The following is a 144,179-nucleotide window of genomic DNA, read 5'->3' as shown; positions in this document are numbered from 1 at the left end:
TCAGATTAAAGTAGACTGTTATAAGTGTAATGTTTTATGTAAGCCTCAAGGTAACTATAAAGCAAATGCCTACAGTATATAGAAAGGAATCTAAGCATACCAGTACAGTACATCAAATAACAAATGAAGAGAACAAGAAAGGAATAAAGGCACAGAGGAATTAAAAAATAACCTGAAAATAATGAATGAAATGGAAACAGTAAGTCCATAATATGAATAACCACTTTAAATATAAATAGAATAAATTCTCCAGTCAAAAGGCATAAAATGGCTTAATGGCTTAAAAAGAAGTTCCAACTGGGGAATTCCCTGGTGGTCCAGTTTTTAGGACTCTGTGCTTTCACTTCCGAGGGCCCAGGTTCAATCCCTGGTCAGGGAACTAAGATCCCAGAAGCTGAAGAGTGAGGCCAAAAAAAAAAAAAAAAAAGACAATCTTGAAAGAAATATCAATAAGAATTTAAGAATTTTAGAAAGTTCCAAGTATATGAAGTTTATGTTGCCTACAAGAGACTCCCCACAGCTTTAAGGACACACATAAAGTGAAAGTGAAGAGATGGAAAACAGTATTCCATCAGATGAAAACTAAAGGAAAGCAGGAGAAGCTACATTTATATCAGACAAAATAGACTTTACAAAGATTGTAAAAAGAGAAAGAATGTCATTATATAATAATAAAAGGGTCAGTTCATCTAGAAGGTATAACAATTTTAAATATTTATACACCAAGCATAGGAGCACCTAAATATATAAAGCAAATATTAGCGGATCTGAAGAGAGAAATATACATCAATACAATAAAAGCAGGGGACATCAATACCCTGCTTTTGGCAATAGACTATCCAGACAGAAAGTCAATAAGAAAACATTGGATTTAATCTACATGTTAGGACAGATGGAACAAACATATATATATAGAACATTTCATGCAAGAACAGCAGAGTACACATTCTTCTCAAGCTCACACGGAACATTATCCAGGATAGATCATATGTTGGGTGACAAATCAAGTCTTAATAAATTTAAGAAGATTGAAATCATATCAAGTATCATTTCTGATCACAATGATCTGAAACTAGAAATCATTTACAAGAAAATGGAAAAAAATCACAAATAAGTGGAGATTAAATAACATGCTTTGGAAAATCCAACATGTTAAAGAAGAAATCAAAAGAGAAATAAAAATAATACCTTGAGATAGATGAAAATGAAAACAAAACATACTGAAACTTATGGGATGTAGCAAAAGCAGTTCTAAGAGGGAAGTTTCTAGTGAAAAAAGCCTTCATTAAGAAATAAGAAAAATCTTGGCTTCCCTGGTGGCACAGTGGTTGGGAGTCCGCCTACCAATGCAGGGGACACGGGTTCGTGCCCCGGTCCGGGAGGATCCCACATGCTGCGGAGCGGCTGGGCCCGTGAGCCACGGTCGCTGAGCCTGCGCGTCGGAGCCTGCGCTCCGCAACGGGAGAGGCCATAACAGTGAGAGGCCCGCGTACCGCAAAAAAAAAAAAAAAAAAAAAGAAATAAGAAAAATCTCAAATAAACACTTAACTTTACACCCAATGTATTAGAAGTAGAAGAACAAAATAAGCCCCAAGTTAGCAGAAAGAAGGGAATAACAAAGATCAGAGAAGAATGAAACAGAGACTAAAAAGAAAATAGAAAAGATCAATAAAACTAAGTGCTACTTTTTCTAAAAAAGATAAACAACTGAAAAATCATTAGTTAGACTTACCAAGGAAAAACGAGAGAGGACTCAAATAAATAAAATCAGAAATGAGAGAGGAGAAATTACAGTTGATATCACAGAAATACAAAGGCTCATGAGAGATTACTATGAACAATTATATGCTAACAAATTAGACAACCTAGAAGAAATGGATACATTACTAGAAACATAAAACCTACCATGACTGAATCAGGAAGAAATAGAAAATCTGAACAGTGCAATTACTAGGAAGAAAATTGAATAAACAGTAAAAAATCTCTTAACAAGAAAAGGCCAACAGTAGATGGTTTCTTGGGTGAATTCTACCAAACATTTAAAGAAGAATTAAGACCAAATCTTCCCAAACTCCTCCAAAATATAGAAAATGAGAGAACACTTCCCAGTTCATTTTACAAAGCCAACATTACCTTGATATCAAATCCAGACAAGGGCACTACAAGAAAAAAAGCTATAGATCAATATCCCTGATGAACATGGATGCAAAAATCCTCAACAAAATATTAGCCAACCAAATTCAATAATACATTAAAGGGATTATACAACACGATCAAGCACAATTTATTTCAGGGATGCTGTGATGGTTCAACATTCACAAATCAGTAAATGTGATACACCACATTAACACAATAAAGGATAAAAGTCATATGATCTTCTCAATAGATGCAGAAAAATCATTTGACAAAATTCAACATCCTTTTAGTATAGAAACTCTCAACAAACTGGTTATAGAGGGACTATACCTCAACATAATAAAGGCCATATAGGACAAGCCCACAACTAATACCAGAAAGAATGGTGAAGAGCTGAACACTTTTTATCAGATCAGGAGTAAGACAAGAATTACCATTCTTACACCTTTTATTCAACAAAGTACTGGAAGCCCTAGCCAGAACAATTAGGTAAGAAAAATAAATAAAAGGCATAGTTTTGGAGTGGGAAGAAGTAAAATTGTCTCTATTTGTAGATGACATGATATTATATATAGAAAACCTTAAAGACTCCATTAGAAAACTATTGTATTAATAAACAATTTCAATAAAGTTGCAGGATACAAAATCAATTTACAAAAATAAGTTTCATTTCTATACACCAATAATGAACTATTAGAAAGAGAAATTAAAGAAACAATCCCATTCACAGTACGATGAGAAAGACTAAAATACTTGTGAATAAATTTAATCAAGGAAGTGAAAGATCTTTGCACTGAAAACTATAAGACATTGATGAAAGAAATTGGAAAGGACACAAATAAATGGAAAGATATCTCATGTTCATGGGTTGGAAGAATTAAAATTGTTAAAATATCCATACTACCCAAAGTGATCTACAGATTCAATGCAATCCCTATTTTTGTTGATTTGTAGTTATTTATTTGTTGTTTATGGGGGTGATGAACATTGGGACCTCCTAGCCCTGTATCTTGCTGATGTTGCTGTATCCCTCACATAGCAGTCTTAATAGCTTTTTTTTTGTAGATTCCATGTGATATTTTTTCACATAAGCCATCATATCATCTGTGGATAGGTATAGTGTTATTTCTTTATTTCCAATACACATGCCTTTTGTTTACTTTTCTTGCCTTATTGCACTAGTTAGGACTTCCAGTTAGATGTTGAAAAAGTGTAGTGAGATTGAACATCCTTATCTTGTTCCTAATCTTAGGGGAAAACATCTAGTCTTTCACTGTTAAGTATGATGTAGGCTGTAGGTTTTTCATAGTTGCTCTTTATCAAGTTGAGGAGATTCCCCTCTACTCCTATTTGCTGAGTTTTTTTTTTAATCATGAATGGTGTTGAATTTTTTCAGTTGATTTTCTGCATCAATCGATATGATTATGTGGGTTTTCCTCATAAGCCTGTTAATTTGGAGGATTACATTGATGGATTTTCAAATATTGACCCAGCTCTGTATTCCCAACACAAACCTAACTTGGTTGCAGAGCTTTGCTATTTTTATATATTGCTGGATTTAAGAAGAGATGGGAGAATTGCAGTAATTCTCTCTCTGATGAAGCAAGATGCAGTGGGATCAGGTGCCCAAGTGGAAGAATTGGTCTTAGATAGGAGCAGTGACCTGCTATCCACAGTTACAGGGAGACTGTGTTGGCACAGATGGGAGTAGGTGGGCAAAGGTGGTTAGAGATTTTGGGAGTTTTCTTCTGATGACTTCTATTTTTGATGTGTTAACCACTGTAAACCGAGCATAGGAAAAGTAGAGGAGGATGACAGGAGTGCCAGTTTCAGAAGGGTTTAATGCAATGATTGAAGGCTCCATCTTTCTCTAGTGGGCCTTGGTGAGCTGCTGAATATTCTATAGCAGAGGAGTGGGGTATGATCAGACCTAACATTTGGACTTGATTTTGTAGACAGAATGGTTAGGAAGTATAAAGGTTGGGGGTGGACAGTAACCTAGGTTGGAAGTGATGGGACCTAAACTAGGCTGCAAAGATGGAGAGGAGCTGTTGGCAGAGCTAGAATGAAATGGAGTTGGCACTTGGGTGGCAGAGGCAGCAAGGAGAATATTGTTTATTCATTAATTCACTTTATTTATTCATTCTTTCAAGAAATATTTATGAGAGATAAACAGTGGCCTATTGGAGGTCAGGGCACAAGCACAGAAGGCTGAAGAATGGGTTGGCAGCTCAGCAGGCATTGGGGCCCCAGCAAAGAAAAAAACGATGAGTTCATGGCCCAGTAGGGATTGGGGCCTGATTGAGGAAGGGAGAAGAGCAGGGTGGCAGCCCTTTGTCTGAGGATATTGGTTACATACAAAACATAGGACATATAAAGATATTAAATTTTTCAAACACAGAATATTATAAAACTATAATAGTTTTAAAGAAATAAAACAGGAGATTGAAAATATGTACAGAGAATGGAAGATAATAACAAATGACCAAGTAGATTTGAAAAAGAACCAAATAGGACTACTATATATGAAAAAATATAACAATTGAAAACAGAAAGTCAGTGGATAGATCAGACAGCAAATTAAACCTTGATGAACAGTAAATTAGTGAACTAGAAGATAGATCCAAAGAAATTATCCAGAATGTGGGTCAGAAAGAGAAACCCAGCAACTTAGAAACAGATGCTTGCCTGGGATTCTAACCCAGCTTGTTACAAACAGAGAAACCTAGGACTCTAACTAGCCTCTGCTTGTCTGGGACTCTAACCTGGCTTCTAGAATATACTCAGAATCTTAAGAATCAAAGTCTATCCTCACCGTGTTTCAGTGGACATTTATCTGGAGCACCGGGTTTTGGTTGGAGTCAGACTCACCAGTGGACACCCAAATGAGCAAGCAGACTGGAGACAAAATTTTTGGTGGGAGATGGGAAGCTTGGTTGTCCGAGTTGAGGGTCTGATGGTGGTTCTGATCCAGATCTGAGTTGCGGCACCAAAAACTGTTAAAGAGAACCAAAGTTGGACAGAAGTTACAGTGGTGAAGATAGATTTTATTCAATAAATTATTGCAACAGCAGAAGAGAGACTCCAGTATAGAACTGGGCTCAATTCTGAATACAACCAGAAAAACTGGGGATTTATAGCTAAGGAGCAAGTTGAGGGGGAGCATTGGTGGATGGAAAATTAGTAACAGGAGCCATGAAGTCTGGGAGAATTCTGGCTGAACTGACCTAACAGGATTCTTGCTGACGATAGGCTAGGTGATCAGGTATCACCTGGGGGATAGTGTGGATGAGCAGTTTGATCAGATATCAAGGGTGGGGAATTCTCACTAAACTGACCTAGTAGGATTCTAGCTAGAACTGAATTCTACAAGGAAGTAAGTACATGGATGGGCCTTACTGGGGAGAAGGTTCAGGGAAGCCTGACTAAAGTTTGGTCAAGCAAAGAATCTTTGTCAGTGGACATGAGTTTTCAAATCCGTTGGGTAAATACCAAGGAATGTGTTCACTGGATCATATAGTAAGAGTATATTTAGTTTGGCATGAACCACCAAACTGTCTTCCAAAGTGGCTGTACCAATTTGCATTCCTACCAGCAGTGCATGAGTTCATGTTGCTCTACATCCTCACCAGCATTTGTTGTCACCTCATAATGTTTTGAAATGTTGTTTGGCCTTTGAAGTCCTATGGTTTGGGAATGGGATGTTTTGCCACACACTCATTTTGTCTGAGACAGCCTTTTCCTCCCTTTTGGCAAACACTTACCCACATTTCAGGTTCTACCTCTTCCTGAAACTCTGCCTGATCCATTCCTCTGGGCTCCTACAGCCTTCCTTTACTTGTATTTTTGTCTCCTCCACCAGACAGGGGGTAAGTCTGACTATATGAAGCCACAAAAATTTACAGACAAGATCCTTGGTCCCAGAACCTGTTCTGGACTGGACATATAGGGTGAGTTAGACATGGTCCATATCATTGAGCGTTGCTGTAAAATTAAATGACTATAAAAGTCCTTAGTATAGTGCCTAGGACAGTGTAAGCACTCAATGAATGTTAACTATAATCATCACCATCACCACCACCACCACCACCATCATCAGTATCTTTCCCTGTCAGTTTATAAAGATATAGCCCATTTTTAACAGATAAAATCACCCCCCTAGTGACGCTTTCAATTTTCATTATTGCAAACAAATGAGTAAGGCTTATACTTGTTCACGCATGGGTCCTCGCAAAGTATTTTTCCCTTTAGAGCAAAGGTTCTTGAAGTGTGGTCACTGAATCAGTTAGCATCAGCATTACTCACAACTTGTTAGAAATGCAAATTCTCAGGCCCCATTCCACACCTACTGAATCAGAAACTCTGATAGTGGGTGAACCTTGACAACCTGCGTTTTAGCAGGCCCACTAGGTGATTCTGTTGCACTGCTCTAGGACTCTTGGGTGTATACATGGAAATGGGATTGCTGAGCCAATAGGATACATGAATTTAAAAGTTTTTTAAAAAAAATATTTATCTGGTTGCGTCTGGTCTTAGTTGCGGCAGGGGGCTCCTTAGTTGCCGCTCAACGGCTCCTTAGTGTGAACTCTTAATTGCAGCATGCATGTGGGATCTAGTTCCCAGACCAGGGACGGAACCCGGGCCTCCTGCAGTCTTAACCACCACACCACCATGAAAGTCCCGCACTTAAAAGTTTTAACAGACACTGTCAAATAGCCCTCCAACACCCCCTCACCCCCCGCCCCCACGGCAACTTCCACTTGGAAGGCTGGAACAGGCCTCTCCAATCCCGCTCCCATCTCATCTGACGCGCCCCGCCCTGACTTTCTTGCATCAGCCTCCCGCTAGCCCCGCCGGCTACGAACAGACGCAGGCGCAGTTAGAGTATCTCAGAAGTGTGAGCCGCACACAGGTCTGGGCTTCAATTCCCACGCTTGGAGAAAGGAGGTGGAAGGAGTCAGAAAGGGGCGATATCTATCTCTGGAGTGGGTGCGACAAAGGCAGAGTAGGGAGTAGTGAAGTTTAGGGTTCGCAGCTTTTCTTGGATCCGGCTCTTAGAACCAAGAGTTTGCCTGCATTTCTTACGAGTAGGGTGTTGCCACTTTTTAAAGTATTGGAATAAAGAAAAGAGAGAACTCAGGAACCTGAAGCTCGGCCCCACCTGCGGCAGCGGCGCACCAATTGGCCAGTGGTGGGAGCGCATGCGAACCAGTGAGAATGACATCATATTGTAGATCCCAGCGGAGAGAGGCTTTGGGCGAGGGAGGAGCTCGGGTGAGAGTAGCAGGGTGGGATCAGTCCGGGCCAACTTCAGGCTGAAGCACCTACTAAGAGGTCGAGATCCCCAGAACGGGGGAGAGGAAGGAGTCTTGGAGGCAGCTAGGCTGGGGCTGGACTCCCGAGGGTGGAAGCCACTGCCCAGGAGGAGGTTAGAGCCACCGAAGACAGTCGGGTGGCCGCCAGGGGGTGACCGTGCCTGCACACATCCACAAATGGTTCCGCATAGACTGGCCTATATATTTTGAAACGGTTTATTTTTGTTTCTCTTTCTTCTTCTGCCCTAATGTCCCTGAGAAAAAGAATCATGGGTGATTCGTTGAATCTCCAGCACCTAATGGGAGGCCCGGTAACAAAAAAGGCACGTAATTAAGATGGTTGACTGATTGAATGAAAAGGGGGAAAAAGAGAGGAAAAACCTCAGAGATGTTCATGGTTTACTTAAGTTTAGGACATTTTTTCCCCCTGTAGATGAGACATTTTAAATGTTCACCAGCAGACCCTGAGCCTACGCAGCTTTTACGTTGTTGCAGTCGGAGTGTACACATAACCCTGTGTCCTTAGTTACAGCATAATAATTTTCCCCTGTTGCTATAGAATCTCCACAGCCATCATCCATCGGTAATGGTTATAGAATGTTCCATCAGACAGCTGTGCCACGAATCACTTAACCCTTCCCCTCTTGTTGGATATTAAGACTACTTCTCTGTTTGACCATCAGAAAATAGCCTTGTTAGGAATAATTTTGTGCTTAGAGCTTTTCTTGTTTCGGAGTAGGGTTGGGTGGATATTGAGGAGCAGAATTAGTGGGAAAATGGCATGAATGTTTTAGGCTCTTATTGACCCACTTTCCTGAAAGGGATTGTACCCATTGATGCCAGAGGCCAAATCCGAAATCAACCCTAGTGAACTCCAGGTATTGTTCCAGGCTGGTTTAAAATTCTCCCTCCTGAAGCAACTCTCAAGTTTATTATTAGTTCTGCCCTTTGGGGCAAGACAAACACACACTAAAGGCTCAGGGACAACTTTAGCAACTACAACAGCTGACATTGAGAGAGGGTGCAGCTCAGCTTTCAAGCTTGGGCAACAGGTGTGGATGAACTTGCCTCACGGAGACAGGGAATCTGAGAAGAGGAACAGGTTTGGGGGTGGGGGCAGATGAGATCAGTTTTAAATACATTTAGTATGAGGTGCCTTTGGGACATCTAAGGGGATGTATCCAGGAGACATGCATACATACGGATAAACAGCAATATTTGCCCTTCTCTGAACTCCTAGAGTTTCCTATCTGTGGATCTCTCATGGCTTAGCCTTCCTTTTCCCTTGCACTACCCTGGGAGCTCTTTGAGGCCAGGATAAGGGCCTGATTCATTTGTATATCCCTCCTCCCAGTGCATTACACCTACGAGCCTTTAAAAGTCTGCCCTAGATGAAGGAATTTCAATGATTTCTTAACTGGACAATTCCTGCAGTAGGATTTCTCTTCTGGGGGGAAAATTTGAGAAGCTTGAGAGTTCTGAGAAGGCTTCCTGTAAGAGGTGGCATAATGTTACTGTTAATAATTGTGACCATTTTTTGAACACCTACTGTATGGCAGTCACTCTGCTACACACATGCATCAGAAAAGCCACTTCTTGCCTGCCATCTTTACACCTCCGTTCTGGGAGAATCTGTTCTACTTACAGCTCCTGCTGAATGGGCAAGCCAGGCCTGACTATGTACTGTATCCTCCCTTCCCTTAAGGTACAGCTGATTGCATCTGATCCAAGCCCAGCCAGACAACCTGAGAGTTTTATGGCCCTGCTTGACAAGATGATGTGGACCAATCAGATTGCACTTTTGGGAAAGTGAAATAAGAGATGCAGAGGGGAGTTGCCAGTTAGTTGTTGAGCGGGCAGGTCTAGCAGACCAGGATGCTGGTGGGGGGGTGGGCATTATGGAACAAGTCAAGTGTCAGCTGCATTTCTTTTTTTTTTTTAAATATTTATTTATTATTTATTTATTTAGGCTGCACCGGGTCTTAGTTGTGGCATGTGGGATCTTCACTGTGGCGTGCGGGCTCTTTAGTTGTGGTGTGTGGGATCTTTTAGTTGCATCATGTGGGCTCCTAGTTGTGGCATGTGGACTTCTTAGTTGTGCCATGCAAACTCTTAGTTGCGGCGTGCATGCAGGATCTAGTTCCCCAACCAGGGATTGAACCCGAGCCCCCTGCATTGGGAGCACGGAGTCTTACCCACTGCACCACCAGAGAAGTCCCTCAGCTGCATTTCTGAGTTGAGCACGATGCATGGGGGAAATGTGCAGAAAGAAGCAGACATGTAATGTAGATGAGTCATGTTAATAGTAAAGCTCTAGAGCAGAGGCCCATGCCTCATCCAGAACTTTCCTACAGCTCCAGGCTTAATGAGCTCTAACTGTGCTCAACTTCCTGATCTTGGATTTCTGATTCTTGATCTAGCTTGACTGAGTTTCTCTTCCTTGTGTCCAAAAGAGCCCTAACCAAAACAACCCATTACATAGGTTTGGCCCTCTGAGGTGAGTGTATTTTTCTTCATTTTACAAATGAACAAACTGAGGCTTAATGAGATTAACTTGACTAAAGTAACCTAGCCAGTAGGTGATGGAGCTAGTCTATGTGATTCTCTTATTCTCTTTTAAAAGTGTTAAGGTGTTATTGTTATTTTTAAAAATTACCACAAATTTGTTACAAAAAAAGATAAAAGAAAAATAATCAATACAGAGATTATGTGTCTGATTCTCAGTCAGCTTCTCCAACTCTCCCCTACATTTACTAAGCTCCAGCTATACTGGCCTCCGTTTCTGGAACACATCAAGGTTGTTCTTGCCTTTGGGCCTTTGCACCGAATCTTCCTTCTCCTTGGAATGCTTTTCTTCTTGATTTTCTGGTGGCTGGCTCCTACTTGTCATTTAGGTCTCAGCTCAATTGTCACTTCCTCAGAGAGGCCCTGCCCAGCCATGCAATGTGAAATAGCCCACCCAACCCTTTCCCCCTACTTCTCTCCATCATATCACCCCGTTTTTTTCTCCACAGACCTTATTGTGTTGATATTGTGTCTGAAATTGTGCTATTCATTTATGTCATTGCTTATCGTCTGTCTCTCCTTCAACACAGAGCAGAGGCCTCATCTGTAGTCCCAGAACCTAAAACAGTGCTGCTATATAATAGAAGTTCACTCAGTATTTGTTGAATGAGTGAATGAATGAATGTATAAACTAAAGAAAGAAACCTTTATCCAACCCTCTTTTCCCCAATACCAATTCCCAGAGACAGTAACTCAACAGTTCTACATCTTCCCAGATATTTTCTGTGCATATACAAACATATACCTCTCTTATATAAAAATAAATGTGCATATATTCCTTTTTAACGGCAATGGAAGTTCTGCAACCTGCTTTTTCACATGACAAATTATCATTAACACCTTTCCATGTCAGTACTTAACTACTTCATTAAAAAAGCCCAAATTCATAGTATTAAATTGTATGGATATAACAGAATTTATTTAACTAAGGCCCCTCTTTCTTTTAACTTTTTATTTTATATTGGAGTATAGTAGATTAACAATGTTGTATTAGTTTCAGGTGTACAGCAAAGTGATTCAGTTATACATATACATGTATCTATTCTTTTTCAAATTCTTTTCCCATTTAGGTTGTTACATAATATTGAACAGAGTTCCCTGTGATATACAGCAGGTCGTTGTTGGTTATCCATTTTAAATATAGCAGTGTGTACATGTCAATCCCAAACTCCCTAACTATCCCTGCCCCAACCCTTCCCCCGCTGCTAACCATAAGTTTGTTCTCTAAGTCAGTGAGTCTGTTTCTGTTTGGTAAATAAGTTCATTGGTATAATTTTTTCTAGGTTCTGCATATAAGAGATTCTCTTTCTCTGTTTAACTTACTTCACTCAGTATGACAATCTCTAGGTCCATCCATGTTGCTGCAAATGGCATTATTTCATTCTTTTTAATGGCTGAGTAATATTCCATTATCTATATGTACCACATCTTCTTTATCCATTCCTCTGTCGATGGACGTTTAGGTTGCTTTCATGTCATGGTTATTGTAAACAGTGCTGCAAGGAACATTTGGGTACATGTATATTTTCAAATTATTGTTTTCTCTGGATATATGCCCAGGAGGGGGATTGCTGGATCATGCAGTAGCTCTAATTTTAGTTTTTTAGTGAACCTCCATACTGTTCTCCATAGTGGCTGTATCAATTTACAGTCCCACCAATAGTGTAGGAGGGTTCCTTTTTCTCTACACCCTCTCCAGCATTTATTGTTTGTAGATTTTTTGATGATGGCCATTCTGACTGGTGTGAAGTGATACCTCATTGTAGTTTTGATTTGCATTTCTCTGATAGTGATGTTGAGCATCATTTCATGTGCTTATTGGCCATCTGTATGTCTTCTTTGGACAAATGTCTATTCAGGTCTTCTGCCCAGTTTCGGACTGGGTTGTTTGTTTTTTTAATATTGAGCGGCATGAGCTGTTTATATATTTTGAAGATTAATCCTTTGTCCGTTGATTCGTTTGCAAATATTTTCTCCCATTCTGAGGGTTGTCTTTTTTTTTTTTTTTTTTCCGGTACGCGGGCCTCTCACTGTTGTGGCCTCTCCCGTTGCGGAGCAACAGGCTCTGGACGCGCAGGCTCCGCGGCCATGGCTCACGGGCCCAGCCGCTCCGCGGCATGTGGGATCTTCCCGGACCGGGGCACGAACCCATGTCCCCTGCATCGGCAGGCGGACTCTCAACCACTGCGCCACCAGGGAAGCCCCTGAGGGTTGTCTTTTCATCTTGTTTGTAGTTTCCATTGCTTTGCAAAAGCTTTTAAGTTTCATTAGGTCCCATTTGTTTATTTTTGTTTTTATTTCCATTACTATAGGAGGTGGATCAAAAAAGATGGTGCTGTGATTAGTGTCAAAGAGTGTTCTTCCTATGTTTTCCTCTAACAGTTTTATAGCGTCCGGTCTTACATTTAGGCCTCTAATCCATTTTGAGTTTATTTTTGTGTATGATGTTAGGGAGCGTTCTAATTTCATTCTTTTACATGTAGCTGTCCAGTTTTCCCAGCACCACTTATTGAATGGTGGTCTTATTGAAGACTGTCTTTTCAACATTGTATATCCTTGCCTCCTTTGTCATAGATTAGTAGACCATAGGTGCGTGGGTTTATCTTTGGGCTTTCTATCCGTTTCCATTGATCTATATTTCTTTTTTTGTGCCAGTACCATATTGTCTTGATTACTGTAGCTTTGTAGTATAGTCTGAAGTCAGTGATTTTGATTCCTCCAACTCCATTTTTTTCCCTCAAGACTGCTTTGGCTATTCGGGGTCCTTTGCGTTTCCATACAAATTTTAAGATTTTTTGTTCTACTTCTGTAAAAACTGCCATTGGTAATTTGATAGGGATTGCATTGAATCTGTAGATTGCTTTGGGTACTATAGTCATTTTCACAATATTGATTCTTCCAATCCAAGAACATGGTATATCTCTCCATCTGTTGGTATCATCTTTAATTTTTTTCATCAGTGTCTTATAGTTTTCTGCATACAGGTCTTTCGTCTCCCTAGGTAGGTTTATCACTAGGTATTTTATTCTTTCTGTTGCAATGGTAAATGGGAGTGTTTCCCTAATTTCTCTTTCAGATGTTTTATCATTAGTGTATAGGAATGCAAGAGATTTCTGTGCATTAATTTTGTATCCTGCTATTTACCAAATATATAGATTAGCTCTAGTAGTTTTCTGGTAGCACCTTTAGGATTCTCTATGTATACTATCATGTCATCTGCAAACAGTGACAGTTTTACTTCTTCTTTTTTGATTTGCATTCCTTTTATTTCTTTTTCTTCTCTCATTGCTGTGGCTAGGACTTCCAAAACTATGTTGAATAATAGTGGCGAGAGTGGACATCCTTGTCTTGTTCCTGATCTTAGAGGAAATGCTTTCAGGTTTTCACCATTGAGAATGATGCTTGCTGTGGGTTTGTCATATGTGGCCTTTATTATGTTGAGGTATGTTCCCTCTATGCCCACTTTCTGGAGAGTTTTTATCATAAATGGTGTTGAATTTTGTCAAAAGCTTTTTCGGCATCTATTGAGATGATCATATGGTTTTTATTCTTCAATTTGTTGATGTGGTGTATCACATGGATTGATTTGCCTATATTGAAGAATCCTTGCATCCCTGGGAAATATCCGACCTGATCATGGTGTATGATCCTTTTAATGTGTTGTTGGATTCTGTTTGCTAGTATTTTGTTGAGGATTTTTGCATCTATATTGGTCTTTAATTTTCTTTTTTTGTAGTATCTTTGTCTGGTTTTGGTATCAGGGTGATGGTGGCCTCATAGAATGTGTTTGGGAGTTTTCTTTACTCTGCAATCTTTTTTTTTTTTTGGCGGTACGCGGGCCTCTCACCGTTGTGGCCTCTCCCGTTGTGGAACACAGGCTCCGGACGCGCAGGCTCAGTGGCCATGGCTCACGGGCCCAGCCGCTCCGCGGCATGTGGGATCTTCCCGGACCGGGGCACGAACCCGTGTCCCCTGCATCGGCAGGCGGACTCTCAACCACTGCGCCACCAGGGAAGCCCACTCTGCAATCTTTTGGAAGCGTTTGACAAGGATGGGTGTTAGCTCTTCTCTAAATATTTGATAGAATTCACCTGTGAAGCCATCTGGTCCTGGACTTTTGTTTGTTGGAAGATGTTTAGTCACAGTTTCAATTTCATTGCTTATGATTGGCCTGTTCATATTTTCTATTTCTTCCTGGTTCAGTCTTGGAAGGTTATACCTTTCTAAGAATGTGTCCATTTCTTCCAGGTTGTCCGTTTTAGTGGCATAGAGTTGGATCCCATCGTGTTTTCGTTGCCATTTTTCTCTAGGTATTTTTTGATTTCCTCTTTGATTTCTTCAGTGAACTTTTGCTTATTTAGTAATGTATTGTTTAGCCTCCATATGTTTGTGTTTTTGACGTTTTTTCCCCTGTAATTGATTTCTAATCTCATAGCATTGTTGTCAGAAACGATGCTTGATATAATTTCAACATTTATAAATTTACTGAGGCTTGATTTGCGACTCAAGATGTGATCTATCCTGGAGAATGTTCTGTGTGCACTTGAAAAGAAAGTGTAATCTGCTGTTTTTGGATGGAATGTTCTCTAAATATCAATTAAATCTATCTGGTCTATTGTGTCATTTAAAGCTTGTGTTTCCTTAATAATTATCTGTTTGGATGATCTGTCCATTGGTGTAAGTGAGGTGTTAAAGTCCCCCACTATTATTGTGTTACTGTCGATTCCCTCTTTTATAGCTGTTAGTGGTTACCTTATGTATTGAGGTGCTCCTGTTTTGGGTGCACATATATTTATAACTGTTATATCTTCTTCTTGGATTGATCAAGGGTGATCATTATGTAGTGTCCTTACATGTCTCTTGTAACATTCTTTATTTTACAGTCTGTTTTATCTGATGTGAGAATTGCTACTCCAGCTTTCTTTTGATTTCCATTTGCATGGAATATCTTTTTCCTTCCCCTCACTTTCAGTCTGTATGTGTCCCTACGTCTGAGGTGGGTCTCTTGTAGACAGCATATATATGGGTCTTATTTTGCAATCCATTCAGGGAGCCTGTGTCTTTTGGTTTGGAACATTTATTCCATTTACCTTTAAGGTAATAATCAATATGTATGTTCCTATTACCATTTTCTTAATTCTTATGGGTTTGTTTTTGTAGGTCCTTTTCCCCTCTTATGTTTCCCACTTAGAGAAGTTCCTTTAGCATTGGTTGTACAGCTGGTTTGATGGTGCTGAATTCTCTTAGGTTTTGCTTGTCTTTAAAGGTTTTGATTTCTCCATCGAATATGAATGAGATCCTTGCTGGGTAAAATAATCTTTGTTATAGGTTCTTCCCTTTCATTACTTTAAGTATGTCATGCCTCTCCCTTCTGGCTTGTAGAGTTTCTGCTGAGAAATCAGTTGTTAACCTTATGGGTGTTCCCTTGTATGTTATTTGTCGTTTTTCCCTTGCTGCTTTCAATAATTTTTCTTTGTCTTTAATTTTTGTCAGTTTGATTACTATGTGTCTCGGCATGTTTCTCCTTGGGTTTATCATGTATGGGACTCTCCATGCTTCCTGGACTTGGGTGGCTATTTGCTTTCTCATATTAGGGAAGTTTTCAACTATAATCTCTTCAAATATTTTCTCGGGTCCTTTCTCTCTCTCTCCTCCCTCTGGGACCCCTGTAACACGAATGTTGTTGCATTTAATGTTTTCCCAGAGGTCTCTTCGGCTGTCATTTCTTTTCATTCGTTTTTCTTTATTCTGTTCCACAGCAGTTAATTCCACACTTCTGTCTTCCAGGTCATTTATCCGTTCTTCTGCCTCAGTTATTCTGCTATTGATTCCTTCTAGTGTAATTTTCATTTCAGTTATTGTTCATCTCTGTTTGTTTGTTCTTTAATTCTTCTAGGTCTTTGTTAAACATTGCATCTTCTCGATCTTTTCCTCCATTCTTTTTCCGAGGTCCTGGATGTTCTTCACTACCATTATTGTGAATTCTTTTTCTGGAAGGTTTCTTTCTTCACTTCATTTAGGTGTTTTGTTTTTTTTTTTGTAACCAAAACTTTAATCCCAAGGATTCTCACAAAACATATTACAAATGACAGCATGAAAAAAAAATCTTGCACAGTAACTCATAGTTCAGCTCTACAATGTACCCTTAAACTGGCAGGACATGGGTATCTTGAATAGTGTCAAATTTCCAAATAATATTACAAAGAGCTATGTATCCATATTCAGCAATCACAGAAGGTAAACTAACTTTCTTGAAACTTCTTAGATTCTAAACCCACTGGACAACCTCTTGTCCAGTGTGAAGACTAGTGGAATTTTTAAACCTCTAATCTAGTTTAAGGGTGCAGCTTTAATTTTTACCTGCTGGCTTGTGTTCACAGCAGCTTTTAAAGACCGCTTAACTACAGCTGCATACCATATCCCAGCTACAGAGTCTTTTCAATTTTTACCAGTTTTGTTTCCGTAATATTAAACATCACACTTTAGCTGGGCAGGAGTTAGAGGTTTATTATCAATCTATGCAAGACTAAAAATTCAAAGCAAATTCAATTTTGCTTAAGGGAACATTGTAAAGTAACAATTCTTGATATTACATGCCTCATATGATCCATTTCAAACCATAGAGAATTACATCTTTTTGTGTCACTGTTCCAAGAGACAAACAAATGTGAACAGCTAAAATATTTTTAAAATGCACCAAGCTTATGAAGTCTCAAACAAAACTTGAATTTTCTGTACATACTCCTGTCAAATGAAGTTACTTCCTGTACACCACTCCTCTTGCAAACTGGTCTTCTATTTCCTTTCATTTCACCTAGATCGGCTACGAGACCTAGAGAAAGATGGGGACGGCTTGTGATTTCTCTCCTGGGACAGTGATCTCTCTCTTCTCCTATCTCTAGTAAGGGACCTGCTCTGGCTGCTGGAGAAACTTCTCCATCTTGGAGATCTGCGGCAAGCTGGAGGACTCCTCCTCCGATAATCATCTCGAGGGCAACGACCCCAAGAAGGAGGTGGGCCACGATTTCGACTTCTCTTTTCACCATTCGACAGTTCCACTCTTACTCGGCAGCCACATAGTGTTCTCCCATCTAGCTCTCGGACATCATCGGCTGCATCTCGAGGATCTTCAAATTCCACAAAAGCGAAGCTGGGAGGGTTTCTAGCAACCCACACACTTCGGAGTGGTCCATAATAGCCAAAAACTCGTTCCAATTCAGTCTTGTTACCATTGTTTCCAAGATTACCTACATAAACTTTACAGTCCAACGGACAGGAATCACGATGCATTTCGAGATCTCGGGTTAGAAACGCGTAGGCTCAAATCCACACACCCTCGCCTGGGTCTTCCCGGTCCCCTCGCGCCTGGCACCCACAGATGCTCTCCCACACCCGTCGTCCACGAAATGGCCCATTTAGGTGTTTTTCTGAAGTTTTATCTTGTTCCTTCATCTGGTACATAGCCCTCTGCCTTTTCATCTTGTCTATCTTTCTGTGAATGTGATTTTTGTTCCACAGGCTGCAGAATTGTAGTTCTTCTTGATTCTGCTGTCTGCTCTCTTGTGAATGAGGCTATCTAAGGGGCTTGTGCACGTTTCCTGATGGGAGGGACTGGTGGTGGGTAGAGCTGGCTGTTGCTCTGGTGGGCCGAGCTCAGTAAAACTTTAATCCACTTGTCTGCTGATGGGTGGGGCTGGGTTCCCTCCCTGTTGGCTGTTTGGTCCGAGGTGACCCAAGAATGGAGCAAACCTGGGCTCTTTGTTGCAGCTAATGGCCTACTCTGGGAGGGCTCATGCCAAGGAGTACTTCCCAGATCTTCTGCTGCCATTGTCTTTGTCCTCACGGTGAGCCACAGCCACCCCCCACCTGTGCAGGAGGCCCTCCAAAACTAGCAGGTAGGTCTGGTTCAGTCTCCTATGGGGTCACTGCTCCTTCCCCTGTGTTCTGATGTGCACACTACTTTGTGTGTGCCCTCCAAGAGTGGTGTCTCTGTTTCCCCCAGTCATGTCAAAGTCCTTCAGTCAAATCCTGCCAGTCTTCAAAGTCTGATTCTCTAGGAGTTCCTCCTCCCATTGCTGGACCCCCAGGTTGGGAAGCCTGACGTAGGGCTCAGAACCTTCACTCCAGTGGGTGGCCTTCTGTGGTATAAGTGTTCTCCAGTTTGTGAGTCACCCCCCCAGAAGTTATGGGATTTGATTTTATTGTGAATATGCCCCTTCTACCGTCTCACTGTGGCTTCTTTGTCTTCGGATGTGGGATATCTTTTTGGTGAGTTCCAGTGCCTTCCTGTTGATGATTGTTCAGCATTTAGTTGTGATTCTGGTGCTCTCACAAGAGGGAGTTGATGATCCAATGATGATACATTATTATTAGCTAAAGTCCTTAGACTATATTAGGGTTCACTCTTTGTGTTATATATTTTAACCATAACAGTATCATTCAAAATAGTTTCACTGCCTCCCTTATCCCATGTGCTCCACCTATTCAGCCCTCCTATTTCCCCCACCCTGCCAACTCTTTGCAACTACTGATCTTTTTTACTGTCTCCCTCTAGTTTTGCCTGTTCCAGAATGTCATATACTTGGAAACATATGGTATATAGACTTTTCAGTTTGGCTTCTTTCACTTAGTTATATGCATTTAAGGTTTCTTTCTGTGCTTTTGTGGCTTGAGAGCTCATTTCTTTTTACTGATGAATAGCAATCAAGTCTATGGATGTACCAGACTTTATCCATTCACCTACTGAAGAACATCTTGGTTGCTTTCAAGTTTTGGTAATTATGAATAAAGCTGCCATAAATATTTGAGTGCATGTTTTCTTCATAAACATAAGTTTTAAACTCATTTGGGTAAATACCAAGAGACATATTTTCTGGGAATGAGTGGCCAAAATGGTGGAGTAGAAAGACCCTGAGCTCACTTCCTCCCATGGGCACACCAAAGTTACAACTGTTCAGATACAAACTTTCGATGAGAACAATGTGAAGACTAGAAGAAAACATTTTCCACAACTAAAGATATAAAGAAGGAACCACAGGGAGACAGGTGGGGGGGTAGAGATGCAATAGAGTCAATACCTATACCTGCCCTGGATAGGTGACCCACAAATGGGAGAATAATTACAATTGCAGAGGTTCTCCCCAAGGAAAGAGTGGTCTGAACCCCACATTAGGCTCCCCAGCCCAGGGGTCCTGCACCAGGAAGACAAGCCCCCAGAACATTTGACTTTGAAAGCCAGTGGGGCTTACTTTTGGGAGAGCTAGAGGGTTGTGGGAAATAGAGACTCCACTCTTAAAGGGCACACATAAAATCTCACACTCTCCAAGATCCAGGACAGAAGCAGTAATTTGAAAGTAGCCTGGGTAAGACCCACTTGTTGATCTTGGAGAGCCTCCCAGAGAGGCAGGAGGCAACTGGGACTCACACTGGAAGCATAGATGCTGGAAGGAGCCATTTTGGGGAGCTCAACCTACCATGAGGACACTGGTGTTGGCAAGCACCATTCTGGATCCCTCCCTCTAGCTTATCAGTGGTGAGAGCCAGCCCTGCCCACTGGATAGTCAGAACCAATCCTGGGATACACCAGACCAAGCAGCTAGCCAGGCAGGGACACAGCCCCACTCACCAGCAGGCCAGCTGCCATAGGACCCCCTAAACCCCCAGCCACTCCAGGGCCCAGCCCTGCCCACCAGAGGGCCCAGGAACCAGCACCACACACCAGTGGGTTGTCACTAGCCCTGGAACACCTGGGACTAGTAGCCAGCCTTTGGAACATGACCCTGACAACCAGCAGGCTACCACCAACTCCAGGATCCCTGGGGCCTGAAGCCAGAGAACCCAGGACCTGGCTCCACCCATGGATGGGCTGGCACTAGCTCCAGGACCTGGCCTTACCCACGAGTGGGTGGGTGTCAGCACCTGGGACCCTATGGACCCCAATACTGCTCACCAGCTGGTGGACACCAGCCCAGGGACCACTGCCTCCCCACAGCCAGCAGTGACAGGACCCAGCCCACCCACCAGCAGGCCAGCAACAGCCCCAACACTATCTGGGCCCTGACCCCATCCATCAGTGGGCTGCCACCAGCTCTGGGACGTCCCAGACTCCACAGCCAACCATATAAGAAACCAGCCCCACCCACCAGCAGGCCAACACTAGCTCTGGGATCCTTAGCCCCACATCCAGCTACCTCAGGACCTGGCTCTGCAGACCAGTGGACCAACACTAGCCCCAGGAACCCCGGGACTCTGCAGCCAGCCATCTGGTGACACAGCTAAGCCTACCAGCAGGCCAACACCAGCACCAGGACTCCCTGGGTCATACAGCCAGCCATGCCAGGACATGATCCTGCCCACCAGTGGCCAGCAGCCTCCACATTAGGTAACCAGTTGGACTGGAATGGGGCCAGCCATGCATATCAGCATGCAAAAACAGAAAGGCCCACACAATTCACATAGAGGGCAGCCCACACAGAGAGAACATATATCTCTGGTGACCAGAGGGGTGTGTACTGCTGGACCCCATAGGACGTCTCCTACATATGGCCACTTCTCCAGATCAGGAACATAACAAACCTACCAAATACATATAAATAAAAACAGAGAATTAAGCTAAATGAGGCCATAGAGGAATATGTTCCAAACAAAGGAACAAGATAAAACCCCAGAAGAACCAAGTGAAGTGGAGATAAGCAATCTACTGAACAAAGAGTTCAAGGTAATGATCATAAAGACACTCGTAGAACTCAGGAGAAGAATTAATGTAACAATACATTAAAAGGATCATACACCATGATCTAGTGGAATTTATCCCAGGGATGCAAGGATTTTTCAATATCTGCAAATCAAACATTGTGATACACCACATGAACAAATTGAAGAATAAAAACCATATGATCATCTCAATAGATGCAGAAAAAGCTTTTGAGAAAATTCAGCACCCATTTATGATAAAAACTCTCCAGAAAGTGGGCATAGAGGGAACATACCTCAACATAATAAAGGCCATATATGACAAACCTACAGCTAACATCATACTCAATGATGAAAACTGAAAGCAATTCCTCTAAGATCAGGAACAAGACAAGGATGTCCACTCTTGCCAATTTTATTCAACATAGTTTTGGAATTCCTAGGTACAGCAATCAAGAAGAAAAAGAAATAAAAAGAATCCAAATTGGAAAAGAAGAAATTTAACTGTCACTGTTTGCAGATGACATGATACTGTACATAGAAGATCCTAAAGACAGCGCCAGAAAACTACTAGAGTTCTTCAATGAATTTGGTAAAGTCACAGGTTACAAAATTAAAGCACAGAAACTTGTTGCATTTCTATACACTAACAACAAAAGATCAAAAAGAGAAATCCAACAAACAATTCCATTTACCATTGCATCAAAAAGAATAAAACACCCAGAAATAATCCTATCTAAGGAGACAAAAGACCTGTAATCTGAAAATAATAAGACGCGGATGAAAGAAATTGAAGAAGACACAAATAGATGGAAAGATATACCACGTTCTTGGATTGGATGAATCAATATTGTCAAAATACTATACTACCCAAAGCAATCTGCAGATTCAATGCAATCCCTATCAAATTACCAATGGCATTTTTCATAGAACTAGGACAAAAAATCTTAAAATTTGTGTGGAGATACAAAAGACCCCAAGTAGCCAAAGCACTCTTGAGAAATAAAACGGAGCAGGAGGAATCATGCTCCCTGACTTCAGACTACACTACAAAGCTACTGTCATCAAAACAGTATGGTGCAGGAGCAAGGACAGAAATGTAGATCAATGGAACAGGATAGAATGCCCAGGAATAAACCCACACACCTATGGTCAATTAATCTATGACAAAGGAGGCAAGACTAAATAATGAGGGAAATACAATATCTTCAATAAATGATGCTGGGAAAACTGGACAGGCTACATGTAAAAAATGAAATTAGAACATTCTTTAACACCATTCACAAAAATAAACTCAAAATGGATTAAAGACCTAAATGAGAGACTGAACACTATAAAACTCTTAGAGGAAAACCTAGGCGGAACACTGTCTGACATAAATTGCAGCAATATCTTTTTGATCCACCTCCCAAAGTAATGGAAATAAAAACAAAAATAAACAAATTGGATATAATTAAACTCCAAAGCTTTTGCACAGCAAAGGAAACCATAAACAAAATGAAAAGAAAACCCACAGATTGGGAGAAAATATTTGCAAATGATGTGACTGACAAGGGATTAGTCTCCAAAATTTACAAACAGCTCATGTGGCTTAATATCATCCAAACACACCACCCAATCAAAAAATGGGCAGAAGTCTTAAATAGACACTTCTCTAAAGAAGATATATAGATGGCCAAGAGGCAAATGAAAAGGTGTTCAACATCGCTAACTATTAGAGAAATGCAAAACTACAATGAGCTATAACCTCACAGTAGTCAAAATGGCTATCATCAAAAAATCCACAAATGGTAAATGCTGGAGAGGGTGTGAAGAGAAAGGAACCCTCCTACACTGTTGGTGGGAATGTAAATTGATACAGCCACTATGCAGAACAGTATGGAGGTTCCATAAAAATCTGAAAATAGAGCTACCATATGATACTGCATTCCCACTCCTGGGCATATATCTGGAGAAAAACATGGTCCAAAAAGATACATGCACCCCAATGTTCATTGGAGCACTGTTTATAATAGCCAAGACATGGAAGCAACCTAAATGTCCATCGACAGAGGAATGGATGAAGAAAAATTGGTACATATATAAAAGGAAATATTACTCTGCCATTAAAAAGGATGAAATAATGTTATTTTTAGCAACATGCATGGACCAAGAGATTGTCATACTGAGTGAATTAAGTCAGACAGAGAAAGAGAAATATCATATGATATCACTTATACAGGGAATCTAAAAAGAAATGATACAAATGACACATATTTACCAAACAGAAACAGACTCACAGACTTAGGGAATGAACTTATGAATACCAGGGTTGAAGGGTGGTGGGAAGGGATAGTTAGGGAGTTTGGGACTGACATGTACACACTTGTATATTTAAAATGGATAATCAACAAGAACCTACTGTATAGCACAGGGAATAGTCCTCAATTATATGTAACAACCTAAACGGGAAAAGAATTTGAAAAAGAATAGATACATGTATATTTATAATTGAACCACTTTGCTGTACACCTGAAACTATCACAACATTGTTAATCAACTATACTCCAATATAAAATAAAAAGTTAAAAAAAAGATTTATGTGCAAGTAGTTGTTTAAATACATGTTTTCAATTCTTTTGGTATATATTCAATAACAAGGAGTGGAATTACTGTGTCATATGGTAATTCTATGTTTTAAGTATTTGAGGAACTGCCAAACTGTTTTCCCCTCCGCATCCTCCCCAACATTTGCTAATTCCTGTTTCTTAGATTACAGCCTGCCTAGTGAGTATGAAGTGCTATCCTCATTGTGTTTTTTTGATTGCATTTCTCTAATGACTAATTATATTGAGTGTCTTTTCTTGTGCCTCTTGGTAATTTGTATATTTTCTTTGGAGAAATGTCTATTCAAGTCCTTCGCCTATTTTATTTTATTTTGTAGCACCATTTTCTCTTTTTTCAAAGTTTTTATTGGATTATATTTGATTTACAACGTTGTGTTAGTTTCAGGTGTATAAAGTGAGTCAGTTATACATATATCCACTCTTTTTAAAGATTCTTTTCCCATATAGGCCATTACAGAGTGTTGAGTAGAGTTCCTTGTGCTATAAGTAGGTCCTTATTTGTTACCTATTTTATATATAGTAGTGTGTATATGTCAGTCCAAATCTTCCAATTTATCCCTTCCCCCCTTGCTCCCTGGTAACCATGAGTCTGTTTTCTACATCTGTAACTCTATTTCTGTTTTGTAGATAAGTTCATTTGTACCCTTTTTCAGATTCCACATATAAGTGATATCATGTGATATTTGTCTTTGTCGGTCTGACTTACTTCACTCAGTATGGCAATCTCTAGGTCCATCCATGTTGCCTCAAATAGCATTATTTTGTTCTTTTGTATGGCTGAGTAATATTCCACTGTATATATGTACCACATCTTCTTTATCCATTCCTCTGTTGATGGACATTTAGGTTGCTTCCATGTCTTGGCTACTGTAAATAAAGTTGCAATGAACATTGGAGTGCATATGTATTTTCGAATTATGGATTTCTCTGGATATATGCTCAGGAGTGGGATTGGTGGATCATATGGTAGCTCTATTTATAGTTTTTTAAGGAACCTCCATACTGTTCTCTATAGTGGCTGTACCCATTTACATTCCCACCAACAGTGTAGGATGGTTTCCTTTTCTCCATACCCTCTCCAGCATTTATTGTTTGTAGATTTTTTGGTGATGGCCATTCAGACTGGTGTGAGGTGATACCTTATTGTAGTTTTGATTTGCATTTTTCTAATAATTAGTGATGTTGAGCATCTTTTCATGTGCCTGTTGGCCATCTGTATTTCTTCTTTTGAGAAATGTCTATTGAGTTCTTCTGCCCATTTTTTAATCAAGTTGTTTGATTTTTTAATGTTGACTTATATGAGCTGTTTATACACTTTGGATATTAACCCCTTATTGCTCATCATTTGCAAATATTTTTCCCATTCGGAGGTTTGGCTTTTTGTTTTGTTTATGGTTTCCTTTGCTATGCAAAAGCTTTGAAGTTTAACTAAGTCTCATTTGTTTATTTTTGTTTTTATTTTCATTACTCTAAGAGGTGGTTCAAAAAAGATCTTGCTGGGGCTTCCCAGGTGGCGCAGTGGTTGAGAGTCCGCCTGCCAATGCAGGGGACCTGGGTTCGTGCCCCGGTCTGGGGGAATCCCGCATGCCACGGAGTGGCTGGGCCCATGAGCCATGGCCGCTAGGCCTGTGCATCCGGAGCCTGTGCTCCGCAGCGGGAGAGGCCACAGCAGTGAGAGGCCCACGTACCACACACACAAAAAAAATTTAAAAAGATCTTGCTGTGATTTATGTCAAAGAGTGTTCTGCCTAAGTTTTCCTCTAAGAGTTTTATACTGTCCTGCCTTATGTTTAGGTCTTTAATCCATTTATTATTTATTTATTTAGTTGCACTGATTCTTAGTTGTGTCAGGCAGGCTCCTTTGTTGTGGCTCACAGGCTCCTTAGTTGCGGCATGCATGCCCCTTAGTTGTGGAATGCAAACTCTTAGTTGTGGCATGCATGTGGGATCTAGTTCCCTGACCGTGGATCCAACCCAGGTTCTCTGCATTGGCAGTGTGGAGTCTTAACCACTGTGCCACCAGGGAAGTACCTTTAATCCATTTTGAGTTTATTTTTGTGTATGGTGTTAGGCAGTGTTGTAATTTCATTCTTTTTTTTTTTTTTTTTGCGGTATGCAGGCCTCTCACTGTTGTGGCCTCTCCCATTGCAGAGCACAGGCTCTGGACGCAAAGGCTCAGCGGCCATGGCTCACAGGCCCAGCCACTCCACGGCATGTGGGATCCTCCCATTCCGGGGCACGAATCCATGTCCCCTGCATCGGCAGGTGGACTCTCAGCCACTGCGCCACCAGGGAAGCCCTGTAATTTCATTCTTTTATATGTAACTGTCTAGTTTTCCCAGCACCACTTGTTGAAGAGACTGTGTTTTCTCCATTGCATATTCTTGCATCCTTTGTCATAGATTAGCTGACCATAGGTGCATGAGGATCTTTCCTTTTTCTTAATGTCTACATTTATCACTATAGATTTCACTCTTAGCACAACTTTTGCTGCATTCCATAAGTTTTGGTGTATTGTGTTCCATTTTCATTTGTTTCAAGCTATTTTTAAATTTTCCTTTGATTTCATCTTTAATCCTTTTTTTATAAGGAGTGTGTCGTTCAATTTCCACACATATCTGTAAAAATTTTGTTTCCTCCTGTAATTGATTTCTAGTTTCTTACCATTGTGTTTAGAAAAGCTACTTGATATAATTACAAATTATTTAAAAAATCACTGAAACTCGTTTTGTGACCTACATATATTATCCTGGAGACTATTCCATGTGTGCTTGAGAAGAATGTGTATTCTTCTACTGTTGGATTGAATGTTCTGTATTTATCAGTTAGGTCTACTTGGTCTAAAGTACAGTTCAGATACAGTGTTTCCTTATTTTCTGTCTGGATGATCTATATATTGCTGACAGTGTGGTATTGAAGTATCTTGCTATTATTGTATTGTTGTTTATTACTCCCTTCTCATTTGTTAGTATTTGATTAACATTCAGGTGCTCTAATGTTGGGTGCATATATTTTTACAGTTGATATATCCTGTTGATGAATTTACCCCTTTATCATTATATAATGACCTTCTTTGTCTCTTCTTACAGTTTCTGACTTCAAGTCTATTTTGTCCTTATAAGTACAGCTACCACTGCTCTGTTTCAGTTTCCATTTGCGTGAATATCTTTTTCCATTTCTTAACTTTGAGCTTGTGTGTATCCTTGAAGCTGAAGTGAGTCTCTTGTAGGCACAGTATAGTTGGATATTTTTTTAAAATCCATTCATCCACTCTCTGCCTCTTGATTGGAGAATTTAGTCTATTTACATTTAAAGTGATTTAGTGTTAGATAAGCACTGTTGCCATCTTTTAATTATTTTCTGGTTGCTTTTTTGTTGTTGTTTTCTCTTTTCCTCTTGTTGTCTGTCCTCCTTTGTGAATTGATGGTTTGTGTCATGGTATACTTTGATTCCCTTTTCTTTATCTTATGTGTATCTACCATAGGGTTGTACATGTGTGTGTGTGTGTGTGTGTGTGTGTGTGTGTGTATGTGGTTACCCTGATGCTTACTTGAAACATCTTATGGATATATAACAGTCTATTTTAAGCTGATAATCACTTAAATTTGATTGTATAAAAAATGTCTATCTTCTACCTCCCTCCTCCCTATTTTATGTTTTTGTGTCACAATTTACATCTTTTTTTATATTGTTTCCCTTAACTAATTATTGTAGCTATAGCCTTTTAAAAAATACTTTTATTCTTTAAAGTTTACATTAGAGTTAAGTGTTTAACACTCCACCACATTACAATAGTAGAGTATTCTGAATCTGACTACATATTTAACTTTACCAGTGCATTGTGTATTTTCGTGTTACTAGTTAGTGTCCTTTCATTTCATCTTGAAGAACACCTTTCAGCATTTCTTTTAAGGCAGGTCTAATGGGAATAAACTCCCTCAGCTTTTGTTTGTTTTGCAAAGTCTTTGTCTTGCTTTTACTTTTTTAAAAAAAATATTTATTTATTTATTTATTTAGGCTGTTCTGGGTCTAAGTTGTGGCATGTGGAATCTTTGTTTCAGCATGTGAGATCTTTAGTTGTGGCATGCAAGCTCTTAGTTGTGACATTCATGTGGGATCTAGTTCCCTGACCAGGGATAAAACCCAGGCCCCCTGCATTAGGAGCATGGAGTCTTACCCACTGGACCACCAGGGGAGTCCCTATCTTGCTTTTACTTCTGATGGACAACTTTTCTGGGTAAAGTATTCTTGGTTGGCAGTTTTTCCTGTCACTTTTTAAAAAATTAATTAATTAATTTTTGGCTGCGCTGGGTCTTCGTTGCTGTGCGCAGGTTTTCTCTAGTTGCGGTGAGTGCGGGGTACTCTTCATTGCAGTGCGCAGGCTTCTCATTATGGTGGCTTCTCTTGTTGCAGAGCACAGGCTCTAGGCACATGGGCTTCAGTAGTTGCAGCATGAGGGCTCAATAGTTGCAGCTTGCAGGCTCTAGAGCGCAGGCTCAGTAGTTGTGGTGCACAGGCTTAGTTGCTCTGTGGCATGTGGGATCTTCCTAGACCAGCGCTCGAATCCGTGTCCCCTGCATTGGCAGGTGGATTCTTAACCATTGTACCACCAGGGAAGTCCTCCCCCATCACTTTGAATATATCAACCCATTCTCTCCCACCCTGCAAGGTTTCTGCTTAGAAGTCCACTCTTTCTATTGTATGAAAGAAAAAAATGTTTTTTGCTGATTTAAAATTCTCTCTTTGTCTTTGAGACAGTTTTATTTTAATGTGTCTTGGAGATAATACTTTTAGATAGAAAATTTGGGGTGACTCTTAGCTTCATGAATGTGGATGTCCAAATGTCTCCCCAGGTCAGCAAAATTCTCTGACATTATTTCCTTAAATAAGCTTTCTATTCTTTCCTACTTTTCTTTTCCTTCTGGGACTACAGTGATGTGTAGATTATTTCTCTTAGTGGTATCCCATTAGTTCTGAAGGCTTTCCTTCATTACTTTTCTTTTATTTATTTATTTATTTTTTTGCTCCTCTGACAATTTCAAATGATTTGTCTTCAAGATCACTGATTCTTTCTTCTGCTTGGTCCAGTCTGCTGTTGAAACTCTATTGAATTCTTCACTTCAGTCACTGTATTCTTTAGCTACAAAATTTGTTTTGTTCTTTTTTTATGATTTGTATCTGTTTGTTGAACTTCTCAATTTGTTCTTGTATTGTTCTTCCTGATTTCATTAAATTGTTCATTTGTGTTCTCTTGTAGGTGTCTGAGCATGTTTAGAATAATTATTTTGAATTCTTTGTTGGGAAATACCTATATCTCCATTTCTTTGGGGTCAGTTACTAGAAGTTTATTGTTTCCTTTGGTGGAGTCATATTTCTCTGATTTTCATGGTCCCTGTAGTGTTTTGTAGGTGACTGTGCATTTGAAGAAGCAGTTGCTTCTATGGACTTCATGGACTGACTTTGGTAAGGAAAGACTTTTACCTGTATGTGTGTTGGGGGTGAGGTATGCTGGAAAGTGCCGTGACCCTGGTTCTAGTGGTGCATATCACCAAGTGCAGGGGTGTGTGGTGGCACCAGGTCTGGGAGTGTGTGTGTGATATCTCTTCAGCTCAGGCTACTGGGGTCCACAGCACCAACAACCATGTGGTACATGGCAAGTGCTGTGGGGTCCACAGTGTCTGCACAGGCTGTTGGGTTCCTCAGTGGCACCTTCGGGTCCAGCATCTAGGGAACAGAGCAGGCAGTGGTAGTGGCTGGAATTGGTGGTGTGTACATACTCAGCTGCAGGGGCCAGATGCAGGTACCTGTGTAGTGTCAGGCACTAGTTGCAACAATACACATAGTGGTTAGGGGGTTAGGGCATCAACAAGGGCCAGTGCCAACTGTAGGCACACTGGCAGTCACAGGGGACCTGGCTGTCAGCACGTAATACTGTGGATGCTGGTTCTCACTACAGGCACATGGCAGTGGAGGCTGGTATTGGGTGTCAGGCTGGGGGCATGCAAGTGTTAAGTCTGGAGGGGCTAGCTGTTGGTGAGCCCAGTGATGTAAGCCAGTGACAGGAGACAGGGCTGGATCTGAGCCTATAAGTACCCGTGGAAGTCCTGGCTTGGACATGCCTTCCTGTGGTTGCGTAGTCTCCCCACAGGCATGTGAATGGCAGTGGAGACTGGTGACACGGGTCAGGCAGGTGACATGCAGGTACACAGTTGGAGAGGCTAGCTCCAGTTGAGCTCAGTGGTCCAGACCAATGATAGGGTCAGATCTGGGTCCATGAGCAGCTATGGAGACTCTGGTTGTTGTTGTTCACACTAGTGCCTGCACAGTCTTCCCAGGGACTTGTGCATGGCAATGGAATCCAGTGATGTGGGTTGTGCTGGGGATGTGCAGGTGCACAGCTAGAGGGGCTATCCTTAGGTGAGGCCAGTGACAGGATACAGTCATATCTGCACCCATAGCATCTCTAGGGGCCTTGGCTTTGGCATGCACCTCTATGGCTGCAGAATCTTACAATGGGTGTGCCCATGGCAATGGAGGCCAGTGATGGGCATCAGGCCAATGGTGAGCAAAAGCATAGCTATAGGGACTAGCCCCGAGTGCACATATTGTGGTGGTGGTTAACTGCATGAGCTAGGCTGGCATTTTGCACTCATGCAGCTAAAGGGCCTGGGATTGTTGCTGGTGCAGTTTCTGGGCTATGGCATGGGCATGTAGGAAGGGAGCATGGAGGGACGCAAGCAGCTGGCATTTGTCAACACAAATACTTTTTCATGAAACATGGTGAAATCTACATGGGGTCTGTGGAGGCTGTGTTGGCCATTGGTTTCCTCAGCAGTGAAATCTGCTGGGTCTTCTGCAGAGCAGGTCACTGGGAAATTTGGTTATTCCCACTGCATGGCTGGTATTGGTAGCCCCTGATTTTCTTCCTTGTTCCTAGCCATCACTATATGTCTAAGCTTTGCTTGTCTCTGAACGGGGGGGCAGGGGGGAACCAAAATAGGTCTTTCATGCAGTGCCCCAAAAGGCTGGGGAAGTTGGTCTCCCAACCCATCCTCCTTTTCTAGCCAGGGAGGGTGAGGCAAAATCTTTCTAGTTGGGGAGTTCTCTCTTGGCACTGAGTAATGCTGGCTTGGGGGATGGGATGATGCAGGCAAAATGAAGCTGTTCTTCCTTCCGTGTTTGTGTGGTTATTCTCAAATATTTTGTTCCACTGTGCTGCTGAAACTTTTTAAGTGGACTCCAGAGCTCTCTCAGAGCTGTTTTTGTTCATGGATAGCTGTCTAGTTGTTGATCTTTGTGAGGGTATGGAGGCTGGGGTCGCCAACTCTTCCACCTTGGTGACTGTTCCTCTACACTAACATTATTTACCATGTATTCTTGTGGATTTAAGTTACCTTCGGGTATTATTTCCTTATGCCAATACAGCTTTGCTCTCACCCACACTTTTGTGATTTTATTGTCAAGTGTATTTTAGTTTTTACATGTATGGACCTACAATACAAATATACCTATACATGTATATATGAACACATGTATGATCTGTTTATTATCTATCATCTATCTATCTAGATATGATTTTATACAATTTCTTTTAAAATTAGCTTAAGAAGGGAAAGGGGAAGAAATATGAATTTATATTGTTTTTTATAATTGCATAATTACCATTACTGATAATCTTTCTTTTTTTGTGTGAATTTGAATGACTGTCTGGGATCACGTACTTTCAGCGTGAAGAACTTCCTCTTAGTATTTTTTTTTAAGGAAGGTCTGTTAGCAGTAAGTTATCTCAGTTTTTGTTTATCTGAGAATGCCTTTATTTTGCATTCATTTTTGAAATTAATTTTTCTGGATATAATGTTCTTGGTTGAGAGTTTTTTCTTTTAGTACTTTAAATATGTCATCCTAATGCCTGCGGGCTTACATTTTTTTCTGAAGAGACGTCAACTATTAATCTTAATCGGGTTCCCTTGTATGTGATGAGTTATTTTTTTCTTGCTTCTTTAAAGTGTTCTTTTAGTCTTTGTCTTTCAATATTTTTAATATGATATGCCTGGGTGTGAATTTCTTTGTTAATCCTACTTGGATTTGTTGAATTTATTTGATTAATAGATGAATGCATCTCATAAAATTTGGGAAGTTTTCAGTCACTGTTTCCTGTAAAACTTTTTTCTGCTCCTTTCTCTCTCTTCTCTCCTTCTTGTACTCCCATTATGCATATGGTGGTGTGCTTAATGTCTATATTTCTCTGTTCATTTTTCTTCATTCTTTTTCCTCTCTGTTCTTCAAATTTCATAATCTCTATCAATCTGTTTTCCAGCTAACTGATCCTTTTTTAAAAATGTTAGTTTAGACCTATTATTGATCCCTGTGGTGAATTTTTTATTTCAGTTACTGTACTTTTTAATCTCTTGAAATTCTATTTGATTGTTTTAAAAATAACTTCTGTCTATTTATTGATATTCTACGTTTGTGAGGCATTGTCATCACAGCATGCTTTATTTCCTTAAGCATGGTTTTCTTTAGTTCTTTTAACATTTATAATGACTGCTTTGAAGTTTTTAACTCTGACAACAGGGCCCTCTCAAATCACTTCTGTTGCTTATTTCCCCTCCCTCCTTATATGGGTCACATTTTTCTGTTTCTTTGCATGTCTCATACTTTTGTTGAAGACCAGTCATATTATGCAATATATTGTAGCAACTCTATATATTGATTCCCTTCCCTCTCTATTTGGGCTTATTTTTATTTTGTTTTGTTTTTGCTTGTTTATTTGTTTAGTGATGTGCCTAGACTATTTTAGTGAAATATTCTTCCTCAACAGTGTGATGCCTCTTATGTCACTCCTCAGAGGGTATAGCCTTGGTCATGCACAGTCACCTTGGGATGACAGAGGTTTTAGCAGGATTCTTTTTGACTATATCTTTCCCTGATTTCTATGTTGTGTGCCTCTGTTGATATTACAGTTATTAGTTTTCACTAATTTCAGGCTGATTGCTCTATTTTTTGCAACAATGCCCTGCGGAATAAATTGCTGATGTCTGATTCAATTATATTTAGGAAGAAGTAGTTTTTTTGAGGTCAGACTTGAGGTTTGTTCTGACCCCAAGGAGGACTCTTCTTATCTCTCTATTTTGTTCTCTCTGGTAATGTAGGTGACCTATGATTTAACTTGTGGCTCACGGGAGAGCCATCACCCTCCTCTTAATTCCCTATCACCAAAATCTATTGTTATGAGAATGTCCTTAGGCTTCAAATAAAGTCAGTTCTTAGGGACTGCTTCTTTCTCTGGGCAAAAGCTCTGAGCCACTGTTCCAAGCACTTGACTGGGATGGTAGCGTCTGACCTTCTTATATTGCCTCTCTTGGTGTTGGGTCTGCACTAAATGAGAAAGCTGAGGTGAGGCCATTTTGAGTCCCATATTATTGGTGTGCTGTATCTGGGGTAGAACCTTTGTCCTATGATTTGGAGCTGGCTGGAGGAAGGAACTCACTCAGAATTTTTAGCCTCTATAACTCAGAGTTGAAGCAATTGAGAAATGCTGACAGACTTCCCCTCCAGTAAGATATCATCCCTTGATTAGGAGCTATGAGGAGAGGAAGCACTCCTTGGGCCACATTCCCCTAGAGTTGAGCTTCTGTCAAGATAAGCTGGGGAGATGAGGGAGGGATCAGGTTATGGTTGAAGTGCTACAGACTCTCATTGTTCTTGTGGGGGATTTGGTAGATTTTCAAGAATAAATGTTATTTTTCAAATTTGGTGTATGCCATTAAGATAAGTTCCAGGGACTTTATTTATTTATTTATTTACTTAATAACATCTTTATTGGAGCACAATTGCTTTACAATGGTGTGTTAATTTCTGCTGTATAACAAAGTGAATCAGCTATACATATACATATATCCCCATATCTCCTCCTTCGTGTGTTTCCCTCGCACCTTCCCTATCCCACCCCCTAGGTGGTCACAAAGCACTGAGCTGATCTCCCTGTGCTATGCAGCTGCTTCCCACTAGCTATCTATTTTACATTTGGTAGTATATATAAGTCATTGCCACTCTCTCACTTTGTCCCAGCTTACCCATCCTCCTCCCCGTGTCCTCAAGTCCATTATCTACGTCTGTGCTTTTTATTCCTGTCCTGCCTCTACGTTTTTCATAACCTTTTTTTTTTAGATTCCATATATGTGTGTTAGCATATGGTATTTGTTTTTCTCTTTCTGACTTACTTCACTCTGTATGACATACTCTAGGTCCATCCATCTCACTACAAATAACTCAATTTCGTTTCTTTTTATGGCTGAGGAATATTCTATTGTATGTATGTGCCACATCTTCCTTATCCATTCATCTGTTGATGGACACTAAGGTTGCTTCCATGTCCGGGGTATTGTAAATAGAGCTGCAATGAACATAGTGGTCCATGACTTTTTTTTTTCATTTTTTTAAAATGAAAGCTTATTTATTTATTTATGGCTGTGTTGGGTCTTCCTTTCTGTGTGAGGGCTTTCTCTAGTTGTGGCAAGTGGGGGCCACTCTTCATCGCGGTGCGCGGACCTCTCACTGTCATGGCCTCTTGTGTTTCAGAGCACAAGCTCCAGATGCGCAGGCTTAGTAGTTGTGGCTCACGGGCCTAGTTGCTCCGTGGCATTTGGAATCTTCCCAGACCAGGGATTGAACCAGTGTCCCCTGCATGGGCAGGCAGATTCTCAACCACTGCACCACCAGGGAAGCCTTTGTTTTAAATTTTATATTATTTATTTTTTAATACAGCAGGTTCTTGTTAGTCATCAATTTTATACACATCAGTGTATACATGTCAATTCCAGTCATCCAATTCATCACACCACCATCCCCATCCCCCCGCGGCTTTCCCCCTTGGTGTCCATGTGTTTATTCTCTACATCTGTGTCCCAATTTCTGCCATGCAAACCGGTTCATCTGTACCATTTTTCTAGGTTCCACATACATGCGTTAATATACGATATTTGCTTTTCTCTTTCTGACTTACTTCACTCTGTATGACAGACTCTAGATCCATCCACGTCTCAACAAATGACTCAATTTCATTCCTTTTTATGTCTGCGTAATATTCCATCGTATATATGTACTACATCTTCTTTATCCATTTGTCTGTCGATGGGCATTTAGGTTGCTTCCATGACCTGGCTAGTGTAAATAGTGCTGCAATGAACATTGGGGTGCATGTGTCTTTGTTAATTATGGTTTTCGCAGGGTATATGCCCAGTAGTGGGATTGCTGGGACGTATAGTAATTCTATTTTTAATTTTTTAAGGAACCTCCATACTGTTCTCCATAGTGGGTGTATCAATTGACATTCCCACAAACAGTGCAAGAGGGTTCCCTTTTCTCCACACCCTCTCTAGCATTTGTTATTTGTAGATTTTCTGATGATACCCATTCTAACTGGTGTGAGGGGATACCTCATTGTAGTTTTGATTTGCATTTCTCTAATAATTAGTGATGTTGAGCAGCTTTTCATGTGCTTCTTGGCCATCTGTATGTCTTCTTTGGAGAAATGTCTATTTAGGTCTTCTACCCATTTTTGGATTGGGTTGTTTGTTTGTTTAATATTGAGCTGCATGAGCTGTTTATATATTTTTGAGATTAATCCTTTGTCCAATGATTCATTTGCAAATATTTTCTCCCATTCTGAAGGTTGTATTTTCATCTTGTTTATGGTTTCCTTTGCTGTGCAAAAGCTTTGAAGTTTCATTAGGTCCCATTGGTTTATTTTTGTTTTTATTTCCATTACTCTAGGAGGCGGATCAAAAAAGATCTTGCTGTGATTTATGTCAGAGTGTTCTTCCTATGTTTTCTTCTAAGAGTCTCATAATGTCCAGTCTTAAATTTAGGTCTCAAATCTATTTTGAGTTTATTTTTGTGTATGATGTTAAGGAGTGTTCTAATTTCATTCTTTGACATGTAGCTCTCCAAGTTTCCCAGCACCACTTATTGAAGAGACTGTCTTTTCTCCATTGTATATCCTTGCCTCCTTTCTCATAGATCAGTTGACCATAGGTGTGTGGGTTTATCTCTGGGCTTTCTCTCTTGTTCCATTGATCTATGTTTCTGTTTTTGTGCTGGTACCATATTGTCTTGTTTACTGTAGCTTTGTAGTATAGTCTGAAGTCAGGGTGTCTGATTCCTCCAGCTCCGATTTTTTCCCTCAAGACTACTTTGGCTATTTGGGTTCTTTTGTGTCTCCATACAAATTTTAAGATTTTTTGTTCTAGCTCCGTAAAAATTGCCATTGGTAATTTGATAAGGATTACATTGAATCTGTAGATTGCTATGGGTAGTATAGTCATTTTCACAATGTTGATTCTTCCAATCCAAGAACATGGTATATCTCTCCATCTGTTGATATCATCTTTAACTTCCTTAATCAGTGTCTTATAGTTTTCTGCATACAGGTCTTTTGTCTCCCTAGGTAGGTTTTTTTTTTCCCTAGGTAGGTTTATTCCTAGGTGTTTTATTGTTTTTGTTGCAGTGGTAAATGGGAGTGTTTCCTTAATTTCTCTTTCAGATTTTTCATCATTAGTGTATAGGAATGCAAGAGATTTCTGTGTATTAATTTTGTATCCTGCAACTTTACCAAATTCATTGATTAGCTCTAGTAGTTTTCTGGTGGCATTTTAAGGATTCTCTACGTATAGTGTCATGTCATCTGCAAGCAGTGACAATTTTACTTCTTCTTTTCCAATTTGTATCTTTTTATTTCTTTTTGTTCTCTGATTGCCAGGGCTAGGACTTCCAACACTATGTTGAATAATAGTGGTGAGCATGGACATCCTTGTCTCATTGTTCCTGATCTTAGAGGAAATGCTTTTAGTTTTTCATCATTGAGAATGATGTTTGCTGTGGGTTTGTCATATATGGCCTTTATTATATGGAGGTAGGTTCTCTCTACGTCCACTTTCTGGAGAGGTTTTAACATAAATGGGTGTTGAATTTTGTCAAAAGCTCTTCTACACTTATTGAGATGATCATATGTTTTATATTCTTCAATTTGTTAATATGGTGTATCACATTGATTAATTTGCATATACTGAAGAATCCTTGCATCCCTGGGATAAATCCCACTTGATCATGGTGTATGATCCTTTTAATGTGTTGTTGGATTCTGTTTGCTAGTGTTTTGTTGAGGATTTTTGCATCTATATTCATCAGTAATATTGGTCTATAATTTTCTTTTGTTGTAGTATCTTTGTCTGGTTTTGGTATCAGGGTGATGGTGGCCTCATAGAATGAGTTTGAGAGTGTTCCTTCATCTTCAATTTTTTGGAAGACTTTGAGAAGAATGGGTGTTAGCTCTTCTCTAAATGTTTGATAGAATTCACCTGTGAAGCCACCTGGTCCTGGACTTTTGTTTGTTGGAAGATGTTTAATCACAGTTTCAATTTCATTACTTGTTATTGGTCTGTTCATATTTTCAATTTCTTCCTGGTTCAGTCTTGGGAGGTTATATCTTTCTACGAAGTTTTCCGTTTCTTCCAGGTTGTCCATTTTGATGGCATAGGGTTGCTTGTAGTAGTCTCTTAGGATGTTTTGTATTTCTGTGGTGTCTGTTGTTAACTTCACCTTTTTCATTTCTAATTTTATTGATTTAAGTCCTCTCCCTCTTTTTCTTAATGTGTCTGGCTAATGGTTTATCAATTTTTTGTGTCTTCTCAAAGAACCAGCTTTTAGTTTTATTGATCTTTGCTATTGTTTTCTTTGTTTCTATTTCATTTATTTCTGCTCTGATCTTTATGATTTCTTTCCTTCTTCTAACTTTGGGTTTCATTTGTTGTTCTTTCTCTAGTTCTTATAGGTGTAAGGTTAGATTGTGCACTTGAGATTTTTCTTGAGGTAGGTTTATATAGCTATAAACTTCCCTCTTAGAACTGCTTTTGCTGCATCCCATAGGTTTTGGATCGTCGTGTTTTCATTGTCATTTGTTTCTAGGTATTTTTTGATTTCCTCTTTGATTTCTTCAGTGATCATTTGGATATTTAGTAACGTATTTTTTATCCTTCATGTGTTTGTGTTTTTTTTCATTTTTTCCCCTTTAATTCATTAATTCCCCTTTAATTCATTAATTAAATCCCCTTTAATTCATTCTAATCACATAACTTTGTCATCAGAAAAGATGCTTGATATGATTTCAATATCTTAAATTTACTGAGGCTTGATTTGTGACCCAAGACGTGATCTATCCTGGAGAATGTTCTGTGCGCACTTGAGAAGAGAGTGTGATCTGCTGTTTTTGGATGGAATGTCCTATAAATATCAATTAAGTCTATCTGGTCTACTGTGTCATTTAAAGCTTCTGTTTCCTTATGTATTTTCATTTTGGATGATCTGTCCATTGGAGTAAGTGAGGTGTTAAAGTACCCCACTATTATTGTGTTACTGTCAATTTCCTCTTTTATAGCTGTTAGCAGTTGCCTTATGTATTGAGGTGCTCCTATGTTGGGTGTGCATATATTTATAATTGTTATATTCTTCTTGGATTGATCCTTTGATCATTATGTAGTGTCCTTCCTTGTCTCTTGTAACATTCTTTATTTTAAAGTCTATTTTATCTGATGTGAGTAGAGCTACTCCAGGTTTCTTTGATTTCCATTTGCATGGAGTATCTTTTTCCATCCCCTCACTTTCGGTCTGAATGTGTACCTTGGTCTGAAGTGAGTCTCTTGTAGACAGCATATATATGGGTCTTGTTTTTGTATCCATTCAGCAAGCCTGTGTCTTTTGGTTGGAGCATTTAATCCACTCACGTTTAGAGTAATTATCGTTATGTATCTTCCTATTACCATTTTCTTAATTGTTTTGGGTTTGTTTTTGTAGGTCCTTTTCTTCTCTTGTGTTTCCCACTTAGAGAAGTTGCTTTAGCATTTGTTGTAGATCTGGTTTGGTGGTGCTGAATTTTCTTAGCTTTTGCTTGTCTGTAAAGCTTTTGATTTCTCCTTTGAATCTGAATGAGATCCTTGCCAGGTAGAGTAATCTTGGTTGTACTTCTTCCCTTTCATCACTTTAACAATATCATGCCACTCCCTTCTGACTTGTAGAGTTTCTGCTGAGAAATCAGCTGTTAACCTTTCGGGAGTTCCCTTGTATGTTATTTGTTGTTTTTCCCTTGCTGCATTCAATAATTTTTCTTTGTCTTTAATTTTTGTCAGTTTGATTACTGTGTTTCTCCTTGGGTTTATCCTGTATGGGACTCTCTGCACTTCCTGGACTTGGGTGGCTATTTCCTTTCCCATGTTAGGGAAGTTTTCGACTATAGTCTCTTCAAATATTTCCTCAGGTCCTTTCTTTCTTCTCCTTCTGGGACCCCTATAATGCGAATGTTGTTGCGTTTAATGTTGTCCCAGAGGTCTCTTAGGCTGTCTTCATTTCTTTTCTTTCTTTTTTCTTTATTCTGTTCTGCAGCAGTGAATTACACCATTCTGTCTTTCAGGTCACTTATCCGTTCTTCTTCCTCAGTTATTCTACTATTGTTTCTTTCTGGTGTAGTTTTCATTTCAGTTATTGTATTGTTCATCTCTGTTTGTTTGTTCTTTAATTCGTCTAGGTCTTTGGTAAACATTTCTTTCATCTTCTCAATGTTTGCCTCCATTCTTTCTCCGAGGTCCTGGATCATGTTCACTATCATTATTCTGAATTCTTTTCTTGGAAGATTGCCTATCTCCACTTCATTTAGTTGTTTTTCTGGGGTTTTATCTTGTTCCTTCCCTACATAGCCCTCTCCCTTTTTATCTTGTCTATCTTTCTGTGAATGTGGTTTTTTTCCCACAGGCTGCAGGATTGTAGATCTTCTTGCTTCTGCTGTCTGCCCTCTGGTGGGTGAGGCTATCTAAGGGGCTTGTGTAAGTTTCCTGATGGGTGGGAGTGCTGGTGGGTAGAGCTGATTGTTGTTTTGGTGGGCAGATCTCAGTAAAACTAATCTGCTTTACTGTTGATGGATGGGGCTGGGTTCCCTCCATGTTGGTTGTTTGGCCTGAGGCAACCCAACACTGCAGCCTACCTGGGGTCTTTGGTGGGGCCAATGAGAGACTCTGGGGGGGCTCACGCCAAGAAGTACTTCCCAGAATTTTTGCTGCCAGTGTCTTTGTCTCCACAGTGAGCCATAGCAAGCCCCCACCTCTGCAGGAGACCCTCCAACACTAGCAGCTAGGTCTGCTTCAGTCTCCCCTGTGGTCATTGTCCCTTCCCCTGCGTCCCGATGCACACGCTACTTTGTGTGTGCCCTCCACGTGTGGAGTCTCTGTTTCCCCCAGTACTGTCAAAGTCCTGCAATCAATTCCCACTAGGCTTCAAAGTCTGTTTCTCTAGGAATTCCTCCCCCCGTTGCCAGACCCCCAGGTTGGGAAGCCTGACATGGGGCTCAGAACCTTCCCTCCAGTGGGTTGACTTCTGTGGTCTATGTGTTCCCCAGTCTGTGAGTCACCCACCCAGCAGTTATGAGATTTGATTTACTGTGATTGCGCCCCTCCTACCATCTCATTGTGGCTTCTCAGTTGTCTTTGGATGTGGAGTATCTTTTCTGGTGAGTTCCATTGTCTTCCTGTCGATGACTGTCCAGCAGCTACTGTTGATTCTGGTGTTCTCGCAAGAGGGAGTGAGAGCACATCCTTCTATGCCACAATCTTGTTTCCTCTCCCCATGACTTTTTGAATTATAGTTTTCTCAAAGGTATATGCCCAGTAGTGGGATTGCTGGGTCATATGGTAGTTCTATTTTTAGTTTTTGAAGGAACCTCCATACTCTTCTCGATAGTGGCTGTATAAATTTATGTGCCCACCAACAGTGCAAGAGGGTTCCTTTTACTCCACACCCTCTCCAGCATTTATTGTTTGTAGATTTTTTGATGATGGCCATTCTGACCAGTGTGAGGTGATAAACTCATTTTAGTTTTGATTTGCATTTCTCTAATGATTAATGATGTTGAGCATTCTTTCATGTGTTTGTTGGTAATCTGTGTATCTTCTTTGGAGAAATGTCTATTTAGGTCTTCTGCCCATTTTTGGATTGGGTTGTTTGTTTTTTTGTTATTGAGCTGCATGAGCTGCTTGTAAATTTTGGAGATTAATCCTTTATCAGTTGCTTCATTTGCAAATATTTTCTCCCATTCTGAGGGTTTTCTTTTCATCTTGTTTATGGTTTCCTTTGTTGTGCAAAAGCTTTGAAGTTTCATTAGGTCCCATTTGTTTATTTTTGTTTTTATTTCCATTTCTCTAGGAGGTGGGTCAAAAAGACCTTGCTTTGATTTATGTCATAGAGTGTTCTGTTTAGGTTTTCATCTAAGAGCATGTCTGGCCTTACATTTAGGTCTTTAAACCATTTCGAGTTTTTTTTTGTGTATGGTGTTAGGGAGTGTTCTAACTTCATTCTTGTACATGTAGCTGTCCAGTTTTCCCTGCACCACTTATTGAAGTGGCTGTCTTTTCTCCACAGTATGTTCTTGCCTCCTTTATCAAAGATAAGGTGACCATATGTGCATGGGTTTCTCTCTGGGCTTTCTATCCTATTCCATTTATCTATATTTCTGATTATGTGCTAGTACCATACTGTCTTGATTACTGTAGCTTTGTAGTATAGTCTAAGTCAGGGAGCCTGATTCATCCAGCTGATTTTCCTTTCTCAAGATTGCTTTGACTATTTGGGGTCTTCTGTGTGTCCATTAAAATTGTGAATTGTTTTGTTCTCTTTCTGTGAAAAATGCGATTGGTAGTTGGATAGGGATTGCATGGAATCTGTAGATTGCTTTGGGTAGTAGAGTCATTTTCACAATGTTGATTCTTCCAATCCAAGAACATGGTATATCTCTCCATCTGTTTGAATCATCTTTAATTGCTTTCATCAGTGTCTTATAGTTTTCTGCATACAGGTCTTTTTCTCCTTAGGTAGGTTTAGTCCTAGGTATTTTATTCTTTTTGTTGCAATGGTAAATGGGAGCGTTTCCTTAACTTGTCTTTTAGAATTTTCATCATTAGTGTATAGGAGTGATGGAGATTTCTGTTCATTAATTTTGTATTCTGCTGCTTTATCCAATTCATTGAATAGCCCTAGTAGTTTCCTGGTAGCATCTTTACGATCCTCTATGTATAGTATCATGTCATCTGCAAACAGTGACAGTTTTACTTCTTTTCCAATTTGGATTCCTTTTATTTCTTTTTCTTCTCTGATTTCTGTGGCTAAAACTTCCAAAACTGTGTTGAATAATAATGGTGAGAGTGGGCAACCTTTTGTTGTTCCTCATCTTAGAGGAAATGGTTTCAGTTTTTCACCATTGGGAACGATCTTAGCTGTGGGATTGTCATATATGGCCTTAATTATGTTGAGGTAAGTTCCCTCTATGCCTACTGTCTGGAGGGTCTTTATCACAAATGGGTGTTGAATTTTTTCAAAAGCTTTTTCTGCATCTATTGAGACATCATATGGTTTTCCTTCTTCAGTTTGTTAAAATGGTGTATCACATTGATTGATTTGCGTATATTGAAGAATTCTTGCATTCCTGGGATAAGCCCCTCTTGATCATGTTGCGTGATCCTTTTAATGTGCTGTTGGATTCTGTTTGCTAGTATTTTGTTGAGGATTTTTGCATCTTTGTTCCTCAGTGATATTGGCCTGTATTTTTCTTTCTTTGTGTCATCTTGTCTGGTTTTGGTACCAGGGTGATAGTGGCCTTGTAGAATGAGTTTGGGGGTGTTCTTCCTTCTGCTATATTTTGGAAGAGTTTGAGAAGGATAGGTGTTAGCTCTTCTCTAAATGTTTGGTAGAATTTGCCTGTGAAGCCATCTGGTCTTGGGCTTTTGTTTGTTGGAAGATTTTTAATCACAGTCTCAATTTCAGTGCTTGTGATTGGTCTGTTTCTATTTTCTATTTCTTCCTGGTTCAATCTGAGAAGGTTGTGCTTTTCTAAGAATTTGTCCATTTCTTCCAGGTTTTCCATTTTATTGGCATATAGTTGCTTGTACCATCACTCTTAATCCTTTGTATATCTGCAGTGTCAGTTGTTACTCTCCTTTTTCATTTCTAATTCTATTGATTTGAGTCTTCTCCCTTTTTCTTGATGAATCTGCCTAATGGTTTGTCAATTTTTTATCTTCTCAAAGAACCAACTTTTAGCTTTATTGATTTTTGCTCTTGTTTCCTTCATTTCTTTTTCATTTATTTCTGATCTGATCTTTATGATTTCTTTCTTTCTGCTAACTTTGGGTTTTTTTTTTTTGTTCTTCTCTGCTTAATTGCTTTAGGTGTAAGGTTAGGTTGTTTATTTGAGATGTTTCTTGTTTCTTAAGGTAGGATTGTGTTGCTATGTACTTCCCTCTTTGAACTGCTTTTGCTGCATCCCATAGAATTTGGGTCATCCTGTTTTCAACATTATTTGTTTCTAGGTATTTTTTTGATTTGGAGTTATTCAGTGATCTCTTTGTTATTTAGTGTTTTATTTTTTTGCCTCCATGTCTTTGTAGTTTTCACAGTTTTTCTTTTTGTGGTAATTGATATCTGGTCTCATAGTGTTGTATTCGGAAAAGATACTTGATATGATTTCAATTTTCTTAAATTTACCAAGGCTTGACTTGTGACCCACGGTATGATATCTCCTGGACAATGTTCCATGAGCACTCGAGAAGAAAGTGTATTCTGTTGCTTTTGGATGGAAAGTTCTAGAAATATCAATTAAGTCCATCTTGTTTAATGTATCATTTACAGCTTGTGGTTTCCTATTTATTTTCATTTTGCATGATCTGTCCATTGGTGAAAGTGGGTTGTTAAAGTCCCCTACTCTGTGTTAAATTGATTTCCCCTTTTATGGCTGTTAGCATTTGCCTTATGTACTGAGGTACTCCTATGTTGGGTGCATAAATATTTACAATTGTTATATCTTCTTCTTGGATTGATCTCTTGATTATTACGTAGTGTCCTTCTTTGTTCTTGTAATAGTCTTTATTTTAGAGTCTATTTTGTCTGATATGAGAATTGCTACTCCAGCTTTCTTTTGATTTCCATTTGCATGGAATATCTTTTTGCATCCCCTCACTTTCAGTCTGTATGTGTCCTAGGTCAGAAGTGGGTCTCTTTTAGACAGCATATATATGGATCTCTTTTTACGTCCATTCAACCAGTCTATATCATTTGCTTGGAATTTTAATCCTTTTACATTTAAGGTAATTATCCATATGTATGTTCCTATTACCATTTCTTAATTGTTTTGGGTTTGTTATTGTAAGTCTTTTCCTTCTCTTGTGTGTCCATCCTAGAGAAGTTCCTTTAGCATTTGTTGTTAAGCTGGTTTTGTTGTGCTGAATTCTCTTAGCTTATGCTTGTCTGTAAAGGTTTTAATTTCTCTGTCAAATATGAATGAGGTCCTTGCTGGGTAGAATAATCTTGGTTGTAGGTTTTTCTCCTTCATCACTTTAAATATGTCCTGCCACTCCCTTCTGGCTTGCAGAGTTTCTGCTGAAAGATTAGCTGTTAACCTTATGGGGATCCCCCTGTATGTTATTTGTTGTTTTTCCCTTGCTGCATTTAATATTTTTTCTTTGTATTTAATTTTTGATAGTTTGATTAATATGTGTCTTGGCATATTTCTCCGAGGATTTATCCTGTATGGGACTCTCTGCCATTCCTAGACTTGATTGACTATTTTCTTTCCCATATTAGGGAAGTTTTCAACTATAATCTCTTCAAATATTTTATCAGTCCCTTTTTCTCTTCTTCTTCTGAGACCTCTATAAGTCTAATGTTGGTGCATTTAATGTTTTCCCAGATGTCTCTGAGACTGTCCTAAATTCTTTTCATTCTTTTTTCTTTATTCTGATCTGTGGTAGTAATTTAGAGTATTTTATCTTCCAGGTAAGGTATCCGTTCTTCTGCCTGTATTTTTCTGCTATTGATTACTTCTAGAGGATTTTCTATTTCACTTATTTTATTGTTCATCAATGCTTGTTTCCTCTTTAGTTCTTCTAGGTCTTTGTTAAATGTTTCTTGTATTTTCTCCATTCTGTTTCCAAGATTTTGGACCATCTTTACTATCATTAATATGAATTCTTTTTGAGGTAGACTGCCTATTTCCTCTTTATTTGTTTGGTCTGGTGGGTTTTTAACCTTGCTCCTTCATCTGCTGTGTGTTTTTCTGTCTTCTCATTTTGGTTAACTTACTGTGTTTGGGGTCTCCTTCTTGCAGTCTGCACGTTCATAATTCCCGTTGTTTTTGGTGTCTGCCCCCAGTGGCTAAGGTTGTTTCAGGGGGTTGTGGAGGCTTCCTGGTGGAGGGGACTGGTGTCTGTGTTCTGTTGAATGAGGCTGTATCTTCTCTTTCTGGTGGGCAGGACTGCATCCAGTGGTGTGTTTTGGTGTGTGTGTGGCCTTATTATGATTTTAGGCAGCCTCTCTGCTAATGGGTGGGGTTGTGTTCCTGTCTTGCTAATTGTGTGGCATAGGGTGTCCAGCACTGTAGCTTACTGGTCATTGAGTGCAGCTGGGTCTTAGTATTGAGATGGAAATCTCTGGCAGAGCTTTCACCATTTGATACTACATTGAGCTGGGACGTCTCTGGTGGACCAATGTACTGAACCTGTGTCTCCCACCTCAAAGGCACAGGTGTGACACACGGCCAGAGCTCCATGGCCCTGTCAGCCACATGGCTGCTAGTGTTGGATGGTCTCCTGCCGAGGCAGGGCGTGGCTGTGGCTCACCATGGGGACAAGAACACTGGCAGCAGAAGTTCTGGGTTGTATTCCTTGGCATGAGCCATCACAGGGTTCTCCATTAGCCCCACCAAAGAGCTAGGTAGGCTCAGTTGCTGGGTCATCTTAGGCCAAACAATGCTCCAGGGAGTTTTTCTTTCTTTGAATTTCATTTTATTTATTTTTTTATACAGCAGGTTCTTATTAGTCATCAATTTTATACCCATCACTGTATACTTGTCAATTGCAATCATCCAATTCATCACACCACCATCCCCATTCCCCCGAGGCTTTCCTCCCTTGGTGTCCATATATCTGTTCTCTACATCTGTGTCTCAACTTCTGTCCTGCAAACCGGTTCATCTGTACCATTTTTCTAGGCTCCACATACATGCGTTAATATACTATATTTGTTTCTCTCTTTCTGACTTACTTCACTCTGTATGACAGTCTCTAGATCCATCCACGTCTCAACAAATCACCCAATTTCGTTCCGTTTTACGGTTGAGTAATATTCCATTGTATATATGTATCACAACTTCTTTATCCATTCATCTATCGATGGGCATTTAGGTTGCTTTCATGACCTGGCTATTGTAAATAGTGCTGCAATGAACATTGGGGTGGATGTGTCTTTTTGAATTATGGCTTTCTCTGGGTATATGCAGAGTAGTGGGATTGGTGGATCATATGGTAATTCTATTTTTAGTTTTTTAAGGAACATCCATACTGTTCTCCATAGTGGCTGTATCAATATACATTCCCACCAGCAGTGCAAGAAGGCTCCCTTTTCTCCACACCCTCTCCAGCATTTGTTATTTTTAGATTTTCTGATGATACCCATTCTAGCTGGTGTGAGGTGATATCACATTGTAGTTTTGATTTGCATTTCTCTAATAATTAGTGATGTTGAGCAGCTTTTCATGTGCTTCTTGGCCATCTGTATGTCTTCTTTGGAGAAATGTCTATTTAGGTCTTCTGCCCATTTTTTGATTGGGTTGTTTGTTTTTTTTCATATTGAGCTGCATGAGCTGTTTATATATTTTGGAGATTAATCCTTTGTTTGTTGATTCATTTGCAAATATTTTCTCCCATTCTGAGGGTTGTGTTTTCTTCTTGTTTATGGTTTCCTTTGCTGTGCAAAATCTTTGAAGTTTCACTAGGTCCTATTTGTTTATTTTTGTTTTTTTATCTATTACTGTAAGAGGTGGATTAAAAAAGATCTTGCTCTGATTTTTGTCAAAGCGTGTTCTTCCTATGTTTGCCTCTAAGAGTTTTATAGTGTCCAGTCTTACTTTTAGGTCTTGAATCCATTTTGAGTTTATTTTTGTGTATGGTGTTAGGGAATGTTCTAATTTAATTCTTTTACATGTAGCTGTCCAGTTTTCCCAGCACCAGTTATTGAAGAAACTGTCTTTATCCATTGTATATCCTTGTCTCCTTTCTCGTAGATCAGTTGACCATAGGTGTGTGGGTTTATCTCTGGGCTTTCTATCTTGTTCCATTGATCTATATTTCTTTTTTTGTGCCAGTACCATATTGTCTTGATTACTGTAGCTTTGTAGTATAACCTGAGGTCAGGGAGTCTGATTCCTCCCGCTTCATTTTTTTTCTCTCAAGACTGCTTTGGCTATTCGGGTTCTTTTGTCCCCATACAAATTTTAGGATTTTTTTCTAGTTCTGTAAAAATTGCCATTGGTAATTTGATAGGGATTGCATTGAATCTGTAGATTGCTTTGGGTAGCATAGTCATTTTCAGTATTGATTGATATTGATTCTCCAATCCAAGAACATGGTATATCTCTCCATCTGTTGGTATCATCTTTAACTTCTTTCATCAGTGTCTTATAGTTTTTCCCATACAGATTTTTTGTCTCCCTAGGTAGATTTATTCCTAGGTATTGTATTCTTTGTGTTGCAATGGTAAATGGGAGTGTTTCCTTAATTTCTCTTTCAGATGTTTCATCATTAGTGTATAGGAATGCAAGAGATCTCTGTGCATTAATTTTTTATCCTGCAACTTTACCAAATTCATTGTTTAGCTCTAGTAGTTTTCTGGTGGCATTTTTAGGATTCTCTATGTATAGTATCATGTCATCTGCAAACAGTGACAGTTTTAATTCTTCTTTTCCAATTTGTATTCCTTTTATTTCTTTTTGTTCTCTGATTGCCATGACTAGGACTTCCAAAAGTATGTTGAATAATGGTGGTGACAGTGGACATCCTTGTCTTGTTGCTGATCTTAGAGGAAATACTTTCCTTTTTTCACCATTGAGAATGATGTTTGCTGTGCGTTTGTCATATATGATCTTTATTAGGTTGAGGTAGGTTCCCTCTATGCCCATTTTCTGGAGAGATTTTTATCATAAATGGGTGTTGAATATTGTGAAAAGATTTTTCTGCATCTATTGAGATGATCATATGGATTTTATTCTTCAATTTGTTAATATGGTGTATAACATGGATTGATTTGTGTATATTGAAGAATCCTTGCATCCCTGGGATAAATGCCACTTGATCATGGTGTGTGATGCTTTTCTTTTTTTCGGTACGCTGGCCTCTCACTGTTGTGGCCTCTCCCATTGTGGAGCACAGGCTCTGCACGCGCAGGCTCAGTGGCCATGGCTCACGGGCCCAGCTGCTCCGCGGCTTGTGGGATCTTCCCGCACCAGTGCACGGACCTGCATCCCCTGCATCGGCAAGTGAACTCTCAACCACTGCACAACCAGGGAAGCCCGGTGTATGATGCTTTTGATGTGTTGTTGGATTCTGTTTGCTAGTATTTTGTTGAGGATTTTTGCATCTATATGCATCAGTGATATTGGTCTGTAATTTTGTTGTTGTTGTAGTATCTTTGCCTGGTTTTGGTGTCAGGGTGATGGGGGCCTCATAGATTGAGTTTGGGAGTGTTCCTTCCTCTGCAATTTTTTGGAAGAGTTTGAGAAGGATGGGTGTTAGCTCTTCTCTAAATTTTTGATAGAATTCACGTGTGAAGCCATCTGGTCCTGGACTTTTTTTTTTTATTTTTTTTTATTTTTTTATTTTTTTAACATCTTTATTGGAGTATAATTGCTTTACAATGGTATGTTAGTTTCAGCTTCACAACAAAATGAATCAGTTATATATATACATATATTCCTATATCTCTTCCCGCTTGCGTCTCCCTCCCTCCCACCCTCCCTATCCCACCCCTCCAGGCGGTCACAAAGCACCGAGCTGATCTCCCTGTGCTATGCGGCTGCTTCCCACTAGCTATCTACCTTACGTTTGGTAGTGTATATATGTCCATGCCTCTTTATCGCTTTGTCACCGTTTACACTTCCCCCTCCCCACAGCCTCAAGTCCATTCTCTAGCAAGTCTGTGTCTTTATTCCTGTTTCACCCCTAGGTTTTTCATGACATTTTTTTTAATTCCATATATATGTGTTAGCATATGGTATTTGTCTCTCTCTTTCTGACTTACTTCACTCTGTATGACAGACTCTAGGTCTATCCACCTAATTACAAATAGCTCAATTTCGTCTCTTTTTATGGCTGAGTAATATTCCAGTGTATATATGTGCCACATCTTCTTTATCCATTCATCCGATGATGGACACTTAGGTTGTTTCCATCTCTGGGCTATTGTAAATAGAGCTGCAATGAACATTTTGGTACATGACTCTTTTTGAATTATGGTTTTCTCAGGGTATATGCCCAGTAGTGGGATTGCTGGGTCATATGGTAGTTCTATTTGTAGCTTTTTAAGGAACCTCCATACTGTTCTCCACAGTGGCTGTATCAATTTACATTCCCACCAACAGTGTAAGAGGGTTCCCTTTTCTCCACACCCTCTCCAGCATTTATTGTTTCTAGATTTTTTGATGATAGCCATTCTGACTGGTGTGAGATGATATCTCATTGTAGTTTTGATTTGCGTTTCTCTCATGATTAGTGATGTTGAGCATTCTTTCATGTGTTTGTTGGCACTCTGTATATCTTCTTTGGAGAAATGTCTATTTAAGTCTTCTGCCCATTTTTGGCTTGGGTTCTTTGTTTTTTTGTTATTAAGCTGCATGAGCTGCTTATAAATTTTGGAGATCAATCCTTTGTCAGTTGCTTCATTTGCAAATATTTTCTTGCATTCTGAGGGTTGTCTTTTGGTCTTCTTTATGGTTTCCTTTGCTGCGCAAAAGCTTTTAAGTTTCATTAGGTCCCATTTGTTTACTCTTGTTTTTATTTCCATTACTCTAGGAGGTGGGTCAGAAAGAATCTTGCTGTGATTTATGTCATAGAGTGTTCTGCCTATGTTTTCCTCTAAGAGTTTGATAGTTTCTGGCCTTACATTTAGGTCTTTAATCCATTTTGAGCTTATTTTTGTGTATGGTGTTAGGGAGTGATCTAACTTCATACTTTTACATGTAGCTGTCCAGTTTTCCCAGCACCACTTATTGAATAGGCTGTCCTTTCTCCACGGTACATTTCTGCCTCCTTTGTCAAAGATAAGGTGACCATATGTGCGTGGGTTTATCTCTGGGCTTTCTATCCTGTTCCATTGATCTATCTTTCTGTTTTTGTGACAGTACCATACCGTTTTGATAACTGTAGCTTTGTAGTATAGTCTGAAGTCTGGGAGCCTGATTCCTCCAGTTCCTTCTTTTGTTCTCAAGATTGCTTTGGCTATTCGGGGTCTTTTGTGTTTCCATACAAATTGCAAAATTTTTTGTTCTAGTTCTGTGAAAAATGCCAGTGGTAGTTTGATAGGGATTGCATTGAATCTGTATATGGCTTTGGGTAGTAGAGTCATTTTCACAATGTTGATTCTTCCAATCCAAGAACATGGTATATCTCTCCATCTATTTGTATCATCTTTAATTTCTTTCATCAGTGTCTTATAATTTTCTGCATACAGATCTTTTGTTGGAAGATTTTTATCACAATTTGAATTTCATTACTTGTGATTTTTCTGTTCATATTTTCTATTTATTCCTGGTTCAGTCTTGGAAGGTTATACCTTTCTAAGAATTTGTCAATTTCTTCTGGGTTGTCCATTTTATTGGCATAGAGTTGCTTGTAGTAATCTCTTAAGATGTTTTGTATTTCTGCCATGTCTTTTGTAACTTCTCCTTTTTCATTTCTAATTTTATTGATTTGAGTCTTCTCCCTCTTTTTCTTGAGGAATCTGGCTAATGGTTTATCAATTTTGTTTATCTTCTCAAAGAACCATCTTTTAGGTTTTTTGATCTTTGGTATTGTTTTCTTTGTTTCTATTTCACTTATTTCTGCTCTGATCTTTATGATGTCTTTCCTTGTGCTAACTTTGGATTTTGTTTGTTCTTTCTCTAGTTCCTTTAGGTGTAAGGTTAGATTGTATACTTGAGATTTTTCTTGTTTCTTGGGGTAGGCTTGTATAGCTATAAACTTCCCTGTTAGAACTGCTTTTGCGGCATCCCATAGGATTTGGATCATCTTGTTTTCATTGTCATTTTTCTCTAGGTATTTTTTGAAATCCTATTTGATTTCTTCAGTGATCTCTTGGTTTTTTAGTAACGTATTGTTTAGCCTCCATGTGTTTGTGTTTTTTACATTTTTTCCCTGTAATTGATTTCTAATCTCATAGCATTGTGTTCAGAAAAGATGCTTGATATGATTTCAATTTTCTTAAATTTACTGTGGCTTGATTTGTGACCCAAGATATGATATATCCTGGAGAATGTTCTGTGCACACTTGACAAGAAAGTGTAATCTGCTGTTTCTGGATGGAATGTCCTATAAATATCAATTAAATCTATTTGGTCTATTGTGTCATTTAAAGCTTTTGTTTCCTTATTTATTTTCATTTTGGATGACCTGTCCATTGGTGTGAGTGAGATGTTAAAGTGTCCCACTAGTATTGTGTTTTGTCGGTTTCCTCTTTTATAGCTGTAAGTAGTTGCCTTATGTATCTAGATGCTCCTCTGTTGGGGGCATATATATTTATAATTGTCATATCTTCTCTTGGATTGACTCCTTGATCATTATATAGTGTCCTTTCTTGTCTTTTGTAACATTCTTTATTTTAAAATCTATTTTATCTGATATGAGTATTGCTATTCCAGCTTTCTTTTGATTTCCATTTGCATGGAAAATCTTTTTCCATCCCCTCACTTTCAGTCTGTATGTTTCCATCCCCTCACTTTCAATCTGTATGTATCCCTAGGTCTGAATGGGTGTCTTGTAGACAGCATATATATGGGTCTTGTTTTTGTATCAATTCAGCAAGCCTATGTCTTTTGGTTGGAGCATTTAATCCATTCACGTTTAAGAAATTATCAATATGTATGTTCCTATGACTATTTTCTTAATTGTTTTGGGTTTGTTTTTATAGGTCCTTTTCTTCTCTTCTGTTTTCCAGTTAGAGAAGTTCCTTTAGCATTTGTTGTACACCTGGTTTGGTGGTGCTGAATTCTCTTAGCTTTTGCTTGCCTGTAAAGCTTTTGATTTGTCCTTCGAATCTGAATGAGATCCTTGCCAGGTAGAGTAATCTTTGTTGTAGGTTCTTCCCTTTCATCACTTTAAGTATATCAAGCCACTCCCTTCTGACTTGTAGTGTTTCTGCTGAGAAGTCAGGTGTTAACCTTATGGGAGTTCCCTTTTATGTTATTTGTCATTTTTCCCTTGCTGCTTTGAATAATTTTTCTTTGTCTTTAATTTTTGCCAATTTGATTACTATGTGTCTCGGTGTGTATCTCCTTGGATTTATTCTGTATGTTACCTGCTGAGCTTCCTGGACTTGGGTGGCTATTTGCTTTCCCATGTTAGGGAACTTTTCGACTATAATCTCTTCAAGTATTTTCTCGGGTCCTTTCTCTTTCTCTTCTCCTTCTGGGACCCCTATAATGCGAATGCTGTTGCGTTTAATGTTGTCCCAGCGGTCTCTTAGTCTGTCTTCATTTCTTTTCATTCTTTTTTCTTTATTCTGTTCTGCTGCAGTGAATTCCACCATGCTGTCTTCCAGGTCACTTAACCGTTCTTCTGTCTCAGTTATTCTGCTATTGATTCCTTCTAGTGTAGTTTTCATTTCAGTTATTGTATTGTTCATCTGTTTTTTTGCTCTTTAATTTTGCTAGGTGTTTGATAAGAATTTCTTGCATCTTCTCGATCTTTGCTTCCATTCTTTTTCCAAGGTCCTGAATCATCTTCACTATCATTATTCTGAATTCTTTTTCTGTATGGTTGCCTGTCTCCAGTTCATGTAGTTTTTATTTTCTGGGATTTTATCTTATTCCTTCATCTGGTACATAGCCCTCTGACTTTTCATCTTGTCTATATTTCTGTGAATGTGGTTTTTGATCCACAGGCTGCAGGATTATTGTTCCTCTTGCCTCTGACTTCTGCCCTCTGGTGGATGAGGCTATCTAAGAGGCTTGTGTAAGTTTCCTGATGGGACAGACTGGTGATGGGTAGATCTGACTGTTGCTCTAGTGGGAAGAGGTCAGTAAAACTTTAATCCACTTGACTGCTGATGGTTGGGGCTGGGTTCCCTCCCTGTTGGTTGTTTGACTGAGGCAACCCAACACTTCAGCCTACCTGGGCTCTTTTTTGGGGCTAATGACTGACTCTGGGCGGGCTCACACTGAGGAATACTTCCCCGAAGTTCGGCTGACATTGTCCTTGCCCCCTCTGTGAGCCACAGCCCCCCCCCCACCTCAGCAAGAGGCTCTCCAACATTAGCAGGTAGGTCTGGTTTAGTCTCCCCTGGGGTCACTGCTCCTTCTCCTGGGTCCCAATGTGCACACTTCTTTGTGTGTGCACTCCAAGAGTGGAGTGTCTGTTTCCCCTAGTCCTGTCAAAGTCCTGCAATCAAATCCTGCCAGCCTTCAAAGTCTGATTCTCTAGGAATTCCTCCTCCCATTGCTAGACTCCCAGGTTTGGAAGCCTGACGTGGGGCTCAAAACTTTCACTCCAGTGGGTGGACTTCTGTAGTATAAGTGTTCTCCAGTCTGTGAATCAGCCACCCAGCAGTTATGGGATTTGATTTTATTGTGATTGCTCCCCTCCTACCATCTCCATTGTCTTTGGATGTGTGGTATCTTCTTTGGTGAGTTCCAGTGTCTTCCTGTCGATAACTGTCCAGCAGCTAGTTGTGATTCTGATGTTCTCACAAGAGGGAGTCAGAGCACGTCCTTCTACTCTGCCATCTAAATTCATAATTCAGATACTTGTTATTCTCAGTAGTTGTGTTCCATAAAGCTGCTGCAATCACTGAATAAGCAAATATTAAACCAGTGCTTGCTGGAAGATGGCTGCTCCAGTGATGCCCACCATTGCCAAGCACCGCCGCCCCACACCTACTCCTCCGCCCACAGCCTGGGTCCCTCAAGCGCGCTGCTGTGGGACCTGTAGCAGCCAAGCTTACCGGCCCCAAAGCCACTGCTGCTGCCGCCGCCACTACCACCACCACCGTTCCCTCTAGGGACTTTAAATGGCTGTTTTTATGAAGTAATTTTCATTAGTTATGGTTGTTTGATTTGTATAAAGTCCATGGAGCTACTTATGTAGCCATTCTAGAAGTTGGAGCAAAGTAGTCATTTATAAATCAGGTAGGAGAAGAAAAGAGTATACACTAAATATATATTGATACTGCCTTTTAATGTTTTTGTACATATATGAATTCATATTATACTCTCTATATAGTGTATGTATATATATCTATATAAAATGTAAAAACTACATATAGTTTTTATATTTACTTATGTAGTTATTTTACCAGTGGTCTTTATATTTTTTTGTGAATTTGAGTTGTGTCCTTTCATTTCAGTCTGATCAACTTCTTCCTTTAGTATTTCTTGTAGTTTAGTTATTCTAGCAACACATTCTCTTGTTTTTGTCTTGAAGTGTCTTAATTTCTTCTTCATTTTTCAAAAAGAGTTTTTGTGGACATGAAAATCTTGGTTGGTAGATTTTTGCTTTCAGCAGTTTGACTCTGATGAGAATTTTGAGCGTCTTGATTGTGTAATACTTTTTTTAAATCTAAATTTGCAACTTTCCAGCCATAATTTGTTCAAATATTCTTTCTGCCCCTTTTCCCTTCTTTGAGTAAGAATATTGCTAGTAAGAAGGCAAAATGTTGGTATCCTTGACTGTGTCCCACATTTCTTTGAGGCTCCGTTCATTTTTGTTCACTCTTTTTCCCCTGTTTTTATTGAGATTGGATTATATCAATAGACCTATCTTCAAGTTCACATTTTTCTTCTGCCAGCTGAAATCTGCCTTCGAGTGAAATTTTATTTTATTTTATTTTTTAGTGAAACAATTTAAGTGTTTATTAGGAGGAAAAAGTGTACATGTTCACCCATGACTGACACGGGTGAATTCAGAGAAAGAGTTACACCTTTGTGGTAGTTTGAATCACTTATATGGGACAGTTCTTCTGGGTTTCATCTGGCCAGTCATCTTGCCTTGCCTGGTTCTTGTCTAGTGAAAATTTAAATTTGGTTATTGTACTTTTCAACTTATAATTTCTTTTTAAAAAATATTAATTAATTAAGTTGTACTGGGTCTTAGTTGTGGCAGGTGGGCTCCTTAGTTGTGGCATGCATGTGGGATCTACTTCCCTGAATGGGGACTGAACCCAGGCCCCTTGCACTGGGAGCACAGAGTCTTGTCCACTGTGCCACTGGGGAAGTCCCTCAAATTATAATATCTATTTAAAAAATAAATCATCTTTATTGGTAGTCTCTATTTGGTGGGATATCATTCTTTTACTTTTTAGACATAGTCTCCTTTAGTTCTTTGAACATACTTATAAAAGCTGATTTAAAGACTTTGTCTAGTAAGTACAAGTTTAAGTGTCCTCAGGGAGAGTTACTATTTACTTCATTTTTTTCCCTGTGTATGAGCCATACATTCCTATTTCTTTGAAAGATTCAAAATTGTGTGTTTAAGTATGGACATTTAAAATAATATAACTTGACAGTTCTGGAAATTAGATCTGCCACCCTCCCATTCTCAGGGTTTTTTTCTTTTGTTCTTATTTGTTGCTGATGGAGATGATGTTGCTTTTTTTAAAAAAATTATTTATTGGGGTATAATTGCTTTACAATGGTGTGTTAGTTTCTGCTTTATAACAAAGTGAATCAGTTATACATGTGCATATGTTCCCATATCTCTTCCTTCTTGCGTCTCCCTCCCTCCCACCCTCCCTATCCCACCCCTCTAGGTGGTCGCAAAGCACCGAGCTGATCTCCCTGTGCTATGCGGCTGCTTCCCACTAGCTATCTATTTTACGTTTGGTAGTGTATATATGTCTATGCCACTCTCTCGCTTTGTCACAGCTTACCCATCCCCCTCCCCATATCCTCAAGTCCATTCTCTAGGAGGTCTGTGTCTCTATTCCTGTCTTACCCCTAGGTTCTTCATGACATATTTTTCCTTAAATTCCATATATATGTGTTAGCATATGGTATTTGCCTTTCTCGTTCTGACTTACTTCACTCTGTATGACAGACTCTAGGTCCATCCACCTCATTACAAATAGCTCAATTTCGTTTCTTTTTATGGCTGAGTAATATTCCATTGTATATATGTGCCACATCTTCTTTATCCATTCATCCAATGATAGACACTTAGGTTGTTTCCATCTCTGGGCTATTGTAAATGGAGCTGCAATGAACATTTTAGTACATGACTTTTTGAATTACGGTTTTCTCAGGGTATATGCCCAGTAGTGGGATTGCTGGGTCATATGGAAGTTCTATTTGTAGTTTTTAAAGGAACTTCCATACTGTTCTGCATAGTGGCTGTACCAATCACATTCCCACCAGAAGTGCAAGAGTGTTCCCTTTTCTCCACACCCTCTCCAGCATTTATTGTTTCTAGATTTTTTGATGATGGCCATTCTGACTGATGTGAGATGATATCTCATTGTAGTTTTGATTTGCATTTCTCTAGTGATTAATGATGTTGAGCATTCTTTCATGTGTTTGCTGGCAGTCTGTATATCTTCTTTGGAGAAATGTCTATTTAGGTCTTCTGCCCATTTTTGGATTCGGTTGTTTGTTTTTTTGTTATTGAGCTGCATGAGCTGCTTGTAAATTTGGAGATTAATCCTTTGTCAGTTGCTTCATAAGCAAATATTTTCTTGCATTCTGAGGGTTGTCTTTTGGTCTTGTTTATGGTTTCCTTTCCTGTGCAAAAGCTTTGAAGTTTCATTAGGTCCCATTTGTTTATTTTTGTTTTTATTTCCATTTCTCTAGGAGATGGGTCAAAAAGGATCTTGCTGTGATTCATGTCTTAGAGTGTTCTATGTTTTCCTCTAAGAGTTTGATAGTTTCTGGCCTTACATTTAGGTCTTTAATCCATTTTGAGCTTATTTTTGTGTATGGTGTTAGAGAGTGATCTAATCTCATACTTTTACATGTACCTGTCCAGTTTTCCCAGCACCACTTATTGAAGAGGCTGTCCTTTCTCCACTGTATATTCCTGCCTCCTTTATCAAAGATAAGGTGACCATATGTGCGTGTGTTTATCTCTGGGCTTTCTATCCTGTTCCATTGAACTATATTTCTGTTTTTGTGCCAGTACCATTTCTGTTTTTGTGCCATACTGTCTTGAATTACTGTAGCTTTGTAGTATAGTCTGAAGTCAGGAAGCCTGATTCCTCCAGCTCCATTTTTCATTCGCAAGATTGCTTTGGCTATTTGGGGTCTTTTGTGTCTCCATACAAATTGTGAAATTTTTTGTTGTAGTTCTGTGAAAAATGCCAGTGGTAGTTCGATAGGGATTGCATTGAATCTGTATATGGCTTTGGGTAGTAGAGTCATTTTCACATTGTTGATTCTTCCATTCCAAGAACATGGTATATCTCTCCATCTATTTGTATCATCTTTAATTTCTTTCATCAGTGTCTTATAATTTTCTGCATACAGGTCTTTTGTCTCCTTAGGTAGGTTTATTCCTAGATATTTTATTCTTTTTGTTGCAACGGTAAATGGGAGTGTTTTCTTGATTTCTCTTTCAGATGTTTCATCATTAGTGTATAGGAATGCCAAAGATTTCTGTGCATTAATTTTGTATGCTGCTACTTTACCAAATTCATTGATTAGCTCTAGTAGTTTTCTGGTAGCATCTTTAGGATTCTCTATGTGTAGTATCATGTCATCTGCAAACAGTGACAGCTTTACTTCTTTTCCGATTTGGATTCATTTTCTTCTCTGATTGCTGTGGCTCAAACTTCCAAAACTATGTTGAATAAGAGTGGTGAGAGTGGGCAACCTTATCTTGCTCCTGGTCTTAGTGGAAATGCTTTCAGTTTTTCACCATTGAGGATGATGTTTGCTGTGGGCTTGTCGTATATGGCCTTTATTATGTTGAGGAAAGTTCCCTCTATGCCTACTTTCTGCAGGGTTTTTATCATAAATGGGTGTTGAATTTTGTCAAAAGCTTTCTCTGCATCTATTGAGATGATCATATGGTTTTTCTCCTTCAATATTTTAATATGGTATCACGTTGATTGATTTGCGTATATTGAAGAATCCTTGCATTCCTGGAATAAACCCCACTTGATCATGGTGTATGATCCTTTTAATGTGCTGTTGGATTCTGTTTGCTAGTATTTTGTTGAGGATTTTTGCATCTATGTTCATCAGTGATATTGGCCTGTAGTTTTCTTTCTTTATGACATCCTTGTCTGGTTTTGATATCAGGGTGATGGTGGCCTCATAGAATGAGTTTGGGTGGGTTCCTCCCTATGCTATATTTTGGAAGAGTTTGAGAAGGATAGGTGTTAGCTCTTCTCTAAATGTTTGATAGAATTCGCCTGTGAAGCCATCTGGTCCTGGGCATTTGTTTGTTGGAAGATTTTTAATCACAGTTTCAATTTCAGTGCTTGTGATTGGTCTGTTCATATTTTCTATTTCTTCCTGATTCAGTCTTGGCAGGTTGTGCATTTCTAAGAATTTGTCCATTTCTTCCAGGTTGTCCATTTTATTGGCATAGAGTTACTTGTAGTAATCTCTCATGATCTTTTTTATTTCTGCAGTTTCAGTTGTTACTTCTCCTTTTTCATTTCTAATTCTATTGATTTGAGTCTTCTCCCTTTTTTTCTTGTTGAGTCTGTCTGATGGTTTATCAATTTTGTTTACCTTCTCAAAGAAACAGCTTTCAGTTTTATTGATCTTTGTTATTGTTCCCCTCATGTCTTTTTCATTTATTTCTGATCTGATCTTTATGATTTCTTTCCTTCTGCTAACATTGGGGTTTTTTTTGTTCTTCTTCTTCTACTTGCTTTAGGTGCAAGTTTAGGTTGTTTATTTGAGATGTTTCCTGTTTCTTAAGGTAGGATTGTATTGCTATAAACTTCCCTCTTAGAACTACTTTTGCTGCATCCCATTGGTTTTGGGTCGTCGTGTCTCCATTGTCATTTGTTTCTAGGTATTTTTTTTACTTCCTCTTTGATATCTTCAGTGATCACTTCGTTATTAAGTAGTGTATTGTTTAGCGTCCATGTGTTTGTATTTTTTACAGGTCTTTTCCTGTAATTGATATGTAGTCTCATAGCGTTGTGGTTGGAAAAGATACTTGATACAATTTCAATTTTCTTAAATTTACCATGGCTTGATTTGTGACCCAAGATATGATCTATCCTGAAGAATATTCCATGAGCACTTGAGAAAAATGTGTATTCTGTTGTTTTTGGATGGAATGTCCTATAAATATCAATTAAGTCCATCTTGTTTAACGTGTCATTCAAAGCTTGTGTTTCCTTGTTTATTTTCATTTTGGATGATCTGTCCATCGGGGAAAGAGGGGTGTTAAAGTCCCCTACTATGAATGTGTTACTGTCGATTGCCCCTTTTATGGCTGTTAGTATTTGCCTTATGTATTGAGGTGTTCCTATGTTGGGTGCATAAATATTTACAATTGTTATATCTTCTTCTTGGATTGATCCCTTGATCATTATGTAGTGTCCTTCTTTTTCGCTTCTAATACTCTTTATTTTAAAGTCTATTTTGTGTGATATGAGAATTGCTACTCCAGCTTTCTTTTGGTTTCCATTTGCATGGAATATCTTTTTCCATCCCCTCACTTTCAGTCTGTATGTTTCTCTAGGTCTCTAGTGGGTCTCCTGTAGACAGCATATATATGGGTCTTGTTTTTGTATCCATTCAGCCAGTCTGTGTCTGTTGATGGGAGCATTTAATCCATTTACATTTAAGGTAATTATTGATATGTATGTTCCTATTCCCATTTTCTGAATTGTTTTGGGTTCATTATTGTAGGTCTTTTCCTTCTCTTGTGTTTCTTGCCTAGAGAAGTTCCTTTAGCATTTGTTGTAAAGCTGGTTTGGTGGTGCTGAACTCTCTCAGCATTTGCTTGTCTGTAAAGTTTTTAATTTCTCCATGAAATCTGAATGAGGTCCTTGCTGGGTAGAGTAATCTTGGTTGCAGGTTTTTCCCTTCATCACTTTAAATATGTCCTGCTACTCCCATCTCGCTTGCAGCGTTTCTGTTGAAAGATTAGCTGTTAACTTTATGGGGATTCCCTTCTGTGTTATTTTTCCCTTGCTGCTTTTAATATATTGTCTTTGTATTTAATTTTTGACAGTTTGATTAATATGTGTCTTGGCGTATTTCTCCTGGATTTATCCTGTATGGGACTCTCTGTGCTTCCTGGACTTGATTAACTATTTCCTTTCCCATATTAGGGAAGTTTTCAACTATAATCTCTTCAAATATTTTCTGAGTCCCTTTCTTTTTGTCTTCTTCTTCTGGAACTCCTATAATTCTAATGTTGGTGCATTTAATGATGTCCCAGAGGTCTCTGAGACTGTCCTCAGTTCTTTTCATTTTTCTTCATTCTGCTCTGCAGTAGTTATTTCCACTATTTTATCTTCCAGGTCACTTATGCATTCTTCTGCCATAGTTATTCTGCTATTGATCCCATCTAGAGTATTTTTAATTTCATATATTGTGTTGTTCATCATTGCTTGTTCATCTTTAGTTCTTCTAGGTCTTTGTTATATATTTCTTCCATTTTGTCCATTCTATTTCCAAGATTTTGGATCCTCTTTACTATCATTATTCTGAATTCTTTTTCAGGTAGACTGCCTATTTCCTCTTCATTTTTTAGGTCTGGTGGGTTTTTATCTTGTTCCTTCATCTGCTGTGTGTTTTTCTGTCTTCTCATTTTCCTTATCTTAGTGTGTTTGGGGCCTCCTTTCTGCAGGCTACAGGTTCGTAGTTCCTGTTGTTTTTGGTGTCTGTCCCAAGTGGCTAAATTTGGTTCGGTGGGTTGTGTAGGTTTCCTGGTGGAGGGGACTAGTGCCTGTATTCTGGTGGATGAGGCCAGATCCTGTCTTTCTGGTGGGCAGGTCCACGTTTGGTGGTGTGTTTTGGAGTGCCTGTGGACTTAGTATGATTTTAGGCAGCCTCTCTGCTAATGGGTGGGGTTGTGTTCCTGTCTTGCTAGTTGTTTGGCATAGGGTGTCCAGCACTGTAGCTTGCTGGTTGTTGTGTGAATCTGGGTGCTGGTGTTGAGATGGAGATCCCTGGGAGATTTTCACTGTTTGATATTATGTGGAGCTGGGAAGTCTCTTGTGGACCAGTGTCCTGAAGTTGGCTCTCCCACCTCAGAGGCATAGCACTGACTCGTGGCTGCAGCACTGAGAGCCTTTCATCCACACGGTTCAGAATAAAAGGGAGAAAAATTAGAAAGAAAGAAAGAAAGAAAGAGAGAAAAAATAAGGAAGGAAGGTAGATGGAAGGAAGAAGGAAGGAAGGAAAGAAGATAAAATAAAGATAAAATAAAATAAAGTTATCAAGATAAAAAATAATTATTAAGAAAAAATTATTTAAAAAGAAAAAAAAATGGATGAATTGAACCCTAGGACAAATGGTGGAAGCAAAGCTATACAGACAAAATCTCATGCAGAAGTATACACATACACACTCACAAAAAGAGGAAAATGGGAAAAAATCATAAATCTTGCTCTCAAAGTACACCTCTTCAATTTGGGATGATTCATTGTCTATTCATGTATTCCACAGATGCTGGGTACATCAAGTTGATTGTGGAGCTTTAATCCGCTGCTCCTGAGGCTGCTGGGAGAGATTTCCCTTTCTCTTCTTTGTTTGCACAGCTCCGGGGACTCAGATTTTGATTTGGCCCTGCCTCTGCATGTAGGTTGTCGGAGGGCATCTGTTCTTTGCTCTGACAGGACGGGGTTAAAGGAGCAGCAGATTCGGGGGCTCTGGCTCACTGAGGCCGGGGGCAGGGAGGGGTGCGGATGCGGGGCGAGCCTGCGGCGGCAGAGGCCAACGTGACTTTGCGACAGCCTGAGGCGCACTGTGTGTTCTCCCCGGGAAGTTGTCCCTGGATCCCCGGACCTTGGCAGTGGCGGGCTGCACAGGCTCCCCGGGAGGGGAGGTGTGGATAGTACCCTGTGCTCACACACAGACTTCCTGTTGGCGGCAGCAGCAGCCTTAGCGTCTCATGCCCATCTCTGGGGTCCGTGATTTTAGCCGCGTCTCGCGCCCGTCTCTGGAGCTCCTTTAAGCAGTGCTCTTTATCCCCTCTCTTCGCGCACCAGGAAACAAAGAGGGAAGAAAAAGTCTCTTGTCTCTTTGGCAGCTCTAGACTTTTCCTGGACTCCCTCCCGGCTAGCAGTGGTTCACTAACCCCCTGCAGGCTGTGTTCACGCCGCCAACCCCAGTCCTCTCCCTGCGCTCTGACCAAAGCCCAAGCCTCAGCTCCTAGCCCCGCCCTCCCCAGCGGGTGAGCATACAAGCCTCTCGGGCTGGTGAGTGCTGGTCGTCACTGATCCTCTGTGCGGGAATCTCCACTTTGCCCTCCGCATCCCTGTTGCTGTGCTATCCTCCGTGGCCCCGAAGCTCCCCCACTCCGCCACCCACAGTCTCTGCCCGTGAAGGGGTGTAGTAGTGTGTGGAAACCTTTCCTCCTTCACAGCTCCCTCCCACCTGTGCGGGTCCCATCCCTATTCTTTTGTCTCTGTTTATTCTTTTTTCTTTTGCTCTACCCAGGTACGTGGGGGAGTTTCTTGCCTTTGGGAGGTCTGAGGTCTTCTGCCAGCGTTCAGTAGGTGTTCTGTAGGAGTTGTTCCACGTGTAGATGTATTTCTGGTGTATCTGTGGGGAGGAAGGTGATCTCTGCATCTTACTCTTCCACCATCTTCCCAATTCCCCCGATTGACCTCTCTTGTTTACATTTTAATTGAGTTGTTTGTTTTCTTACTGTTTTGAGAGTTCTGTGTTTATTCTGGCTACAAGCTCTTTGTTGGATATGTGATCTTCAAACACTATTTCATAGTAAATGGCTTGTTTTTCATTTTCTTAACAGTGTCATTTGCAAAACAAACATTTAGAAATTTTATTGAAGTCCAAATCTATTTCGCAAATCTCTTTTTGGATCATACTTTTGGTGCCAAACCTAAGGTCATATAGAATTTTTTCCTATGTATTCTAAAAGTTTGTGGTTTTACATTTAGATCTATGACCCATTTTGACTTAATTTTTATATAAAGTGTGGTGTTTACATTGAGGTTCACTTTTTTTTTGCATGTAGATGTCTTATAGCTCCAATAATATTTGTTGAAAAGACTATCCTTTCTCCATTGAATTTCCTTTGCAGCTTTGTAAAAAATCACTTGGCTGTACTTGTGTGTGTCTATTTCTGGGTTCTCGATTCTGTTACATTGGTCTATGTGTCTATTTCTTTGTCAATACCACACTGTTTAGATTACTGTGGCTGTATAATAAGTCCTAAAATCAAGTAGTATGATTCCTCCAACTTTTTTCTTCATTTTCAAAATTACTCTAATTATTCTATTTCCTTTGCCTTTCCAAATGCATTTCAGGTAAGCTTGTTTTTATCCACAAAAAATTCTGCTGGGAGAAGGAAAGAAATCATAAATATCAGAGCAGAAATAAATGAAATAGAAACAAAGAAAACAATAGCAAGGATCAATAAAACTAAAAGCTCGTTCTTTGACAAGATAAACAAAATTGGCAAACCATTAGGCAGACTCATCAAGAAAAAGAGGGAAAGGACTCAAATCAGTAAAATTAGAAATGAAAAAGAAGTTACAACAGACACCGCAAAAATACACAGCATCATAAGAGACTACTACAAGCAAATCTATGCCAATAAAATGGACAACCTGGAAGAAATGGACAAATTCTTAGAAAGATATAACCTTCCAAGACTGAACCAGGAAGAAACAGAAAATATCAACAGCCCAATCACAAGTAATGAAATTGAACTGTGATTAAACATCTTCTAACAAACAAAAGTCCAGGACCAGATGGCTTCACAGGTGAATCCTATCAAACATTTAGAGAAGAGTTAACACCCATCCTTCTCAAACTCTTTCAAAAAATTGCAGAGGAAGGAATACTCCCAAACTCATTCTATGAGGCCACCATCACCCTGATACCAAAACCAGACAAAGATACTACAATAAAAGAAAATTACAGACAAATATCACCGATGAATATAGATGCAAAAATCCTCAACAAAATACTAGCAAACAGAATCCAACAACACAGTAAAAGGATCATACACCACAATCTGTGGGATTTATCCCAGGGATGCAAGGATTCTTCAATATATGAAAATCAATCAATGTGATACACCATATTAACAAATTGAAGAACAAAGTCCATAGGATCATCTCAATAGATGCCGAAAAAGTTTTTGACAAAATTCAACACCCATTTATGATAAAAACTCTCCAGAAAGTGGGCATAGAGGGAACCTACCTCAACATGATAAAGGCCATATATAACAAACCCACAGCAAACACCATTCTCAATGGTGAAAAACTGAAAGCATTTTTCTCTAAGATCAGGAACGAGCCAAAGATGTCCACTCTCACCACTATTATTCAACATAGTTTTGGAAGTCCTAACCATGGCAATCAGAGAAGAGAAAGAAATAAAATGAATACAAATTGGAAAAGAAGAAGTAAAACTGTCACTGTTTGCAGATGACATGATACGATACATAGAGAATCCTAAAAATGCCAACAGAAAGCTACTAGAGCTAATAAATGAATTTGGTAAAGTTGCAGGATAAAAAATTAATGCACAAAAATCTCTTGCATTCCTATACAGTAATGATGAAAAATCTGAAAGAGAAATTATGGAAACACTCCCATTTACCATTGCAACAAAAAGAAGAAAATACCTAGGAATAAACCTACCAAGGAAGACAAAAGACCTGTATGCAGAAAACTATGACACTGTTGAAAGAAATTAAAGATGATACCAACAGATGGAGAGATATACCATGTTCTTGGATTGGAAGAATCAATATTCTGAAAATGACTATACTACCCAAAGCAATCTACAGATTCAATGCAATCCCTATCAAATTACCAATGGCATTTTTTATGGAACTAGAGCAAATCATCTTAAAATTTGTATGGAGACACAAAAGACCATGAATAGCCAAAGCAATCTTGAAGGAAAAAGTCGGAGCTGGAGGAATCAGACTCTCTGACTTCAGACTATACTACAAAGCTACAGTAATCAAGACAATATTGTACTGGCACAAAAACACAAACATAGATCCATGGAACAAGATAGAAAGCTGAGAGGTAAACCCACACACCTATGGTCAACTAATATATGACAAAGGAGGCAAAGATATACAACGGAGAAAAGACAGTCTCTTCAATAGGTGTTGCTGGGAAAACTGGACAGCTACATGTAAAAGAATGAAATTAGAACACTCCCTAACACCATACACAATAATAAACTCAAAATGGATTCAAGGCCTAAACGTAAGACCAGACACTCTAAAACTCTTAGAGGAAAACATAGGAAGAACACTCTTTGACATAAAGCACAGCAAGATCTTTTTTGATCCACCTCCTAGAGTAATGGAAATAAAAACAAAAATAAACAAATGGGACATAATGAAACTTCAAAACTTTTGCACAGCAAAGGAAACCATAAACAAGAAGAAAACACAACCCTCAGAATGGGAGAAAATATTTGCAAACAAAGCAACGGACAAAGGATTAATCTCAAAAATATATAAACAGCTCATGCAGCTCAATAATAAAGAAACAACCCAATGCAAAAATGGGCAGAAGATCTAAATAGACATTTCTCCAAGGAAGACATACAGATGGCCAAGAAGCACATGAAAAGCTGCTCAACATCACTAATTATTAGAGAAATGCAAATCAAAACTACAATGAGGTATCACCTCACACCAGTTAGAATGGGTATCATCAGAAAATCTTCGAACAACAAATGTTGGAAAGGGTGTGCAGAAAAGGGAACCTTCTTGCACTGTTTGTGGGAATGTCAATTGATACAGCCACTATGGAGAACAGTATGGAGGTTCCTTAAAATACTAAAAATAGAATTACCATATGATCCAGCAATCTCACTGCTGGGCATATACCCTGAGAAAACCATAATTCAAAAAGACACATACACCCCAATGTTCATTGCAGCACTCTTTACAATAGCCAGGTCATGGAAGCAACGTAAATACCCATTGACAGACAAATGGATAAAGAAGATGTGGCACATATATACAATGGAATATTACTCAGCCATGAAAGGAAATGAAATTGAGTTATTTGTAGTGAGGTGGATGGACCTAGAGTCTGTCATACAGAGTAAAGTAAGTCAGAAAGAGAAAAACAAATACTATATGTTAACACATATATATGGAATCTAAAAAAAAGAAAAATGGTTCTGAAGAACTCAGAGTGCAGTCTCAGTAGTTGTGGGGCATGGGCTTAGTTGCTCCATGGCATGTGGGATCTTCCCAGACCAGGGCTTGAACCTGTGTCCCCTGCATTGGCAGGCAGATTGTTAACCACTGTGCAACCAGGGATGCCCCTAATGTGTTCTTTATCTAGTTTCTTAAGATGGAAAATGAGGGCATTGACTTGAGACTATTCTTTTCTAATCTATGTATTTAATACAATAACTTTCCCCTCAAGTACTGCTTTAACTGTATCCTGCAAATTCTGATAGATTATAGTTTCATTTTTTCAGTTCAAAACATTTTCTAATTTTAATTTTGATTTCTTCTATGATTATTGGATTACTTAGAAGTGTGTTACTTCATTTCAAAATATTTGGGGAGTTTCTAAGGACTTTTCTGTTACTGACTTCCAGTTAAATTCCACTGTGGTCAGAAAACATACTTTGTATGACTTAAATAGTTTTGAATTTATTGAGACTTTTTAATAGCCTAGAATATGGTTTATCTTGTTAGATGTTCTGTATGCACTTGAGATGAATATATATTCTGCTGTTGTTGAGTGGAGGGTTCCATAAGTGTAAATCTGGTCAAGTTGGTCAATAGTGCTATTTGAGTCTATTTTATCTTTGTTGATTTTCTGCCTAGTTATCAATTATTGAGAGTCAGTTATTGAAATCTTTGACTATCATTGGGGATTTGTCTATTTCTCCTTAAAATTCTGTCAGTTTTTGCTTCATGTATTTTAAGTTCTGACATTAGGTGTGTAAACCTTTAGGATTATGTACTCTTGATTAACAAATCACTTTATCTTTATGAAATGACCTTTAAAAATCCCTGGTTATATTCTTCACCCTGAAATCTACCTTCACCTGATCTTAATATAGCCACTCTAGCTTGTTATATCTTTTCCACTTTTTACTTTTAACCTATTTACCTTTACATTTAAAGTGTGTTTCTAGTATGCAACATATAGTTGGGTCTTGCTTTTTATCCAATATGGCAATCTCTGTCTGATTGCATGTGGATATTTAGACCGTTTACTTTTAATGGTTGCTGAAATAGCTAAGTTTGAGTCTATTATTTTGCTATTTGTTTTCTTTTAGTCTGCTCTTTTGTATAATCGCTTTTCCCTCTTTTTCTTCCTCCTTTAGGACTAATGGAGTATTTTTATGATTCCATTAATATAATTCATTGACTTATTAGCTATAACCCTTTGTTTTTTTTTATTATAGCTGTTGCTTTAACATTTACCATGTATATCTTTGATATATTAAAGTCTTTCTTAAAGTGTATTATATTATTTAATGTATAGTATAAAAAACTTACAATAGAATACTCACATTTTTCTCCTCCTAGCTTTTTTTCCTATTGTTGTCATGCTTTTATCTTATATGGTTAACCATTTGGTAACAATTTCTGATGCACTTCATTCTTTTGTGTAAATACAGATTTCTAAGTGGCATCATTTTCTTGTTGCCCAAAGGTCATTCTTTAACTTTTCTTTTAGTCCAGAGCTGCTGGAAATGAAATCACTCAACTTTTAAATTATTGAAATGTCTATGTTTTGCCACCTTGTTGTTCTTGTTCTTCTTTTTCTTGTTCTTGTTCTGTTTCTCCTTTTTCTTCAACTATTCTTACCATATGCATGCCCATTTATTTCATGTCTGTAGTAGTGAAAATTCAGATGGGTTTTGGTAAATTATTCAAGTATTACACACTTAATCAGGTGGTGATGACATTCATGTTTGTGATTTCTTGTGTAGTCTTTTTAGGAAAATTGGCACAGTCACTGGAAATTAGTATGTGGCTACCTAGCAAGTACTTTCCCCCATCTCTGTCAGGATGAAAAATCAAAAGCAGCTGACATTTGTATAGCAAGGAAAACAGAGTCCTTTCACTCTTTTGTTCAGGCCTATATCAAGTCTCCTGCATTGTCAGGTCTGGAAGAACCCTCATCATATTGATTTTCTGAAAAACATTGCACTGGTCCATTATATGTATTGACATTAGATAATAAATGGAAGTAGTGGGCAGGAGGTAGAAGCCTTTTAGATGGCTAAGTATGAAACATGCATGATAATCATTGGGAGATAAAATATAAATATTCAGGAACTATCCATACTGATGAAGTCTGTAGAGGATTAGTTGTCTGAGGTACGTTAAGTTATATTTTCAAAAGTGAGAGACAACAAAAAAAAGTGAGAGACAACTTGTTGCACTGATTTTGGAGGCATGTTATACTGCATTTAGGCAAGTTGCACTCTTGTGTTTGCTGGATTGCCCATAAGGTTTTTGAGTGGGACCTGGAGCAAAAGAAGGCTCTGCAGTGATTCAGGCCAGTGTGCAAACTGTTTTACCTCATAAGCCTTATGATCCATTAGACAAAATGGTATCAGAAATATCTGTGCAGTTAGATATGCATTGTAGAGCTGTTGGAATACATCACAGAAAAATTACAGGCTCCTAAGGTTTTGGAATAAAGTATGCTTTTTCCTGCTAACTATCCTCCATTCGAAAAATAGCTTCTGACCTGCTATTTGGTCTTGGTAGAGACTAACCTCCTGAATCTAGGACAGCAAGTGATTATGTGCCCCAAAATATTTGTCATGAACTGTTCTATTCCACCAAATCAGAATATTGGATATATGTTGTGCTGTTCCTTTGTTAACTTGAATAGTAAGTATGAGAACAGACCAAAACAGGATCAAAAGGCACAAGTAGAGTGTATGAGCAACTGGATCACACTCTGATGATATTGATTCCCACTGCTTCAATGCCTGTTATTGAACTCACCTTATGGCTTTATGGGGAGTTCACTATAACCAGCTAATAGAGGAGGAAACAGCACACTCCTGGTTTATAGATGGGCTTGCAAGTATGGTGGCATCAGGTGGAAGTCTATGGCTATTGCATTATAGTCCAATTCAGGGGTATCCATGAGAGGCTGAAGTGAAGTAAAATCCTGCCACAGAGCAGAGTTTTAGGAGGTACATTTACTTGTTCATTTTGTTAGGAGGAGAGATGTCCTGAGTTTAGACTTTATTGATTTGTGTCCAATGGCTGAATGAGTTTACTGATAGCCTGGCACTAGGAAAGAATATGATAGGAAAATTGGTGACAAAGAAGTCTGGAGGCTAGTTATTTGGATGGAATTCTAGGGATAGGCACAGAGTAGAGGGATGTAAATGCTTACTAAGGGATAGGACATTAGAGGGTAGAAAACAAATGAGTTCTGGGTATTTATTTCTTTGGCTCTTTGTCCTGAGGCATGTACTGACCATTACAATATTTCTATTCTTAAGGTCTCATCTCCTCATAGAGCGGCCTTTTCTGTCATGTTCATACTCCTTTCCAGTTTGTGGGTGTAATGACTACTTCCTGGCACAAGTCCCAGGGTCCTTTATCATACACTCTTGGTTTCTATTAACTCTGCCAATGCTTTATAAAGAGCCCAAGACTCATGGATTATTTAGAAGTATGTTGTTTAGTTTCCAAGCCTTTGGAGATTTTCCTGTTATCTTTCTGTTACTCATTTCTAATATGATTTTATTGTAGTCATAAAATGTATTCTGTATGATTTCAATTCTTTTAAATTAGTTGAGGTTTGTTTCATGGCCCAGGATATGGTCTTTGGGTACTTAAAAAGACTGTGTATTCTGTTGTTGGATGAAGTAGTCTATAAATGATGATTAGATTCTGTTGTTTCATGGTAGTATTCAGTTACGGTACATTATTGTTGATTTTCTGTCTGGTTGTTCTATCTATTGTTGAACAAGGCATATTGAAGTCCCCAGATAAAATTATGAATTTGCATGTTTCTCTTTTCAGTTCTGTAAGTTTTTACTTCACATATATTGCAGTCCGTTATTTAGTGCATACACATTTAGGATTGGTATCTCTTTTTGGTGGATTGACCCTTTTATCATTATATGATATCCCTCTCTGGGCATGTAAATTTTCTTTGATCTGAAATCTACTTTATCTGATATTGTATTAGTCAGGGTTCTCCAGAGAAACAGAACCAATAGTATGTGTATATATATAGAGAGATTTATTTTAAGGAATTGGCCCATATGATTATGTAGGCTGGCAGGTCCAAAACCTGCAGTCAAGTCTGAAGGCTATCAGGCTGGATACCCAGAAAAGAACTGATGTTGCAGTTAAAATCCAAAGGCTATACTGCTGGCAGAATACTGTCTTGCCTGGGGAAGTCAGTCTTTTGTTCTATTCAGACCTTCAACTGGTAGTCCCTCCACATTATGGAAGGCATTCGGATTTACTTAAAGTCTACTGATATAAATGTTAATCTCATCCAAAAACACCCTCACAGAAACACCTGGAATGGTGTTTGACCATACACATGGACACCATAGCCCAGCCAAGTTGAAGTATAAAATTAACCATCACAGATATTAACATAGCCACTCCTGATCTCTTTTGATTAATATTTGAATGATATATCTTTTTCCATCCTTTTCATTTCAACATACCTAAGTCATTATGTTTGAAGTAAATTTCTTGTAGTCAGAATGTAGTTGGGTCATGTTATTTTTTTAAACTTACTTTGACAACCTCAGTCTTTTTCTTTTTGACAATCTCAGTCTTAATTGGTATATTTAGATCATTTATATTTAATGTAAATGTAATATAATGTGTTAAGGCTTAAGTCTGCCATTTTAATTTTTGAATTTTATTTTATTTATTTTTTTAAACAGCAGGTTCTTATTAGTCATCAAGTTTATACACATCAATGTATACATGTCAATCTCAATCGCCCAATTCCTCACACCACCACCACCACCACCCCACCGCTTTCCCCGCTTGGTGTCCAAACATTTGTTCTCTACATCTGTGTCTCTATTTCTGCCCTGCAAACTGGTTCATCTGTACCATTTTTCTAGGTTACACATATATGCGTTAATATATGATATTTGTTTTTCTCTTTCTGACTTACATCACTCTGTATGACAATCTCCATCCATGTCTCAACGAATGACCCAATTTCATTCCTCTTTATGGCTGAGTAATATTCCATTCTATACATGTACCACAACTTCTTTATCCATTCGTCTGTCTATGGGCATTTAGGTTGCTTCCATGACCTGGCTATTGTAATAGTGCTGCAATGAACATTGGGGTGCATGTGTCTTTTTGAATTATGGCTTTCGCTGGGTATATGCCCAGTAGTGGGATTGCTGGATCATATGGTAATTCTATTTTAAGATTTTTAAGGAACCTCCATACTGTTCTCCATAGTGGCTGTATCAATTTACATTCCCACCAACAGTGAAAGAGGGTTCCCTTTTCTCCACACACTCTCATTTGTTGTTTGTAGATTTTCTGATGATGCCTATTCTAACTGGTGTGAGATGATACCTCATTGTAGTTTTGATTTGCATTTCTCTAATAATTAGTGATGTTGAGCAGCTTTTCATTTGCTTCATGGCCATCTGTATGTCTTCTTTGGAGAAATGTCTACTTAGGTCTTCTGCCCATTTATTAATTGGGTTGTTTGTTTTTTTAACATTGAGCTGCATGAGCTGTTTATATATTTTGGCGATTAATTCTTTGTCCGTTGATTCGTCCACAAATATTTTCTCCCATTCTGGAGGTTGTCTTTTCTTCTTGTTTATGGTTTCCTTTGTTGTGCAAAAGATTTTAAGTTTCATTAGGTCCCATTTGTTTATTTTTGTTATTTCCATTACTCTAGGAGGTGGATCCAAAAAAGACCTTGCTCTGATTTATGTCAAAGAGTGTTGTTCCTATGTTTTCCTCTAAGAGTTGTATAGTGTCTGGACTTACATTTTGGTCTCTAATCCATTTTGAGTTTATTTCTGTATATGGTGTTAGGGAGTGTTCTAATTTCATTCTTTTAAATGTAGCTGTCCAGTTTTCCCAGCACCAGTTATTGAAGAGACAGTCTTTTCCCCAATGTATATCCTTGCCTCCTTTGTCATAGATTAGTTGACCATAGGTGTGTGGGTTTATCTCTGGACTTTCTATCTTGTTACATTGATCTATGTTTCTGTTTTTGTGCCAGTACCATATTGTCTTGGTTACTATAGCTTTGTAATATAGTCTGAAGTCAGGGAATCAGATTCCTCCAGCCCAGTTTTTTTCCATCAAGACTGCTTTGGCTAATTGGGGTATTTTTTATCTCCATACATATTTCAAGATTTTTTGTTCTAGTTCTTTAAAAAATGCCATTGATAATTTGGTAGGGATTGCATTGTTTTGGGTAGTATAGTCATTTTCACAATATTGATTCTTTCAATCCAAGAACATGGTATATCTCTCCATCTGTTGGTATCATCTTTAATTTCTTTCATCAGTGTCTTATAGTTTTCTGCATACAGGTCTTTTGTCTTCCTTGGTAGGTTTATTCCTAGGTATTTTATTCTTTGTGTTGCAATGGTAAATAGGAGTGTTTCCTTAATTTCTCCTTCAGATTTTTCATCATTAGTGTACAGAAATGCAAGAGATTTCTGTGCATTCATTTTGTATCCTGCCACTTTACCAAATTCATTGATTAACTCTAGTAGTTTTCTGGTGACATTTTTAGGATTCTCTATGTATAGTATCGTGTCATCTGCAAACAGTGAGAGTTTTAATTCTTCTTTTCCAATTTGGATTCCTTTTATTTCTTTTTCTTCTCTGATTGCCGTGGCTAGGACTTCCAAGACTATGTTGAATAATACTGGTGAGAGTGCACATCCTTGTCTTGTTCCTGATCTAGAGGAAATGCTTTCAGTTTTTCACCATTGAGAAAGATGTTTGCTGTGGGTTTGTCGTATATGGCCTTTATTATGTTGAGGTAGGTTTCCTCTATGCCAGTTTTCTGGAGAGTCTTTATCATAAATGTGTGTTGCATTTTGTCAAAGCTTTTTCTGCATCTGTTGAGATGATCATATGGATTTTATTCTTCAATTTGTTAATATGATGTATCACATTGATTGATTTGCGTATACTGAAGACTCCTTGCATCCCTGGGATAAAACCTACTTGCTCATGGTGTATGGTCCTTTTACTGTGTTGTTGGATTCTGTTTGCTAGTATTTTGTTGAGGATTTTTGCATCTATATTCATCAGTGATATTGGTCTGTAATTTTCTTTTTTTGTAATATCTTTGTCTGGTTTTAGTATCAGGGTGATGGTGGCCTCATAGATTGAGTTTGGGAGTGTTCCTTATTCTGCAATTTTTTGGAAGACTTTGAGGAGGATGGGTGTTAGCTCTTCTCTAAATGTTTGATAAGATTCACCTGTGAAGCCATCTGGTCCTGGACTTTTGTTTGTTGGAAGATGTTTAATCACAGTTTCAATTTCATTTCTTGTGATTGGGCTGTTGATATTTTCTGTTTCTTCCTGGTTCAGTCTTGGAAGGTTATATCTTTCTAAGAATTTGTCCATTTCTTCCAGGTGGTTCATTTTATTGGCATACAGTTGCTTGTAGTAGTCTCTTAGGAAGCTTTTTATTTCTGTGGTGTCTGTTTTAACTTCTCCTTTTTCATTTCTAATTTTATTGATTTGAGTCCTCTCCCTCTTTTTCTTGATGAGACTGTTAATGGTTTATTAATTTTGTTTATCTTCTCAAGGAACCAGCTTTTAGTTTTATTGATCTTTGCTATTGTTTTCTTTGTTTCTATTTCATTTATTTCTGCTCTGCTCTTTATGATTTCTTTCCCTCTGCTAACTTTGGGTTTGTTTGTTCTTCTTTCTCTAGTTCCCTTAGGTGTAAGGTAGATTGTTTATTTGAGATTTTTCTTGTTTCATGAGGTAGGGTTGTATAGCTATAAACTTCTCTCTTAGAACTATAGGTTTTGGATTGTTCTGTTTTCATTGTCATTCGTCTGTAGGTATTTTTTGATTTCCTCTTTGATTTCTTCAGTGATCTCTTGGTAATTTAGTAACGTATTGTCTAGCCTCCATGTGTTTGTGTTTTTTACGTTTTTTTCCCCTTTAATTCATTTCTAATCTCATAGCATTGTGGTCAGAAAAGATGCTTGGTATGACTTCAATATTCTTAAATTTTCTGAGGCTTGATTTATGACCCAAGTAATGATCTATAGTGGAGAATGTTCCATGCACACTTGAGAAGAAAGTGTAATTTGCTGTTTTTGGATGGAATGTCCTTTAAATATCAATTAAGTCTATCTGGTCTACTGTGTCATTTAAAGCTTCTGTTTCCTTATTTATTTTCATTTTTGATGTCTATCCATTGGTGTAAGTGAGGTGTTAAAGTCCCCCACTGTTATTGTGTTACTGTCGATTTCCTCTTTTATAGCTGTTAGCAGTTGCCTTATGTATTGAGGTGCTCCTATGTTGGGGGCATATATATATTTATAATTTTTATATCTTCTTCTTGGATTGATCTCTTGATCATTATGTAGTGTCTTTCCTTGTCTCTTGTAACATTCTTTATTTTAAAGTCTATTTTATCTGTTATGAATATTGCTACTCCAGCTTTCTTTAGATTTCCATTTGCATGGAATATCTTTTTCCATCCCCTCACTTTCAATCTGTATGTGTTCATAGGTCTGAAGTTGGTGTCTTTTAGACATCATACATATGGGTCTTGTTTTTGTATCCATTCAGCTAGCCTGTGTCTTTTGGTTGGAGCATTTAATCCATTCATGTTTAAGGTAAAGCATAATTCAAAAGGAGTCATGTACCAATATGTTCATTGCAGCTCTCTTTAGAATAGCCAGGACATGGAAACAACCTAAGTGTCCATCAACAGATGAATGGATAAAGAAGATGTCATGCATGTATACAATGGAATATTACTCAGCCATAAAAGGAAACGAAATTGAGTTATTTATAGTGAGGTGGATGGACCTAGAGTCTGTCATACAGAGTGAAGTAAGTCAGAAAGAGAAAAACAAATACCGTATGCTAACACATATATATGGAATCTAAGAAAAAAAAAAAAGGTCATGAAGAACCTAGGGGTAAGACGGGAATAAAGACACAGACCTACTAGAGAATAGAGTTGAGGATATGGGGAGGGGGAAGGGTAAGCTGTGACAAAGTGAGAGAGTGGCATGGACATATATACACTACCAAACGTAAACTAGATAGCTAGTGGGAAGCAGCTGCATAGCACAGGGAGGTCAGCTAGGTGGTTTGTGACCACCTAGAGTGGTGGGATAGGGAGGGTGGGAGGGAGGGAGACACAAGAAGGAAGAGATATCGGAACATATGTATATGTATAACTGATTCACTTTGTTATAAAGCAGAAACTAACACACCATTGTAAAGCAATTATACTCCAATAAAGATGTTAAAAAATAATTATCGATATGTATGATCCTATGACCATTTTCTTAATCGTTTTGGATTTGTTTTTGTTGTTCCTTTTCTTCTCTCATGTTTCTCACTTAGAGAAGTTCCTTTAGCATTTGTTGTACACCTAGTTTGGTGGTGCTGAATTCTGTTAGCTTTTGCTTGTCTGTAAAGCTTATGATTTCTCCGTAAAATCTGAATGAGATCCTTGCCGGGTAGAGTAATCTTGGTTGTAGGTTCTTCCCTTTCATCACTTTATGTATATCATGCCAGTCCCTTCTGGCTTGTAGAGTTTCTGCTGAGAAATCAGCTGTTAACCTATGGGAGTTCCCTTGTATGTTATTTGTCATTTTTCCCTTGCTGCTTTCAATAATTTATCTTTGTCTTTAATTTTTGCCAATTTGATTACTATGTGTCTTGGTGTGTTTCTCTTTGGTTTATTCTGTGTGGGACTTGCTGCCCTGCCTGAACTCGGGTGGCTATTTTCTCTCCCATGTTAGGGAAGTTTTTGACTATAATCTCTTGAAATATTTTCTCTGGTCCTTTCTCTTTCTCTTCTCCTTCTGGGAGCCCTATAATGTGAATGTTGTTGCATTTAATCTTGTCCCAGAAGTCTCTTAGGCTGTCTTCATTTCTTTCACTCTTTTTTCTTTATTGTGTTCCACAGCAGTGAATTCCACATTCTGTCTTCCAGGTCACTTATCTTTCCTTCTGCCTCAGTTATTCTGCTCTTGATTCCTTCTAGTGTTGTTTCCATTTCAGTTATTTTATTGTTCGCCTCTGTTTGTTTTTTCTTTAATTCCTCTAGGTGTTTGTTAAACATTTCTTGCATCTTCTCGATCTTTGCCTCCATTCTTTTTCCGAGGTCCTGGATCATCTTCACTATCATTATTCTGAATTCTTTTTCTGGAAGGTTGCCTATCTCCACTTCATTTAGTTGTTTTTCTGGGGTTTTATCTTATTCCTTCATCTGGTACATAGCCCTCTGCCTTTTCATCTTGTCTATCTTTCTGTGAATCAACACTACTTTTGCCTTATTAATTTTCAGTTCCAGATGATATGTTCACTGATGTAACTAGGGTGTTAAAGTTGCCTACTATCATTGTATTATTGTCAATTTCTCCCTTTATGTCTGTTAGTGTTTGCTTTGTATATTTAGGTGCTCCTGTTTTCAGTGTGTTTATGTTAATGAGTGCAATATCCTCTTCTTGTACTGATCCCTTTATCATTATATAATGTCCTCTTTTTTCTTTTGTTTTAGACTTTGTTATAAATTCTATTTTGTCTGATATGAGTATTGTTACCTTCCCTTTCTTGTCTTTTCTTTTTACATAAAATGTCTTTTTCTATCTGTTAACTTTCAGTCTGTGTGTCTTTAGCTCTGAAGTGAGTCTCCTGTAGGCAGCATACAGATAGGTCTTGTTTTTTATTCAATCAGCACCCTAGGTCTTTTTTTTTTAACATCTTTATTGGGGTACAATTGCTTTACAATGGTGTGTTAGTTTCTGCTTTATAACAAAGTGAATCAGTTATACATATACATATATTCCCATATCTCTTCCCTCTTGCGTCTCCCTCCCTCCCACCCTCCCTATCCCACCCCTCCAGGCTGTCACAAAGCACCGAGCCAATATCCCTGTGCCATGCGGCTGCTTCCCACTAGCTATCTACCTTACTACGTTTGTTAGTGTGTATATGTCCATGACTCTCTCTCGCCCTGTCACAGCTCACCCTTCTCCCTCCCCATAACCTCAAGTCCGTTCTCTAGGAGGTCTGCGTCTTTATTCCTGCCTTACCCCTAGGTTCTTCATGATATTTTTTTTCTTAAATTCCATATATGTGTGTTAGCATACGGTATTTGACCCTAAGTCTTTTGATTGGATCATTTATTCCACTGATATATAATGTGATTATTGAAAGAAACACACTGCCATTTTATTACTTGTTTTTCAGTTGTTTTTGTAGTTATTCTCTGTTAATTTCTTCCTTTTTGGTTTGATGATTTTCTTTAGCAGTATTTGCGTTCCTTTCTTTTTAGTGTCTGTGTATCTATTGTAGGTTTTTGACTTGTGGTTACCAGGGTGTTCACGTATGTTAACCTATAACTATATGTACTTTTCTAAAACTGGCAGTCATTTAAGTTCAAACACATTCTGAAATATGTACACTTTTTATCCCCCACCCCCACATTTTTTGTTTCTGATGTCACATTTTACATCTTCATGTTTATCCCTTAACTGTTTATTGTAGTTATAACTGCTTTACAATTTTTTAAATCTTTTAATCTTCATAGTAGCTTATTTAAATGGTGAAACTCAGTCCCTACTATATACTTGCCTTTACTATTGGGATTTTTCCTTTCCTATAAATTCTTACTTCTTGTTATAGTCTTTTCTTTTCCACTTAGAGAAGACCCTTGAACATTTATTTAGGGTGGGTTTAATATTGATGAACTCTTTAGGTTTTGCTTGTCTGAGAACTTCTTTATCTATTGTTCAATTCTAAATGAAAATATTGCTGGGTAGAGTATCCTAGGTTGCAGATTTTTCCTTTTCAACCCTTTGAATATATTATGTCACTCCCTTCTGACCTACAAAATATCTGCCAAAAAATCAACTAATAGTCTTGTGGGTGTTCCCTTGTATATAAGGGTCTTATTTCTTTAGTATTTTTAAATTTCATTTGCTGTAGGAGACAGATCCAAAAAAATATAGTTACAATTTATGTCAAAGGGTGTTCTGCCTATATTTTCTTCTAAGAGTTTTATGGTTTCAGGTCTTATGTTTAGGTATTTAATCCATTTTGAGTTTATTTTTCATATATGGTGTGATAAAATATTCTAATCTCATTCTTTTACATGTAGCTGTCCAGTTTTCCCAGTACTACTTATTGAACAGACTGTCTTTTCTCCGTTACAGTGTTTGTGTATATCCCAGCGACATTGTGTCCAAATGTTTTAGTTTCTGTGTGTCCTAATGTCTTTATGCCCTGGTGTCTCTGTGTTCCAGTGTTTGTATGTCCTAATGACTGTGTGTCATAGCTTTTCTCTATGCCCAAGTGTCTATGCGTCTTGGGGTCAGTGTTTGAATATCCCAGCACCGTGTCCCCACTGTTGGTATTTACCCTTATGTGTAAATGCCAGTGTCTCTGTGCCCCAGTGTCTGTACATGTCCCAATGACTATATTGAACAGTGATGTTATCTTAGCATCTGTGTATATCTCAGAACCTTTGTGTTTCCAGTTTCAATATGTCCCAGTGGCTGTATATCTCAATGTCTGTGTTTCCTAGGGTCTGTGAGTTGCAGGGTCCAGGTATGTTCCAATGACTGTTTGTCCTAGTCTCTGGGTCCCAGTGTCTGTGTCCCAGGGTCTCTGTGTTACAATGTCTTTGTGTGTCCCATTGACCAAGTGTGCCTGTGTTTCTGTGTCCCAGTCAGTGGTTCTTATTGTCAGTATGTACTAACTCCTGCTTTCCAGTGTCTATGCATCCTATTTACTGTATGTTCCAATGTTGTATATTTCCTGATGGCAGTATATCCCAGTGTTTATGAGCCTTACTTTCTGTGTGTTCCCATATCTGTATGCCTCAGTGTTTGTGTATCCCAATGCTTGTGTTTCCTGGTGTCTGTGCTTCATAGAATCTGTGAATGCCCCAGTGTTGGTGTGTCCCAATGTCTGTGTACCTTGTGTGTGTGCACCAATATCTATGTGTTCCAGTGCCTGTATATCCCAGAGTCTGAGTATCCTAGTGACTATGCACCAGTATCTACATTCCCAGTGTCTGAGTGTCTCAATGAATATATATCCCCATGTCACTGTATATCAAAGTTTCTATGTGTCTCAAGTTCTATGTGTCTCTGTCTATGTACCACAATGTCTATGTATACCAATTTCTCTATCTCTGTAAATAAGTGCATTAGTGTCCATGTGCCCCCAGTGTCTGTGTGTCATAGTGTCAGCATGTTGGTTTTATAGCTCAGTTTCAGTGTTTCTGTGTGCCTCAGTTTCTATCCCAGTCTGTGTGCCCTAGTGTTTTCATACTAGTGTCTGTGTTTTAATATCTGTGGAAAGAGTGTCTGTACGTCCCAGTGTCAGTGTATCCCCATGTCTGTAAGTTTCAGTGTCTATGTGTCCTAGTGTCTATTGCAAGTCCCAATGGACTATATGTTCTATTGTCTGTCAATGTCTGTATGTCCCAGTGTTTGTGTGTTCCAAAGTGACTGTGTGTTCCAGAGTAAGCATGTTGCAGTGTGTCTATGTATTTCAGTGTTTTGTGTGCCTTAGTGTCTGTACCCCAGTTTCTGTGTGTTTGAGTCTGCATATCCCAGGGTCTACATGTTTCAGTGACTGTGTCCCTATGTCAGCATGTCGTATTCTGTCTGAGTTTCAGTGTTTGTGTGCCTTAGGGACTATATCACACTGTCTGTATGTCCTAGTGTTTGCGTGTCCTTGAATCTGTAGGTTTAAGTGTTTGCTACTGTATATGCCAGTATCTGTATGTTTTCTGGTGTCTGTATGTCCTAGTTTCTGAGGACCCCAATGTTTGTATGTTCCAGTGTGTACCACAACATCTCTATGTGTCAGTGTTTGTGTGTCTCAGGGTCTGTAAGTCCCAGTGGTTGTCTCAGTGTCTGTGTACCTTGTTTCCCAGTGCCTAGGTGCCCTAGTGACTGTACATCCTAGTGACTGTACATCCTAGTGACTGTACATCCAAGTGTCTATGTGTCTCAGGGGCTGTGTCCCAGTGTCTGTACACCCAAGTATCTGTGTGTCTCAATGTTTATGTATCCCAGTGTCTATGTACCTCAATGTCTATAAGTCCCTGTTTCTGTCTACTGACTATGCAACAGTCTGTGTGTCAAAATGACTGTGTGTCACAGTGTATATCTAACTCCCAGTATCTGTAGATCACAGCCTCTCTGTACTCTAATGCTTGGGTGTCCCAATATCTGTTTATGTCCTAACAACTGTATGTTCTAGTGTCTGTGTGTCTTGATGTCTGTGAGTGTTCTGGTATCTGTGTTCCTCAATTTTTATATGTCCCATGGTTTGTATACCCCAGTGACTGTTTCCATGTTGCATATGTCTCTTAGTTTCAGTGTTTTTGTGTACTTCAGTACCTGTAGCCCAGTGTTTATGTGTCACAACATCTGTTTGATCCAGTTCTGTGGTGGTTCTATGGTGGTTCTGTGTCTCTATGTGCCTCAATAACTGTATGTCCCAGGATGTGTCCCAGTTCCTGTGTGTTCCAATGTCAGTGTGCCTCAGTGTATGTATATTCCAGTGTTTGCTTGTTCCACTGTTTGTGAGGTAAAGTGTCTGTGTGTCTCAATGTTTTTATATGTCCTTATGTCTGTGTGCCTCAATATCTATATTCTATTGTCCGTGTGTTCCAGTCTCAGCATGCTCCTGTGTGTCTCTGAGTTTCAGTTTTTGTGTGCTTCGGTCTCTATACCCCAGTTTCCTTGTGTCCCAGTGTGTGTGTGTGTCCCAGGTTTTATGTGTCCCTGTTTGTGTATCCCTTTTTGTGTTCCTGAGTCTTTACATGTTCCTGAATCTTTTCACTTTTCTGAGTCTTTATTGTGTCCTCGAGTCATTGTTCATCCTTGAGTCTGCATGTTCCTGAGTCTTTGCATGTGATCTAGGATCTAGTGTCTGTTCATCTCCATGTCAGGGCACCCATGAGCCTCTGTGTTCCAGTATCTGTGTGTTCCTATCTTTGTGCATCCCCAAGTTTTGCATATCCCTGAACTTTTGTGATCCAGTGTAAGTGTGTCCTGGAGTCTCTATATTCCTGTCTGGGTGTCTCTCTCTGAGCCTCTGTGTTCTAGTGTCTATATTAATGAATCTGCACATGCCTCCTTCTATGTGCCCTTGTTTGGTGAGTCTCTGAGTCTATGCATCTCTGGGGCTTGGCTCTCCATGTCTGTGATTTTGTATTTATCCTACTTCTCCATTTATTTTCACCAGCTTTTGCCAATGTTTCTGTATTATTTTCTTGATGTTGCTGTGTCTTAAGTTGCTCTGTGCCTCAGTGCCTCTCTTTCTTAGTCCATTGATCTTTTTCTCTAGATTCCCATGACTGTGTTCTTGTTTCTATGGGTCTGTTTGTCAGGGTGTCTCTCTGTATCTGTTCCTCTTTTCGTCTTGCTCTGTCCTTGGTATGCTTTTGATCTGACTCACCACGTCTGTGTCCCTGTCTCTGTTTGTGTCTGGTGTCTGGATCCATGTCTTTTTATTTTTGACCCACTATTTATGTGTCCTTGGGTCTGATTCACTGTCCCCATCCATTCATCTGTGGCCTTGATTGCCTTTTTGTGTGTCTTTATTTCTGGATAACCCAGGTGTATCTTGATTCTGTGTCTTTGCCCATTTGCTTATGTTCTGTGTATCTGTTTCTCTGTGTCTAGGTTTCTTTATTCCTATCTTGATCCTTCCAGAAGTGTGCCTGTGTTTTTGTCCCTATGTCTAGCCTGTATTCATACGATTGTGTTTGTGAGTTCACATCCCCATGTCTACTTGTTCTAAGATTTCTGTCTCTGAATTCCTGTGTCCCTGTCATTGTGTCACAATGTCCCCATTATTCCTGGGCCTCTATTTTGTCTGTCCTTATATCTCTGTTACCTGGTCTGAAACTTATCTCTTTGGTGGTGTTTGTCACTGTTGAGGTGTCTGCATCCCCATGTCTTTGTCGCTGGATCTCTAAATATATAAGTCTATGCTCCTGTCTCACTCTTAGTGTGTTTCTGCATGTGCGTGTGTCCTTGGGTCTTTGTCACCAAGTCTGGATCTGTGTAACATCTCTATTTCTATGTCCTTATAGGTCTCTGGTCTTGTATCTTTGTGTTCTCTTCTCATCCCCCACCCCATGTCTGCATGTCATCATGTCTATGTGTTTCTACCTCTCTGTCCTTGATATCTTGGACTGTGGTTTTGACCAATATCCCCCTGGTTACTTCTGTGTCCTGTGTGTCTTGACTCCTCTGCTCCTGTGTCTGGATCTCTGTGAATCTTTATCTTTTCACTTGTATGCTGTTATGTCTCAGTGTCTTCACATTAGTCATTGTGTGCCTGTCCCTGGGTGACCTCATTTTTGTCTCCCTGCCTCTTTGTTTGTGACAGGGACAGCACCTCAAAATGGGGATACAGAAGCCCAGCAAGTGGGCATCTGTTTCTCTGGGTTTATGTCCCTGATACTGTCACTCTGGCTTCCTGTCCCCCTCTTTGTATGTCTACATGCTCTTATGTCTATTCCCTTTATTTTGAGACCCTTGTGTTTCCACATGTCTCTATCTCTATTTACCCATCCATGTCTGTGTCCTCGTTGCTGTCTTTCTGTGTGTGATTCTGTGCCTTTGGTTGTGAGTATTATATGTGTGTGTCTACTGCTGTGTCATGGGATCCTTTTTGGTTCATTCATTCAGCAAATATTTACTAAGCACCTACTATGTGCTAGGCCCTAGGGATACATAGATGATTCAGAAAAGGTCCTTGCCCTCAAAGAGCTCACAGTCTCAGTAAGGGATCCAGACAAGTAAATAGATGATTACTACATAGTATGATAGGTGAGCTTGAATGGAATGTGGGGGTGGGCTATGGTAACAGGAGGGGACCACACTCAATCTATGGGAGGGGTCAGGGAAGGCCTCCTAGAGGAAGTGACAACTAAGACTTGAAGAATATGTAAAATTTACCTGCATGAAGCCAAGGAAGGGAGTCCCACATAGAAGGAAAAGCACACGCAAAGGCCCATTGGTGGGAGAGAGCATTGTTTGCTAGGGGAACTGTAAGAACTTTAAATATGTCATCAGAGCCAGAGGTCATGAGCAGGACTGGTGCTTCAGTTTTTTGTTTTAAGGAAGTCACTTCTAAGGCTGCTGTGGAGTATGGATTGAAAAGAGTAGAGACTGGAGACAGTAAGGACTGTGAGGAGGTAGAAGTCCCTAAGCCTCTAGGTCCATAGATCTGCATGTCTTTGTGTGTGTGTTCTGGTATGTGTGTCACTTAGTGCATGTGTTAGTGTGCATGTCCCTGTGTGTTTCCACGTCCTCGGAGCTTTGTTCCTGGCTCACCCTATGCCCTGGCCTCTGGGTCTCCAAAACTCAGGTCTCCTGCTCTGGGGTTCAGGGGCCATCACAGGACATAGGCAATGTAGGGGTGGCCCAGCAGCTGCTGTACATGAGAGTGCTTCACCAGCCAGCAGGAAGCCCAGTGGGGTGGCAGCCTTGGTGAGTCCTTCAGCAGCCTCTTGCCTAGGATCACAAGCACATCTGGGTCCTGGTGCCTCCTCAAGCTTGGCGCCATAGGCCCTGCCACCAGCTGGATGTCTGCATGCTGGAAATGTCCTGAGGGAGAGAGATGCAACACCAGTTAAGGCAGTGGTCTCAGTCCTACTGACAGCTCTGAGAGGATCCTAAAGCAGGAAACCTAGAAGGAAAAGTGGGAGGGAGGAAGGGCAGCAAAGGCCTGGAGGAGGGAAGAGGCTGAGCATTGTGTGAAACGTGGAGGAGCCAGATGGGGCAGTAGTATGAAAGTAGAGAGCCAAGGTGGATGAGATGGCAGCAGAGGGGTTCAGTCCGGCTTGAAGGAGATGACAAGGCAGATTGGAGAAGTGAGGAAGTTCAGAGGAAGTAAAAATATCTGTCCAACCCACCATCACTGCCCAAACTCTTTGGCGTGTGCCTCTGCCTCAGGTTCTGCTAGTGTCTCCTGACCTACAGTCTGGTTTCCTGCAATCTTCCTTTACAGTAGCCTCCAGAGGGATCTTTGTAATACTCAGATCTGACTGTATCTTTCACCTGCTTATGCCTTTTCATGACTCCCATTGCCTTCAGGAAAAAGCCAAATTCCTCATGCTGGCATTCTTGTCTGATCACTCCAGCTCCATCTCCTCCAATCTCCATTCCTTTCCTCTACATGTTTGCTCAGCTTTACAGACTCAGTGTGGGTCTGTCTACTATAGGAGATCTTTCTTGAACTCCAGAGCTGGGCAAGATGCCTCACCCTGGGTTCCTCCAGCTCCCTGGACTGCTTTCTGTCTAGCACTGATAACTCCCTGGGATCACTATCCATGCCTGGGTCTGTCTTTTATATACATATATATATATATATATATATATATATATATATATATATATAATTGCTGCATAGGGTCTTCGTTGCTGTGTGTGGGCTTTCTCTAGTTGTGGCAAGCGGGGGCTACTCTTCATTGTGGTGCATGGGCTTCTCATTGTGGTGGCTTCTCTTTGCTGTGCAGCATGGGCTCTAGGCGCACGGGCTTCAGTAATTGTGGCACATGGACTCAGTAGTTGTGGCTCACAGGCTCTAGAGCAAAGGCTCCATAGTTGTGGCACACGGGCTTAGTTGCTCTGTGGCATGTGCGATCTTCCCAGACCAGGGCTCGAACCCATGTCCCCTGCATTGGCAGGCGGATTCTTAACCACTGTGCCCCCAGGGAAGTCCTGGGTCTGTCTTATTCCTAGACCAGGAGCTCTCCAAGGGCACAGCTTGGCTCTGATTCCTCTTTGTGGTTTGAGGGTCAAGGTGCTGGGGGCTCATTGGCCTCTCACCCTGGCAGAGTCTCTCTTGGGACTGGTGCCCTCTGACCACTATCAGCCTCAGTAACACTTTTCCAGCAGACCACGAGCCAAGGGGCTGAGACCTGAGCCACTGATCACATAGAGCCCCAGGTGGGGTAGTTGCAGGGTGCTGGCATTCTGGTAGTGGTGCTGGAGGACTAGGAATTCAAGGTGGGGCCCAAGGCAGAGGATGAGGTGGGCTGTAGCAGCCGCATGGAGCTCCAGCTGGAACCTCTTCAGTAGGGCTGACTGATCCCAGGACAGAAGCAAGGTACCCTCACCTTGCATGGATATGGAACTGCGGGTGATGGTGATAGTGTAGGCCTGGGATTTGTCTTTAGTAACTGTGATGGTCTGGAAGTAGGTACTTGTGCCCTGGCCTTGATGGTGTCCCAAGCAGCTGTCCACGTACATGCAGCCCTGGAGGGAGAAGAATGCTTGCTGGGAGCACAGGCTTTCACATGGTCATTCACATAGTCACCCACAACACAGGAGGGGTGAAGTCTCAGGGCCTGAAGTTCAGATGAAGTGGTGCAGATCTGTGGTTAGAAAGCTAGCGCCTGAGGAAAGTGCTTCTACCACAGCCCATCTATCTGCTCCTTGCTGTGCAGTGTATGAGCATGTATGTATATGTGTGCATGCTTACCCCAGTGGGGCTATTTGCATGTATGTGCTTGCCTCTGAGTGTGTAAATGTGTGTGTTTAGTTCTGTTCATATGAGTATCTCTGGACATATCAGTGCATCTGCGTATTTGGGGAAGGTGTTATGGTAGAGCGTGTATTTTTTTTGGTTGTATGTGTATATGTGTCTCTGGATATGTTGGTGTTATAAGTCTTGGTGAATAGTTTATGTTGTGTGTGTCTGGCTGTGTGTTGGTACATATTGTATAACTGGGGGTGTCACTGTGCATGCATCTGGCTGTGTGTCATGGTATTTATGTGCTTTGGTATGTTTTATATGTCTAGAGTAGCAGAGTATGTGTACCTATGTGTGTTGAATTCTTGTGTATTGGGATGAGTGAGGTTACCAGCGCATGTGTGTGTGTCTGAGTGTGTTGATATATGTGTCATTGTGTAGATCTGGGCATGTGTTGTTCATCTCTGTGTGTCTGGATGCTTATTTGTATGTTACTATGTGTAGGTGTGGAAAGTGTCAAAATATATGTGCCTAGATGTGTATTTTTGTGAGTTTACTGTATTCCCTAGTGTGTGTGTATGTGTCTCTGTGAGTGTCTTGGTGTTAGAGTATATTTGTGTGTGTTTCCATGTGTCTGGGTATGTCCTTGTGTGTTAGTGCGGTGCACTGATATGTGTTTGTATTAACCCACAAATGTCTGGGGGTGTTGACATGTGTATATCTGGCTGTGGAGTTATATGAGGTAGAGTCTTTGGGGCTATCACCTGCCTTTGGGTCATCTATGAGCTGTAGTAGGTCCCCTGGGCACCCATCTAGTGTGAAGCGGATCCTCTCTTTTGAGCATGGGCTGTGGATCACAAAGTGGGTGTCCCCATCCACTGCAAGGCAGGAGGCACAACTCTGAAGTTATGGTCCTAGAAGTGAGGCAGGAGGTAAATGGGTGCCCCAGGGTAGGCAATTGGAGATTCGTTCCCTAAGGACAGAAACTCCAAGATGAGCATAGCAGGACAATTGAGAGAGGAGGCTGGGCCCTGCTCAGATAGAAGATAAGAGACCATATATTTCTCATTCTCAAAGTCAAGGAGACCTTCCCAACTAGAAAGGCTCCTTGGAGGTCAAAAAGGGAGGGGGCGCCACCCCATAGTAAGTGATTTCAACTACCCATAGGCCTCTTGGGTGGCATCCATCTTGGCGCACACATTGGGAGGATCCTGAGATATACCAAATACGGACTCTGAACCAGGCAAATCAAAATGATTGGCTAAAGGAAAGCTTGAGGAAATGCCCCATATAAGTGATTTAAACTACCACGAGGGCGTGACTCTCTTTTTGAGTCAATCCCTGTGTCTATACACGCGTACTGTACTCTTTTTCCTCCTAATAAATACTTTACTTGTTTCACTACTTTCCATCTTTGTGGGAATTCTTTTCTGCAAAGCTGAAGGGCCAGAGCCTTGTCACTGACCACTGGTCTAGTGGCTAGGATTTGCTGCTCTTACCACCACGACCTGACCTCAATCTCTGGCCAGGAACAGAAACCCTGCTTCAAACCGTTGCAGGCTGAGGCACCTGAAATCATATTTGGTTCCGACACCTGGGAATTCAGGCATTCAAGGTAAACAGTGGGTTTCACCCAGCTGCGGCTTGAGGTCCCTGACTTTTGCTCTTATTTTCTTTCTCACTCTCCACTTCACTTTCTTTTCAAGACCTGCAGGGCATAACCTCTGTCTGCTCACAGTGTTGTGGCTACCCCAACAACATTGAGGGTGGCAGGCAGATTCCCCAGGCTGTGCAGATTCAAATAACACTTGGGTGACAGCTGATGCTATCCTTTGGGACATGGTGGAAACGTGATTTCCAACTGAGAAGGAACCCAAGGGGTGTCTTTTTCTCTCTCTTGCTCTCTCTCTCTCATTGTCCTGTATGGAACCCTCCACTACGCTTTTCTTTCAGAAATTACTTGCACAACAAGGTCTCTTTCTCACTTCGTATCTCTGTGCCCTTTTAGGGAAGGATTTCCTGGACATCATTCCTAAACTGCATCCCCGCCACTGACAAACCCAGTGCTGCCTGTGTGAGACAAAATTGTCAGACCCTTCCCAGTTCTATCTTAGCTGCCAGACAGGGCAAAGGATTTTGGGTTCTTTTGCTGTCTAGTCTCTCACCTCACTCAACGCCCAGAAATTTACTATGAGAATTTCTCCACCTCCCGGCCCTGGAACCTTGAACCCTGTGGCATCTTCCATAGCGCCCAACTCCAATTTCTCCAAGGGTTCCTCTTTGCATCTATGGGACCCCCTTCACTCCAGGTCTTGGCAGCCTACACACTGCTATGGACAGCCTGTCTGGCTGGCCGCTACCCAGAAGCCTGAATTATAAACTTTGTAGATGCTCAGTCATGAGGAATACACCCCAGCATAGGAAGACTTATCACAGGACATAAGCTCTATAGACAAGGGATCCCTCCTAAGGAAAGTCCTGGCAACTGGTCTGCACTGGTTCAAAGGTCCTCCCCTGGCCATGTTGGGGGAGAAGGCTTGCACAAGTTACCATGGAAGACCAGAGACATCTGGTCAGAAATCGATGGGAGAGTAGAGGACACTTGAAACCTCATCAGGTTTGAAGAGAATTTGGGCTATGCCCTGAACCCCTTCAGGTTAAAGCCTCCTGATAAATGTTTCCAGCATGCCAGATTCCATTCTAGAAGCTCTCTCTTGTTCTTGCTTGCAAGTTACTCAACATAGGAGGATTCCCCTCCAAGCAAGAAGAGACACCTCTGGAGTGTATCCTTAAGAATTGGAAATTTTTTTTAAATAGAAGGGCTAAGAAAGGAAAAACTTAAGTTCTACTGTAACAGTGCCTGGCCTTTGTATAAGTTAGGGAATGGAGAAAAATGGCCTGAAAATGGGTCTTTAAATTACAATACCATTCTGCAATTGGATCTTTATTGCTGCAGGGTGGGAAAGTGGACTGAGGTTCCCTATATTCAGGCTTTCATGGTCCTTTACCAAAATCCCACCTCTTATAATTCAAAACCTGGGGAACCAGAAAACTCTCCTGACATGTTAGATGATCCCCCTTCTAAGCTCTCCCATCTCTCAGGGGCAAACCTAGCTCCTCCTCCTGACAGTATCCCTACTTCTCCAGAGCCACCTACTTCTCTTGCTCCCTCTGACTGACCCCAAACTGCACCTCCTTATGTCCCACCAGACCCTCCATTACCCCAAGAGAGGCTAGTCCCTCTTGGGTAACTCGCAGTGGAGCTTCCTATCACCCAGGATCAGGGAAACTATGCCCTCTTAGGGAAGTAGCAAATGGAGAAGGGACAATCAGAGTACATGTGCCCTTCTCTTTAACTGACTTAGCCCAATGCAAACAGAAACGGGGCCAATTTTCTGAAGACCCTAGTAAGTTTGTTGAACGGTTTCATGACTTAACTTGGAAGGATGTCCAAGTAATTCTATCTATTTGCTGTACTCCTGAGGAAAAACAGAGAATCTGGACAGCAGCCCAGGGACATGCCAACCAGCTTGCCAGACACCAACCCGAACATTATGCTATGGGTGGAGATGCAGTCCCAAATCAGGAACGCCCTTGCAATTATAATTTGCAGGCAGGAACAGAAGCCAGGAAGCCTATGCTCCAATGTGTATTAGAAGGGATGAGAAAGTGTATCAAAAAGTCAGTTAACTATGAAAAGGTTAAAGGAGTGACCCAAGAAGAAGAAGAAAATCCAGCCCTCTTTCATAGGCAGCTTGTGGAGACTTTTAAGAAGTATACCAACATAGATCCCTCCACTTCTGAAAGTCAGCCCCTGCTGGGACAACACAACATTTTATTAGTCAGTCCACCCCTGATATTAAATGGAAACTCCAAAGATTACAATTAGCCCTACAAACACCCATGCCCCAACTACTAGATGTGGCATTTGGGGTATTTAATAATTGAGACCAAGCTGAGAAGGAAGAGAGAACCCATCATGAGAAAAGACAGGCCAGGGCTCATGCAAAACTGATAGGTGTTGCTGTCAGCCATGCCTTGCAACCTCAGGACAACCCAAGGGGGCCAAGAAAGTCCAACTCTCCATCTGGAGGTAAGACCAACAAGGGGGAATGCTACAAATGTAAGTCAACTGGCCACTGGGCCCAAGATTGCCAGAAAGAGCCCCCCAGGCCATGCCCAACCTGCAAACAAATAGGTCATTGGAAGAGGGACTGCCCTCAGTCCCAAAGAAGAAGGGGGGCTCCCGCTCCCAAGATGGCCATGCTCGACAACTGAGGTGGGCTGGGGATTCTGGTGGCTCCCCCCAATGAGATGTCTTATCTCCATCGAGGAGCCCTGGGTAGTCCTTGACGTGGCAGGTAAGAAGGTTGATTTTTTAATTGATATGGGAGCCACTCACTCTGTCTTAATTTTTCACTCTAGACCTCTTTCCTCCAAAAGTTGTACTGTGACTGGTGTTGATGAAAAGCTTAGCACCCATTGCTTTACTGGGCCTCTCACTTGCCAATTTGAGCAGTGGTTGATTTCGCATGCCTTTTTAGTTGTACCTGAGTGTCCCACTCCATTACTGAGGAGAGACCTTCTGAGCTCCCTCAGGGCCATACTCGATTTAGGAGGCCCCGAGCAGCCCCTTATCTTGACTCTGACTAAGACAGACCAACTGGAAGAGCAAGGTCCTATTCCCAGCCATATTCTACAAGCAGTAGACACTTCAGTATGGGAAAAAGGAATCCCTGGAAGGGCCATAAATGCCCAACTGTAAGAATTAGTCATAGACCAGAAGCTGCCTACCCTAACAAGAGACAATACCCTATAAAGTTGGAAGTGAAGAAGAGTTTACAACCCCTTGTAGATAAATTCTTAACGCATGGCCTCTTGGTGCCCTGCCAGTCTCCGTGCAATACTCCTATTAGGCTAGTTGTTAAGCCAAATGGGGAATGTAGGATGGTACAAGACCTTAGAGCAGTAAACGATGCAGTGGTCCCTATACATCCCCTCATGGCCAATCTTTATAACATATTAGCCCAAATCCCTGAGGACACTAAATGGTTTATTGTACTTGACCTCAAGGATGCCTTTTTTTTGCATCCCAGTTCATCCCTCATCACAATATCTATTTGCCTTCTAGTGGACTAACCCCGGCTCAGGCCAAATGCAACAATATACCTGGACAGCATTGCCTCAGGGGTTTTGGGACAGTCCACACTTTTTCACCCAAGCCCTAGGAAAGGAACTAAGGGAAATACACATGAAAGGAGGGGCTATTATACAGTATGTAGACGATATATTAATATGTAGTCCCTCCATGGAGGCCTCAGATCAAAATACCATTGAAGTGCTTAATATCCTTGGGGCCTGGGGTTACAGAGTCTCTCAGATAAAGGCACAAATCTCAAAACAACAAGTTAAATATCTGGGATATACTATAAACCCTGGAAGTAGACAGTTATCTCCAGATAGAAAACAAGCTATATTAGGCCTAAGCACACCAAAGACAAAGAAACATCTCTGTACCTTTTTGGGCATGACAGGATTTTGTAGAATTTGGATTCCAGGATTCAGGCTAATGGCTAAGCCCCTATATGAAGACACTAAAGGCCCAGATACAGAACTATTACTTTGGAACGGGGAATAAGAAAAGGCTTTTTAATGATATCAAGCAGGTCCTCACCAGAGCCCCTGCTCTGGGTCTCCCCAATTTGAAAAGCCATTCATCTTGTATGTGACTGAAAAGCAGGGGACAGCTTTTGGTGTCCTTATACAGAATCTAGGGGAAGTTCCTCAGCCCATAGGCTACTTTTCCAAGCAACTAGACTCCATGGCCCGAGGTTGGCCTGGCTGCTTCCGGGCAGTAGCTGCCACTGCTTTATTAGTGGAAGAAGCCAACAAGCTCACCTTTGGACAGCCACTGGAAGTCCAGACCCCTCATCAAGTGCAAGGGATTCTAGATACAAAAGGTCACAATTGGCTAACTGGAGGCCGTCTTATTAAGTACCAGCCTTTGCTCCTTGACTCCCCAGAGCTAACCCTCAAAACTTGCCACACTTTTAACGCCACTACACTAATGTTCGCGGAAAGCCCAGAGCTAACACATTCTTGCCTCAAAACCCTTGACTGGGTCTATGCCTATAGGTCTGACCTAACAGACCAGGCCACAGAAAACCCTGAGGAAGAATGGTTTACCGATGGCAGTAGTTTCATTAAACATGGAGTTAGGAGGGCAGGGTATGCTGTTGTGAGCATGCATAGTGTCAGAAGCAAAACCTTTGCCACCTAAAGGCTGAACTGATAGCTCTAACCCAAGCCTTAATCCTAGGGGAAGGAAAGATTGTAAATATATACACTGACTCAAAATATGCCTTCCTTGTTTTACATGACCACACAGCTATCTGCAAAGAGAGAGGACTCCTAAATGCAAGAAATTTCCCTATAAAATATAGGGCTGAGATTTTACATCTCATAGAAGTGGTTCAAAAACCAAAACAGATAGCAGTCATTCACTGCCACGGGCACCAAAAGGGAACTTCTCAAATTTCCCAAGGAAACAACAGGGCAGATCGGGAAACAAAGAAAGCAGTCTTGATGCCCATAACTGAAATGGCATTAATCCCATCTCTTACCCCTTCTAACGTTATACCCAGGTACTCAGCTTCCAAAGAGAACTGGACATGAGACAGAGGAGGAACTAAGGGAATGGATGGCTCGTGGCACATAGATCAGAAATTGCTCATACCTCTCTCTGACCAATGGAAAATTATTATAGGGCTACAAGATTCTTTCCATCTGGGGAGAGATGCAATGTTTATAATTGTTTTCCGTCTTTTTACAGGGAAAAGGCTCCCAGAGACAATTAAAAGAGTTACTTGAGCATGTGCCCTTTGTGCCACCCATAATCAAGGAGGCAACCTCAAGCATCCCCCTCTTGTTAGCCCAGCTCAGCTATGTGGGACTTACCCAGGAGAGGACTGGGAAATATATTTCACTCAGATGCCCTCTTTTCAGGACTTCAAATACTTACTAGTGTTTATAGATACTTTTACTGGATGGGTAGATGTCTTCCTCACTAGAACAGAGAAGGCCAATGAAGTGGTTACGGTGCTCCTAAAGGAAATTATTTCTAGGTTTGTGCTGCCCCTTCACCATCAGAGTGACAATGGACCTTCGTTTGTAGCAAAGATCACTCAACAGCTTTCACAGGTTTTAGGAATTAAATACCACCTCAATTCGTCCTGGAGACCTCAATCCTCAGGAAAAGTAGAACAGGCTAATCATATTTTAAAGAAAACCTTGGGCAAACTTTCAAGAAATGTCATAGTTGTGGTATCGCCTATAGCCAATTGCCCTCATAAGGGTCAGGGCAGACCCTAAAACAACCACTAAGTTGAGCCCTTTCAAAATGACATATGGAAGGCCATTCCTTACTCTGGACATGCTAACTGACCCAGAAACCCAGGTTCATCTTAAATACATTATAAACCTAGGCCCGGTGCAGAGGCTATACAAGAGCCTGGCAACAGAGTACAGCCCTCTCCAGATGACAGTCCCAGTCACTCTGTTGTAAAACCTGGAGATTGGGAACTTTTAAAGACCTGGAAAGGATCCGGAGGACACAGAAAAGCCTGAAAATTCCAGGTGGATGAATGAACCTCTCCAAGACCTGAAGCTTTTATTTGAAAAGGACAAAAAGACTTCTTAGACCCTAGGCTAAGTACCCATAGCCACTATCTTCCTTCTTGCCTTCCGGTACACTTACAGAATAATTGATAGGCTCTGGTAGATTTAGATAACTATTGTCTTCTTTGCTCTCACCTTTGCTTTTGGAATTTACTAAACTTCTCTGCCCATGCTAGGTGATTTAAATATGACTCTGACTGGTGCTACTATGAAGCCTTAGCTTTTCTATGCCTATTTCCCTTATCCACAGGATGGACAGCAGCTCTGGTTCTCATTGCACAAACTCTTGCTTCCTCCACTCTATTGACGGAATGCTGGATTTGTTTACCCTGAGCTAAGTCCATTGTGGACCAGAGCAACCCTCTTGTCCATCTTGTAAGGAATTATAGCCAAGTTCCTGATGGAAAATGGTCTTCTACCAGAGACCCAAGGCTCAGAACGGTAATGTACGGAGTCAGAATTGTTCATTTTCCTACTGAAGAAAATTCTAATGTCTCTTGCCTAACCCTCCCCTTAGCAACAGAAGGAGAATATGAAGTCAAACTGGGAGGACAAAGAACTGGCATTAAAGCACCCCAGCATTTTATAATGCCCCCCCAAGCCAGAATTCCAGTTACTTATTTGTGCTCAAACTCTAACTCGCTACCCAAAGGAAGAACGATCCACACAGGAGAAGCAGATAGTAGGACGGATGTGGATGGAACGGGTTGGTTTTGTAGCTGCAGAAATTTTCCATAACAATAGAATTGGATGGCTAGGTCTTTTTTTAAAAAAAAAAAAACATCTTTATTGGAGTATAATTGCTTTACAATTTTGTGTTAATTTCTGCTGTATAACAAAGTGAATCAGCTATATGTACACATATATCCCCATATCCCCTCCCTCTTGAGCCTCCCTCCCACCCTCCCTATCCCACCCCTCTAGGTGGTCACAAAGCACCGAGCTGATCTCCCTGTGCTATGCAGCTGCTTCCCACTAGCTACCTATTTTACATTTGGTAGTTTATATATGTCAATGCTACTCTCACTTCGTCCCAGTTTACCCTTCCCCCACCAGATGGCTAGGTTTTAAAACTTTGGGTGAGTTAGTCTACCGTGCCCTGCCAGGATACATTTTCGTATGCCAGGTAGATAAAAAACCATGCACCATTAATTGCCTACAAAATAACTCCATGCCCACACAGTGTATGCTGGGAACCTTGATTACCCCTTTCTTAATCCACTCCTTAAACGAATCCAAGCACTGGGCCACTTCATTAAAACTGTTCACACAATTAACTCGAGATTTACCTGGTGGCATCCCGGATGCAGACGCCTATTTCTTTGGGTATACATTGTTACCATGGTGGGGAGTAGCCGCCCACCAACATGTCCTTCGAAACTTGTCTTATACTCTTACTACCATAGGTAACAGTACTGCTAACTCTCTCACTAATTTACAGAAGTCTCTAGATTCGCTGGCCAAAGTGGTACTTGACAACTGACTGGCCCTGGATTATCTGTTGGCAGAACAAGGAGGGGTACGTGCAGTTGCCAACACTTCTTGTTGCACATACCTTAACACCTCTTCCCAGGTAGAGGCCAACATTGAGAAAATTCGACAACAAGCCACCTGGCTTTAGCAGACAATTAACCACCAATCCTCGGTATTATGGGGGGGGAAATTGAAGACTGGTTCTCCAGCTTGTTTTCCTGGATCCCACAAGATATTAAAACCTTTCTAATGCACTATGATAATCTAAGTGGGAGGGAAGTCCAAAACGGGAGGGGATATCTGTATGCGTATGGCTGATTCATTTTGTTGTGTAGTGAAGGCTAACACAACATTGTAAAGCAATCATACTCCAATAAAAATTAATAAAAAAAGAAAGGGATTTAAAAAATGTAACAGGAAGTGGCTTTAAAAGTAAAAGTATAATAATATTCTTAAAAAGAAATTAAAAATAGAATTAATATTAGATTCTAATTAAGTTCACTCAAAAGATAAATTAAATTTAATTAATTAATTTTTTGGTATACACAGTTGTTTCCTTTATTGGTTCTAGTAATTATAATTACATGTATTTATTAGAGTTCTTTAATCTTAAAAACTTTAATTTCTAGTGATATCTAAGAATTAAGCAATTGTGAACTGTCATGCCTTCCTATACCAGCATTCTTTTTTTAAATTAATTTTTATTGGAGTATGGTTGCTTTACAATGTTGTGTAAAAATAAAATCATGAACCAAAGAAAAAGAACCTCTCTGATGGGAGGTTTCCATTTTCTTATAACCTTCCTTGTTTCAGCCATACTGATTTATGTTATATTTTGCCTAGTGCTCTGTTGTCTTCCATACTGTTGCAAATTTGCAACCAAGACCTTTCAGTCCAAGAAGGAGACCTGGAACCAACAGGTTCAGAACTTCCATTTTAGAAATAGAGAAATATACTAAAATTTTAAGCCTGAGATTAACAAAGATATGCTGACCTTGTATAACCAACTTCCTACCCTTGCTTGAGTCTCTGATTATAGTAGTCTTTTGCTAGTCTTTAGCCCCTGCTTCTCTAATCTAATTATTTAGTTTGTTTTCTCTAGGGCATCACAGGACAATGGTGGTGCAGGGACTCCAACCACTCCCCACAGCCAATCCTGCTGAAATAACAGAAATCACCCTGGGGCCCCTTAATGAGACAGGGCAAGAGTTCTGTGACCCCAGTTAGGTAGGGTCTACAAGACCCTTGCCAGCCTGAGGAAGCTATGGAAGATAGACCTTTGTCCTTCATCTTCCCCATAAATATTTCTTGGGGGCTACTTCTCTCACGGGGTATTTGAGGCAGGAGGTAGATGCCCTCCCTAGGGCTAAGCTATTGGAGATTCAGTACCGGTGGACTGATACTCTAAGATGAGAATAGTAGGACAATTGAGAGAGGAGGCTGGGCCCTGCCCAGATAGAAGATAAGAGACCACATAGTTCTCATTCTCAAAGTCAAGGAAATCTTCCCAACTAGAAAAGTCCTTGGAAGTCAAAAGGGGAGTGACACCCAACTACCCATAGCCCTCTTGGGTGGAATCCATCTTGGCGCACACATTGGGAGGATCCTGAGGTATACCAAATATGGACTCTGAACCAGGCAAATCAAAATGATTGGCCAAAGGAAACCCAGAAGAAATGCCCCATATAAGTGATTTAAACTACCATGAGGGCTTTATTCTCTTTCTGAGTCCGCCTGTGTCTATCCACATGTACTGTCTCTTTTTCCTTCTAATAAATACTTTACTTGTTTCACTACTTTCCATCTTTGTGGGAATTCTTTTCTGCAAAGCTGAAAGGCCAGGGCCACTGGTCTAGTGGCTAGGATTTGGTGCTGTCACTGCCACGACCTGACCTCAATCTCTGACTGGGAACCAAAACCCTGCTTCAAGTCACTGCATGCTGAGGTCACTTGAGATCAGAAGGAATGGGAGAGGAGGGGAGGGAAGGAGTGAGGAGAAGGTAGGAGGCCATGTCTATTTCCCCAGAGAGACAGCCCAGACCCAGTCCTAGTGCACAAGCTGTCCTGTACTCAAACAGGACAGCGAGGGTGGCTGGCTTACCCGAGGATGAGAAGGTGAAGATGCTTGGCAACGTGCCTACAAAAGAGAGGGGGAGGGATTCCCTGGTGGCGCAGTGGTTGAGAGTCCCCCTGCCGATGCAGGGGACACGGGTTCGTGCCCTGGTCCAGGAAGATCCCACATGCCGCGGAGCGGCTAGGCCTGTGAGCCATGGCCTCTGAGCCTGCGCGTCCGGAGCCTGTGCTCGGCAATGGGAGAGGCCACAACAGTGAGAGGCCCACGTACCGCCAAAAAAAAAAAAAAAAGAGGGGGACTGTGTTGGTAAGAGACTGATCCATTACATTCCTAGGTACTCTGGGGCCCCCTGGCCTCTCAGTCACCTCCTCCAAAATAAACCCCAAAATCCTGAGCTCAGCATTTAAGTCTTTTCTGATATCTAGTCCCTGCCTAGCTCTCCAGGCTCCTCTGCATGCTCCAGCCCAACTGAACTGACTATTCTTATGAGTGCCCTGCCTTATCTTGCTAGTGACCCTTTGCTTCTGTTTTTTCCTGTCACCTGGAATGTTCTCCTTCCTTTAGCTACTAAGGATCAATTTCTAGTTATTCTTCCAGGCCAACTCAAATGTTATTTTCTCTTGCTCTCTGTCTGTGGTAGGTAGAATTCTAAGATGCCCCCCAAGATTCCCCAGTATACACACCCTGTAAAATCCTCAGGGTGTGATATGGTGAGTTATCACTCCCATAAATAGGTCATGGTATGTGGTGCAGTTGATGAAACAAGGAGATTATCCAAGTGGGCATGACCTAATCACACGAGCCCTTTAAATCTGGGTCTGGAGATCAGAGGCAGAGATGTCAGAGGGATTTGAAGTATGAGAAGGATTTAACAGGAGGGAGATTCTCCATGGCTGTCTTTGGAAGATGGACGGGGCCACGTGGCAAGGAATGCAGGAAGCCTCTAGGACCTGAAAGTGGCCCCAGGGGCCTCTAGAAGCTGAGAGTGACTGCTAGCCAACAATCAGAAAAAAACAAAAAACCCAAAGAAAACAAAAAACCCCCCAAAAATCCCACAGCGATCTCAGTCTTAATACAAAGAACTGAATTCTGCCAACAACCTGAACGAACGTGGAAGACAATGAGAACTCAGTCTGATAGACACCCTGATTTTAGTCTTATGAAATCCTGAGCAGAGAACCTAACTAACTCTTGCCTAGACTTCTGGCCCATAGAACTGTGAGATAATTAATGGGAGTGTTTTAAGCTACTAAGTTTGTGGTAATTTATTATGCAGCAATGGAAAATTAATACATTGCCCCTCCTCTGGGATCACACAATGCCTGTGAAAATTCTAACTGAATGGAAATGAAAGCTCAGGGATCTTTGTCAGGGGAGCTCTTTGTTCAATTTTTGCTAGCCCTGCAGAACTTCCCTGAGATTCCATGCTGTCTCCAGCTCCTCCCAGAATCTCCTCAGAATTGCTGTCCCAATGTGGATTTTCTGCCAAGTGTAAAAGAAATAAGAGAAATCCTTCACACTCTGAGGGCAAAGATGTCCTCGGCCCACCAAAGGGGAGACTCTCCTTCTGACCAGGAGAGTCTTCACTGGCTTCCCAATCTGACCTGCACATTGCCAAGACTGAGACCTTATGTTCTCCATAGTACCTTAGTCTTTCAAGCTCAGTTATGTTCAAAATTCTTTCTTATAGCATTTATGCATGCATTCATGTGATCATTTATTTATTCATTCAGGCACTGTTCAAGCATCAGGGATATGGTGGTGAAAAAGTCAGTCATGATTTCTGACCTGGTGAAGCTCATATTTTGGTTGGGAAGGCAGGCATGAATGAAATTATAATTACCAATGATGACAAATGCTATAAGAAAAAAGAACAGATTGACGGAGGGAGTTGCAGATCCTTGACATAGTCTGGGGCAGTAGGAAGGGGTGAGAAGGACATTTGACCTGAGATTTAAGGCATGAGCTGGAGTTTGAGTGGCAATGGAAGAGATGAGAGTGGTAGGTAGGGAGCAGGGCAAGGCAGGTCAGAGCAATTTTCAAGCAGGGGGAACAGCTTGGAAGAGGTCTCTGAGTGGAGGCAGGGATGGGGGTAAGGCCCATTGGAGGAACAGGAGGCCACTGGGGCTTGAGTTCAGAGGGTGAGTGGGAGAAGGTGAGGTCAGAGAGGTATGGGATAGAGGGCAGATCATGCAGGGCCTTGAAGCTCATAAAGAGGACTTTGGACTTTATTCTAGGTATGATAGGAAACCCTTGAGAGGAGTTAAGTAGGGAAGGAACATGAAGTGATCTATGTTTTGAAACGATCGTTTTGGGCTTCCCTGGTGGCGCAGTGGTTAGGAATCCGCCTGCCAATGCAGGGGTCATGGGTTCGAGCCCTGGTCCGGGAGGATCCCACATGCCACAGAGCAGCTAAGCCTGTGTGCCACAACTACTGAGCCTGTGCTCTAGAGCCTGCAAGCCACAACTACTGAGCCTGCGTGCCACAACTATTGAAGCCCATACACCTAGAACCCGTGCTCCGCAACAAGAGAGGCCACCACAATGAGAAGCCCATGCACCACAACGAGGAGTGGCCCCCGCTCGCTGCAGCTAGGGAGAGCCCGCGTGCAGCAATGAAGACCCAACACAGCCAAAAATAAAATAAAATAAAATAAATTTATATAAAAATAAATGATCCCTTTGGCTGCTGTGGGAGAATGGCCAAGAGAATATCTCAAGAGAGGAAGCAAGAAAACCAGTGAGGAGGCTGGAACAGTTTTGTTGGTGAGGCACAATGGTAGTCTGCCCTAGGATAGTGAGAGTTGGGGTAGTGAGAAGTGGGTGCATTTGACAAACATATTAAAGGTAACAGTGTCAGGAATTGAAGATGGATGGGATATTGGGAGGGAGGGTGGTGAAGGATAGGGGTATGTCAAGGATGTCATGCCCAAATTTCTATCTCTATGACTTATTGCCACCAACACCTGGTTCTAATCCTGTCCTACAAGGTCACCCCAGGAAATGTCACTCCTCTCAGGAAGGCAAATAGTGAAGTGGTGAATCACATTCAGCATGGGACCAGATTATGTAGGTTCAAATCTCTTACTAGCTATGTGATGTGGAACAAGTTATTTCACTTCTCTGTGCTTCAGTTTCCCCATGAGTAAAATGCAGATATTAAGAGTTTTTTGGTGAGGATTAAATGAGGACTACAAGTACAATATGTAGAGCAGTACCTGCACATAGGAAGAGCTAAAAAATGTAAACTGTTATTATTTCACAGTCTTTGGGAAATTTAAAGACAACTGTCATCATCTTCCCCAATTTTTATATCCCTTTCATTAAGCAGGGCTGTTCATAGAGCACAAAAGAACCAATCAGAGCTGACTGGCCTAGTGATGCTCCAATTTATAACCCCACATCCCTTCTCTGCTTGGGAAGCATGAGCAATTCTCTTGTCCAACAAAGCAAATGTCAAAGCCATAGCTTGGCCAGTTCATTTCTGTGCATTCCCCAGTCTTAACATCCCTTCTCTCCCAGGGCCTCTAATTATGTGCCTATGTGCTGAGGCCCAGAGAAGTTAAGTAGTTGGTTCAACGTCTCAAAGTAAGCAAGCAAGCAGTTTGAATCACAAGAATTTGCACAAGCTTTGTATACTTCTAGCTCCTGGTTCCCTCTATTCATACTGCTCCCCCCCCTTGTGGCTTGACCTCTTGCCTATGGCACTCACCATCTTTGTCAGGAGTGAGGAAGGTATAGAAAGCCGGTGGGTTCAAGGACTCCACAAATTTGGACTCCTCCATTGACTCAGACAGCAGCTGTAGCTCCTCAGGGATAAGGAGCAGGATGACCGCCTCAGGGAGGATGCTAGAAGGCAGCAAGACTGGCAGGTTTGGGGGGTTGCCTTCTGGCATAGGCCTGGAGCTGTTGGGTAGGCCCATTGTTGGGACTCCTGACACAGATGGTCCCAGAATTTTCCTGGTGCACTGGGGCTCTGGCAACAGGTCATGCTGATGCCATAGCCTTCCAGGGGGCAGCAGAGAGGGCAGGGTGGGGTGAAAGAGAGTAGGGAGGGGCTCTCCAAGGACAGAAATTGTCATGGAACTGCTGGGACTTGTAGGACTTGAGATAGTGCTTAGAAGTATGCTAAGGCTCTGAGGAGGTGGGGACCTGAGTTTGTCAGGTCTGGAGGGTAATGAGATTTTGGGTTTATTGGGGATTGTTGTCTTAGGTTTGGAAAGTGATAAGCTTAGGGGAGTTTGATGAGGTGGGGCACTAGGTTTAAGAGGTGATGGGATTTTAGGGGTCTTGGGTAAGAGGATCCCAGGTCTAGGGTACGGCAGGTTGTTTGGGGTCTTAGGAGCAGGAACACTTGCTCTGGTGTGTGATGGGTATTTGAAAAACTGATGTGTGGAGACTCCAGCCCTGGGCTGTGACAGACTTTTGGGTGACTGTGATGTAAGTACCCCAGGTTGGGGGTGTGATGGGGCATCTAATTTAGGTTGTGATGGAGAACCAGGTTTGGAATGCAGCAGAGTAACATGTTTCATAGAGCCACCTTTGGGCTGGGCTGGGGTGCTAGGATTCAGAGGTGGGACTTGTGTCTTGGAATTCATGGGTAATAGGGTACCAGAATTCTGATGTAATGGCGTGTTGGGCTTCAGAAGCAATAGGCCACCAGAATTTGAGGGCACAAAGGCAGCAGGTGGTATCCTAAAGTTGGCTGAGCCAAGTTGCCAGAATCCTGTTGTGCTGGAATTTGGGGCTTTGGTGTGCGAGGGTGGATGGGGTACTAGGGCTCTGACCCAGTGGCTCCAACTCCTTGGAACTGGGCAGGAGTAGTTGAGGATAAGTAGAACTTTGGTTTCACAAGCCTTGATTTGGGAGAAACCTTGGGAACCAAGGCTGGCTGGGCTGTGCTTGCCCTTAGGCCATGACTGCTGGTGGATGAGGGCATGATGGTGCCTAGTCCATCTGCGGTGAAAGTCTGTTTCCTGACTTCAGTGGCTTCTTTGGGCTGCACCATGACCAGTGATGTCAGAGGTGTGACAAAATCTTATTCAAAGGACAGGTTGAGGACTTTGGAAGCCAGCAGGTGGTGAGTGCTGGCATCGTGAGCTTGGAAGTGTGCCTCCAGCAGTTCTCCAGAGGTGATGTTGGCCCAGAGGCAGCGTATGAAGTGGGCTACATTGGGGGCTGGCTCCCCTGGGCAACCAAAGACATTCTGGCTGCTGTTGGTGGCCACCTCACTGTGGCAGGCCCCGAGAAGCCGACCCCTGGGGCCACGGGTTGCCAGGTAGATGTCTAGTTCCTGCTCTCCTGGTTGCACTTGGCCTGCCACCACCAGCTCCGAACCACCAAAGTAGTTGGGGAAAAAGGCCCAAGGTGAGGCCCCAATCAAGCCACCTAGGTAGTCCAGATGCACATCTACCAGTAGAGGCATGGAGATCTCTTCACAGAGGCCCTCCAGCTGTAGGGCTGTGTTGGTGTCCTCACATATGGGCCAGGCTGCTCCTTGGTTCTCCAGGGACAAGCGACGCAGCAGTGGGAAGTCAGCATCATCCCCAAAGGCCAAGCTGACCTTGGGACACTCTGTTGTCCAGTGCCTGACGGATGTTGGAGAGGATCACACTGGGAGTTGTCACTCCAGCCATGGGCTCCCCATCTGTCAGGAAGATAATGAGAGGGATCCTCCCCACACTGTGGCCCCTCCCAGGCTCCTGGTTTCTATGGTTCAGCACTGAAGTAGCTGCCAGCAGAGCTGCATTGATGTCAGTCCCTAATTGGAGAGCAGACTGTGAGACCATTTTTTCTAGTAACTTCTACCCGCATTGGACACACTGGGTACCTCACCAACCTCCCAGGCAGAGTCATATCTCCTTATCTTTGCTCACACTGTTTCCGCTGCTTATCCTTCCCAAATCCCCACCCCCACACAGGCTCCCTGAGATCTGACAGTGGGGCCCACATGTCCTTGGTTTTTATCACTCCCTGTCTCAGACTGCTCTGACTGTTTCCTGGGGGGATGTCTCATTCTCTAGTCGGATTGGCAGATCCCCAAGGATAGCATCTCCACCTCCATGCTACAGGGGAAAAAGGGCTGAGTTGTCAGGAGGTGGTGGGTGGGGGAGACTTCAGTAATCGTCTGAGAGAGGATTGATCAGAAGCCAAAATCAGGGCAGCAGCTTGCTCAAATACTTAGAAATAAATATCTAGATTATTGATAAAAAAAAACCAAAAGTTTCAGCAAATTCTTTTGAGTATGTGCTTTAAAGAGGAGGAAATTCAGCCCCAAAGAGGAATGTGTCCTAAAATACATGGAGATTTAGCTATGCTCTTTCCACTAGGCAAAGAAACACAGAAGGACAAAGGGACATATTTGTGTAAAATGTAACAGTGATATTTCAGACATTATGAGAGGTGAAGTGGATGGGTGCATGAAGGGAGGGTTTCAAGAATTTCCCATGTAACCACAGCCTGCCAATTTGGGGGGGTAGGTCTAACACAGCCAGCAGCTTCCACGTGCCCCAGGTAGTCCTTGGCACTGGGGACATTCTGGATGGTGGCCTGGATGGAGCCTCTGGCTTTCCAGACACTAACTGTGTCAGAAATGGAGATGATGTTGAAGTAGTCGCTGACCGGCAGGTTACCAAGGATCACACTCATGGCCTTTTTAATCTGTGGGATATAGATGATGTGAAGGAGATGGACCAAGACTTGAGGTCTTGTTCAAGACTGAAAGGCTCTTTCTATACAAGGTACTAAGTGTTGTATGGTTTTAATGTTCTCTGACTCCAGCACTTTAAGTCTAGGATTCTTAGGCCAAAATGCTCTATAGGCTCTAATGGATCAAAGCCTAGAACTGTACTGTCCAATGGTAACTGCTAGCCACATGTAGTTATTTAAATGTAAATGTAAGTTAGTTACAATTAAAGAAAAAGTTAAAATTCTGTTTCTTCATTTGCAGTAGCCACATTTCAAGGGTTGCCAGCAGCTACTGTACTGGACACTGTTTAGAACATTTCTATCATCAAAAAAGTTCTACTGGACAGTGGTGGTCGAGAAGGTTCAAGTTCTATGCTTTCAGAGAGCTAGGATTCATGAGTTCTATGGTTTCTGAGCCCATGATCAAGGATTCAATGATTCGAGGGCCCTAAAGTTTAAGAGCTTTACGACTCCAGGTATTTATAGCTACCTTTCAATGACTTTGCATGCTTTGGTTCTCTGTTCTCTCTAATCTGTTCTTCTACCTCAATTTCTGTTTCTTCCAGGCTGGTCTTCTCACCAGCCTCCAGATAACCTAGATTCTATTTCGTCTCCACAACTTTGTCCTTTACTTATTCATACCTTCATAGTTCCTTCAGTTGCTCTTTCTCTGGGCAGCCCTTCCTTGATTGCCTAGTCTGATCCATGCCCTTCACACCCAGATATTCCCTGTCCCACACTATTTGCTGACTATCTTACGTGGAATATTTTCATTCTCCATACAGACCTTGAGTCCTCTGAGAACAGGGCTTAGATTGCTACTTCCTCTTGGCTCCCTTCTCCATGACAATATTTAGTATAGGGCTACGCTCAGGGAATACAATATGTAGGTTCCAGTATTAGGGTACCATTTATAGGATAATTGCTATGCTCCTGGCAGTGCAACTTTAGATGCATCAGCTTATTTCATCTTCACAGCAACACAATGAAGAAGGTACTAATATTATCCTCATTTTACAAGAGATGACATTAAGGCTCAGAGAGTGGAGTGGCTAGCTCAAGGTCACACAGCTAGTCATTGATAGACCAGGGACTCAAATCTGTATTTTGGAGGTGGTAAATCCAGTGATTTTAAGCATAATATACACCTTCAACCTTTTATAGAGGTGTGGATTCTAGAAACCACAGGAAGGACATTTGTGGCTTGCCTTTCTCTACATCTTAAACTGATAGAAGATACCTTGAATGCTTTTAAGGGAATCAGAATATTTCCTGCCATAAGATGAACTCAGGGGATAAGTCACACATTCTGGGATCAGGAGCTGAGCACCGGGGACTTCCCTGGTGGTCCAGTGGCTAAGACTTCACACTCCCAATGTAGGGGGCCCTGGTTCAATCCCTGGTCAGGGAACTAGATCCCACATGCCACAACTAAGAGTTCTCATGTGGCAACGAAGATCCTGCATGCTGCAACTAAAAAAAGAAAGAAAGAAAAAAAGATCCCACATGCTGCAAATGAAAAGATCCCACATGCCACAAAGAAGATTCCACAAGCTGCAACTAAGACCTGGAGCAGCCAAATAAATAAATAAATATTTAAAAAGAAAAAAGGAGCTGAGCACCATATTCCTGCTTCCATTGAGAGGGCTGACACATAAAGGATGGCTTCCCTGAGAATCTCCTGTTATCCAGGGACAGATTACGTTTTTAAAAGTATGTTGTTTAATCTCCTATTACTTTGAGATTTTCCAGCTATCTTTCTGTTGCTGATTTGTAGTTTTATTCCATTTAGTCTGAGAACATACTTTGTATGATTTATATTATTTTAAATTTGTTAAGGTGTGTTTTATGGCCCACAATGTAGTCTGTCTTGGCAAATGTTCCACATGAGCTTGGGGCAAATGTGTATTGTGCTGTTGTTGGATGAAGCGTTGTGTAGATGTCAGTTAGATTCAATTAAATGATGGTGTTGTTCAGTTCAACAATGTCCTTATGGATTTTCTGCCTGCTGGATATGTCCATTTCTGATATAGGGAAGTTGAAGTCTCCAACTATAGTAGTGGATTTGTCCATTTATCCTTGCAGTTCTATCAACTTTTGCCTCATGTATTTTGACACTCTAATGTTAGGTGCATACACATTAAGGATTATTATGTCTTCTTGGAGAATCGACCCTTTTACCATAATATAATGCACCTTTTAATCCCTGACAATTTACTTGCCCTGAAGTGTACTTGGTCTGAAATTAATATAGCTGTTCCAGCTTTCTTTTGATTAGTGTTAGCATGGTATATGTTCTTTGCATCCCATTACTTTTATCTATCTGTGTCTTTATATTTAAAATGGGCTTCTTGTAGAAAACATAGTTGGTTTTTGTTTTTGTTTTGTTTTGACACTGACAGCTTCCGTCTTTTTATTTTTAATTTTTAAAATTTTGTTATGGTAAGAACACTTAACATGAGATCTAGTCTTTTAAATTTTGAAGCAATTTTTAAGTCGGCCGTACTGTTTTTTTTTTTAACATCTTTATTGGAGTATAATTGCTTTACAATGGTGTGTCAGTTTCTGCTCTATAACAAAGTGAACCAGCTATACATAAACATTATATGGAAGCTTCTGTCTTTTAATTGGTGTATTTAGACAAGTCATCATTAAGGTGATTACTGATATAAGTAGATTAATATTTGCTATATTTTAAACTGTTTTCTCTTTGTTTCCCTTTTTTTTCTTTGTCTCCTACTCTTTTCCTGCCTTCTCTGGTTTCAGTCGAGTGTTTTATATGACCCCATTGTCTCTCGTCTCTTAGCATATCCATTATGTTAAGAAAATTTCTTAGTGGTTGCCCTGGAGTTTGCAACATGCCTTTACAACTAATTACAGTCCACATTCAAATAACACTATACAGCTTCATGAATAGTTCAAATACCTTGTGACAGAGTAGTCCAATTCCTCTATCTTGTCCTTTATAACATTGCTGTCATTAATTTCACTTATCAGTAAACTATATTCACTGAATACATTGTTGCTATTATTATTTTGAACAAATCGTTATGTTAGATCAATTAGTTAAAAAATAAAATATATTATTTTACTTTTATTTATTCCTTCTCTAACAATCTTCCTTTCTTTATGTAGATCCAAGTATCTGAGCTATCCCGTTTTCATTCTCTATGGAGAACTTCTTTTAACATTTAGCTGTGCAAGACAGGTCTACTGGTGACAATTCTCTCAATATTTGTTTGGCTGATAAAGTCTTTATTCTTCACTTTGGAAGGACAATTTTGCTGCATACAGAATTCAAAGTGAGTGGTTTTTTCCTTCAACACTTTGAATGTTTCACTACACTCTCCTTTTCCTTGCATGGTTTCTCAAGAGAAATTCAATGTAATTCTTATTCTTGTTCCTCTATAAGTAAGATATTATTTTCTGTGGGCTTTTACAGGATTTTCTCTTTGTCTTTAATTTTCTGCAGGTCGAATAGGATATGCGTGCATGCACATTTCTTGGTATTTATCCTGCTTAGTGTTCTCTGAGCTTCCTGGACCTGTGGTTTGATGGATGTAATTTATTTTGGAAAATTTGTATCTGTTATTCCTCCAAATATTTCTTCTGTTACTTTCTTTCTTTTCCTTATGGTATTCCCATTACACATGTTACACTTTTGTACATGTACACAGTTCTTGGATATTTTGTCTTTGTTTTTTTTTAACATCTTCATTGGAGTATAATTGTTTTACAATGATGTGTTAGTTTCTGCTCTACAACAAAGTGAATCAGCTATACATATATCCCCATATCTCCTCCCTCTTGCGTCTCCCTTCCACCCTCCCTATCCCACTCCTCTAGGTGGTCACAAAGCACTGAGCTGATCTCCCTGTGCTATGCGGCTGCTTCCCACTAGCTATATATTTTACATTTGGTAGTATATATAAGTCCATGCCACTCTCTCACTTCATCCCAGCTTACCCTTCCCCCTCCCCGTGTCCTCAAGTCTATTCTCTACATCTGTGTCTTTATTCCTGTCCTGCCCCTAGGTTCTTCAGAACCATTTTTTTTTTTTTAGATTCCATATATATATATTTTTCATTCTTTTTTCTCTTTGCTTTTCAGTTTGGGAAGTTTCTATTGTCATATCTTCAAGTTCATTGATTCTTTCTTTGGCCATGTTCAGTTTCCTAATGAGCCCACCAAAGGCATTTTTCATTCCTGTTACAGTGTTTTATATTTCTAGTATTCTTTTTAATTTTCTTAGGATATCCATCTCTGCTTAAATTTGCCATCTGTTGTTGTATGTTGCCCACTCTTCCCATTAGAACCATTAGCATATTAGTCATACTTATTTTAAATTCCTGGTCTGATAATTTCTAAGCTCTGCCATATCAGTTTGGTTCTGATGCTTGATTCATTTCTTCAGATTGTGTTTTTCCTTTTAGCACTCTTTGTATATTTTTGTTGAAAACCGGACATGAGGTATGAGGTAAAAGGAAATGAAGTAAATAGACCTTTAGTGTGAGGTTTTATGTTTATCTTGTTAGGAGTTAGGTTGTGTTTGTTGGTTGCTGCAGTTGTGGGTGTCAGAGGCTAAAATTGTTTCTAGAGTCCTTGTTTTTGTTTCCTATGTTGTCTTGGATTTCCCTAGAGACTCTTTCATAAATAGAGTACAGGCTTCCAGTTCTTTCAACTGTAACCTCCTGCTTTTACACAGGAACCCAGCTGATATGGTGGTCATGCATGGGGGGAGGAGAAACATTCTATAGTTCTAGGATTAGGTCTCAGTCTTTTAGGGCACCTAGCCCCTGGAATATGCTCATCACAAGTTCTTTCAGCTTTTATCCTGCCTTAGATGAAATGGGAAGACTAAAAAGGTTTGGAGTTGGGTATATCCCTTCCCATACATTAAAGGCTAGAGGAGACAGTTTTAAATACTTCCCTTCTCCCAGTTTGGTTATATTCTCATAAAACACAAGTCAGTTAGCCTTAGGTCGGATGGGCTCTGTGGTTCAAAATGTCAAGGTAAAAAGGTTACACTGTCCCAAGACACTAGAACTGTATATTTCTAGAACCCTAGAGTACAATGGTTTGAAACGCTGCTTCCAGAACTTCATGGATTCAGCCTCTGAAGTCAAAATCTCTTTGGCCTATGGCTCCAGGATTCTGTTTCAAGGGTGCTATGGTAGGTGAGGTACAAGACTGAAGCCTAGATGGACCCAGGACTCTATGGCTTCTAAGCCCTATAAGGCCAGTGCATTGTATTCTTCTGGCTATATAGTCAAACAAAACAAAACAAAACAAAGCTGTGGCCCCTTGACAGTTCTGAATCTAAAATGACTACAGTTTTAATGTTTTGACTCATGCTTTATGATGCCAGAGTACTCTAGCCCAAAGTCTCTATGACTCTGGGCCTTTATGAGACCTGGAGGTTTGTGGTTGAGGCTCTTGATGGATTCAGGCCCCACAGTCCTATGTTTCAGTGTTCCTATGATTCTGTGGCTCCATGTCTACGTGGCTCCTGATATGTAAGGTACCAAGACTCTAAGGTAAGCCTAGGCCTATAAGGTCCAAAGGTGATGGGATGGCAGGGTGTCTTGTCTCAGGGAACCACTGTACCAGCACTCTCTGCTTTCTGAGCTTTCTAAATCAAGAGCAATGAACGATCCCCAGGGTCCTTGTTACCTGCTTCATTTTGGTACCAAACATGGAGCCGCTCGCGTCAATAACAAACACCACGTTTTTCTTAACAGGTGGAAGGCTTCTGGGTGCAAAGTAATGAACAAAATAGCCATCGCAAATCTGGAGAAAAAGAAGTGGAATCAACAAAAACTGTGAAAGCCAGTCTAAATCAAGTCCCCTCTTATTTTGCTGCATAAAACCCTGCTCTTTTCCTTCCTAGGCCTTATCACTGTTGCTATTAAATAGGCATTTGTGGGATTGTTTGCTCAATGTCCATCTCCTCCACCAGAAGTGTATCTCTGCTGGTCAGGCTGCCAGCCCAGGGCCTGCCCCTGAGCTGTGGAGAAAATGAGACTGGCTTGTGGCCCAAGGCTCCAGGGATCAGGATCTCTGTAATATGTGAGTTCCTGTCTGTGAGAGCTGGGCTTGCATAGTCTTGAGGGCCCCTAGGGACGTTTTGCCTGGGCTCCAGGAACTGAGAGTGTTGTTTTAACCTCCCTCTATAGAGTGAGCCTGGGGCCCGGCTCCATTGCTGCCAGGGGCTGGGAGTTTGCAGGGCCTCCCTCTCCTCCTTAAACCTCCTTTCTGCTGTTGCTGGGCAGAGCAGGGAGGGGAGGAGGGAGCAGAGGCTGAGTGAGCTATTTGTTCAGAGGGGATTGGTTAGACCAGGTGCAGATGCCTTGGGCTATCGGGGATATGATTGGCTGCTGACCCCCTTCCCCCACTCCATCTCTCCTTCTGCAGAGCCTGGGGCCTGGGACAGTTGAGGGAAGGGGAGGGGGAAGCTGGAAGGGCCCCCAGGACCAGTGGCAGCTCAGCCTAAGGAAGTATAGGCTTGCTGAGGGTCTGAGCTGCCCAGGAGCCTGAAGCAAGCTCTGTCCTGGGATAACCAGCTTATTCTCCTCTCAGCCCTTCAGGCATTCTCCGGTCACAAAGCTGGACACACTATCTCCTCCCATCTTGGAGGGCGGGAGGGGGGTGGTGGAGAGCAGGAAGGAGATGGGAGGACATCTTGCTCTTCCCCTCCACCCCAGCCTTTGGATTAATTCACAAGCACAAGCGTAGGCTTTGTCTGCACTTTTTCCTGGCACTCTACAGCAGTTCCCCAAGCCCTGGGTCAACCATCCTGCAACTGCCCAAGCCACAGGCAGAGTCCAGCTGCCCTTCTGTGTTCTTCCCATACCTGGGTAGGTGAGAGCTTCTGGGAAAATCACATTCCTACCTCTCCATGGTCCCAGGCTCACCAGTGACCCCACACCTCACATCCTATTATGTAAACCAGAGGCATGACCCAGGTCACCAACCTCTCACACTCCCTTCAACTGTCATGCCACCCCATTCTCAGGAAATGCCTCCCCTCCCTCTTCATGAAAAAATTAAGGGCACCAGGCCATGTCCCTTGGACTGCCCACCCCACCCTTGCGCAGGGTCCACACACCTATATGCCTCCTCCCTCTACTGAAAGACAAAACAATCCTTCCCTGACCCCATGCATGCCCAGCCTCCAGTACCTCCTCCACCAGCCAGACTCCTACTCTCCAACCCAGCCCATGCACCCGACTGGGTCTTCTTTAGAGTTTAAAAATGTTGGTGTCTTTTCCATCCACTAAGACAACCTCCATTCATCCCAATCCCACCCAAACTTCAAATCAGCTCCTTTCTTCCCGGTAGCATGCCAAGGTAATGAACTCGGCAGCTGCAATGGTCTTCTCACCTCCGGTTTACTCCTCTGCCCACTGCAGCCTGGCTCCCACCCCCACCGCTGATCCATCTCTCACCAAAGGTAGCAACGACCAGTTGGTTGGAAAACTCAGTGGGTGTATTTCAGTTCTCACCAGACTGCACCTCCCTGATATATTTCACAATTGACAATCACTTCTGCTCCTCAGAAGAATCTTTTCCCCTGGGATCCAGAGAGGATGAACACTCCTTATTCTCCTACCAGCTCTCAGGTCCATCGGATTCAGTCTCTTTCTTCAGCTCCATTTCCCCACTGTCCCTTAAACAGTGTTGCCTAATATTTGTCTGTCATGGCGTGCAAAGAGAATGATTACGTTTGTGTAGCACAATGGAGGGAAGTGGTGGGGATTTACAGCCCTGAATAGGCTGATGGCAGCTCCGTGGGGCCAGATACCCCAAGGGCTGTGGAGATCAATAGCTCCTAGACTGGGAAGCTCTACCTTAGCAACTGCCATCCTGGGTCTGCTCTTCTGGCTCTATACATTTGGCCTGGGTCACCTCCCTAGCTCTCTTGGATTCAACCCCTGAATCTCCACTGCTGACCCCACAACTCTTTCCCCAGTCCGATGCTCTTCACTCTTCCCCCTCCACAGCTTCATACACACTCACCATTGGACCTGTTCCCTTGGATGGCTGAAGCCTCCAATGTATGCTGCCCAAACAACAAATTCATTACCTTCCTCCCATCTCAGCCTTGCGTGTCTTTGTCATTTAGAGGCACCATCATCCACATGGTCACTCCAGATACAAACCTGAGTGTCACCCCTGAATCCTCCTGTGTCCCTCACTCCTCACATCCAACCAGCCACAAATTCATGCTGGTTTGATCTGCTGGATATGTCTCAGGCCCAACCCGCCTCGCCATCCCAAACTAATGAAGTCCAAATTTAGGGCTCCTTTCCCTCTGGTTTCCCTGCTTCTCCTGGGGCCCCTCCCGTCCATGCATCGTTGCAGCAGCTGCAAGGTCTGGTCTTTCTAAACACAAACCTCATAGCGTCATTCCCTCTCAGGGCTCCCTGGGCATGTTCAACATAAATTTTATGTTCCTTATCAAGCCCCTGCAGCACTCATGGCCTTCAGTCTCACCTCTTAGCATTTCTTGGGCCTCAAATCAAAACTCCAGGAACTCCAATCCACTTGTAGTTCCCTACACACCCCTGGATATTTCCAGCCTCTATTCTTTGTATCATGCAGCCCTCAGTTTACTAGACTGCCTTTGCCTTCTGAGAGCCCCCCTTCCCAACTTGGCACACTTCTTTGAATTCTTTAAGACCCAGGTAAGGCTCCCTGACCTCCTCACCCCTCATGATGGCTTCCATCATACTTATGTTGTCATTGATAAAGCACTTCTCATCTTGTGTCATTCTCGTGTCTCTCTGTTTCACCTGGAGACAGTGAATAAGATCTGTGTGTGATTCACTTCAGGGTTCCTGACATCAGCCAGCAGTGGGCATAACGGATTAGGTGCCCATGGAGTAAATGTGTTGGGCTTTGAAAGGCGGGCATACTCAAGTAAAATGGGAGGTGAATTGAGGGGTTCTTGGTTGGGGGATGCAGGAATCATAGCACACAGTGGATGGGAGTATCAGTCGTACTATTTAATGCCTAGTTCCGTCTGTTCTATCTGTATCTTTACTCCAGGCAATGATGGGAGAGGTAAAGAATGAACAAGCAGACAAATGTCTCAGTTCACACGTGCACGCGCGCGTGTGCACTCACACACACACACACACACACACACACACACACACCCCAGAACACCGGGTTAAGGCCCTGCTGCCACCTACTGGCATGATACCCTCAGCTCCTATTCTGAGAGGGTGAATTGCTTCTATTCCCCTTACACAACAGGCCTCTGTTATACCTCTGTGCCTCTGCATATGCGATTCCCCTCTCTCTGCATGCCCTCCCCTTCATCCTATCGGCCCAGGTGGAGGTAAAGTCTATTCAGTTTTCCTATGCTAACTTAAAGGCCAACTCGTTCAGGAAGGCTCTCGTGAAACCCTCCTCAGTGGTATCCATACGTAACCCATTACATATTTACACACAGCCCTTAGAACCTTTTATGACTGCTCTGGCTCTATGTATCGAGTTACCTCAGGATGGGACATTTCCAAAGGGAGATTAGGGACTGTGTCCAACTCATTCCTGACTTCCCAGAGTCACTGAGGGCAGGACTGGGCTAGAGATGTTTCCAGCTTGATGGAGGTGAGTCCACATATGAATGAATGAATGAATAAGTAAGTGCATGAGGAGAGGTGTAACCAAAGCACTATACTAGCCCAGAGCAGAGAGAGGAATTGTAAGTGGGGTGGGGTCATCATGGAGGTGGCACTGAAGCAAGGTTTTCAGGGATGAGGAGGACACTCACCAGTGGAAAAAGGAGGGAGAAGACATTCCCAGGGCGGCAGACAGTATGAGCACATACTCAGGCACAGATGACTGGCAGGTTCAGGTGCTTTGGGACATTGGTGTGTGGTGTGGCGTGGTGTGGGGCAGCTGGAGGATGGTTTGTGTGCTGGAGGCAGTGAGAGGTGTGGTGGGAGAAGCAGGCTGGGACCAGACCTCTCAGGCTGCCATGCAATTGTTGTTGTGAAGCCAAGGGTCCCGGATCAGCCTCTACCCCTCTGGTAGAGCGTGGGACCTCTGCACATTCTTCGTGAGTGTGTGAGCTCAGAATTTAAGGGCTCCCTGTTTAGGCAAATGGCTCAAGTGAGGCAAAAAGAATTTTTAAAACTTAGAGACATCCAGAAAGCCCAAGAGAACATGAGAGTATCAGAGCTGCAGAAAGTGTGAGAGACTAATCGCTGGCCAATGGTTGCCTTTCCGAAAGGTCTGGTTAAGAGTGGGCTATGACTTGCTTCAGTTAGGAATGTATTCACCTGGATCTTGATTCAGTTTATACAGTTCCGGGTGTCCAACCCTTTGGGGGACACATGTGCCTCACCAGGTGTGAAGTCATGTGTCGCTACACACCGTCCTATCCGTGTTCACTAGTCCTCACTGATCCCTAGGGAGAAACAAACGTGCACCTTGTGGAGGCCAGCGCCTTGTTTCCCAGGTCTGTCTGACTCCAGAGCCCACGCTCTTTCCATTCTCCTGGCCCTCTCACCTGCACGTCTCCAACGATGTCCTCCATGACTACATCATACTGGACCACGAAGTCGGCCCTGATGCCTGAACTGGAGAAGGCAGACTGGTCTTGCAGTGTCGCGCAGAAGGTAATTCGGACACTGGTCTCTCCTCTCTCAATCCTGGTGGATGGGGGCGAGTCAGCCTCACCTGCATGGGTGGGGAGGGGTTAGGTGGGATGGAGAGCTCACCAGGCAGAAAGTCAGGTAAAGGGACATCAAAAGAGGCAATATCTGGGGAGGGTGAGAAGTAAGCCCTGCACCACCTGCTGTTCCTTTTGCCTGCAACGCCCCTCCACCTGCCCAAATGCTACATTCCTCTCCCAATCCTACAACCAGCTCCCCCTACTCTGCCTCTTCCACGGGCCCAGCCTGACAGACCCAGCCCCCACTCAGCTCCCAGGCTCTGGCAGCCTGGCCCTCACTCACAACTTCATCCTGGCTCATTTGCCATCCATCCAGGGAGCCCAGTCTCTGGAGGAGTGTCATGTCCCCAGGAGCCTGGATCTCCTCCCGGAGAGACCGTGTCGTGTGTGTTGTGGAGAGAGACAGATACACAGTCAGGGCCTCGGTCTCCTCCCATGCCCCTTACTGCTGTGGGAAACTGCAGCCCAGCAACGTTCTCTTCTAGATAGAATTTCATGTGTTTTCTTCCCCCTCTGGCTTCTTGACTCTCAGAATCACGTGTGTGAATAAGACTTTTAGCGCCTCATGAAATCACAGATGAACTTCTGGTCCCGGATGTTTGCTGAGCTGGCCACAAGATCAACTCCTCTGGAATTTCAGCCCAAGACAAATGTCCATTTAGACATGCCTCTGTGCCTCCTTTTTTCCAGAAAATGGAAACTAGGGAATTCTGCTCCCCACCCCCCTTTCCTGCTACAGCTGTCAGGAAGCTTAGGGGCAAACTGAGCCCCCATACTCTCTGAGGCGTCTGCTTACATACATTCCCTTGGCTTCCTTCCTTTCAGAGGTCTTTGTTCTGTTTTATCCCCACAGGATTGGCTCTCCCCTCCGTTTTAACCTTTAAGGAGAAGGGGGGAGGGAGCTGCCATTTATAGCTTAGGGTTTAAGCGTGCAAGCTCCAAGGACTCAGATGCTGCCTGTGGGCCCCTGGACAAGTTATTCACACTCTCTAAGCCTCAGGCTCCTCATCTGTAGCACGGGAAGGATAATAGCTCCTCTTTCATAGACAGTGTTTGTGCGAATTCAGTGAGATCATTTATGTAAAGCATTTGGAACCATACTTGGATCTTAGTAAGTGCTCGATAATGCTAATGATTACAATTATCATCAGGTCTTCATTACTCTGTACCAGTGATTTGCAGAGAGGAATTTTCTCAAATTCTCACAGTGGTCCTGGGCCATCGATTGCACGTCCCCATCGTACAGACGGGAAAAGTGAAGCAGAGCCAGTGAGTGATTTGCCTGCTGCCCCACCTTTGGAGAAGGTCAAAGCTGGGATTTGAACCCAGGTCTGTGTCTGTCTCTCTCTTGTCTGTATTCCATACTGTCTCTCTGGGTCAGCAGGATCCAAGTAGGTAGGACATCCGAAGCTAAACAGTTTAGCGAGAGTGGCCACATGACATGGGTGATTTCTCTGTGCCTGTCCACTTGTCCCTCAGCGGAGGCGTCTAGGCCGGACCAGTGGTTCTCCAATCTGACTGGACATCAAGTTCACTTGCAAATGGGTTAAAAAGATAGGTTCCTGGGCCCCTCCCCAACCTACTGAAGCAGACTCCAGGAGGGTGGGGTCCAGGAATCTGTATTCTGACAGCTCACATAGCGATTCTGCTGGCCGTAGCCAGTGTGGCCTTCAAACACCTTGAGATGGAAAAACAAACACCTTGAGATGAAGTTTGAAGCAAGCCTGGCAGCCAGGACATCTCTCTGGCATACAGGGCCTGAGATGATGTCCTCTGGGGCAGCCTGCACTTCACACTGTCCTCCCATTGCCCTTCCATTCTCAGTGGTGATTCCAGAGGAAAGCAAGTGTGGGCTCTGAATCCCTTAGTAGAATAAATAGGAGAAGGTTACTGATCAACTCATTCAGTCATTCACTCATTCATATTTACTGATTCATTCATGCATTTGCTCACATTACATTCACCCACTCTTTCCTTACTCACACATTCACTCATTCCCCTTTTCTTTCCCATTTACTCTCTTCATCAGTCAGAATGCCATCAAAAAGCAGATGGCTCGCTGAATCGGTAAACTGAAGATAAATTAGCGAAGATATAAGTCTCCTCGGGCACAAAGTACTCTGGGTGCTCCCCATCTACTATCTAATGTGACGCTCATGAAGACCAGGCTGGGTGAGCTAATGCTGTTCGCATGTTACAGGCAGCAGACATGAAGCCAGAGAGGGCCAGAGACATGCCCCAGGCCACACGGGGACCCTGTGAGGGAGCTGGGGCAGTTTAACCCTCTTCGCCTGTCTCTCAGTCAGGACTCCTTCCACCAGAACACACTGACTGCTGACTCATATTCCGTAATTAGAATGCGTGTACACAATGCCTATATTTGTACATGAAAATGTGTGCCTGTAACTGTACATTTGTGCAGATGTTCCTCACACAACATCTGTGATTAATAACATGCCTATATGCAGAAGAAGGGTGAATCACTTGCTCATCTGGGCTCCCACAAACCCAAGTGGTTCCTTTTGGTGCTGTCACTGTTTCCCTCACTGTTCTTGAGAACAGGCCACCCCAGTACCCAGCACGGGCCATGAACACTGTAGTCACTAGCAGAGGTTTGTGGAATGAGCAAGTAAATGTTTGAGTGAGTTGAGTGAGCGTCTGTGACAGATTGGGATGCTGTGTGGGGCCTGTGACAAGCCCTAAGCAGAGAATCTAAGCACAAGTCTCTAGAGTTTTGGAGCATAAGCCATGCTCTTTGTCAAATAATTACCCTCCTTTTGAGAAACAGCTCCTGGCACCTGATGATTGAGTTAACAAAGTTAAATCACTGGCCCTGGTAGAGTTTGAACACCTAACCATGGGACCCCAAGTGACCATTTAAACTGAGCTGCCCATCCTAGGCTTGGTGCCATCTGATCTGCCAAGCCATAAATTTGGACAGGCAATAACAACACTCCATCACCAAAGAGCAGCGGTATAAACAAAGTCAGTCTGGAGCAGGTCCTGAAAGCAAAAGCGAGTTATAGGAGGCACAAACTCCCATAGTCCCTACTCATGCCACACTGCTTGCTCTCCCTCAGCTCACTTCTAGGCCCTTGTGGTGAGTTTCCAATAACCAGCTCACTGAAGAAGAAAAAACCCAGGAGCATGGTTTGCAGATGATGCTGTATGATAAGTAGGAACTAACTGGAAGTTAACAGCCCCACTTAGATGTGACCCTGATGGGAAGTAAGGAAGGGAAATTCTCCTAGGAGGCAAAACTCGGAGCTGTGCATCTGGTTGATCTCTTAATTCAGAAAGTGACCTGGCCAGGGCACTGATAAATGCCAATTAACAGTCTTGTCAGATTGTCAGACACTGGGAAAGAACAAGATTGGAGAACTGAGCCATAACAACAAGGCAGCAAAATACTTAGAGAGCGCTTATTACATGTAAGGCACAGTCTAATTGCTTTGCCTACGTATATATGAGGAGTAAGTGAACAGATCTCTCGGAATGGGCTGAGTGTGAGAATATTTGTGTCTCATGTGAATGCTTACAAATGGGAGCATGATGACCCAGCCTGTGGAAATCTGTCAACCTCTTTCTCTAGACATTCCAGTGCTTGTTAGATGAGCCAGTGAACAAAATTGCCATTGTAAAAGGGATGGATGTTATGCAGAGATTTGACATGGATTTACCATCACATGGGTTGACTTGGCTACCAACACTGTTGAGTGCCCAATTTCTCAACAGCAGAAACCCCAATATGTCACCATTTCCTGGGGAGACCAACAAATCCTTGGATGACAGAGGGATTACATTGGACCTCTTCCATCAGGGAGTGGGCATCAATTTATCCTTATGGAAATAATCAAATATTCTGGAATGGATTTGCCTTCCCTGGTGCTTTTACCAGTACCACCATCCTTGGATTTTCTAATTACTTTATACACTTTGTACATCATTGAGATATCCCATACAATATTTTTTTTCTGGTCAAGGAACACATTTCACAGTGAAAGAGGTAAGACAAATGGTCTAACGACGATGGGCAATCACCCATAAGCAACCGCCTTTGCAGAAGGGTGGGATGGCCTATGGAAGATTTAGTTCTGGTGACAGTTAGGAAACAACACTTTGTGAGCTCGGGGGGCCATCCTGCAGAATTCAGTGTATTCTGTGAATCAACGACCAATATATGATGATCTTTCTCCCATAAACAGAATACACAGGTCTAGAAACCAAAGGGTGGAAATGGGAATGGCACCTCTCATCACTTTACTTAGTGAAACAATTGCAAAACTTTGATTCACAGGAAGTTGAGACTTCCACCTGGCCATTTGGAGTTCCTCATGACATTGAACCAACAGGCAAAAAAAAGGGTGTTTACTATGTGGCTGGGATGAGTGGTCCCAACTATCAAGGGGAAATAGGGACTCTCTCTGCTACACAATGGGGTAAGGAAGAGCATGTCTGGAACTCAGGAGATTCATTGCATGACCCTAGCACTGCTATGTCTGGTGGCAAAAGGTCAACGCATATTACAGCCAGCCAATACAGGTAGGACCTCCAAGAGCTCAGATTCCACACAGTCATTGTGGAGGCAACCTCTAAGGTCTCAGGAGCATAACGCACAACTTGCAGTTCAGGATTGCTGGACCCACTGGAGCAGGGCTTAATCTACCTTCTATATATGAGTATATGAGTCCCAGGAAATCCCCTTAGTACCTTCATCCACATCATACACAGTGATGATCCAAAGATTATCCAAATGATACAATACCCATACACTCACAGGTCATGGTGGTTCAATGTACAATCTAGTTCATAGCTTGTAGCATATCTAGAATGGGTTGCAAGGTAGGTAGAAAAGAAAAGGACATCACCCAAAAATTCCTAGACTGGAGGCTGGAGATAGTAGGTAATAAGATTTGGGGTGATCTCCTTTTGAAGGGATGAATGGCAATTGTACATGGATTAATAGTATTATGTTGGACCAAAGCATTTTTGAAAGTGTAAGTTTGGAGAAAAATATTGTTATCCATTTTGTTTTCACAAATGGTTGGTCTCTAGTAGATATTTATTGTTTTCTTTTCCTCCCTCCCTCCCTTCCTTTCTTGTCTTCCTCTCATTCTCCCTCCCTCTCTCTCTCTCTTCTTCCCCACACCCCACTCAGCATTCATTCTACCTTGTTTTATTCAGTCCAGGTGAAATGTTGCTGTAGGGTTTCTATTCTCAATGCAGGGGTAAAGGGAAGATAGGATGGTGGGTAATCACCCCACAAGGGAGTGAAAATTGGTCCTTCTGGGGGACAAAAATCACAAAAAACTTTCACAAAAATTACAATAGTTTGTGGCCCTCTAAAGCTCAGCCCTACCTGAGGAATCTTACTCTTTAATATTTAATTTCTGTTACTGGGTTTTCTTGGGTTTCACATGAGCAACAATGAGGAAAATACACAAAATGTATGCAAGATCAACACTACAAAACCATGGCAAATAGATGGCTATGACTGGAAGACTTTCAATCTATTGCTCATTCTTGCAGAAGTGACCAGCTTGTGCCTTTTGGCTGCCATTGACTGCCTTTATATTTGATCCTCAGTGGCTCTGTGTGTTGTTTGGGCTTTGAGAATTAAAGAAAAATGGCTTTTATTTAATTCTACAAAAGTTATTCAATCTATCATTAATTATGTCAAGTACTGAAAAGAAAAATGTTGATGATACCTGAATGAATATCCAAGAGCTAGTTAAAAGTTTTCTCATATCAAGCAACACTTAAAAGTTAATTTCACTAAAAATAATTTTTAAGAAATTAATTTAAAACTTCATTTGTTTTACTTCTGCTGAAAAAATGTTTTGAATAGTATTTTAAAATTTGATTACACTGCTAATATCATCAGTTACATAAATTGCTAATTTACATATGTACTCTGATACCTTACAGTGTAAATAGGTTACATTTAAAGTTGCTCAGCAAATAGTTAAATGTTCATAGCTTTTACAAATTGTTAAACTTTTAAACATTTTATTTAGTCACTATAAACCCTATATTGAATAAAATATCTTCTTATGTATAAAGTGCAAATGTACATAATTTTTAAATAGATATACAGTATATCTGTGATATTCAAATTTCATGGGGGGTAGCAATTAGGACAAAAATGTCTAAATAGGCTTCTTGGGGGGTGATAATAAAAAATAGATAAACTGCTCTAGGAGCTTTTCCCACTCCTAGCCAAATGGAGGATATATGATACATTCTAGAATTATTTGGAATTAATGATATACTGTGGGAATTCTTCCATTGTAGTAGTGGCCTCCAAGCTGACAAAAAACATGAACCAGGGTCTATCCCCATTTCCCCTGGCACTCCCTCTTCCTAGCTCTGGCCACTCCCCAGTTGTCTGGAACTGGACTTGATCTCTTCCTCCCTGCCTCACATGCCTTCAGTCCTTACACTTGGGTAGTGAGAAAAAGTCCATCACTTGCCCTGTCAAAGTCTAAGCCTTGTAGGAAAGGAGAAGAGGTAGGGAGCCCTGCAAACCTAGTGGTCTGCAGAGGGAAGTTAAGTGGGAAGGTCAGAGTTCTTCATGACTATGATTCACCCTTATCTCTATCAAGCACTTTGAACTCAATTTTTATTAGAATCATAGTCCCCAAGTTCCTTGCCACCCCTCACCATCACCCCCCCCACCCATTCCATTTTCAGATGGACATCACCTGGAAGTCTGAGAGGGCCCTGGACGTGGTACCCACCCACTAGAGAGTCCTTCCTAGGTCTAAGCTGCCTCTGGCCTTGTCTACCTCTCCCAGGTACTATCCACCCAGAAGGGACCATGGCCTATGGAATTAATGGAAGAATCTTTGTTTCCAGTGAAGAACAACCTCGGCAGCAAAAGCAGGTCTCAATTCATGACCACAGGCAAGGAACTACCTTGCTCCAGGTGCAGCTTTTTCTTTTTTAGATCCTGTTCCCTAAGCAGCAAACCTTGTTCCTTTACTGCTTACAGAGTCTACAGGAGGGGAAAGGCAGCTGTTACTAGAGCCTCATTGTTTGCAAGACTCTGTCCCAGATAAGGAATCTGGTAATGCGGCAATTAGATGATGAGAGCTTCCTGGAAAGAAAGGTCCAGGGAAATACTCCCCAAAACAGGGCAAAGGTGGATCTCTGATTGCCTGCAGGCCGCATGCCTTAGTGGGCACTAGAGCTGGGAGGACTACACGAAGGGACTTTGGCACTTGCCTCCATCCTCGGTGATTTCACTGTCCAAATGGATAACCCAACCAATACCCCATCTTCCCAGGCCATTGACCCCTCATGTATAGGAACCATCACCTTCTCTCCCGTTTAACCACCTACTCCTTGGACCTTCTCATCACCCAGAGTTATCTCTGCTCTCTTCTTAAATATAATCATCCCATTGTCTGACCATCTGACTAGTGCCCCAGTTTATCCTTCCAGTTCTCTCAACATTCCTTCCCAGACACCTAGAACATGGCACGTAGCAGGCACTTAGTATATTCACTTAATGTTCTGCCTTATTCATAGGCTTCAGAGACTCCTGTCCACAAACCCCTACACTGTCTCCCAGTCTGTCACACAATCTCCTCATCTTCCTCACCAAGCCTGCCTGGGTCCCACGGTCCATCTCTTCCACCATTCTGTGAACCTACTATATGTCAGACACTGTGGATACAGTAACGAAGATTCAGACTCACACACTCACTGCCCTTGGTCTTGTCCTTATTCCACAACCAAACAACAGAATGAAAACCTTGGAATAAACTAACACTCATCTTGATTCCTACAAGATTACTGAGCACCTTGCCACGGGGAAGGGGTCTCCCAAAAACCATGGGCTCCATGCTCTACTGGGGCCTCTCCACTGCCTAACATCCTTCCACAGTCCCCTCTCCAAGTCCCTTCTGTACAGTCCCTTCCCACAGGTCCTCCCCACCCACCTCCTCAGGGACTGGGCTGCACGAGTCAGCCTTCAACATCTCCCTGTCTTTTGGCTCCTGCCTGCTCAAGTCTCTCTCTCTTTTCCCAAGAAAATCCCTACTTGTTCCCGTATCTCCCTTTAGCTACCTCCCTCTCCCTCCTTCTTGTCTCACCCAAATTTCTCAAAAGGAGAGTCTATACTTGATGTTCAATCTCTATTTTTCTTCTCCAGACTTGCCCACCTCAGGGCTCTTCTTCAAAGTGTGTCCTCTATGCCTATAATCCCCATGACTCTTCACACCACTGCAATCCTGCCTGCTCTATAGGCTAGAGATGGGGCCCAACCTATCCTAGAGAAACATGCTAATTTTGCTCTAATTTTACTCTATTTGACAGTGTCACCTAAAGCTAAGCACAGATTGAGGTGGAAACTTTCCCAATTCATTTTAAAATGTGATACCAAAATGTGACAGCCCACCAAAAAAAGCAATAAACTCAGAAATGGCAAATAGATTTAATGTAGAGTGTCAATTTCAATTGATTGATAGTGGCTGCCTAGAGTGCTGTGTTGAGTAGGTTTCTGAGGATGCACCCTGGCTCGAAGAGAAAGACTGCTGGGATTAGGAATATCTGAAAACACAAGTAAAAGAAAATCAAAAAGTCAATTGATATCCACCAAAAAAGAAGGAATAAAATGCCAAAAGTAGTGTTTTCTCACACTCTCCATGTGGTCCTCCAACCTTGGCCTTCCTATAACCACCCAGCTCCTCATCCCATTCCCCCGAGGCCCGGCTTCCCCCAAGTCTAAATAGATACCTGAAATCTCACTTGTAGGAGAAACCACAGGCACCAGAGCTGCCACTGGTGCTGGCACCGGCTCCACCAAGGCCCGCGAAGAGCCCAAACGTGAGAGTGGCTGTCAGGCTGGTGCTAGCACCAAAGCTGCCACTGGCACTGGCACCAGCGCTGGCACCACCACTCTCCTGGGCTTTGGCTTTAGCTTCAGCTCCCGTCTGGATCCGGGCTTTGGCCCAGGGTCCAATATCAGCTTCGTCCCAGTTGCAGGGCCCAGCAGCATTCTCAGAGCCGAGCCCAATGCCCATCCGAGCTCTAATCTCAGCCCTTGCCTTGGCTTCAGCTGCAGCCTCAGCCGCAGCCTTCATATCTGCTTCCACTGCCTCTCGGTACTGAGCTGCCCATTCCTTGGGATCCTTCTTTTGTACCTGAAACAGGAATAACAACCATCTGAAGGATCATAATCTGAACACTGAGCGCCTACAGGATGCAAATTATAGTAATACAATAAATACTACTAGTAATTATACACCTAATATTCCATCCCTGCTCTGACACTTAACTATCTCTGCGACCTTGGACATAACACCTGACAACCTCTCTGAGCCTGAGTTTTCTCATCTGCAGTAAGGCAATGACATGTTAGTTTTAAGGATTAAACTATTCAGATAGAGTGTTTGCACATTAATACAGGCTTCAGAATGTTCATGCATGAGCTGCAGGCTGCTCTGCACACAGCCTACCCTAAACAGTGGCACCCCATGCTCTTGATGTGCCAGGCTTGGACAGCTCTCCAATTACCTTGCAGGCAAACTTGAGGACTTTCATCTTGCTGGTCTCATAGTAAGAGCGCAGGCCCCAGAAGAACTCATACTCAGGCGGATTGCTATTAGGGACTCTGGCATAGTCCAGGTACCTTGAAAAGAGAGGTTCAAAGCCTTTATGTCTGTAAGACCACTCGTGGCCCACTCATGCATTTAGGTGGAAAACTCCCCCACTAAATACTGCAGCTTTTCTTCCTATATTCAGCCCTATCCCACTGGTCCTGCCCAGCAGCCACGTGGAGGTGCAGGGGGCACGTGTAGGGCATTTGTTCATAGGAAGGCCACGAGTTTTGTGCCCCTTGTCACAATAACCCAGGTTCCTGTTGGGTGTGTTGTAAACAGAGGAGCCATTTCTTCAGGCCCCCTGCTCTGAGCACACCTCACCATGGGGCTTGTCCATGGCCTGGCTGAACCCTGGGACAGTCCACCCTAGAAAATGACTGTACAGGAAGAAACAGTCAACCAAGAGCAGTGGACTCCATGCATACTCTCGACCATCTGTATGTGAGCCCACAGGTGTGTGCTGGTACACTTGTATGAGTGCACACATGTTCTCCAAGGACCAAGAATAGGGTGGGCCCTGGCCAGAAAAGTCAGGAGGTCTGGGCTTCAAGTCCAAATGAATCCTTTACCAGCCAGAGCCATGCTCAGGCTTCCACTCTCCGAGCCCTAGGCTCCTCAACTGATACAGGGGATGAGATGACAGCAGCTATTCTGCAGGGTAGTTATGAAAATGAAATGAGATGTACTAGTCAAGACCCCAGCACAGTACGTGGCTGCTTAAAGCTACCATTCTATGGCATTTCTTTATGGAGATTAATTTCTATGAAGCCCTAGCTAGCATAGTAAAAAAGAACCAAGGTATTGGGGCCAGGATCTAAATACAACTCTTCCGTTTGCTACCTGTATAATAACCCTGAGCAAATTACTTCACCTCTCTGAGCTTCAGTTTCCTCATGCGTACAATACTGGTGATGACAATCCCTCCCTTGAAGAATTGTTCCAAAGGCATATGTGAGAGTACAAGTAGGTCAGGAAATGTGTGCTTCTGTTCTCTGCCACTACCTCAGGAATAAACTACCACCTGCATACGCACACATATGCACATGCACGTGCACCACAGCTTTATTACTCAGTTCTAAGACAGGCAAAATGCATGGAACACAGGAACACTAGACACTTACTTCTGCTTCACAAACTCATCAGTAATGAGCTTCTTCACATCCCCAAAAAGCGAATGATGTATCCTGACAGCAGAAAATGATAAAATACATACATACATACATAATTACATACATAGATAAATATAATTGGGGCTGTTGCACTTCCCAGATGTGGGCAGAGACATTTCCAACATGGAAAAGAGGCTTCCAACCTAAGATGGAAGCTCCACAGAAGCCCAAGAGTCAGTGAGACAGACAGCAGAGTTCAGGACCATTTCCCCATCCACCCAGGTCAGAACCCTGGACCCTCTACCCAGTCCAGCAACCCTGCCCACTCCACCAGATCACCAGGCTGATGCAATCCTGGGACCATCTTCTCTTGCCAAAGGACAACACAGACAGCAAGCACTGACAGAGCCCAATCATACCCAGGGCGCAGCCCCAACTTGCGCAGCACCTCCCAGATGACAGCTGCAAGGGGAGGCAAAAGGAAACAGGGATAGAAAATGAACATGTGGAATTCCGACCATGACCCCCCATTCAGCTGCCAGCCCAGCCACTCACCCTCGCTGGACCTATTTCCGTTCATGAAGATGATGCTAAGAAGCACCATGAGGAGACCCAGCTTTGGTGAGTCCTTGGTCCTAGGGGAATAATGGGACAGAGAGAAGGTTTACATCCAGGAGCTATCTGCAAAAAACACACCAGCCAGCTCACTAGGCTAGCTTCTCCCAGATTCTTCACATATGAGAGAATTCTGCCCAGTCTATGCTTCAAGCTCTATGTGACCCTGGGCAAGGCACTTAGACTCTCCTATTCATAAAATGGGAAAATCACATTCTCCTCTCCCCAGGTTGCTGAGAGGATAGAATTGTACTTGTACTTGTCAACCCAGTACAACCCGGACACCCAGCCAATGTGAGTCCTTTCTTGCTCTCCCAGACCCCTCAGCTCCAAGAGAATTCTACGCACAGCCCCACTGATGCTCCTGGCCTTCAAACATCATGAGCCACTCATACCAGGAAGCCCTCCTGTGAGAACCATTCTACCAAGGCCAACAGGAAGAGATAAACAATGACAGGTCTGCTTTCCTGGGAAGCTTCGGGAGAAACAAAAAGCCTGACAGTAGGAGTGCCCTGCCCCAGGCTTCTACACCCTACAGTAAATCATAATCAGGTATCACTATTGTGTGCAGGGCTCCAACTACGTGCAGGAGCTGGAATAGGGGTTTTTAGGCTCTGTCTTTCCTGACTTCCTAAGGGGATGTGGGGAGAGGACAGGGATGGAGTAGTACCATGGGCAAAAGCAGAAGCCTCCCTCCCACCCCAGCCCTTTCCCAGCTTACGTTCCCAGTATGCCTGCATCAGTGGGCTCTAAGGTGCTGAGAAGAATGTACAAGTGGTCATTCTTATCAATTTCCTTTAATTGGATCCCAAATACCTGCAGATGTGGAAAACAGCTTGTGAGATCACAGAATTCAGCTTTCTGGGCATCCCACAGCTCCCCCTGTGACTAGGGGGGTGTGCGTGTGTGTGTGAGTGTGTGAGTGTGTGTGTGTGTGTGTGTGTGTGTGTGAGAGAGAGAGAGAAACATCAGTGAGATAATGCCCTTAAATCACTTAGCTGAGTGGCCAGCACACGGCAAACAGGCAACAAATGCATTATTTTTAATCAACATCATCTTTGTGATTAGTGGGAATCTAGGCAGCCAGAGAGTTGGGAATGAAAGGGAGAAAGAACATCTGAAATACATTATAGGACATGTCCAGCAGTGGACAGAAGTCAGGACTAAGCTGGGTGGCTTGGGTCCTAGCTGTGATTTTACCACTGACTTACTGTGTGACCTCAAGCTAGTCTATGCCCCTTGCTAGGCCACTGTCTGCCCATCTGCACAGTGATGGGGCTGGATTAGTCTCTGTGGTACCCCCCAGTAAAGACATGTACACCTTTGTTTGATTCAAGGCTACCCCATTGCACCCATCCCCCAGGTCTGCCCCTTCACCTTCTCCAAGGAATAGCCTGCTCGTTCAATGATTTCAGGGTACACATCAGTGTATTCTTTGATGATGTCCTTCAGCATGTCTGCAAGGGGAGAGTGTTGCGAGCACCTGGGCAGAAGTAAGGCCGGGTGGCCCCCATACCCAAACTAAAGACCCTTCACCAACCCTGCTGTGGGTGGCATAAACACGTTCTAAGCTAATGAACAGAGATACTACTACTGCTAAATTAGAACTTTAGGAGGACATAAGTGGGAGCAGGAGAGCAAGAAATGCCCTCAGCACATGGGGGAGAGGGCAATGGAGAACAGAGCTGGGGGAAGGGAGGGTTAGTAGAACTCTACCTGAGCGTTTGATGGGAATCTTCGTCTGGTCTTTAACCAACAGGTACTTCACCAAATCATTGGCCTGGGAGAGGAGGAAAAGATGGAATGATCAAAACATGCTTGCAGAAGACTTGAGAGGATGGCAGAGAAGAGGGCAGGCAAAGCAGTGAATAACGCTGAGTGGAGAGGACAGGTTTCTTACCCTCCCTTGCAAAAGGGCTACATCCCGAGGTGGTGGTGTTTCAGGCTCTTGGGATGACTGGAGCTTGGCAGCTCTGCGGCGAGCCTTCCCCCTACGGGCCTTAGGTGACCTCAGAGAAAGCAAAGCTCTCCGGGCCCAAGCAGCCAACCGAGTCCTTGATGCCCTGCGGGCCCAAAAGGCTATGGGGCCCCTTGAAGCCCTGCGGGCCATTGAGGCCATTAGGGCCTTTGAGATCCTTCGGCCGCCCGTGGTTCCAGAAGCCTGACTCTGATCACTGCTGCCATCCTCTTCCCCATTCAGATGCTTCACCTGCATCAATGGAGAGCAAGCACAACATTGCCAGATGATGCAGATGGTCCTTTTTCCTCATCTTCTCTCTTCCTGAAGTCCCCTCTAATCCCACTCTTGTAGTAACTGCCTGAGTCTTGGATTTGTCTTTCACTGTTTTCCAAGCAGGAGTTTCATCTTCCCACCAGGCCAGGAGCAACACAAGGATGGGGCCTGAGGCTTCTCCTCCTCCTGTGTGCACCACTGGCTCTGCTTATACCATCTGGACATGTCACTCCACCTCTCTGGGACTCAGCTTCCTTCTCTACAAAACTAGATTACTTTCAGGATTTAATGAGATAACCTGTGTGAATGTGCCTAGCTCAAGGCCTGACATATGGTAGCTACTATGTAAATATAAACTGCATTTCATTCAGATTGCAGCTGTTCGTATTCCTGTCTCATGTGCCCACTAGTCTGTGAGCTTTCTGAAAACAGGAATTATATCACATTTCTCTTAGTGTCCCGCCACAGCCTTGATGAGCTGAGGGAACTTTCTAAAGGTTTATAGAACCATGAACCAACTGAGAGAAACAGAAAGGCAAGGGTCTTACCTTTCGGGCTTTCTTGGCCTTGACCTTGGGCCGAGTATCCTGATTCTCCTGAGCCTGTGCAGCTGCACCCTCAGGCTCAGGTTCATCTGCCAGAGCCTGAGAGGCAGCAGCCTCAGTCTCCAGGGTCTTTGTATTGACCTTCGTATCAGCCCCACAGCTGACCTTTTTGGTCTCAGTAGCAGGCATTGTCACAGCCTGAGGGTCAGTATTCTGCATCTTGGTGTCAGCTGCTGGATTCTTCGTTTCAGCTGCCAGAACCTGGGTATCAGTCAGCTTAGTGGTAGCTGAGGCCTGAGTGGCAGATACCTCCTGAGCCTCTGTGGCCTTTGAGACCTCTGTGGTCTTTGAAACTCCTGCAGCATTTGAGACCTTCATGGCCTTTGAGACCTCTGGTGCCTTTGAGGCCTTCGGTGCCTCTGAGACCTCCAAGTTCTGGGTCACTGTCAATAGGGTCTGCATCTTCAAGCCACGGTCCTCTTCTGAAGCTTCAGCCTGCAAGAGAAAGCAGGGAAGCTCACAGACCTTCTCCCCACCCCCAACTAGGCAAATGGCCCCAAAATTCCAGGGCCTCACTTCTCTGACCTACACTAACTCCTACTTGCAGTGTGCTCTGACCACCTCAGCCCAACAAGGCCTCCCTTTCCTCTGAGCAGAAGAGGGGCGGGCCTACCCTCCCTCCCGCCTTCCTTCCTCCCTCCTTCCTTCCTCCCTCCTTCCTTCCCTCCTCCCTCCCTCTACTTGGGGGAGGGAGGCGGCAACGAAGCAGGTAGGTAGATGGAGAAGGGCTGGGATGGGAGGGGAGGTGCCAAGAGATTTGGGGCAGCAACAGGGGCTGGAGAGCAAATGCAGCTAGGGAGAGGGCAGAAGAAGGGCTTACCTGGAAGTGGGTTGGACCCGTACCACTCTCGCTTGTGTCAGACATGTCTCAAGTTGGCCTGGCAAGAGCTGAGCCTGAAGGAGAGAAGGCCTGGGTTAAGAGGCGAGCTCACTTAACGTCCTCTCTCCCGCTCGGCCTGGAGGCTGATACCCACCTTCCCTAGGGTCCCAATCCCAAACCCTCTCCCCACCCCCCAAGGCCCCCGTTCTCAAATTCAGTAATCCAGAGCGCCTAGATCTCAATTCTCTGCAGCCGTACCCTCCCCTACTCCAGGAAGATGTGCCAGCGCGGCAGCTCTGAGGACCCCGCCCCTTTTCCCAGTGCACACCCCCCCAGCCGCAAGTCGACAGTGCGCATGCGCATCCGTTGCAGGGCCCATCTCAGCCCCGCCCGCTTTCCCAGCAGAAGCTTTCTTTGATGTCCACCGTGCACATGCGCATTTGGCAGCTGGCTTGTCTCCAAGCTGGCCTTTCACTACACGCCCCTTTCCAGAGATCCATAGTGCGCATGCGTAAATAGAGGCTCAAGCCAGTACTTTTTTCCAACACGCCCCTCTCCAAGTTCGTAGTACCATTCGGTCCCGCCCCCTCCGCAACAAGCCTCTCTCTCAAATTGTCGCAGCGTCTGGGGGTCCAGGCCCCTCCCCTGCTGACATCCAGCCCAAGTCCACTGCACCGTCCGGTCCCGCCCTTTTTCATAATACGCCCCCCTCCAAACAGGAGCCAAGCGCATCTTGGTTCCGCCCCTTCCCTAATACACCCCCCTCCTCAAATCAGTATTGAGCTAGTGATTCCATCTTGGGCCCAGCCAAACAGGGTCCTGTCCCCTCCCTTCCCGGCCGGATGGATCCGGTATGATCCGGTCCTTAGAGCAGGATTTCTCCAGATCCCAGAGGGTGGGGCCGACCCCTCCCGGGCTCGGATCCAGAGCTGGGCCCCCCTGCTCACCTCGTCCTTCTACTACTCCTGAGTGCGTCCACTCCCTCTGAGCCCCTCATAAACTCAGACTGCCCTCCCCCCTCCAGGCCGGAAGTGGTCCCGCCCCTTTCCGCCTCCCTAGGGGGCCTCCGTCCCAGCCAGTCTGCCCTTCCCCCCCGCCCGCTCCTCATTCCTTATCCCCCACTCCGTACCACTCCGTATTCCCTCTGCCTTGTTCCCTGCTCCCTATTTCTCCATCGCCGTTCCTATTTACCCCACAGAATTCCGGATTCCCATTCCTTACATCCTCCTTCATGCTACCATTGCACCCCCTCCCCCAGTATTCCTTAACCCTTCTCTACATCCCCTGTTTTCTTCTCTTAATTTCCACTTCCTCTTAGTATTCCCCTTCCCCCTCATATTCTCCATCCACCACTCAACACGCCCGGTTCCCAGTTTTTCTCCCCCTCTTCCTCAACTAGCCTCTGCTCTCCAGTCCATACAGCCTACTACTCTCTCGGTCGTCTTCGTTGCCTACATCCCACTCCGAGTAACCTCTCCCCTAGCTGCAGTGGTGCAGTAAAAATTGACCACCTGCCTGGCTCTAGGTTCGAGGGGACTGGAACCACTGTCTGGAAACCCCAATCTCAACGTCCCTCACCTTGTCCTCTAGCGAGTCCGGAATTCGTCTGCCCTCTCTCAGTCCCTCTCGAAGTCTCAGCCTTCTGGACTAGAGCTGCAGCCAGCCCAGCCCAGCCCAGCCCAGCCCCTTTCCGCAGCCCCCTGCCACCCCCCTTCTCCTTCCTCGGGGGTGGGGCAATGGGGCCCCGCTCAGGGCTGTCTGACGCCGAAGCCCGTGTTTATGCCACTGTACCAGGCTTGGTCTGAAGCCATTCCAAACCAAAACTACCGCCTCAAAGCGATTCATTCATTGAATATGTATATATATATATATATATATATATATATATATATATATATATATATATATTGCTTATTGCAAAAGTAACATGTTGTAGTTGTGAAATTTCAAATTATGCAGAAATATGTAACATACCAATGAAAGGCCACCCTTATCTCATGCCCCAGAAATAACCAGTACTAACGTTCTGATATACATTCTTCCAGATTTGTTTCTATTTATATACTAATTATTTGGGTTTTCTCCCCACAAATGGTACACTATACCTACTGTTCTGTGACCAGGGTTTGTTTTATTTTTTCCCAGTTATATATTCTAAACAGCTTTCCATAGTGCACATTTTTCTTAACTGCTCCATAATCTTTTCTCTGTAAATGTCCCATAATGTATTTAACCAGTCCAGGATACATAGACATTTAGATTGTTTTCATTTTTTATTTACTATTACAAGCAGTGCTGACTCCATTTTGATACAAAACTTGTCAACTTTAAAAAGATACACAGAATAACATTTCCACCAGCAATGTCTCTTGCATGTTTATGTGTTGCATATACTACAAATATTTTTCATGTTATTTAGGATAATATTTGCTATACAAAAAGGATTAATTATTATGTAGTGAAATGTATCAGGTTTTCCTTTACCATGACTAGATTCTGCTTCATGCTTAGAGATGCTTTCCACACTCCTGTTATAATAATCACTGCTTTTATTCCAAGCAGTTTTATGGTTTTATTATTTACATTTAAATGTTTGATCACTCCAACATTTATTTTGTATAAAGATTAATTATTTTCCAAAAATATAGCCTCATCCCTACACCATGTGCAAATTAATCCATCTTTTCCCCCACTAATTTGAAATGGCACCTTTACCACATAATAAATTCACATAAGTATCAATAATTGGGTCTATTCAAGAGAACAAAATAAGATGTATAAAAAATTGAAAGTAAACAACATTATCATTAATTACAGAGTATATGAATGCAGACCTGGACAACCTGAGAGCATCAATTAATGTTGTTAGAAACCATAATAAAAGTCAACACAGTGGTCAGTTATAGAATTAATATTCAATATGTTTCCTATATCAAAAGTAATTCAAATGGTTATGTCTTCTGCTTTATGAAGTCACCTTTTCCTCTATTAAGCAAATAAAATATGAATCCCTATGTTCTATGGACAATTCAACATACACATGCACACATACACACATACTTCACAGATATTCATGGTGGGCTTCTGTTCGCCTGACTTTTTCTCTAAATTGTTGCTCCCTCCAAGTTTGTGACATCAGCTCACCACTTTCTTACCTCCTAGGTTCTCTCCCCCCATCTACAGGGCTTTATTTCACACTAGACACAGCCCTTCTTTTCTTCCAGTTCTAGTACCCCAAATTCCCATCCCTTTCAAATCATGGCAAGCCTTGAATGCCAAGATAAAGACTTTGGTCTTGATAACACTGAGATAACACTGAGAGATTATTGAAGGGTTCTAGGCTTGGATGCAACATAGATTTGTGTTCTAGAAAGAACACCACTCTAGCTGCCTAACCCATTAGGAGTATGAATTAGATGTCTTCCTGGAAAAAGGGAGGGTAGTCATCCAGGTAAACAATGATTGTGGTTAGGCCTAGAGTGGTAGCAGTGGAGGTCATGAGAAGTGATTGAATTCAGAAGATATTAAAGAAATAAAAAGCAAGGCTTTATGAATAGTTGGATGTAGGGAAAGGGGTGAGGAGGAGGGAAGTGTCAAAGACAACTTTTGGGAATCTAATTTGAGAGATCAAATGTGTAGATGGTAACCCCTTTCACTAACATATGGAATACTAACGGCTCTTCCCTGGGCCTGGGAAGAATAAAAACCTTAGAAGAGACGGGGCCCAGGGAAGAGCCCTGGAGGCCAACAGCAACCTCAGCATAGGTGAAGGAAAAGGAGCCCAGGAGAGAGACAGATAAGTAATGACCAAGGAGACAGAGCGAAAAGCAGGAGAAAGTAATGCCACAAAACCAAAGGAAGAGAATATTTCAAAAGGTAGGAGGAGTCAATAGTGTTGAATACTACCCAGAGGTCAAGAAAAGTCCTGAAAAATGTCTAGGGATTGTAGCAGTCAGGTAGTGGTCTGGTCTCTGGTGACCACGGAGGGGATAGTTTCACACTTGTGGCATAGGTCGATAACTGTTTACTCCAGTATACATTCTCCTCTCCTTCCCTATTAATAGAAAATCTGATTTTTACCTGGACACGTAGCCTCCTGGAATAAAGGCCATGAGGACAAGGGTCACACCCTAAGGATAGTGGAGGAGTAAACTGAGAAGAATCGGGATCTCTAACAATTTCATAGGACCACCATACAAACTTTGGACTGCCTAACTCTGGATTTCTTTTAGGTGAGATAAATACATGTATGTCTGATTGAAGCCACTGTTTGGGAGTCTATGCCATGCAGAAGTTTTATTACTGCAGTGAGTTGAGATGTGAATTGCAGGTGAGGTATTCCTGACAATGAGCATAAACTACTCTTTCAAGAAATGTCTGACTCTGATTTTGAGACTCTCCCAAAATCTAGCCCTGACTAGTTTTCCAGGCTTTTTCTTGCTATTTTTCTGAGTACTGTGTATATTCCAAACAAACACTTCACTATTACCAGATGTGCCCTGCCTTCTCTTAGGAGCCATTGCTCATACGATTTCTTCCCTATGGAACGCCCTCTGTTATATCTACCCTCTGTTACAACCTCCATCATTTTAAATTCCACAACATTTTAAGTCCTGGTTGTGGCCTTTGGGATCCTGGGATAACTTTAAAAGAATATAGAGTCAGATCCTTAGGAGATATTGGACTCAAGGGACTCAGGCAAAATCTCAGTCCATGTCCATCAGAGAGACATTCCCAGAGACTTTCAAAGCCAAACTTCCCCAGTGCCTCTCAATGCCAAACACCTTCATAGCATAATACCATAATCATTCATCTTATGATCTGGGGATCAGAGGACAGGATGAAACCTTAACAGGAGAGAAAAAAATAAATTCACTTACAATCTTCATCATTTGACTAGAGAGATTTCCTCCCACCTTCTCTCTTTGTAAACTCTTGGAATCTTTTGAACTTCAGCATCTGCCCATAAACTCTGATGAACCTAGGTCACTGTGTCCCAGACCGGTTTCCAGCATTCATAAATCAGCAGGAAAATACCTGAAATCATATAGATTCTACATATTAACTAGGAACAAAGATGAAAAGCTGAGTTATCACCAAGCAGCTCTGTTCAGGTGATAAGGAAAGGCAGGCTAAAGACTGCTTACTGCAGAATGTCAGGGGATGAAACTGCCTAGTACCGGGACATCCAAGATTTCAGACACCTAAAGCTTACATGAGAAGCCCAGAATATCCTCACCACCAGTCCTCTCCTAACACATTTCCCTTCCCCCAAACTATATAAAAATCAGTACCTCTGAATGTTGGAAAATTCTGAAGGCTGGGAGTAAGTGGCAAAGATTTCCTTCCAAGGCTACCTATCACTTCTTTAGTCATCTAAGTTGTACAGCACAGCCTAGCAACCAACTTAATATTGGACATCAGACTTTCCTGTTCTTCACGTTTCCTAAGCCTTTCCCATCACTGGAAAAGCTTCCTAACCAACCCTTCTCCTGGACCCCACTCCCTATCGCTGTTGGGTTCTTTCTGTTCCCAATACTCAGAGAAAGCAGCTCCCCTCCTTTCCATTTCCAGGCTCATGTGCCCTCTCCCTTGAGCTGCTGGTGAATTCTTATTGTTTTCTTCTTTTTATGTACAGGGCAATTTAATTCATTTTGTATCACTCTAAGCCCTGAGAGCTATTCTTTCCACAGCCAAAATGACTACATTTTATTAAACCAAAGGCAAATTTCCCATAGACGAGGAAACCGGCTACCCACTTTTGAACTAACACTCCTTCTCCCCTGCTCTTTGCACATTGAGTCCTTCATCAACACATACCTGTGAGGCAGGTTCGGGCCTCACATGCAGACATTGAGCATCAACTATATATTATGCACCTCTACAGAGGTGGCTCTTTCTCTTGAGGGGCTTACATTTCTACTGTTTGAGCATTAGCCTCCTTTTATGGCGGACAAACTGGGGGTGAGGGAGGTAACTTGCCCATGACAGAGCAACTAATGAATGGCAGAGAGAGGACTTGAACCCAGGCCAGTACGATGCCGAATACCAGAACCTCCACTACTATGCTCAAGTACTGCCAATGTTTTAAGTCCCATAATATCCTTTCCAACCCTCTTCATAAACATATGCAAGGCACATTACAGTGTGATTTTCCTCCGTGGAGGCAAGTCTAATTGGATATCCACATACCCATTCTGATATTGTCATAAAGTGTCATAGGATATATAACTATTTTGTTGTAAGATCAACATGAAGTTTTTAAGATCTTATTTTTATTAAAGTAATGCACATACATGGCAACAAATCAAACAGTAAGAAGGAGCACATGATAAAAACCAATGGTCCCCTGCCTTGACTCTCCCCATCTCCATCCCACCCCTTCAAAGCAACCTTTTAACAGTTCTTGGGCTTCCCTGGTGGTGCAGTGGCTGGGAATCTGCCTGCCAGTGCAGGGGACGCAGGTTCGAGCCCTGGTCCGGGAGGATCCCACATGCTGCGGAGTGGCTAGGCCCATGCACCACAACTACTGAGCCCACGTGCCGCAACTACTGAAGCCCGTGCGCCTAGAGCCCGTGCTCCACTATGAGAGAAGCCACCACAATGAGAAGCCCACACACTGCAAAGAAGAGTAGCCCCTGCTCTCCGCAACTGGAGAAGGCCCGTGCACAGCAACGAAGACCCAACGCAGCCAAAAATAAAATAAATAAATTTATAAAAAACAAACAAAAAAAACCCAGTTCTTGCACTTAGTTCTGCTGGTGGCTCCCTTTACAACTCTAGATAACATGTATATACTTTGTCTCTTGGTTTATAAAATTTAGACAATATCCTGTTGACTCTCAAGTATGACAATGAGGGCTTTGTTTCTGTACACTGCCTCACTTTCCCTCCACTCCCCTGCAATGTTTAACGCTGATATTCCTTTGTTGTTCCTAGTTAACTTTGTAACTTGAAAAAATACATATACTCAAACCTCTATTCCTTATTCCATCCATTTTTGACAGGTAATTTTGACTACCCACTTTTTAGGACAAGGATATTAGAGCCACCACCCTCCCTCTGCCCATTGAAGGACCCACATTGTCAGTTTGATCTTTCCTTCACATTGTCTAGGTTATTAACATTTACATTCTGTCCTGCAGCCACAACCAGCTCTTCCCTGCTTTGTCTTCATGTTGACTGTAAAACCTGAAAACCAGTCATGATTTACATTATCATGACTATGTAAATATTTTTCAAAACCCAGCCAAATAGTGAGCCAGGAATACAGTTCCTTCTCTACAAGTCCTATGTCACAATCTTTCGGCCTCTCCAAAGAGAATGTTTCTACTATCAAGGTCAAAGGGAGTCCCTCTTATATTCCATCAGCTTCTTATAATCATGTTATGTTTTATTTTGCTTTGTAGTTAGACCATGATTTTTTCGAACAGGTACACACACACACACACACACACACACACACACACACACACACGGATTCTCTAATAGCCTTTCTTTATTCCTTGAATTATTTGCCTTTATTGTATTCATTCTTTCAACAAACATTTATTATCTACAATGTGCCAGGCACTGTTCTAGAAGCTGAGGATACAGCAGTGAAACAGATCCTTGTCCCCATGGAGGTGATATTCTAGTGAGGAAGAAAGAGAAAATGATCAGATAAATAAGTAAAATATATAACAAGTTTAAGTGTTATCAGTGCTATAGAGAAAAATAAATCAGGGTAAAAAGGATAGGGAATGCCAGTGAGAGTGGGAGGTTATTGAAGTTTTAAATAGGTTGGTCAGAGAAAGACTCACTGAAAAGGTAGCATGTGAACAAAGACTTGCATGAAGTGAGAGAGCTAGCCAAGTGGATGCCTGGGGAAAGAACATTCCAAATAGAAAGAACAGTCAGTGCAAAGGCCCTAGAGCAGGACTGTGCCTGGCATTGTTTGTCTCGTGCCTGCCATTTTTGAAGAACATAAAAGTCAGTGTTGCTAGACTAGTGGAGGAAGGCAAGGAGGGAAGTAATAGAAAATGAAGTCAGATAGGTAATGGGGGCCTGATCTTATAGGGCCCTGTAAGCCAAGCCACAGTGGAATCCACAGGAGGGTTTTTAGCAGAGGTGGGAGAGTATCTGACTTGGGTTTTAAAAGGATCCCTCTGGCTGTTGTGAAAATATACTGGTGAAGGGGGCAGGGATGACAAATTAGGAAGCTGAAGACCAGTGAGGAGGCTGTTGTAGTAATTGCTTGGGTTGGATCCACTATTACCTGGGTTCACTGTTCTGGGCACCTGTTCTGGAAATCCTTCTTCAGCTTTGGAAAATTAACTTCTAACAAGTTTTTGACAAATTGTCCTTTATTTTTTCTGTTCTCTCTGGCTAGGACTCCTGTTATTCAGATGTTGAACCTGCTGGATTAATCTTCATCTCTTAAATTTTCTCTCCTACTTTGTGTTTCTTTGTTTTTTGGCCCTGCATCCTGGGAAATTTCCTCAATTTTATTTCCCAGTCCTTCTGTTGATTTTCTTTTAATTTCAGCAACTTATTTTCCATCCCTAAGGAGTCTTTCTTTTCTCTGATTGTTCCTGTTCTGTGGCATTTACATCTTGTTTTTTTCATGTTTTACCTTCTTGAAATTTGCTGAGGATATTATCATTTCTTTTCTGAAATTCTCTTTCCTTTCCAAAATTCCCCAATTTCTCTGGGGTCAGTTGTTCTATTTTCTTATTTTAGTCTTTTGCTTTCATGCTGCAGGTTCCCTTAATTTGCCTGAAGACCCTTGGTTATCCATCCCAGGTAAGGGAAAAGGACTGGTAGCTGATGTGGGTTTCTCTGTTGTTGTATAAGCAGAGCTGTTTTTTTCTAGCTAGGGCTCTCTCCCATGAGGAAATTCTGACAGGAAACCTCGTGTGGACTTGGGGGAGGTTGCAACTGACAGGCCATGGGTCACCAAATACAAGAATGAGGAGGCTTTGTTATGCGGTACCAAATGCCATAGGACAAGTCTGAATGTTCCCTACGCAGTTTGTAAAATGTCGTTAGAGATTTTGCCTGAAGGTAAGTGCTGGGGCTGCATGTGCTCTATGTGGATGGAAAGGGCAGAGGGATAGGGATTCTGACTGATGCTGATGTCCCGTGTGCACACCTTCAAGTAATTTTCTTTCTCAGCTCCAGTTCTCACTCCTGCCCTCCACAGTTCCTGTAGACACAGTCCAGAGCATCTCTGGGTTCCCACAGGCAGACTGACGCCCATCAACTGAGCATCTCCCCACCCCTCCCCCACCTAGGTCTCCAGAGGGACAGGGAGCTTCCCATACTTTCGAGATCAATCAGGCCTCATCCAGCTCTAGTCCTAGCAGCTAATGTTTACTGAATGCTTACCATGTGCCAAGCATTCTGAAAGTACAAGCTTTTTTAATCTTCATAACAACTTTATGAAATAGGTACTATTATTACTCTCTTTTTATAGGTAAGGAAACTGAGGCTGCAGAGCAATTAATTAAATTTCACAATATTACACTCTCAGTAAGTGGCAGAACTGAGACAAACCCAGATGGTCTGAGTCCAGTAGTTCTACTTTGAACCACTATCTTATTTTCTCAGTCCTACCCTAGCCTATCTTGGCCTCTGAATATTCTGCAGATTGTAAGACTCATATCTGTAAGAGTCAATTTTTATGGGACCCTAAGTAAATCCTTCCTGTCTCAAGGCTAAAATCCATGCCAGAAAGGACCAGGATTGGGGCCTTGCTCCACCAACCCCTCTCTCATATCAGCTACCTTTTTAAGATGATCAGTGCTAAGTGACCTTTCTCTGGCCTCAGTTACTGTGCTCCTGTGGATGTTTATAGGAAAGAAAAACCCCACCCTGGGCCAACACAGCAAACAGACAGACCCAGAACTCTAGTATGTTTAGTTTCCATTCATCTTACAGCTGGATGATGGGAAAAAGGGAGGCATGGAACTGGCCCCTCTCCAGGCAAGATGCCAACCCCAGCTCTTGGACAATCCTGGCTTGTGTGGATTCAATGCCACATTCAGAGTCTTCCCCACCCTTCAGGATAGTCCCTCCCTCCCAAGAGAAGGGATACCTGAAGGCTTAAAAGAGCACAAGTTTGGAGATTGGGCTCAGACCTTCTGGATGTGAACAACAGCCCCGGGCCAGAGGTGGCATCTTGTCTAAGTGGAGATGCCTCATCTGTATCAGCTTTTTGCTGACCATTCTCCTGGAACTGACATGCCAGGGACCTTCTGGGACCTCCTCATCAAGCACAAAGGTTAGATCTGGGATGAGGGAACAGAGCCCCAGGATTTGCAAGGAAATTAGCTCCTTGGGGGCAACAGTGGAAGGTTATTTGGTCTGCTTTCTCAGTCCTAGGAAACTAGGGCCAGAGGAAAGAGTTACTATTTTCTGAGCATATGTCAGGTGCTCCACCAGGGATTTTAGAGTTATTATTTCATTTAGTCCTTACAGCATCCCTGTAACCTAAGCTCTACTATTATAGCTAAGTAGATAGCTAAGCTATCTACTGTTATAGAAGAGGAAACTGAGGCTCAGAGATTGACACAGTTAAGAGGTGGCAGAACCAGAATTTGATTCTAGGTCCAGCTGATCCCAAATGCCTTCATTTCCCTCTGCCCCACACTGAGAATGAGCTAGACGTGTGGGTAGATGAAGGGATCATGGCTTCAGGAAAGGTCAGGAAGAAGATCGATATGTTACTTACTGTGCGGCCTCAGGCTCTGGGCCCAGTTAACACATCTGTAAAATATGAACAATAATATGATGTAGCCCATAGAGCCGATGTGAGGATTAAATAAGATCATGGATGCCAAATGCTTATCATGCTTTCAGTGTCTGATTGTACTTATCAGGTGCAATTCTTTTTTTTTTTTTCCCCTCTTTTGGCCCCGCCTTGCAACATGGGAGATCTTAGTTCCCCAACCAGATCAAACCTGTGCCCTGTGCAGTGGAAGTGCAGAGTCTTAACCACTGGACATCCAGGGAAGTCCCCAGGTGCAATCCTTTACACTTGAGTTCCTAAAAAGGGAATAGATATAGATATAGTTATAGACACATATATCACAGTGTCTTGCACAGAGTAGAGCTCAATGAATGACAGCCACTCTGTTATATTCTAAAGGCTTGCTACCCGAAGTAAAATTCATAGACCAGCAGCATCAACATCACCTGGGAGTTTGTTACAAAGTCAGAATCTCAGTCCCCACCCCTGACTTGTTAAATCAGAATCTGCATTTTAACAAGATGTCCAGGAAATTCATGTGCACATTAAAGTTGGAGAAGCACTTGTCCAGAGGTCCCTTGATTTGTGATCCTCTGTGAGCCTTTGGGTCTGAGACTTGGTAAAGCTCACTGAAATATTAGGCAGATCCACAAAATGAATGACAGAGGCTGTTTTCCCTCTCTGGGCCTCAGTTTCTCCACTTGTACCTTGAGGCCTGTCCAGGAGTCCTGGGTACTAGTACATGTAGGCCAAGGATAGAGTCTACCTAACCCACCTCCCTGTCTTCCCTCAGCTGTTGATGAAAATCTATTCAATGCATTCTACTGTGGTTTCCCGCTACGCCCACACCTTGGTCACCTCTGTCTTGTTCAGTCCGCATGCCAAGGCTCATGAAGTCATCTTTGACCTGGATCTGCCTCGCCTCACCTTTATCTCCAATTTCACCATGTAAGTCTGCTTCCAAACTCACTGTTTTATTCATTCTTTTGTTCATTCTTTCAGCAGAGCATAGTGATAGAGAGCATGCACTCTTGAGTTTGAATTCTGATTCTGCCAGCTATGGGACTCAGGACAAATCATGTCACTTATCAGAGTCTCATTTTACACATCTGTAAAATGGGGATAAAGTTAGAACCCACCAGGCTTCCCTGGTGGTGTAGTGGTTAAGAATCTGCCTGCCAATGCAGGGGACCACGGGTTTGAGCCTTGGTCTGGGAAGATCCCACATACCACGGAGCAGCTAAGTCCGTGCGCCACAACTGCTAAGCCTGCGCTCTGGAGCCCACGAGCCACAACTACTGAAGCCCGCATGCCACAACTACTGAAGCCCGTGCACCTGGAACCCATGCTCTGCAACAAGGGAGACCACCGCAATGAGGAGCCCGCGCACTGCAATGAAGAGTAGCCCTGCTCGCCGCAACTACAGAAAGCCCGCACCCAGCAACGAAGACACAGTGCAGCCAAAAATAAATAAATAAATAAAATAAAATAAAATAAATTAGAACCCACCTGAAAGGATTAAATGAGCTAATATATGTGAAAATATATGCTAAAATTAGTGGCGGGCAGATAATATTTCCTTGATAATATTTGCTTGATTATTTTTTTAACAAACATTTCCTGATGCTGACTGTGTGACTTACACTGGGCTGGGTATTACGGAAAAAGGAAGATGAATTGCACATGGTCCTGCTCCCAAAGAGTTCACAGTCTAATGGGGGAAATAAAAATGAAAGCAGATAATTTTAATAAAGTATGCTGGGAAGAAAGAGAAGCGTGAATGCGGGATGGTGGGAATGGCGAGGCCTACCAGGAGACAGTGGTCAGTTCCTCAGCCCCATGCAGAGAAAGCCTCACAAAGATGATACCTAAACTGAGGTTCAAAATATGAGCTGTTCATCGGGCAAGCAGGCTGAGGGCAGGGCTGGAGAATCCAGGCAAAAGGAGCACAGGAATAAATGTTTCCCCATTAGGGGAACTGGAAGGACTTCAGTGTCACCAGAGTGTAGGGCACAAGCAGAGGTAGAGAGTGGTCAAAATTGAGACTGGAGAGGTAAGGAATGACTAGGTGGTAGAAGGCTGCCAATGCCAGACCAAGCACCTGGACCTTACTTGATGGTCTCCAAACCATCTTATGTGTTTGCACACCCATCAGGAAAAAATTGATCATGTACTTCCCAAATATATATTATTTATTAATTTATAAAGTCTATAAATACACTACTGAGCAAATATATTAGGTACATTATGAAGCATATGTAAAAATATACATAGACAATGTAAGAGAAAACCCTATAAGTAGAGTGTTAACATTGTTTTCCCACTCCCTCAGTGTGTGTTGGCGTGTACACACTCCAGCACCCCCAGAGTGTGTGTACTCCACTTTAGAAATAACTGTGGCCCATAATGAGGAGATATGGCAAGGTTTTAAGCAAGGAGTGACAATAGTGAGGTGGGGTGGGCTGGAAAGGCCAGCTGGGAAGCAGGGAGCTCAGTAAGGAGCCTGAGGCAATATCCGCATAAGGGCTGCTGAGGGCTGGAACAGTGTAGTGGGGGTGGGATTTGAGATACCATGAGGAGGGAGAAACAACCTGGTGCATACATGTGGGGAGTAAGTAAAGATAGAAGGTGCCCACCTGATTTCAGCTTGTCTGACCTGGTAGATGACAGTGCCTTCTTTGAGATGGTAAACGTTGAGAGGAGGAGCAGATAAGGAGAACTTGGTGGGGTCTCATTGGCTCATATAATACCTTAGTGTGAATTAGAAAATGGTCCCAACGGGAAGAGTGACTCAGATTTAGCAGATGAATGAGGCCAGCACGTGCAGAGTTTCGGCCTTTGCACAGACCCCCTCACCAGAGGTGGGCTTTGTGCTATAAACAATCTGTAAGCCTCTGTTAACAGCAGCCCTAGAGCCTGAGCTTTGTCATCAGGAACCTCCTGGCCTTGATGGACAGATGGCACTCCCCCGAAGAGAGGAAAGGTTGGAGGAGGTAGGCAGTGTGTCCCTGGCAAGGGAGTTCATGGGAGAGGTGGTGAGGTAGTCAAAGAAAGCTTCCTGGAAACAGGATTTCCATATGGGTAAGACTGGAAGGAACCAGGATCACTGTGTGTGGGTGACCCAGGAAGATCAAAGGCAAAAAAGACAGCATGGGTTTGGAGTATGGGGGCTCACCAGAGAGGTTGCTGGTCAAATGATACAAGAGCTAAGCAGTCAAACAGAATGTGGATTTTTGCTCTAATAGAAAAAACTCCAAAATAATTTTTTTAATTAAGCAAAGCAGGCTGGAGGAAATGTTTTGGGCAGACTCCATGGAAAGTATGCTTGCTGCAGGTAGCACACATAGAGAGGCCCCAGTCAATCTCAGATGCCTTTGCAGCAATTTGCATTCTGCTTTCACAATTTTTACTGCCTGTGCCACCCACCATATTAGTTACTTAATATAGTTTCTGTAAATAGATACACTTAAGATTACCTAAGTTAGGCTTATCCTAAGTAACAATATCTATGAGCTCATGTGTTCAACGTGCTACTTATATTTTTAATACACATTACAGTAAATATATAACAATTGTAATAAAAATGTTCAGTTGTGTCCCACCTAAAATTATTTTATGTGCCAAAACATGGAATTCATTCAACACTTTGGAAAACATAAAGTCCTAACACCAAGTCAACCATATACCAACTGTGTGGTCTCTATTTCCCCACCTGACAAATGGAGATAATGATAACTGCTTCACCTGCTTTTATCTCCCTGGACTCTGCTCTCTTCTCTTCTTCCTTCTCTCACTCTGGCTTCACAGTTCTATTTTGCTCTTTTTCTCTCCCCATCCCTCATCCTCCTCTTCCATCTTCTTTGTATGTCTCTTTCTGTCTATGTCACTGACCATCTCTTTTTTCCTTTCTCTGTTTCTGTCTGTCCTTCCTCTTTCCTGCTCCATCAGGACCATCAACAATAAAGTCTACATTGCAGAAGTCAAAGAGAAGCACCAGGAAAAGAAAATCTATGAGGAAGCCCATCAGCAAGGAAAAAATAGCTGCTCATGTAGGCATCAGGTAAGGCTCCAACCAGTCTGAAACATGACAAGTTCATCTTAGATGTGTGATCAGGGACTTACACATGTTCTCACTTGGCCTCAATCTCTACCTCTGTAATGTGGGGATAATGATCTCTACTTCATAGGATTACATGAAGATGAGGTGAGTTAATGAATAGCAAAACCTATAAGAGAGTAGGTGTTCAATAAATGGGAGTTTACTTCACTACTTCCACTTTCCTCCTGCCAGCAGGATGTGGCTTATTTAAGAACTGGCATCTTCCGGTAAGGTTATGTTCAAGTGAGATTTCTCTAAATCAAATCCTGTTTCCTAACTGAGTTCCATTCTGATGGCAGAAGTGTATTGTCTTCCTTCAATGTTTCCTCTCAGCCTCCAAAAGAGTTTCATCAAGCACGGAAACTTTAGGTTTGGCTACTGCATACTGAGGAATTAATGGCGTATAAACAAGCTTAGTCTAAAGCATGGGGGAGGGGTGGGCGTGAGGGGTTATTTGAAGGGAAAGAGACATTGTGTGTAAATTGAAACCTCTTTTTATAAAATAAATCATTACTCCCTTATTGTTTTATTGTAGATTCAGA

General features: G+C 41.9%; 3 protein-coding genes, 1 non-coding gene and 1 pseudogene across 7 annotated transcripts; 1 reads left to right on the top strand and 4 right to left on the bottom strand.

The window, feature by feature from the left end:
• Positions 1 to 16,039: 16,039 nt before the first annotated feature.
• On the bottom strand, positions 16,040 to 17,385 carry LOC117310109 (serine/arginine-rich splicing factor 3 pseudogene; annotated as a pseudogene).
• A 65,751-nt stretch (positions 17,386 to 83,136) lies between these two features.
• On the bottom strand, positions 83,137 to 115,623 carry ITIH6 (inter-alpha-trypsin inhibitor heavy chain family member 6). Its single transcript, XM_073798892.1, is given in 15 exon segments — positions 83,137 to 83,348; positions 84,629 to 84,948; positions 84,950 to 85,001; positions 85,983 to 86,096; positions 96,470 to 96,507; positions 97,834 to 97,924; positions 100,155 to 101,141; positions 101,144 to 101,206; positions 101,209 to 101,255; positions 101,257 to 102,008; positions 102,010 to 102,203; positions 102,931 to 103,102; positions 108,803 to 108,919; positions 113,652 to 113,834; positions 115,453 to 115,623. Coding segments are annotated over 15 exon segments (3,513 nt in total).
• A 6,614-nt stretch (positions 115,624 to 122,237) lies between these two features.
• Positions 122,238 to 130,467, bottom strand: MAGED2 (MAGE family member D2). 4 transcript variants are annotated; one of them, XM_033849488.2, is made up of 13 exons: positions 130,385 to 130,467; positions 128,807 to 128,880; positions 127,930 to 128,421; positions 127,049 to 127,357; positions 126,865 to 126,928; positions 126,526 to 126,605; positions 125,870 to 125,964; positions 125,089 to 125,168; positions 124,953 to 124,995; positions 124,546 to 124,608; positions 123,339 to 123,453; positions 122,559 to 122,965; positions 122,238 to 122,372 (listed from the first exon to the last, which is right to left on the bottom strand). In XM_033849488.2, the coding sequence occupies exons 2-12, from the start codon at positions 128,849 to 128,851 to the stop codon at positions 122,567 to 122,569; spliced, it is 1,785 nt and encodes a 594-aa protein (XP_033705379.1). In that variant the 5' UTR covers positions 128,852 to 128,880; positions 130,385 to 130,467; the 3' UTR covers positions 122,238 to 122,372; positions 122,559 to 122,566. The 4 variants fall into 4 exon arrangements, with proteins under 4 accessions (XP_033705379.1, XP_033705378.1, XP_033705380.1 ...); XM_033849487.2 differs by lacking the exon at positions 130,385 to 130,467 and adding an exon at positions 129,754 to 129,817; XM_033849489.2 differs by lacking the exon at positions 130,385 to 130,467 and adding an exon at positions 129,065 to 129,088.
• On the bottom strand, positions 123,615 to 123,743 carry LOC117310490 (small nucleolar RNA SNORA11). Its single transcript, XR_004524634.1, has one exon. It is a non-coding gene; the product is annotated as a small nucleolar RNA SNORA11 (small nucleolar RNA).
• Positions 130,468 to 132,925: 2,458 nt separating the features above from the next.
• On the top strand, positions 132,926 to 141,098 carry LOC117310379 (inter-alpha-trypsin inhibitor heavy chain H6-like). Its single transcript, XM_033849930.2, has 4 exons — positions 132,926 to 133,136; positions 137,549 to 137,590; positions 140,332 to 140,486; positions 140,726 to 141,098. The coding sequence occupies exons 1-4, from the start codon at positions 133,092 to 133,094 to the stop codon at positions 140,739 to 140,741; spliced, it is 258 nt and encodes an 85-aa protein (XP_033705821.1). The 5' UTR covers positions 132,926 to 133,091; the 3' UTR covers positions 140,742 to 141,098.
• The last annotated feature ends 3,081 nt before the right edge of the window (positions 141,099 to 144,179 follow it).

The sequence above is a fragment of the Tursiops truncatus genome, chromosome X, assembly GCF_011762595.2.
Source record: "Tursiops truncatus isolate mTurTru1 chromosome X, mTurTru1.mat.Y, whole genome shotgun sequence".
NCBI classification, from domain to species: domain Eukaryota; kingdom Metazoa; phylum Chordata; class Mammalia; order Artiodactyla; family Delphinidae; genus Tursiops; species Tursiops truncatus.
Note: the sequence above shows the minus strand (reverse complement) of the source record. Positions and strands in the feature narration are given on the sequence as shown.

Excerpts from the sequence above, each read along its gene's own strand:
- MAGED2 (XM_033849488.2), bottom strand. The coding sequence starts at position 128,851 with ATGTCTGACACAAGCGAGAGTGGTACGGGTCCAACCCACTTCCAG. Across the intron at positions 128,422-128,806 it reads CGGGTCCAACCCACTTCCAG|GCTGAAGCTTCAGAAGAGGA; the intron begins GTAAGCCCTTCT and ends TTTCTCTTGCAG. Across the intron at positions 126,929-127,048 it reads TAGCCCTTTTGCAAGGGAGG|GCCAATGATTTGGTGAAGTA; the intron begins GTAAGAAACCTG and ends CTCCTCTCCCAG.
- LOC117310379 (XM_033849930.2), top strand. The coding sequence starts at position 133,092 with ATGCAGAAGTTTTATTACTGCAGTGAGTTGAGATGTGAATTGCAG. Across the intron at positions 133,137-137,548 it reads AGTTGAGATGTGAATTGCAG|GTTCCCTTAATTTGCCTGAA; the intron begins GTGAGGTATTCC and ends TTCATGCTGCAG. Across the intron at positions 137,591-140,331 it reads CCCTTGGTTATCCATCCCAG|CTGTTGATGAAAATCTATTC; the intron begins GTAAGGGAAAAG and ends GTCTTCCCTCAG.